This window comes from Miniopterus schreibersii (assembly GCF_964146895.1).
Source record: "Miniopterus schreibersii genome assembly, chromosome: 4".
NCBI classification, from domain to species: domain Eukaryota; kingdom Metazoa; phylum Chordata; class Mammalia; order Chiroptera; family Miniopteridae; genus Miniopterus; species Miniopterus schreibersii.
The window spans coordinates 68,557,426-68,695,288 of NC_138105.1; the positions used below are offsets into that span (position 1 = coordinate 68,557,426).

A 137,863-nucleotide genomic window follows, 5' to 3' on the forward strand; every position below is an offset into this window, starting at 1 on the left:
CAGCTTTACTGAGATATGACTGACATACAACATTGCGTAAATTTAAAGTGTATTGCAAAATTATTACCACCATGGCATTAGCTAACACTTCCACATGTCTCATAATTACCTTTTATTTGGGGGGTGAGACACATAAAATGTACTCTTTCAGCAACTTTCAAGTACACAGTACAGTATTGTTAACTATAGTAACCATGATGTACATTATATCCCCGGAACTTACTCATCTTTAAACTGGAAGTTTGTGCCTTTGACAAGTGTCTCCCCATTTCCCCTGCCACCTGCCTCTGTTTCTATGGGTTCAACTTTTTTTTTCCTTTTTATTCACTTGGGGGGGGGGATTTGTTGTTCCACCCATCCATGCACTCACTGTTGATTCCTACACTTGCCCTGACCGGGGATTGAACCCGAAACCTTGGCACCTCAGGACAACGCCCAACCAGCAGAGCTATGCAGCCAGGGCTCAACTTTTGTAGATTCCACTGCAGTGATTTCTTACCAGCACTGAGATCTTTGGTGCTTGAAGATACACTTTTTAATGTGCATTCCACGCAGACTTCTTATTGTCTTCGGCTGGAGGGTTGGTCCACATTTGCCAACCTGCAATCACTGGCAGCAGAAGTTCTGAATAAGATCATTCAGTCAGTGCCTCCTTGGGCTTGAAGCTGTTTCTGTCCTAACTAAAAGTCGGTCTCAGGAACAGTCTTTCTAAGCAGAAGTACCAATTTTCTGAGGTGTGTTCTGTGTAATCTCTGAGAGTGTGGTGGGGAGAAAGCTTGTAAGAATGAGGGGTTGATTTTTGTCTCTATGGTACAATAAAAAATGTTTGGTCTTTGTCCCCAGTTCCTGGGATAGAACTCCTAACATACTTGGAATTTCCTTAGTGATAAGAGTGTTTTTAATATACCAATGAGATAACCAGTGGCGGTTTCCATAAGGACCAACCTATGATTGGTGGGTTGGAACGTTGCTAAGAGAATAGATCTTAAGTGTTCTCACCACCAAAAAAAAAAAAAAGGGTGGGGGTAATTATGAGACGTGTGGTGATGTTAGCTAATGCTATAATGGTAATCATTTTGCAATATGTAAATATATCAAACCAACACGTTGTACACTTTAAACTTATGCAGTGTTCTATGTCAGTTATATCTCAACTGGTGGGGAGAGGCGTTGGAGGTTGAACCAATCTCCAACGAGCCATGATTAAATCGACCCTGCCTATGTAATGAGGCCTCCATAAAATCCTAGAAGAATGGAATTCAGAGAGCTTCCAGGTTGGCGAACAAGAACGCCTCCCTGTGCTGGGAGGGTGACAGACCCCGAACTCAACGAAACAGAAGCTCCTGTGCTCAGGACCCTCCTGGACCCACCCCTATGTATTTCTTCATCCGGCTGTATCCCTTAATATCCTTTGTAATAACTAATCTAGTAAGTAACCTGTTTTCCTGAATTCGGTGAGCTGCTCCAGCAAAATCGAACCAAGGAAGGGGTCGAGAGAACCTCCAGTTTATAGCTGTGAGAAACACAGGTGACACCTTGGACTTGCCATTGGCATTTGAAGTAGGGGAGTAGGAGGTGGGGAGTGTGTCTTGTGGAACTAAGCCCATAACCTGTCGGAGATGCTGTCTCCGGGTAGGTAGTGTCAGACTGAGTTAAATTGTAGAACACCCAGCTGGTATCCAGAAAAGCTGATAATTGTTTAGTGGGGGGGGAAACCCCCTCCACACACACACATTTGTGGCCAGAAACGTCAGACACGAAGTACTGGCCCTGGCTGGGTTGCTCAGTTGGTTAGTGTCATCCCAATACACCAAGGTTGTGGATTTGACCCCAGGTCAGCGTGCATACAAGAATCAACCAATGAATGCATAAATAAGTGGAACCACAAATTAATGCTTCTTTCCTCTCTCCTCTCTCCTCTCTCCTCTCTCTCTCTCCCTAAAATCAATTTTAAAGAAAAGAAGTGAGGTATTAAGTGTAGTATGAAATGAAAGGAGACACAGTGAGAAGCGAGTTTTTCTTTAGTCTTGCACAGCCTAAAATGTTTACTATATGGCCCATTATGGAAAACTTTGCTCCCTGCCTTATTCTGTTTCTCAGCTGACATCTGAGGATTTTTCCTTCCCTGATTTTTTTATAGCTAAAATTAGACAAACTTCATATAAAAATCCTACAAGTTGAGCTGCAGTGTTTCAAATAATAGGTAACAATCAAATGAGTAATGATCAGTAATTCCAAGGGGAAAATCAAATTTTATTTACAAATCCTTTAAGCCTACTTTTTTTCTGCATCTCAGAACAAACTTAGGTTTTAGGACATTTTACCCGGCCTCTGAAGCCTTTGTTCTGTCCCAAAGGGGAAGTGGGCAACGATTTGACCATCCCCTTCCTCCCCGACATTTGGAGCCGGTTAATTGGTTTTTTTAAATTGTTGAAACTATTACATTATGTCCCCATTTTCACCCCCTTTGCCTGCTTCCGCCTCGCCCCTGCCTCCCTGCCCCCCCCTCTGGCCCTCAGCACGCTGTCGTCTGTGTCCATGGGCTGTGCATACATACATGTGCTTTGGCTAATCCCTCCACCTTCTTTCATCCAGTTCCTCCTCCCTCCTCCCTCTGACAGCTGTCAGTCTGTTCCATGCATCCAGGCCTCTGCTTCTATTTTGTTCATCAGTTTGTTTTGTTCATTAGATTGCACATATAAGTGAGATCATATGGTATTTATCTTTCTCTGACTGGCTTATCTAACTTAGCATAATAATCTCCAGGTCGGTCCATCCTGTTGCAAAAAGTGAGACTTCCTCCTTTTTTACCGCCGCATAACATTCCATTTTATAAATGTCCCACAGCTTTTCTATCTACTCCTCTACTAATGGACACTTGGGCTGTTTCCAGATCTTGGCTATAGCGGTGCATATATTCTGTCAGATTGGTGTTTTGCAATTCTTAGGATACATTCCCAAAAGTGAGATCTCTGGTCAAAAGGCAGTTGCATTGTTAATTTTTTGAGGACACTCCATATTGTTTTCCACAGTGGCTGCATTTCCACCAACAGTACAAAAGGGTTCCCCTTTCTCCACACTCTCACCAGCACTTGGTATTTGTTGATTTGTTGATGGTGCCATTCCGGCAGGTGTGAGGTGACACCTCATTGTGGTTTTAATTTGAATCTGATGATTAGTGATGCTGAGCACTTTTTCATATGTCTGTTGGCCATCTGTATGTCCTCTCGCAGAAGTGTCTGTTCAGGTCCTTTGCCCATTTTTTAATTGGATTGTTTGTCTTCCTGGTGTTGTGTTGTATAAGTTCTTTATATATTTTGAAAATTTAACCCCTTATCAGATGTATCATTGGCAAATATGTTGTTTCATATAGTGGGTTCCCTTTTTATTTTGTTGATGGTTTCTTTTGCTGCGCAGAAGCTTTTTAGTTTAATTCTATTTAGTTTCATTCCATTTGTGCCTTTGTTTCCCCTTTATTTCCCTTGACCTAGGAGATATATCAGCAAAAAACTGCTATAAGAGATGTCTGAGATTTCACTGCCTATGTTTTCTATGTTTTATGGTCTCACAACTTACATTTAAGTCTTTTATCTATTTTTATTTTATTCTTGTGTATGGTGTAAGTTGGTCTAGTTTCATTTTTTTGCATGTACCTGTCCAAATTTCCCAAAACCATTTATTGAAGAGACGGTCTTTTCCCCGTTGTATGTTCTTGCCTCTTTTCTCAAATATTAATTGACCATAAAGGCATGGGTTGATTTCTGGGCTCTGTGTTCTGTTTCATTGATCTATATGCCTGTTTTTATGACAGTACCATGCAGTTTTGATTGCAATGGCCTTGTAGTATCAAATAGTTTGATATCGAGTATTGTGATACCTCCAACTTTGTTTTTCTTACTCAAGATTGCTGAAGCTATTTGGGTTTTTTTGGGTTTCATATAAATTTTTGGAATATTTATTCTAGATCTATGAAATATGCTATTGATATTTTAATAGGGATTGCATTGAATCTACAGATTGTTTTGGGTAGTATTGACATTTTAATGATGGTAATTCTTCCAACCCATGAACATGGTGTATGCTTCCACTTCTTTGTATCTTCAATTTCTTTCTTCAATGTCCTGTAGTTTTTCAAGTACAGCTCTTTCACCTCCATTGTTAAATTTATTCCTAGGTGCCTTTTGTTGTTGTTGTTGCAATAGTAAATGGGAGTTTTCTTCATTTCTCTTTCTGATAGTTCATTATTGGTGTATAGAAATGCCACCGATATTATCTGGATATTAATTTTGTATTCTGCAACTTTACGGAATTCATTTATTAGATCTAGTAGCTTTCTGGTGGAGTGTTTAGAGTTTTCTATCTATAATATCATGTCATCCGTGAATGGTGACAGTTTTACTTCCTCCTTTCCAATTTGGATGCCTCTTATTTCTTCTTCTTGTCTGATCACTGTGGCTAGAACTTCCAGTACTATGTTGAATATGCATGGTTAAAGCAGACATCCCTGTCTTGTTCCTGATCTTAAGAGAAACACTTTTAGTTTTTGCCCATTGAATATGATGTTGGCTGTGGGTTTGTCATATTTGGTGTTTACTATGTTGAGATATGTTCCCTTTATTCCCACTTTGCTGAGAGTTTTTATCATAAAAGGATGCTGAATTTTATCAAATGCTTTTTCTGCATCTATTGATATGATCATGTGGTTTTTATCCTTCATTTTATTTATGTGATGTGTCACATTTATTGATTTGCAGATATTGTACCAACCTTGCACCCCTGTAATAAATCCCACTTGATCATGATGTATGATCTTTTTAATGTATTGCTGGATCCAATTTGCTAATATTTTGTTGAGGATTTTAGCATGTATGTTCATCAGGAATACTGGCCTATAATTTTCTTTCTTTGTAGTGTCTTTACCTGGTTTTGAAACTAGGATAATGCTGGCCTCCTAAAATCAGCTTGGGAATTTTTCCTCCTCTTGAATTTTTTGGACTAGTTTGAGAAGGATAGGTGTTAGTTCATCTTTGAATGTTTGGTAAAATTCACCTGTGAAGCAATCCAGTCCAGGACTTTTATTTGTTGGGAATTTTTTTTATTACTGCTTCAGTTTCACTAGTTGTAATCTGTCTGTTCAGATTCTCTAATTCTTCCTGATTCAATTTTGGAAGATTGTATGTTTCTGGGAGTTTATCTGTTTCTTCCAGATTTTCCAATTTGTTGGCTTATAGTTGTTCATAATATTTTCTTACAATCCTTTGTACTTCTTTGGTGTTAGTTGTTACTTCTCAGATTTTTTTCTGATCATATTTTTTTGGTTCTCTCTCTTTTTTTCTTGATGAGTCTGATTAAAGGCTTGTCAATCCTGTTTATCTTTTCCAAGAATCAGCTCTTGGTTTCATTGATCTTTTGTATTGCTTTTTAGACTCTATTTTGTTTATTTCCACTCTGATCTTTATTATTTCCTTTCTTCTACTCACTTTGGGCTTTCTTTTGTTGTTTTCCAGTTAGATTGTTTATTTGAGTTTTTCTTGTTTCCTGAGATAGGACTTTAATGCTATGAATTTCCCTCTTAGGACTGCTTTTGCTGTATCCCATAGATTTTGGGTTGTTGTTTTCTCATTTTCATTTGATTCAGGTACCTTTTGATTTCTTCCTTTATCTCACTGTTAGCCCATTCATTGTTTAGTAACATGTTATTTAGCCTCCATAATTTTGTGTGTTTTTCAAGGTGTTTTTGTTTTGTTTTGTTTTGTGTTTGTTTTTTTGTAGTTGACTTCTAGTTTCATAGCATTATGGTCAGAGAAAATATTTGATATGATTTCAGTCTTCTTAAATTTATTGAGACTTGTTTTGTGTCCTAATATATGGTCTATCCTAGAAAATGTTCCATGTAGCCCAGCTGGCATGGCTCAGTGGTTGAGCATTGGCCTATGATCCAGGAGATCGCAGTTCAATTCCCTGTCAGGGTACATGCCCGTTTGTTGGCTTGATCCCCAGTGGGGCGAATGCTGGAGGCAGCCGATCAAAGACTCTCTCTCATCATTGATGTTTTTATCTCTCCCTGTCCCTTCCTCTCTCTGAAATCAATAAAAAAAATATATTTTTTAAATGTACAACAAATACCATTAAATGGTCCATTTAATTTTAAAAAAAGAAAATGTTCCATGTGCACTAGAAAAGAATGCCTAATCTGCTGCTTTGCTATAAAATACTCTGAAGATATAAACTGAATTTATTTGGTTTAGTGTGTTATTTAAGGCCACTGTTTCCTTGTTAGTTTTCTGTCTGGAAGATCTACCCACTGATGTCAATAGAGTGTTAAAATCCCCTGCTGTATTACTGTTGATCTCTCCCTTTGTGTCTATCAATATTCGCTTTTACATATTTAGGTTCTCCTATGTTAGGTGGACAAATGTTTACTAGAGTTATAGCCTCTAGCTGGATTGCTCTTTTTATCACTATATAGGGTCCTTCTTTGCCTTTGTTTTAAAGTCTATTTTGTCAGATATAGGTATTGCTACTCCAGCTTTTTTTTTCTATTTGCATGAAATATCTTTCTCCATCCATTTACTTTTAGTCTGTGTCTATCTTGTGTTCTGAAGTGGGCCTCTTGTGGACAGCATATATATGGGTCTTGCATTCTTATCTATTCAGTTACCCTATGTCTTTTGATTGAAGCATTTAAGCCATTTACATTTAGAGTTATTATTGATAGGTATGCATTTATGGCCATTTTATTCTGTGGAAGGCTCTCCTGTGCATTTGAGATGTTTAGCTGCATTTCTGGATTCTACCATTAGATGACAGTAGCACCCCACCAAAACCCAGTTGTGACACTCAAAATTATCTTCTGGCACTGCAAAATGTTCCCCATTGAAAACCACTGCTCAAAAAATTAAATAAAATGTTTTAATAAAGTAGGCATTTATATCTGTGGTGGTTCAAATAAAACAGAGTAACAATATTGAACTTTACTTGTGCCTTTGGAAAACCATGTTCCAGAAATGACTTAGTACTACGAAGAACCTCCTTTCCCCACATGACATGGATACAACTTACTGATGACCAGCTTGTTTACCTATAACAAGGCCAGACACACACCCTCTAAATTCCCATTCTTTTGTCTCATAAATGGGTAGGTGAACTCTTTGTCCCTTTTCCTACAAACCATCTAGACACACAGATAAACATTTCTTGTTCAGCTAACAGACTCCCCTGGTTACAGTAATAATCCCAAGTGTGCAATCCCTCCACCTATAACTTACCTAATTTTCCCTATAAAAGTCTAAAATAAAACCACCCTGAGGAGACATTGATTTTCAGATATGGGCTATTTTCCCTATTGCAATAGCCTGAATAAAATCAATCTCTTTACTTGCTCAGTTTTTTTGTTTGCCTTTGACAAAAAATAGCACAGAAATGAGGTGGAAAAGTGGATGAGCCCAACTGAAAAAAAGCACAAACTTACAGGTATCAGATTAACCACTTTGGGGATGTAATGTATAGCAATGTGATTATAGCTAATAATGCTGCATCTTATATTTTAATGTTGTTGAAAGAATAGATCTCAAGTGTTCTCACCACAAAAATTATAAATGGTAACTATGTGGCTACATAAGAGGCTGGGAGTGATAGCAAATACTATGGTGGTGTTAAAGAAATACACAGGCCTAAAATGGAATCACTTGTGCTAAGGCTCATGATACCAAACCTAGATTTAATACCTGCTCTAATTGCTGCTTCAATCTCTCCCAGATGTTTAGTCAACCAGTCTGGAATTTTCTGGTCAACACCATGAGGTCATCTGTTGCCCCCATAGAAAGAGCAGGGAATCTACATGATGAAAATGGTTGTCATTTCCTTCCCTCCAAAAGTAGATATCCTGGTCTAAAAATAATTCTTTCTTTTCTTTTGTTAATAGCTCCCTTGCCCCACTATTCTTCCTATAAAAACCTTCCATTTTGTACAACCCCTTGGAGCACACTTTAGTTGCTAGATGGAATGCTGCCTGATTTGTGAATCACTTATTAAAGCCAATTAGATCTTCAAGTTTACTGGGTTGAATTTTGTTTTTTAACAGCTACTATACTCAGAAGAAGTCATTGCAGTTGTTCTTTTCTTTTATTAGAGGTGAGATTCACAGCTTTTAATTTCTTCCTTTACCTGTGTATCTCTCTCTTTAGGGATGTCTAAGAAGCGAGGGATTCTACAAATGTTAGAATCACTATTATTGTCACAGCAATGAAGTGGATGTCACACCATTTAATTTCCCAATACTTTCACCTGCACCTCATACAATACTAGCATTGATGATAACTTGAGTAATTGTGATGCCACTTTCTGCCATGTGTTATTCATGCCCCATTTCGCCCTCACAAAGAAGTTATCCCTGAGCTTTTCAAATTATAACCAACCCAGTACTAGACCTTATTTTGAGACTTTATTTTCTGATGCCAGTCCTAGTACCCTTTACTATATCCATCAAGTCCTGATAGGATTCAGATGACACATTGAATTTAGAATAACTTGAGAAGAGTTTAATAAGGCAATATTTACAAAAGTATGGTCAGAGTTTAGGGAAATCACAAAGAGATGTGCAGTAACTTGTGGCTATTAAGAGAAAGTTGCATTACAGTAGCAAAGACTTTGGTCTGAGTGATGCAGCCAGCCCCCAGTGACCTGCAGGGAGGGACACAGGGAATAAATACCCAAATCTCACTCGTTTTCCCTCTTGCTAGTCTTCCCCCATTGACACAACCGAACGGGAAGCCAGAGGGAAACGAAATCTCTCTATGTAGACTACAAGATTAGCCTTCCTGGGCAACAGGGCAGGGTAGAATATGGGCTAGGAGCAAATGGAAAATATCCAACATCAGTGAGAGAGCTTAGCCGTTGGAGAGAGCTTAGGCGGTCCAGCTTTCGCTCTCTAGAAATGTTACAGGAAAGAAATGAGCCTAGGTGGGGCTGCTTTGGCTCCCTGGAAAGTCAGAGAAAAGGGGCCTTGGAGACAGGTTCAGGGAGTTAGCCCAGGACGAGAGGCTGCTGCCCATTGCTCCCCTGGTTGCAAGTCTCATGGGGACCCTTAGAGTTTAGAAGATGCACACTTGAGAGGGAAGAAAGGCGTCGGCATGCTCCCAGAAGGGAGAGTGTGCGAAGAATGACTCCTTTTTAATTTGAATTGATAGCAGTTGCCATTTTCTGAGATGGGAGACTGTAGAGTTTAGTATATGGGGGTAGAATTAATTTTTTTCTTGAACTGTAATATACATTCAGAAGAGGACACATATAAGTTGATGAGTTTTTACAAACTAATCACACTTTTGTTATCAGCTTCTATCCAGATCAAGAAGCACGACTCTCTCAGCACCCAGGAAGCCCTCTCAGTTTCCCTTGCAGTCAACATCTCCCTGTGCCCCTAGATAACAACCAGCCTATCTAACACTACAGATTATTTGGCCTGTTTTGTACTTTTTGTATCAATGAAATCATACACTGTGTCTGGTTTTTTTACTCAACTCATTATGTTTGCAACGTTCACCCAGAATTTACATATAGTGTCAGTTTGTTCCTTCTCAGTGTGGGAACATACTACAATTTATTTATCCATGCTTTTGTTATGGGCACTTGGATAGTTTCCATGTTTTGGCTATTAATAATAGTGCTGCTGTGAAGATATTTGCACCTGTCTTTTGTTGAGGAGTGGAATTACTGGGTTATAGGATATACATATGTGCAGCAATAGTAGATTCTGCCATTTTTCCAATGTGACTAACAAATTACCAGCAACCTGAGAGTTCTGCTTCCCTCACATCCTCACTAACACTTGTCATTCTCAGCCTTTTTTCATTACAGCCTTTCTTTTGGGTAAATAGTGGTCTCTCTATTTAAATGAGCACTTCATTCGAATTTCCCCCCCTTAAAATTGAGAACCTTTTCATGTTTATTGGTCGTTTGGATATCATGTTTTATGATGTGTCCAAATTGGTTTTTTGTCTATTTTTAAATGGAGTTGTTCTTGTTCTTATTAACTTGTAAAAGTTCTTCACATATTCTGAATATAAATTATTTTTTAGATATATGTGTTTTTCTTCAACTTCATGGTTGCTTTTTCACTATCAATGATATCTTTTGATGAGCAGTTCTTCATTTTAATATATTCCAGGTTATCAAATTGTGCTTCCCTTTTACCTCTTGTTAAAGGAGTCTCTCCCTACCCCAAAACCATGAAGCCATGTTTGTGTCTCTAATTTTTATGTTTTACCTTTCACATTTAGTTCTGCCATTATTCTGGAATGATTTTTATACGTGTTATGAGAGTGGGATCGCTTTTATTTTTTTCCACGTGAATGTGCAATGCACCCAGCTTTACTGAAAAGATGGTTTGTTTTGGATTTGGGGTGGCGGGTACGCCCCACTGAAATCATTGCCGTCACACTCAACCTGACAATGTGCGTTGGTCTGTTCTCTTGCATCAGTCAGTTTTCTACTCTCGCAAGAAAAAGAGTTTGACTCTATTTAAAGTTCAAAAAACACGTAAAACTCTTCTATGATGTGGGAGGGGGGAATCTCTCCTTCTATATAACCCTTCTTGGCTAGGGCTCTATAACAAAAGACAGATTAACAAGAGAAAAGCAAAGTGACATTCGAGTTTCATAGGAAATGAAGACACAAAGGAGTGATTAAACCTGACCACTTTTATGCTAGTTTATTGCAGGTAGTCATGACCTAAGATAAAATTTTCCCTGACAAAGGTCAATCTTTACCTTAACTAAACCTGTCTATTGTCTTCTGCATCTACAATAACATACCACTGGAATGTCAGGGTGACTCCCTTTTATCCAGATCCCACAGGGCATAATCAGTGCACCAGGGCAGAGACCATAAATTCTCTCCTTGTTATCGTTATCATGTTAATTGCTGACTGTTAACTATCCTGTACCCACCTATGTAAAAGATGTATGTTTCTATCATTTTATTTTTCATCCAATCCCAGAGGTTTCCCTGCTTTGCTTCCCCCCACCTCCCTAATCTATCACCAATGGATTTCATGTAACCCACTTACATCTCCTCTTTTGGTTGTAATGTATAAAATAAGGTGCAAAACTGCCATTCTCTGGAGCATTATCTCAATCCATTGAGATTTTGCTTCCCAGAAATTGTTGACAGTTTAGCTCAAATAAACTCACAAAAATCCTCTATAGGTTTGAATGCTCTTACATTGACAGATCAATGGGACAAACAAAAGGGTCGAGGGTGTTGCCAAGGTTTACAAGTGGACAGGTAAGGTTCCTATTATTTGAGTTTGAGAAGGTGGAGTCCGCAGTTTGCTTTGGGGCATTTATAGTGCCTGTAAAATGTCCAAGTGGAGAATGTCTCATTCCTCCTGGAATTCAGGTGTGGGGTTGAGGATGGACGTTTGTGTCTTAAGTGTATAAATTGTTCTTAAAGCGGTGAGATTCGTTGTATCAAAAGAATGATTATAAGAAGCCTAAGAACTGAGTCCCAAGGCACTCAAACAATTAGAAGTTGGGGACATGTGCTCAACCATCAGAATCCACCTGGCCACCACCTCCCTGCCCGCCTAAGCTCAGAACTACATTTCCCAGAATCCTTTCCGCCCCTTGCTTCTGGGTTAGAGCAGCCAATGAGTCCCGCGTGATTTAGAAGGCGGAAGTGAAGCGGAAGCCATTATTCTCGGGAGGCGTTTGGCGCTATACACATGGGCTCTGGAGAGCTCCCCTGCGGTTTCCTTCCAGCTGTTGGCGACCCTCCGCCTCCCCGCGGCAGACTGGACCTTCCGTTTGAACTTCTCGACTCTTGGGCGGCAGCTTCCGTGACCTCCGCTCCCCCGGATTTTACCCTGTCGGGTAAGCCCTGCTTTCCCCCTTTAACCCTTTACTCTCGGCTTTCCTGAGGCCACGAGAGGCCCGCAAGGCAGACGGGGACCTGGGACTGGAAAGCCAGGCAGCCAGGCTTGGAGTGTGTTTTAGACCCTGTCATCAGCGGTATGAAACTCTAATGACGCGAGGACTGAAATTTAGGACCATATTTAGCGACATATTTAGGCACTGGTGATCTGGGGTAAAAAAAAAAAAAAAAAAAAGGCAAAAAAACCCTAACACCTTGTAGTGGGGACGTAAAAAGCCCGGCCGAGTGAATTCAGGGCATTATGGGCGCTCAGGAAATGGAGACCGTGAGGATAAATTACCTTCCGTTTGTTTTTGTGGTCAATTTCCTTTGTGGTCAGCTTGTCTAATATGAATTGTGGCAGCATTTGTCTTGAATGCCTTTTATACTCAAACTTTTAGTTGATTCTTATGCAAATAGCCTATAACTAGATTTAAAAATTCAGTTCGACATTATTTAACTTGAGAGTTAGTCCATTAATAGTTATTGTAGTTACTAACATTTTGCATTGATTTTTACTACCTTATTTGGTTCCTTTTATTTATCCGCTCATAGGACATAGGTGCAAAGAAAAACCCACAAACGCATGAAAACACATACAATTAAAAGGACAACAATAAAGTAAATCCACAAATCAGTCCAAGAAAATATTATGAAACCTCAGAAACCTGTGTGCTCCTAAATTGCAACCTCCTCTTCTCCCAAGGTTCTCTTTTTGGATTTTACTGTTTATAAGTTCTTCCCAAAAATGTATTTCCTAATTTGAGTAATTATTTTTTACTAGACTCACAATCTAAAGTACTTTCAGATACATCCTTTTTCCCATATTTGTGCAGCTGCAGATTCTAATTTAGAGATTTCTAAATATCTTATAGGTGACTTTTGTACACATACCCATTCTTTTTGAGGTACCTTATGGCTTAAATTTTATTTTATTTTTTCAAAATATTTTTATTGATTGATTTTTAAAGAGAGGAAGAGAGAGAGAAACATTGAATTACTGTTCTACTTATTTATGCATTCATTGGTGTTTCTTGTAATGTGCTTGACCAGCAATGGAACCCACAACCTTGGTTTATTGGGACTGTACTAACCAACTACCCAGCCAGGGCCTTACTAAATTTTAGAGTCAGTTTACAAAGTTCCACCTACTGGGGTTTTGTTTTCAGGTTGTGTTGAATATTAATTTTGAGAATATTGACATTATTATGCCATTGAATCTTATGATTAATCAAATTATGTACATTTACATCTTCTATAATGCTTTTTAATAAGGTTTTATAAGTACTAACAAAAAGGATTTTGGGGGGTTTTTTGTTAGATTTATTCCTGGGAGTGTGTGCATGCACTTTAAAATTAATTTTTTTCCAAAGCTTTGTATATTGAATTTAAGTTCTGCAAGGTTACTAAAGTATATAATTCTCTTAATTTTCATGTAGTGTTTTGGATGTTTTTGTCTGTATAGAATGAATAAGTAAATATTTATATATTTTTTTTTGCTTAGTACACGATTTACTTTTTTTGCTGGAATAGCTGAGGACAGCTGGGGACTTCTGATAGCACTGAATGGAATTTGGATAGGAGGTAGTCCTGTTTTCTTTTTTACTTTAAGGGGAATGGACTTTAATGCTTACTGGAAGCTTTTTTTAAATTAATTTTTTAAGTTGATTTGAGAGAGGGGAAGAGAGAGAGGGGGATGGATTTGTTGTTCCACTTACATTGTTGATTTTTTAATTTTTTAAGAAAGAGGAAGTGGGAAAGAGAAACATCCATGGCATTTCCATCGACTGCCTCCCGCACATGCCCCGGCTGCAACCTGGGTATGTGCCCTGACTGGGAATCAAACCGGCAACCTTGGCATATCGGGACTTTGCTCTAACCAACCGAGCTACCTGCCCAGGGCCTAGAAGCTTTTTTGAGAGAGTATTTAATGGGTGGAGGAAGCGCTCTTCTTTTCCTAGTTTAGGAGCTCTTCATTTTTTCTCATGAACAGCTGTAGCTTTTTACAAGTGATCCTCCCCCCCAAGCATCTACTTTGATATCTGTTGATGTATTTCAAGCACCTTAAAGATGCCTGGCCTGTGATAGGTGGCTACTACTGTTTGTGCATGGAATGAATGAGTGAATAATATGCTTGTCTTACTTGTCTGATAGTGTGGTGAACTATACCAATGAACTTTTCTAGTATTATATTAAATTTGCATTGGTAAATAACTTACTTGGAAAGGATACTTACTATTGTATCATTTTTGGTGATTTAGATTTATGTTTGAGTGAAATTGGCTTGTAATTTTCCTTTCCTTTGCAGGTTTGTGCCAGCCTTATAAAATGGGGTGGGGCTGTTCCCTCTTTTTGCTAAACTCTGGAGTATTTTGCCTAAGAATAAACTGACTTTTTCCATAAAGAGAGTTATACCAAGAAAAACTACTTAGCTCTGGAGTTTTCTTTGTGGGAAGTTTTAAAGCTATTGGTTCAGTTCCTTTAAGGGTTATAAGGCATTTAAGTTCTCTATTTCATTATGGTAAGTAAAATTTCTTTAGGAATTTATTCATTCTATCTAAGGTTTAAATTGTATAGTCAAAGTTGTTAATAATGTCATCTTACTATGTTTTTAATGCTTGCTACATCTGTAATGTTTTTTCACTCCTATGTATACGTTTCTTCTTTTAAAAAAATAAACCCTGTCAGAATTTTTGTCAATTTTGTTTTTCTCAAAGAACTTTCGACTTGATTGAACTTTATAATATGAATGTTTTCTATTTCATAACTTTCTGTTCTTTATAATTTTCTTCCCTTTTTTAAAAAAAAATATATATCTTTATTGATTTCAGAGAGAGGAAAGGAGAGGGAGAGAGAGAGATAGAAGCATCAATGATGAGAGAGTCATTGAACAGCCACCTCCTGCACGCCCTCGACTGGGGATCAAGCCCGCAACCCGGTCACGTGCCCTGACCGGGAATCGACCCTGATCTCCTGGATCCTAGGTTGCCGCTCAACTGCCGAGCCACGCTCTCCAGGCCCCTTTACTTTTTTGAGGGTCACTCTTTCTAGCTTCTTACATTGGGTATCTGTCACATTCCACAGAAGTGCAGCATGTAGTATTATATTTCAGTTCTAAATATTATGAATATTATGACTTCCTTGACATGTGAATCATTTAGAATTTTCTCTTTTAATTTCCATTCCTATGGCTTTGTTGTTATCTTCTGGTCATTGTTTGCTTAACTTCATTGCACTGGTCAGAGATCGATGCCATTTCTGAGACATATATTGTGCTTGTGTGGTTGGAGTTTCTAGTTAGGAAGTGCTGTCTCATCTTACTCAGTCCGTGTATAGTTACTGAATTATCCACCTAAACTATTTCAGTGAGAGTTCTGGTAGTGGCTTTGTCCATTCTTCTTAGAGTTCTGTCCTTTTTCAATGTTTTCATATTTTTGAGGCTGTGTCATAACATATACGGGTATATACGGCTTTTTCTTGAATTATACTTTTCATTATGTAATACCTCAGTTTTCTCTATGAGCCTTTTTGCCTTAATCCATTCTTTCTGGTGTTAATATTATAAAGCAGCTTAAAAAAATGTATGTGCCTTATATATATGTTTATTTCCATTCTTGTTATATCCCTATGTGTTAGATGTCTCTTATAAACAATATTTTTTTAATCTATTTTGAGAATATCTATTTTAGTTCAAGCGTTTAGTTCATTAACATTTATGTGTTAATATGTTTGGTTGTTGACTTTGTTCTGTCTTTTCAGTTTCTTTTTTCTAGCTTCCTTTTGAGTATTTTTTATTCCACTTTTTTCTCTGAGCATTTTGAATTTATTTTACATATATATTTACTCTGAAGAAGTTGGCCTTAGAAGGGAGGGCACACATCTCCTTGTTTGTAATAAGAGAGAAAGAGAAAATCATAGATCAGTTGGGAGGAAATTTTATATAACTAGAGACCAGAAAGTAAGAAAGATTTCTTTTACCTCTTTAAAGTATAATTTGCAAGAAAATGCATAGATCTTAGGTGATCAGTTTGATGAATTTTTTTGACAGTTGTATGCATTGTGTAACCACTAACTAAAAAAATATATGTAGAAAATTTCACTTGCCCCAAGAAGTTTCCTCTCTGTTCCCTCAGTCTATCCCCATCTCATGCTTCTCCATCGAGGCAACCATTTTTTTACTATAGACTTAAACAACTTTTGCCATTGACTTAAGTTTTGCCTGTTCGTGGACATCGTGTAATTGGAATCAGAATTTCTTGTGTCTACCGTCTGTTGGTCAATATATAGAGATTTGTGTATGTCTCAGTAGTTTCTTTTTATTGCTGACTAGTATTTCGTTGTACACGTCACAATTTGTTTATTCTCTTGTTGATGGATATTTAGATTGCTTACACTTTTTGGCTATTATGAATCAGATTGCTGTATCTCTGATAAATATCTAGGCATGGAATTGCTTAGTCAAATGGTAGGTATACTATTTAAGAAACTGGCAAATTGTTTTCCAAAATGTTTGAACCGTTTCACATTTCCACCATCAGTGTATGAGAGTTGAGGGTATGCCACATCCTTGTCAACATTTAATGCTGGTGGGCTTTTTTATTTTGGCTGCTCTAGTGGGTTGAAATGCTGTATCATTAGTTTTAATTTGCATTTATCAGATAAGTAATGATGTTGAGCACTTTTGCCATGCTTGTTATATTTGTCATTAAATATCGTAAAGTGTCTTAATTCTAGCTTTTTTTTTCGTACCTTTTTTATTGTTTTGTAGGAGTGCTTTAATCTGAATATGAATTTTTTGTCAGGTATATGTGTACTACAAATATTTTCCCCCAATCTGTTGCCTTTTTTTTTTATTGAGGTATAACTAACATAACATTATTTCAGTTTCAGTTATACAACAAAATGATTCGATATTTTTATATATTTATTGAAAAATGATCACAATAAGTGCAGTTAACATCCATCATCATACACAGTTACAAAAATTCTTATGGTGAGAACTTTCAAGGTCCACTCTGTAGCTACTTTCAAGTATGCAATATAGTGTTATTAACTATAGTCACCATGCTATACGTTACATCCCTGTGACTTACTTCATAACTGGAAACTTGTACTTCTTGACCTCATTTACCCATTTCATCAACCACTGCCTCAGGCAGCCACCAGTCTGTTCTCCATATCCCTGACCTTAGTTTTTGTTTTGTTTTGCTTTGCTTTTTTTAAGTTTCCACATATAAATGATAATTTTTTCTGGCTGACATTTCACTTAGTATAATGCCCTCAAGTTCCATTGATGTCCCAAAGGCAAGATTTTTATGGCTAAATAATATTCATATATCACATTTTCTATGTTCGTTCATTCATTGATGGGCGTTTAGGTTGTTTCCATGCCTTGACTATTGTAAATAAAGCTGTAATGAACATGGAGGTGGAGATATCTTTTCAAATTAGTGTATTCATTTTCAGATAAATACCCAGATGTGGAATTGCTGGATTACATGGTGGTTTCATTTTTAATTTTTTGAGGAAACGCCATACTGTTTTCCATAGTGGCTGAACCAATTTACATTTCTACCAACAGTGCACAAATGTTCCCTTTCCCTAATATCCTGGTCAACACTTGTTATCTCTCTTCTTTCTTATATAGCCATTCTAATAGGTGTAAGGTGATAGCTCATGGTTTTGATTAGCATTTCTCTGATGATTAGTGATATTGAGCACCTTTTCATCTGCTTCCTGGCCATTTGTATGTCTTTGGAAAAATGTCTATTCAGGGCCTCTGCCCATTTTTTATTTGGATTGATTTTTTTTTTTTTTTTTGCTATTGAGTTGTATGAGTTCTTTATATGTTTTGGATATTAACCCCTTGTCAGATATATGATTTTCAAATATTTTCTCCCATTCAGTAGGTTGCCTTTTCATTTTTCTGGTTGTTATTACTGTGAAAGGAATATCAGATTACTTGCTGGAACATGCTGAAAGTAAGGGTAATGTTAGACAGTTTTTTATTCAGAAAAACTTGAGATTTTTACCTGGTTATGGGAAGATTGGATTGCCTAGTATGCTTTTCTTTAGTGTAGATATTCCTTTAGGGTTAACATCTTTGAGTTTTGAAGGTGACCAGTTGTGTGCAGACTGGTTTTCCCAGCTCTCTTCAGGGAGGAGGTAGATGGTTAGAATCATCCAGGGCTGGTCTTTTGCTCATTCAGGGTTATAATAGGCAGAGGAATTTGGACAAATAACTTGTAGAAGTAATGGATTGTGATGAATCTCTGCTTGATAGGTAGAGCAGTAAGAAGAGGAATTTGCTGTTCGAGAGCAAGATTATAGAAGCATGAGTGTCCTAGAATCCTGTGTAAAGTGAAGAGTTCATGCAAAAAGAATGTTGTGTAGAAGTTTTATCAGAGAGCAGATTTCTAAATCATTGTCTGTGAGGTAAAGTTGGTAACTAGAGATGACTAGGACAGTGCGTTGGCCCACAGTTGTATATGTTGGTGTAGAGTGTGGGGCCAAATAGCATTGGAGATTGGAACATGGAGTTCTAGATGGATCATCCTCATGAATACTAGAACCATCCTCAACCTTAACAAGCATTAAAGTTGAAGAACAGAAGTCGGGCCCAAATATTCAATGAGTGAAGGAGTTTAACAGAGTTGTACTTGGTGACACTTTACTTGGGAGAATGAATCTGAATCTTTCTTGAGGCAGGTCAGTGTTGTCCACCACATTGCCTGAAGGTTTTGCCAAAGGTAAAGGCTTAGGATCAGGTAGAATTTGCTGTTCAAAAGAAATACTGGAAGGCAAAAATCATAATTATCCTATGAGCAAGAGAGGTAGCCTTGACTTCTAGTAGTCTTTCTCTCTTTTACTACAGATGCCTGCTCAAAGAGTCCCATGAGAGCAAGAGAGTAGCATTCTGATGCCAGTGCTCTGTTGTTCTTCAAATTTATTATCATTCTCACAGGATGGCAGCTGTTGATCTCTCTCCCACATGTGGTAAGTTCTTGGGGTAAAGAATACCCTCAGAAATCAAGCTTAAATGGCCACTGCCACTTCACCAACATCAGGTGTGTGCAAGGACAGAGGGAGGGCTGCCAAAGGAGGATGGATGAACTATAAAGCAGTGGGACCAAAGTCCTGAGAGGCCCCCCAGGTGACTGACTGATTTATGCAGGGTCTCTGTGAGTTTGCATGAGGGAGGGAGTGTGTGTAGTTGGTGTGAAAGGAAGAACACAAGTATGGGTAACCCTGTACTATTCCATTTCTAATTTTGATAACTCTGAGCAAAGTAAAAGCCCTACCTCTTAAAGCTTTAATTTCTTTGCTCATAAGTTGAGAATATATATCACTTTTGTTATGGGTATGTTGGCCCACATCCTTTTTTCCTGTCTTTGAGTAGAGCAGGGCTGCTCTGGATTCTTACCAAACATGTATGTGTGTATATTGATTGGGGATGTGTACTGCACACTTACAGTTTAGTGGTTTGTGAGTGTCAGGCAAACTTTAGTTCTTATGGATCCTGTTTTCTCTAGCTATATCCACCCAGGACCCTGCCCATATCCAGGAGTCAGAAATTCCTCTTGCTTCAAAAGGCCATTCTTGTCACCAGGATGTGGACCTATTTGCTTGTAATGACCTGGAGCCTCATATGCCAACTAATGCTGGCACCCAGGTACACCAAAATCTCTGGGCCCCTGAGGGTGGGAGAGGCACTTCCTAGAACACCCTCAGTATCACATGATAAAATTTTTTTAGACCTTTATTCTGGCTAATGGATGCCTGATCAGGGATCAGGAGAAAGAGCCAAAGAATGTTGGGGGGCTGACCTGGTATCAGGGTTGTTAGGGAAAAAGACTTATGTACCAAATATTTCTCTTGTAATATGGTTCATAGCACTTGGGCCAGGCTAAAAGTGGACAGCTATTTTGGTCCCATGTCAGAGTTGCCTTTGAGGCACTCATAGGGAAGAGAAGACAACTGCTGACTGGCTTCTGGAGTAAATGTTGAGACACCAGAACCCCATGTTGGAACCCCATCCTGTGATTCGAGTCTCTCATACGCAGTCCTCAGTCTCTGCCATCTTTGAGCTCAGACTGGTTTCTCACTGACCACAAATGTGTGCGGTGTTTCAGGACTCAGTGACTTTCCAGGATGTTGCAGTGGACTTTACTGAGAAGGAGTGGCCCTTGCTGGATTCTTCTCAGAGAAAACTATACAAAGATGTGATGTTGGAGAATTATAGCAACCTTGCCTCAGTGGGTAAGACTGGCACCATTTTTTCATTTATGAATCAAATGATTTTGTTTTAAGTACTTGCTATGACCTAGGAGCTGGGTGGGGATTTGGGACACAATTGTGACCTGGTGCCTGCCCTCCTGGTGTCTCCCCATGGATATTGAGACCTATTATATTGACCTTGGAGGTTGTCAAGTGTGTCTGAGCTTGGACATAGGTTTATGAATTGAGTAATCCTTAACTTCTGAGTTAAGAAATCTTTTGAAGGGCAAAACATGTGGGTATTTGTGGTTATGTTTTTTGTAATAGGTTTTCACTGTGCCCCTTAGAAATTTGTCACCATCATTTTGCTGCTCCTAAGTCAGTCTTGTCCATCTTCAGAACTCTGACTTCAGAACACGTGTCCTCTGCACGATCCTTCCTCAACATGTATCTTTCCCCGTGAGTAGGGTGTCAGGTGGGGAAACCCAGCCTCATCTTCCACTTGGAGCAAGAAGAGGAGCTGAGAACAGAGGAGAGGGGACTTCCCCGAGGCACATATCCCGGTAAGCACCAGGCAAAAACAACTGCTTCTGAGTATTCTATCCAGTGATTGGAGTGGAGGGAGATCCATTAGGAAATGTCACCCAGGGAAATTTGAAAATGCTCATTCTCTTTCTCTGCTCCTCCATTCTCTCACAGATCTTTGGTTTCACTGCCCTTTCACCTTTATATTTAAGATGTCCACATGGACTCTTTCTTCTGTTCTTTCAAATTCAACATTTCTGATCATACTCTTTCTGTCATTATTAATGTTGATCTTTGGAGAATTACTTCTTAGTGTGCTGCCCCAAATGTCTACCCTGTCATTGCCAAGTATCACACAGCCAAATTTTTCAGTCATTTTGACTCATGCATTCTTCCTTTTCACCTCACCTTTCCTTTTTTAGGGTTAGTATTTGCAAAAAAATTTATCTATTTTTGTCACTAGCATTTCACCATTTTCTTTTATCAGCAAGTTTATCTTTTTCCAATTTGTTTCAGATTGGGAGATTCCATCTAAAACTAAATGGTCCATTCTCATGGAAGATATTTTTGGGAAGGAAACATCCAGTGGTGTGACAGTGGTAAGATTTCCTTGGGATAACTCTGGATCTTCCATATTAGGAGACGACTGGGCCAGTGTAAGTTAGAAAAAGAGCTCAAGAACTAGGCAGGTGGCATTCCCCAAGAGGAAGCAGTGTTAGAGACACTAATATTACCAGTTACTAACCCCAAACTTTTCCACTTAGAGTTCTGATGAGTAAATATTTCTGTATCTCCGATAATTGAGTGTTGGGGCTCATTTCAGTTAACAAAGTGTATTTTGTAAAAAGCTTTGTAACAGTTACACACATGGAACCTTAGGGCATACATAGCATTCACCTGTTCTATTTGATAGAGTCCAAAGGGAGCAGGAGCAGTACTTTTGCACTGTAAATTATGACATCTTTAGTCATAATGATGTGCTTGAATTTATGTCAGTTTATGTGGGGATAATTCTTAGGAATGTAATGAATATTGGAAATGCCTTAATCAGCACTCATCTTAAATCAATAGGAAAGAACTCACCTTGGAGAGAAATCCACTGAATATGCTCACCTGTTTGAAGTCTTCAGCATGGGGGCTCATCTTACTCAGCAAATCACTGGCAAGAGGCCCTATCACCACCAGGACTATGGGGTAGTTTTCAAAAACAGGCCACATCTAACCCAACATGTGAGCATTTACAGTGGGAGAAAAATGCATGAATGTAATCAGTGCCAAAAAACCTTCACCACGAGTGCTTCCCTTACACGACACAGGAGAATTCACACTGGGGAGAAACCCTATGAATGCAATGTCTGTGGGAAAGCTTTCAATGATCCCTCAGCCCTTAGGAGTCATGGGAGAACTCACCTCACAGAGAAGCCCTATGACTGTAGTCAGTGTGGAAATGCCTTCCGGACCCTCTCCTCCCTGAAGATACACATGAGAGTTCACACTGGGGAGCGACCTTACAAGTGTGATGAATGTGGGAAGGCATATGGCAGGAGCTGCCACCTTATTGCACACAAAAGAACACACACTGGAGAGAGACCCTATGAATGTCAAGACTGTGGGAAAGCTTTCCAGCATCCCTCACATCTCAAAGAGCATGTCAGGAATCACACTGGAGAGAAACCCTATGAATGCACACAGTGTGGAAAAGCCTTTCGATGGAAGTCTAACTTTAATTTGCACAAGAAGAACCACATGGTAGAGAAAACATATGAATGTAAAGAATGTGGGAAGTCCTTTGGTGATCTCTTATCACGGAGAAAACACATGCGAATTCATATTGTAAAGAAACCTGTTGAATGTAGGCAGTGTGGGAAAGCATTCAGAAACCAGTCCATCCTTAAGACACACATGAATTCTCACACTGGAGAGAAACCATACGGATGCGATCTGTGTGGGAAAGCCTTCAGTGCAAGCTCAAACCTAACTGCACACAGGAAAATACACACTCAAGAGAGACGCTATGAATGTGCTGCCTGTGGGAAAGTCTTCAGCGATTATTTATCCCGGAGGAGGCACATGAGCATTCATCTTGTAAAGAAACGTGTCGAATGTAGACAGTGTGGGAAAACCTTCAGAAACCAGTCAACTCTTAAGACACACATGAGAAGTCACACAGGAGAAAAGCCGTACGAGTGTGATCACTGTGGAAAAGCCTTCAGCATAGGCTCAAACCTTAATGTTCACAGGAGAATACACACTGGGGAGAAACCCTATGAATGCTTGGCCTGTGGGAAGGCCTTCAGTGATCATTCATCTCTTCGAAGTCATGTCAAAACTCACCGGGGAGAGAAACTCATAGTGTCATCAGTGTGGAAGAGGCTCCAGTGACACACCTTCTTTAAGAAACATGAAAGCTCAGACTGAAAGGAAACTTTAAAAGCGTCAAGAAGGCAGGAAAGTCTTTATGAATTCATCTTACTGAGCACAAGGAAATACATATAACTTGGGAGAAATATAGTTTGTGTAATAACTGGAAAAACTTGAGTTCTTATCACTTTAGAGATTTGTGAGAGTTAATGCTGGGGGAGAAAATGTGTGTCTGTGGTGTGGAAAAGCCATCAGTGTATATTTAACTCTTAACAAACATGACAACTTAGGAAGAGAAACCCTAGCCTAGTATTTAATGTTGAAATGACTATAGAACCACCTGGCACCTTCTGGGCACATGAGTAAGCACACTAGGGAAAATCTGTAAATCCAACACTAGGCAAACAATTGTTGGTTGTCTTGTATTCCTCATAAGAGAACACAAAAGAGAAACATATAAAGTAAGAAACATGGAAAAGTTAGTAATAGGTCATCAAACTAAGCCAGCTGTCTGTTTTTGTACAGTTCTCAAGCTAAGAATAGTTTACATTTTTAAGGAGGAAGAATATGTGACAGAGACTGTGTGTGGCCCACAAAGTCTAAAATACTTGCTGTCTGGCCCTTTACGGAAAAAAATTACCAACCCCTGTTGCAGAGCAGTGTTTCTTAATGGGGTGGTTTTGCTCCCCAGGAGACATTTGACAATTTCTGAAGACATTTTTGGTTGTTACAACTGGGGAATGTGTTACCGACATGTAGTTGGAAGACATCAAGGATGCTGCTAAATAGCCTACAATGCAGAGGAGCCTCCCAGAATAAAGACTTATATGCCCCAAAATGTTAATATTGCTGAGGTTGAGAAACCTTGGCCTAGAACAACAACTTAATTTTTATGAAACTTGAGTACTCAGGAGAATTTCTATTTAAAACTTCAAAAATATAATCAGTATAATTCTTTCAGGAAACCTATAAGAACCCACACAATCCCTATGTGGAGATGATTTCAGCCACAGCCCCCTCACTTGTGCTTATGAGAATTCACTCACACCCCAAAGGAATTTTCTAGAGAATGTGAAATTGTATTTGATATCTTTCATCGTGAAAACAGACCCTAGCTCATAGATCTTTATTCTTTGCTTTAAGGTTATTCTCTAAATGGCTCAGGCCACATCACAAAAGGTTTGTATGTAGTATTTTTATTATTATTTCATTCTTAATGTTTTAACTTCCTTTTGGATCACTTACTTGACCAATAGACTCTTTAGAATCTTACGTAATGTGTAACATGGATATTTTTAGTGCCTGTTTGTTATGAGTATCTAAATCAAATGCATTGTGACCAGACCATGGTGTCATCTTCAGATGCGCCCTTTGGGATGTTTGAGCCAACAGTGGCATATACTTCTAGTTGCTTCCCTAGTATCTCATCTTCCACATCAAGAAAACTCAATTTTTGTCAGATTAGTAAGGTGTACTATTTTTAAAATCTCTTACAAGTTTCCTTACAACTAGTACAGTCCATGTTCCACAGCCAGTCCATTAACAAATAAGCAGATGTTACTGCGTGGGCTCTGAGAAGACTTGAAAAGGGCCATTTTTCTCCACATGTTTTGTTTTTTTGCTCTTCCCCCTACTTCTCACCTGGCAAGGAGATCCAGTACCTAGTGTTAAAAGATCCATCTTGTGACCGTGAGGATGCAAGGCACAGGCTAAGGAGGATCCTGCAGGAAATTCACAAACAATTCTGGCCTCCCCAGTGGCTTCTTTGAGTTTCTATACTAGCCCTGAATTTGTTATTTCCAGACTTCCTGTTACATGAAAAAATAAAACTGATTATTGGTTTAAGCTGCTTTGGATATTTCATTTTTTTCTATTAGTTTTTTTTATTGGTGGAGGGAGGGTTCTGCCTCATCCTGCTGGATGCTGTCTAACCCATTCACTTAGCCACTAGTGAGTTTTTATAACTGCTGCATGTGGGTATAATCTCCTTATGCTCTTAATTGTTGGATATGGGTTTTTAAATTCTTCAAGCCAAGTTTTAAAATTGCATTTCATATCTTTGATCAACTTAGACATTTAATTTCCCAACTTGTATTGAAGAACTGTATTCATTTTCACAGAAGTGCTGAGTGGAAATCTACTTTATTCAGTTTCTTCTTAAGGAGAAGAAAACTCTTTGTAAATGTCCTACAGAAATATAGTAGCTTTCTGTTCACCCTTTGCAAGTAAAAAGGGTGGGTTGTTCCACTACTGACATATTTTTAAAAGTGCTAAGAAGCAGGGGCCATCAGTTTCTTTTGCATGTGGAGGCAAGGAAATTTAGATACTTGTCTGAGGCAAACCTGTTAGCAAGTAGTAGTGCTTGTATTAAACCCTGGTGTCTGGTTCCCGAGTCCATATTTCTCTTATGTCAGGCCTTGTTCTGTGCCCTGGTCTGGAGTGAATCAGGATATTTGCCTTCATGTTGCTCACATTCTACTTGGGGTTGAGGCACCTGATAAATGAATATATATAATATCTCTGATGATGGTCAGTGCAGTGGAGGAAAAAGTAAGCATGGTGATGATAATGTGGGATTCAGTGGAGCTGAGGAATTAGTAATTTTTTTTTCCTTTTCAATGCTCTGGAATAATTTATACAGCATTAGTACTCTGTGGTTTTAGATTTGCTAGAATTCCCTGTGAAACCATCTGGGACAAGTGCTTTTCTAGTGGGATATTTTCTTAGGAACTTTATTTCTTTTATGGTCATTGCTCTGTTTTAAGCTTTCTAACTTGAATGGTGTCAATGTTGGTAATCTGTATTTTCCTAGGAGATTGTCCAATTCATCTGGTAAAGGTCAGCAAAGTTATCTTATGAGTTTAAAAATGTTTTCTGATTCAGTGGTCATCACCTATTTTTTGTATATTTGCTTTTTCTTTTCCTGAATCAAATGAGCTAGTGGTTTATTTGTGTGCGTGTGTGTTTTAAAAAAATGGAATTTTGACTAGTTAGATCTGTTGTTGTTTTGTTTTCCTCATTCCCCCCCCCCCCCCGAAAATCAAAAAAACAAAAACTTTATTTAATTCCATCCTAACAGCACCAGGTGCAGTGTCTGGGGACAGATAGGATGCAACGCTGTGTGACCACTCACATAATGTGACTCCAAGAAAGCCTGGAGGGGAGCCTATCTCCAGGGAGCTGAGCCAAGGGGAAGAGGGGAGTCCCCAATGGGGTAGGGACAGACATGGAGAAAAGGCGCTACTTCTTGGCAAAGGAGATCTTCATGGGGTACTTCTGGGTGATCTTGAAGTCCTGTAGGGAGTTGTGAGCAGCCCCTGTCTGCACCTCATTGTCAAACTCGACTGCCATGTCGTGCTGCCCTGGGACAAGCCAGACCTCCTTGAAGACGGAACTAGTTGAAAAATATAGACAGCATGAACTCTTTGGTGGTCTCTGGCAGGCTGGTGAGGAACAAGATGTGATTTAGTGGGTTTTCTGAAAGAGGCTCGGTAGGTGGCACCTGGCCCTACATAAGCTGCTGTTGGGGGCATGGCCCCCAGTGGGATCTGGCCACATTTGAAGCCTGGAAATGGGATCATGCCGGGGGATGGCATGTAGGGAGGCTGGCCCTGAATGTGGTGCATGATGTGGGTTGCCTGAGTCCTTGGCAGCATGCCCTGGACTGGCTGTGGGACAGCCCCCACCATGAGGGCGACTGTCCCACCCTGCACCACCGTCTTATTAGCGGCTGGGTTCTACTGGCTCTTGGCTTTTCTCTTCTCCTGCTTATGTTCCTGCTCCACGAAGGTGCCCTTCATCTTAGCAATGATATCTGAGTCAGCCTTGGCATACTGGATACACCTGGGCTTGTAGAAGGGGAAACCTGCATGGAGTACAGGTATTGGTGCTGCTGACCTCCTTGAAGATGACAAAGGCTTGGTCCTCATCACCAGGCTCCATGACATCAGGATATTCAGGATCTGGTCAAACTGTGAGAAGGTGGCATACAAGGACTGCTTCAGCTCATCCTTCTTGATCTGATGTAATTAGTGTGGCTGGGGCAGGTCTGAGGAACTGTTGGAGGGAGGTGCTGTGGTTGGGCAATGGTGCCTAAGGTTTGGCAAGTGGCTCCTGCTACGTTTCTCAGTGCTAAGTACCTTCCTTATTAGTTTCTGCTTTTATCCCCATTTTTTCTTTATGCTTTTGGTTTATTTTTTCCCTTTTTTAAACTGGTAATTAATTTGTTCTTAATCTTTTATTTTATTGACAAGTATTTTGTGTAGTGAATTGTCCTCTAATCACTCCTTTAAAATGCATTCCATAGATTCTAATATATAAATCTTGATAATAATTTCTTTAAAGTTCTGTAATTTCATTTTGTATTTCTCCTTTTACTCAGGTGCTAATAAGAGGTTTTTAAATGTCCAGGTAGAAGAGCTTTTTGGTTTTGTTAATAAGTTCTAAGTGTATTATATGTTGATTTTCTGCAATTTAAATATAGTATACCTCTATGTAGATTTTCTTTGGTATTGATCCTGCTTGGTGATCTCTTAGCTTCTTGGATCTGTGGTAGTTCCCATCTCATAAGTCCAAAATCTCTGCCATACCAAAGTGTGGTTCTGATGCTTGCCCTCTCTCTTTAGATTGTTACATTTTTCTTGCCTTTTGACGTGTCTTGCAGTTTTTTGTTGCAAAGCTTGACATGATGTGTTGGGTAAAAGGAACAGCAGTAGATAAATAGGCCTTTAATGGGTTTTTTCTAGCTAGAAGTTAGCCTGTTTACTGGTTGCTGTAACTATTGTATCAGAGACTAGTTTTCTCTAGTATCCTTATTTTTGTCTCCCTTGTTTTCTTTGGGTTCTTCTACAGACTCCTTAAATGGGGCTAAGACTAGCAATTCTTTTAACTGTATTCCCATTATACAGGAGCCCTAGAAAATTCTTCTTGCCCTTTAGTGTAAGGAACTCAACAAGTTCCTTTATATGTCTTTAGCCCACTGCTACTTTTTTGAATTCAGAATAAAATCTGATTTTTTTTTCCAAACCTACCCATTTACTCCTTGGGAATCTAAATAAATAAATCTGCTTCCTAAAGACAAGTTCCAGACTCAGACCCTTTACAATTGTTTTGACTTAATGTTTTTCATAATTTTTTAAAAACTACCTTCTCCACCCCACACAAAAGATGTCATATTTGAATATTTTTTACATAGATTAACTACAGTCTTTCACACACCACAGTAAGGTAGCCAGTCACATGCAGAAGACAGGTGAGAAGAGTCAGCTTATCAGCTAGAAACTGCGACCCTTTGTCAGAGTGCTGACTGCTCTGCCTTTCATGTCTGCATCAACTAATGAGTCAGTCGGGCTGGTGGTGCGTGATGGAGGGGCACATGGTCACAGGGCTTCTGTCTTACACTCGCCTTCCTGAAGTCCCTGCACCCTTCCTCTCCCCTTGGAATGCTTTTGTGCAGGTGTTTGGGTGAGCTGTGGGGGTACTTTCACATCCTTGAGTGAAGGTTCTGAATGTTGCATAGGCCTTGGTCAGTAGTTTTCCCAGACCATTAGTGAAGAAATAGCAACCATTGCCTGGCTCTTGCCTAGTTTGGAAAAAATAAATGTATGTACCCTAGAGGCCAGGCCTAAGGGGAAGAGAGCACTTCTTTCAGCATTGAGTAAAATGGGGCTATTTCTTTAATTAGGAGCCCTGGAAATCAATGCAGTTACTCCCTTTGTGCCCAGTCCCTCCATCACATTAATTAGCACAGAAAGAAACTGAATTCCCATTGCTACCTAAGTGTCACAGAGCTCTTGAGTCTCATTACACTTCCTGCCAGTTCTTGAAACAGACAATATCTTACACAATCTCTCTGGAGGGGACTTCTAATTATACTCTTACCTAGTCTTGTGTCATTATGGCTTTCAATTCTTGGAGCCTCTCAGCAGTAAGCAGCTCTGTCTTGTGTAATATTTGGGTAACACCAATTCACTCAGGATTTTTTCCTCTCTGGAGAACTAGTGACTATCAGTTAAGTGTCTTACACAGAATTAGGCTTTGGGAAGAAAGATAATAAGACATACTACTGTCCTTAAAGGAGTAAAGGTCAAGGAGGAGGGACAGATGTAAACAATAAATAAGATAGTTAGTGTGGCCCGTTAATCATTCAGGAAGTCTTGAGAAGAGGTTGTTGGACTTGGAGTGGTCAAGGAAACCATATGGAAGAGGCAATGCAAGCCAAGTGCAGAAGGCGTATGTACAATGTTGAATGAGTGTGCCAATCCTGAGTGTAAGGCACAGAAAGAATTCTCTGACATGTAAAAGAACAATCTTAGAAGCAAGAGATAAAGCTGGAGGGGGAAAATGAGACAGATTATGTAACACACAGAAACATATGTTAGCACTACATACCACTCTCAATTTAAATGTTAATGGAAGTTAAAGGAAATCCATTGACATCTGATGAGATTTGCAGTTGAGAAAGGTGACCTGTGCCCCATAGTAGAATGGAATAAAGGGGTCCTGTTTATATTTGCTGCATAGTGAATTACCCAAAGCACAGTGGTTTAATACAACCACAGTTTATTTAGTTAACTGTTCTGTTGGTTGACAGCTTGGGCTGTGCTTAGCTGGGCTTACTCATGTCTGCAGTCAGCTGCCAGTTTGACTTGGGGGTCACTTGCTTCTCACTCAGGTCACATCGTCAAACCATGTAGGTGGGGCCTCCTGTATACCAGCTGCCAGAAGGCTCAGAAGAGTACAGGCTCCACTGTGCAGGTGTCTGTTGAGTCCCTGCTTGTGTCATATTTGCCCTGCACCCCGTTGCCCAGTGCAATCACAGGGTAAGCCCAGAGTGGAAAGGTATTCAGAGTTATCCAGAAGGTGCGTAGGCACAGGAAAGTGAAGAAATCGTAGCTATTTTTGCAGTCACCACAGGGCCAGTGTTTGTATCGCAAGTGTCTAGTGGAGAGGGAATAGCTTTCTATAGATAAAATTGACATATAATACATTCTTGAAATACACAATTTGATTAGCTTTGACCTCTGCGTACACTTGTGAAGCCATCACCACAGTCAAGCTGGTGAGCCCCCAAAGTTTCCTATCCCTTTGTAATCCTGATTGTTCCCCAGACAGCCAGTGAGCAGGCAAGGTTCTTGTCCTCTGGAGTGTTGAGGTATTAAAATCTGTTCATCTGCTTATTCAACAGATGGCTTCTATTGAAGACCTAAAGGCTCTTCCATGCAAGGACTCGCTTGACTAGAGACCAGTATCTTAGTTCCGTTCTGTTCTGGGCCTTAGGAAAGCCAGGGTCTTCCCCTCACTTCATTGTTTCTGCATTTCCTTTCCTGATTCTTCTGAGTCAAGGTAGATCAGTGCTGCTTACCCAGGAGTGGTTTTGCTCCTTAGGGGCATTTGGCAATTTTAAGTGTTAATGACTGAGGTGTGAGGGTGGGGAAGCTATTGGCATCTAGTGTATAAGGCCAGGGATGCTAGTAAATTTTCTACAACGCATAGGACAACCCCACATCATAAAGAATTATGTTAACAATACCCAGGTTGAAACACTGTGGTAGAGGAATACTTTTCTCTACCAGGAAGTAATTGAAAGATAGAGGACAAATCAGATAGTGCTCTAGGCTCATTCGTATGGTCCCGTTCTCCTGGCTGCTTCTAATCTGCCCAGGTCACCAGGGCCAAGTGCTCCATAGGATGGTTGGTAGTAAGAGCTTCTGGCACTGAATGAAGTGATTTTTTCCCCCAGAAGCAGTCAGCTTGTATCTCACCCTCAGACATCTCTGGTGAAGGCAGCTGGGCAGAGCTTTCCAGGTTACAGCATCCTGCCAGTAGATGGCATAAGATGGGAGCACAAATAAATGCTGTGTTTATAAATATGATGCCCACTACTTTTTGAGAATCTATATATTAGATATTTAACACTTAATTTTCTGCAATCACCCCAACAACTATTTACACATAAAGAGTCCAAGGCTGTTTAGAGATAGTCAATAGTATCCTAATAAATGGTAAAGAGGATTCAAACATTGGAATCTGAATCCAGTGATCACCAAGAGGGTTCCATGGGCATCAAGACAACGCAAGACAGATGTTGACAGATTTTTATTTTTAAGTTTTTACTTTTTGCTCTCAGGTTAAGAAATTCACCCCATGAGCTGAACCAGTATAAAGAATGCTTTGTTTTCCCAGTTCCCTGTTGTCAGAAGTCTTTGGGGTCATATCCTGGTCTAATCCTTAGTTTCTAGTCCAGGAACTTTCTCTCCTGGACCTGCTGGACTCTACAGATTTGATCAGCATGTGGTGCTCCTAGGACTGAGGCTTGCACAGGCCCCCCTCTCCTACATGGCTTTCTTGGTGCTCCGAGAGTTCTGGGGATGTATACAACCCCATCTAAACCCATATCCAGATCAACTCTAGCCAGTTCCAACTCTGTTCTGCTGATAGCAGATCCCTCCTCTGCACTTGCACCCCTACCCCCCACACACCTCCGTGGCAGTACAGCTATTTAATGGGGTTTCAAGGACAGAGGAGTCCCTGGCTGGCTGTTTATAATCTCTGCACCCTTTGTGTGGTCAATATAGACCTCGGTGGCCCTCATGGATCTTGTGGTGACTAACAATTATTGAGTGCTTGTGTCAGACACTGTTCTGAGCTCCCTTATGTGTAATGTTTAATCCCTGCCAGAACTCTTTAGGAAACGTATTGCCATCCCTGTTGTTATGGATGAGGGTATGGAGGCACAGAGAAGTAACTTGGGCAAGATCATACCGTTTGTTAGTGAATGATGAAAATATTTGAGCCCGGACTCCTCTTAGCCACTATGCTATGCTGCCCCTCAGTATATGGTAAGTGCTATGAAAACTGGAATGAGTGGAGGGGTGGCCAGGGTAGGCCTCTGAAGAGCAGACAGTTTTGATCTGAAGCCTAACTTGTGAGAAGGGAGCCAGGCATGTGAAGATTTGGTGGAGCATGAACCAGGCAAGGATGACAGAGTGGACTGCTTTGGACTCCCATTGCAGATCTGCTGACCCGTATGGATCAATAACAGAACTTTCTCCCAAAGTAGACACTACAAAGAAGTTTTTATTCAAGTCCTCAGTATAGGTCAATGGCCACCACCAAAGGAAAATACAGCAAGTAAAATTCTATGGGGTCATGGAGGTCAGTATGAGACAGTCCAGAAAATGGTTCCAGACAGACCAGGGAAAACTTGGTCCAGTGGGCATGGTGCTTTGTTTTAGCTAGAACATAACAGGGGTAAAGATGAGTCATTAATGTGTAAACACTTGTCACTCTGCCTTCTCCCCTGCTGCATTCCTTGACTTGCTTTCTCCCCCTTTGATGCGTGCAGGAGTCTGCATTCTTGAAAGTTTATTTGCACAAGAAGTTTAGTTATTGGTTGGTCATGCTTTTTCCTTGGTAGATGGTGGGCCTTTGGGTGTGCTACTTCACGTTTGTCTTTGGTTCGGGTGTCTTCTAGTACACCAGGAATAGCATTTCTTCTCCATGTCTTCAGACTACATATTCAGGAACATTATCAGCACTTTGGGTCTCCATTGTCCTTAACTTGCATAATCTCACCAAGAGTAAGCTTCTCTACTGAAAAGTTTCCTCAGAGCCTTTTTCATGTCCCTGTTCCTCAGACTATAGATGAAAGGGTTCAGCATGGGGGTGACCACTGTGTACATCACCGAGGCTATTGAACCCTTTCTGGAGGGGTGAGCTGTTCCAGAAGTGAGGTAGACCCCAAGGCCAGCACCGTAGAACAAGGAGACAACTGAGAGGTGAGACCCACAGGTAGAAAAGACTTTATACTTACCCCCAGCAGATGAAATGCCCATTATGGAGGAGATAATTCTAGAATAAGAAAAAAGAATCCCAGTCAGGGGAATGACACCCAGCAGGCTAGTTATAAAATGCTGTAGGATGTTGTTGGCAAGGGTGTCAGAGCAGGCAAGCTTGAGGATCTGAGCAAGTTCACAGAAGAAGTGGGGGATTTCTGTTTCTTTGCAAAAGGACACCCTCAATATCATCAGACTTTGCAGCAAAGAATAGGTCAGGCAGATTAACCAAGAAAGCAGCAGCAGGAGACTACAAAGGCGAGGGCTCATGATGACTGTGTAGTGTAAGGGGTGGCAGATTGCCACAAACCGGTCATAGGCCATCACTGTCAGGAGCACATCATCTAGCCCAGCAAAAATCATGAAGAAATACATCTGGGTCATACAACCTTCATACATGATGTCTTTGCTCTGTGTCTGAATGTTCACCAGCATCTTCGGGACGGTGGTGGAGGTGAAACAGATGTCAACAAAGGACAAGTTGGACAGGAAGAAGTACATGGGGGTGTGGAGGCGGGAGTCAGAGCTGATGGCCGCAATGATGAGCAGGTTTCCTGTAACACAGACTAGGTACATGGACAGGAACAGCCCAAAGAGGTGGGGCTGCAGGTCCATGTCTTGGGAAAGTCCCAGAAGGATGAATTTTGAAGTAGCTGTTTGGTTCCCTGCTTCCATAATATTTATGGGAATTGCCTGAAGGAGGCAAGAATAATGTTGAAACAGTAACAAAACAGGAATGTGCCACCCATTTCAAACTCATTAAGTTTTATGTTTTATCTAAGAGAGTTGTTTTCTTACGTTGCTGAAAATCTCTTCAGTAATAACCTTTCCTTCCCTGCTTCCACCACTACTACCTGGAACACCTCCTCTTTAAAATGAATGTCCCACACTATTCAGGGTTCTCCTTTGCAAACTGCCCTAGAAATCCCGTGTGCCACCTATTTGCCCTTCCCCTCTCCAACTACTGGCGCCCAACCACTGATCTTGCTGTCACTATAATTTTGCCTTTTTGAGAATGTCATGTGGTTAGAATCATGCAACGTTTGCAGACTGGCTTCCTTCACTTAGCAATATATAAGATTTCTCTATGTATTTTCATGGCTTGATAGCTCATTTCTTTTTATTGCTAAATAAGATTCCATTGTCTGGATATACTACAGTTTCCATTTCCTATTGAAGATCTTGGTTGCTTCTAATTTTGGCATTTATGAATAAAGCTACATAAAATTTGCAGGTGTATGTGCATACATAAGTTTGCAGTTCACTTGGGTCAACACTAGGAATGCAGCTTCTGGATTATGTTTTCCTCTAAAGAAATAGCAAGTAATAATAATGATAACCCATCAAACTTAATGAGACTATCACATGTTGGTGATTGGCATGACAATGTATGAAAAGACTCCTTTTGGCTCAGAGATCAAGTTAGTAAGTATTAAGAGCCTTCCAAATGGGAATCCTCTATTTTAGTTCTAGGTATGAGACTGTCGGTAGTCTTACTGCTTATGGTACTTTGAATGCACTGTAGAGCATTGCTGTTGGAGTATAATGTTTATAGTTGTGGAAGTTTTTGAACAACCCAAATGGAGTGGTTAAAAAACACTAACCAACATGACAAAGTGAACATGTTATAATGTTAAATAGAAAGAATAGGACTGAAAGCCATTCACATAGAACATTAGCAAGTTAGAGATGAACTGTGACCGGAAAGAAATTCACCAGGATGTTCATGTTGCTTATATCTCTGAGAGGTGAGATTCTGGGTACTTACTTTCTTTTTCACTTCTTTTTCTGTACTTTCTTAATTTTCCACAATGAGCATATATTATTTTGTGATCAGAAAAAAATTAGAGAGAAATATATTCCTATCTTAAAACAGGTTTCAAGATGCCGCCTCTTCTCCCTTTTCCCCTGGGGCAGGTCAGGTACAGAGTAATCACTCAGTAAAAGATAATTTATCATGAGCCATTATGATAGTATTTAAAAGATGAAAGAAAAGAGAAAGCAGGAGGAAGAGAAACAAATATGAGATGAAAACAAGGAAACGAAGCTGTAGAATAAGTCAGAGTCCTCCAGAGAAAGAGAACCAGCGGGGGGGTGGGTGTGTGGGTGTGTGTGTGTATAGAAAGATTTATTGTAAGGAATTGGCTCATGTGGTTATGGAGGCTGACAAGTCCCGATCTCCACTTGGCAAGTTGGAGACCCAGGAGAGCCACTGTGTAGTTTCTGTCTGAGCTCAGAGGCCTGAGAACCAGGAGAGCTGATGGTGTAGTTTCAGTCTGAAAGCTGGCAGGCTTGAACAGAAAGAACTGATGTTTTACTTCTAGTCTGAACGCAGGATAAAAAAACAACACCCAGTGTCCCAGCCCAAAGGTAGTCAGGCAGAAGGAATTCTCTTTAACTCAGCCTTAATGTTCTATGCAGGCCTTCGACTGGTCAGCTGAGGCCTACTCCCATCAGGGAGGGCAATCTGCCTCACTCAGTGTAGGGATTCAAGTGCTAATCTCATCTAGAAACAACCCAGGACACCCAGAATAATGTCTGAACAAATATTTACCATCAGATACATGCTCTGTATATATTTCTATATGATCACAAAGTCATATAGATTATAATTATGTGTTCAGTTCAAAGGGCTGAAAAGGTCTGCACCTGGCTGCAGTGACAATGAGTTTGATTATGAAATGGGAATGATATCCATTGCCTTCAGGCCTCTCTGATGGGAGGCAGACATTATTGACGAGTCAGCAAAGAATTGGAGATAATTACCTTGATTTTGAATATTTGGTGGTGGCGGTAGTAGTGGGGGGGGGAGGGTTTGTGTGTAGCATGCAGAATAAAAGATGTAGAATAAAAGATGTAGGGCATATTTTTCAGATATGGGAGGATTATAATCAGCTTAGGTGAGAAATGCAAATTTTATTGCTTCGGTATTCCTAGGATCTTAGGAAGACAGGCTGCAGGAACTTTATGGGAACACCTGAACCTCAGGTATGTAGTAGGACATGAGAAGTCAGGAATGGTGGAGATGGCTGTTGCTACAATACCTTTTTTTTTTAATCCTCACCTGAGGATATTTTTTCCATTGCTTTTCAGAGACAGTGGAAGGGAAAGAGACGGAGGGAGGGAGGGAGCAATATCGATGTGAGAGAGACACATGGATTGGCCTCCTGCACGTGCCCCAAGCCTCCCACATGTGTCCCAACAAGGGCAAAGGGATCTAGCCCATAACCGAGGTACGTGCCCTTGGCCGGAATCAAACCTGGGACCCTTCAGTCCACGGGCTGATGCTCTAACCTCTGAGATAAACTGGCTAGGGCACTACAATACTTTTTTATAAAATAGGTGAATATATGAAGATTATTATTTAGGAAGACTCTGTCTTTGGTTCAAAATGACAAAATAAACTGCCCCTGGGCACTTTCTTCACTCACCAATGCTGCTTTAATTCAGATCCTGCTAATCTCTCATCTGTGCTACAAATAGATTGGCACCCATTTGGCCCATTCTGCAGGGGATGTGAGAATAAATCCAGTCTCAGCATTGTGTGCATCTTATAATTATTCGGTGGCTCTGTATCCCTCCAGGAGAGAGCCCAAACTCCAGTGCCCTCCATGATCTGACCCCCATCCTGTTGCTCTGTCTTTACCTCCCATTCCACCACCCTCTTCCTGCCTTCTAATCCATCCTTTGTATTAAGGAGGAAATCTCCCAAAACTTTTCAGTGAGGCAGAAGGATAACTATCACTGTGAAGTGTTGTCTAATTGCCTGCCTAATTCTCTCACTTTCTGGGGGAAGGTCCCTTGGCTTGGGACCTAGACTCTATGAAGTTAATGCTCATAGGAATTTAATAAATTGCAAGTGATTTTTGTCCAGCATTCATTCAAATTATTTTTTTTTCAGCTAAAAAGATTACCCCCAAAGTTATTGTTTATTGCCCTGTAGGAATCTCTATCAGGTAGAAAAGATAACCCCAAAGGCTATGGTTTTATTTTCCTATATTTTTACATCTAACTTAGAAAACTAATGCCATCATTCCTTTCCTGCCTATATAAATTTCTGTTCTTCAAATGCTCTGCAAACTAGCTTTGCTCCCCTTGCTCCTCATTAATAAGTCTTCGGCATGTGCTCTATATATATTTGTGTGAGTCACATTTTTATCCATTGGAAAACAATGCTTTGACATCAGATATTCAGCGTCTTACAATTCTGGGGACATTCTGTGTAGTTTCATAGCTTTGGACCTTTGCATTTACCAGGTCCTCCTCCTCCCTTAGTCACATGGACGAGTCCTATTCCTGTTCCCACACTGTCCTGAAATCTTATATTGACACCCCCACGCAGCACCCTCTTTGGACACTCTCTGTACCTTGGTAGACTGGACTACACATGGGGCAAGCCATCACCTCGCATGCATGTGTTTGTTTCTAGACTTTTCATCCGCCCAGGAGAGCAGCGCATCGTAGCTACCTCTCTATGTGCAGCACTTAGCTCTGTGTCAGGAACAGGGGAGATGCTCTATAGATGTAGAAATGTCCCATCAAAGCAAAAATTGGGGGAGGAAACGTTCAAGTGAGTGGAGAGAAGTTATGAGGGGAAGGCCCACAGCTGAGAGGCAGTGAAGAACAGTGGACCTGAAGACAGAAGGAAGGTCTAGAGAACATGAGGTCCAGTGAGGCTTGGAAGCCTGTCCCGAGCAAGGGCCTTTAACTTGATTTTGTTGGGCTTTTCTTCCTCTACATCCCTGCCCACATGCCAGGAAAGCACGCAAGTGAAAGTTTTGTTCCCCTCTTACCTGTGCCACAGCAGCTTCTGAGAATCCTCGAGCATCATGATGGAATTTCTGAAGGTCTGGGCTCTATTATCTTTGCTTCTCCCAATGGACGACAAATAAAGACGCAGGAACAGGGATGAAGTGCTGAGCGCAGCGCCCAGGGGAGTTTCCTCCTGGCCTGGGCCAGGTGAGCCTAAAGTGAAGGGCACAAGAGGATTATTTGGTTCTGAATCCCCTTGCGTCTCATTAAATAAATTGCTATTTTAACGAAATGTTTCTGGAGAGCCCCTCCTGTGAGGGTCAGTGGAGTGATCTCCCCTCACTGGGAGGATTGAAGCCATGTGTTGGATCCTAAGTGCCAGGTTTTGAGTTCTGTGTGCCATGTAGCTGTTTTCATTTCATCTGCAAAATCCCCCTCAAAGTCTGCGTGAACACTTTATTATTATTTTATAGAAGAGGAAAGAAGCAAAGCATTTCTGTGTCATCTGTGCAGGTCATGAGGCAGAAAGGAGTGAAACCAAGTTTAAATCGGTAGTCTGACTCCTGACCTGGCGCACCTGGCTGGTGTTCTCCCCCTGCCAACCTGACTATTTATTCACTTCCCCGGACGCTCCGGGAAGAGACCGCGGACTCACTGTGTCTCCCCTTGGGGGCTTTCCGATAGACCACAGCAAAGAGCAGTGAGTAAACCTGCTGTAGCAACTTCATAGGAACAACGGATGGCTGGATCACAGGCAAGGAGCACAGCGTCGCACACAGTAATTTAGGGCAAAGCCCCTGTCCGGGGTACCCCAGTAGAGCTGTCCCCTTCCTCCATTCATGCATTCAGCCCAGTCAATCTCAGAGAGACATGTCAGGGTCTTGGTTCCATTTCTACTCAGGAAACTAGAAACAGTTTAAAAGTATACCTCAGATATGCCTGTGGGTAAGACCTCTGGACTCTGCTTAAAACTTTCTAAAGGTTGGGAAACTTAATTTTGAATCCTTGTCTGCTCTACTACTATCTCTGTGACATGGGGCAAGTTCTTAATATCTCTGAGCCTGACTTGATTCCGAGTTGACACAACCACGTTGAATGATTGACAGATAGCGGATGCTCCCTGTGGGGTCAATGTGTGGTGGGTGCAGTAATAAAGGAAAGGAAAAGTAAGTTTTAGATATCACCTTTAATAATAATAAGGCCGATCCTTATGCCAGTCAACTTAAATGTTGATGGTATGATGTCCCTTGGCCCCTGCCGGGGAAGCCATGCTGCCTACGCTCTTTATTAACCAAAGGGGTGTGTGCAATATCTGGAAGAGATTTCTTCTGTTGTGTATTCGATGCTTCCTCTGTGATGAGAAAGTACAGGCCCTAGGGATTGAAAAATGAATGAGACACAATAATTTTTCTCCAAATACTAAGTGGGTGACAAAAATAAAATTTTTCAGACAGCAAAGTGGACAAAATTAAGAGGTATACTTAGGAAATAATTCATGAATTTTTGTTTCCTGGTACCAGTCAAAAATTGATTAATTTTGACGTTAGAAGCCTGGCAGTGTAAGAGGTTACCCTGGTCTTTGTCCTTGAAGTTACAGTTTGAACAGCTATAATTCAACAAAGGATTCCCTGCTCAATACAAACATCTGAGAGATCCACGCTGTTATGCAAAGTGCTGGGGTCCCAGAAAAACTCACTGTATTTTTTGTAGATTCCAAAGAAATAACCCAGAGGATTGGCTGTGAAAGACATGGCTTTATTAGGATTAACCTGCTCACCAGTGGCAGCTGACCGGTGACATTTACTGCCACACCAGCTGCCACTGGTGAAGTTGTCCCGCTAAGTCCCACCCAGCCTGCGAGTGGGCCAGTGAGCCGCACCAGCAGCAGCTGGCCAGTGCTCTTATTTTGCCGCCACCTAGACTTTCCCAGCACAAGGTTTTAGAGAGCACAGAAAACAGAGAAAAACGGCCTGCAGGGGTACGTGTGTAAGCTGTGTGAGGTCAAAATACTATCTGTTTACAATCCAGGCTCACATCTAGAAGCAGTTTCTCTTTGGCCTTTCCTAGACTGAGTTGCTGGCCAGGCTCCCAGGGTCTCAGTCTGCTTACAGACGGCCTTCACTGTATTTCCCATAGGGTGGGAGGGGGAGTTGGAGCATGGGAAGGGGCCCATGTTCCCATTTACCATACATGCACATTGAAACATCCAATGGTGGGCACATTGGAGCAAGCGGGAGGTAGGAAGGAGGAAGAGCAGAGCCGGGTGCCACAGATGCTGCCTGAAGCTCACTGCATATCTCAGCAGAGGGGAGAAGTCAGGTTGCAGCCTGCGTTCCCTGAAGCCTTGAAGATCAGAGAGGTAAGGGAGCATCCCTGCCTGAGCAGAGCAGAGACAGAGTGCAGACATACGGCTACAAACAAACTCTGTGGCAGAAAAACAAAGCCACAGAGTTTGGATACCTCCCCTCACCTTCCCAGAGCTGGCAGTGGGCCCCAGAAGAAGCTGTAGCAGTGAAGGCTGGGCTACAGAGCACACTATATGCAACCCTGGGAACTGGAGAGGCAGAAGCATTTTCCCCCAAGGGGAAGGCACATGCTTGGGCTAAATCAAGAGACAAGGATGGAGATACAGAGGTAGAGGAACTGAGGTCTGACAAGGAGAGCAAAGCCACAAATGCATTATCCAGCCTATCTCAGCTCACCCCACTCCCACCCACTGTGGCGGAGCCTAGTGGAGGCACCTAGGACTCCTCCAGCAGTGAAGAACTGCTGACAGTGTCTGGCTACAGAGAACAGCACTGAGATTTCATGGGATCAGAACCCCATCACCCTCCACTTTCCCCCACAGAAGTGGTGCCCTGAGACTTAGCAACCTGGTCACAAAGGAGATACCCACCTCCTCAGGGAATACAGGGCATTTTTCACCTTCCTGCATGAGCAGGAATCCAGAGAGGATAGCAGTGCAAGAGAAACTTTAAAACTTGCACTTCAGCGCCACCTACTGGAAAACTAATTAAGACTTTACCAACCTACTAACTAGAGAAGTGCCACTCTTAAAAAACAAACAAAGCAGATTTTATTCCCATAAACGCTTAGGCAGAGAAAGAATCCATCAAATACCAGGAAAAATCAAGGTAATAAGGCAGCTAGAAATAAAATCTCTAGAAGGTAAAGACATGGAAATATGTGATTAAATAATAGAATTCAAGATTGCAGTTCTGAGAAAACAAGATACAAGAAAACAAAGGAAGTTTAATGAACTCAGAAATAAAATCAATGAACAAAAGGAGAACTTTACCACAGAGACTGAAACTTTAAAAAAAGAAACAAATAGAAATTCTGGAGCTGAAGAACTCGATAAAAGAGGTGAAAATGAACTAGTGAGCCTAGGAAATAGAGCTAACCAGATAGAGGAAATAATTAGTGATCGAAGATAGAAATCTAGAAATGATGCTGGTGGAAGAAGAGTGAGACTTGAGAGTAAAAAAGAAAAGAAAAAAGAACTACGAGAACTGAGAACTATCTGACTCCCATCAGAAAGAACAATATAAGAATAGTAGACATACCAGAAGGAGAAGGGAACAGAGAGCCTATTCAAACAAATAGTTGACAAGAACTTCCCAAGTCTTTCGAAGGAGCTGGGTCCTCAAGTCCAAGAAGCAAACAGAACACCTAATTATCTCAAATCAAAAAGGCCTGCAAGGCACATTATATTAAAACTATCAAAAATTAATGACAAAGAAAAAATTCTCAAAGCCAGAGAAAAGAAGACAGTAACCTATAAAGGCAATCCCATTAGATTACCATTGGATTTCTCAAGCTAGGAGAGAGTGGAGTCAAATATTCAAACTATTGAAAGGTAGGAATTACCAGCCAATAATATATCCAGCAAAGTTAACCTTTACATATGAAGGAGAAATAAAGACTTTTACAGACATATAGAAGCTGAGGGAATTTCCCACAAGACCTGCATTTTAGGAAATAATGAAGTTATTCTACCTGAAACAAAAAGACAAAAGGGACAAAACTATGAGTTAGATGACTGACAGACAGAAGCAGGAAATTGCAATCTTTATTCAGAATAGGGTATTATACATTTAAGTATAACATAGAAGTTAAAGGAGGTAAAAAAAAATTTTTAAGAGAAGAAATTAGTTACAGCAATTCAGAAATGAATTCACAGCATAAATAGGGATACTTTGTAACAACAGAAATATAAAAGGGGAAGGGACAAAGGTCTGAATTTGCAAAGGAGGATGGAGATTAGATGTATTCAAAAGAAAAAGACTATTTATGAAATTTTTTTAACAAAAACATAATGGTAACCACATACAAAAAACACAAATCTGAGATACTTAAAGAAAATATTTACACCCAGCCAGGCGTGGCTCAGTGGTTGGGTGCCGACCTAGGGTCCAGGCGATCAGGGTTCGATTCCCGGCCAGGGCACATGCCCGGGTTGCGGGCTCGATCCCCAGTCGGGGGCGTGCAGAGGGCAGCCGATCAATGACTCTCTCATCACTGATGTTTCTATCTCCCTTTCTCTCTCTCTGAAATCAATAAAGATAAATTTTTTTTAAAAAAATAAAAAATAAAAAAATAAAAGAAAATATTTACACCTGTTAGAATGGCTGTTACCAACAAGACAGGTAATAACTTATTAACTTAAAAATATAGAAAACAAAGGAAAAAAATATGGAACACCACCAAACAAAACCAACAAACAGAAACAAAGTGAAACAACCAATGGAGACACAGAGGTACCAGAAAATCAAAGAGAAAAATGGCTATAAAAGATCCTCATACATCAATAATTACCCTAAATGTAAACGGACTGAATTCACCAATAAAAAGGCACAGAATAGCACATTGGATCAAACAAAAACATATGCTGCCTCCAGGAGACACATCTCAGCTGCAATGACAAATAGGCTCAAAGTAAAAGGATGAAAAGTGATTCTCCAAGCAAATGGCTTTCAGAGAAAAGCAGGTGTAACTAGACTTATATCTGACAAAATAGATTTCAAGATAAAAAAGTGTAACGAGACAAAGGTGGACATTTTATAATGATAAAGGGGACAATACATCAAGAAGACATATCAATATATATTGTACTCAACCAGGGAGCACCAAAATATATAAAGCAACTACAAACAGAACTCAAGTGAGAAACTAACAAAAACATAATTGTCGTAGGGAACCTAAATACCCCACTGACAGTTATAGATAGATCACTCCCCCCAAAAATCATAAGGAAATACCAGCCTTAAATGACACTTTGGACCAAATGAACATAATCAACATTTACAGAGCCTTTCATCCCAGAACACCAGGACATTCTCCAGTGCACATGGAACATTCCCAAGAATGGACCATATGTTGGGACACAAACAAGCCTCAACAAATTCAAGAAGATTGAAATTATACCAAACATATTCTTCCATCAAAATGCTTTGAAATTGGAAATCAGCTGCAAAACCAAAGCAGGAAAAGCCACAAGTATGGGGAGATTAAACAGCATGCTATTAAAGGATGACTGGGTCAAAGAAGAAATAAAAGGAGAGATCAAAAGATACATAGAGACAAATGAAAATGACTGCCACATATCAAAGCTTTTGGGATGCAACTAATTAAAGAATAGTACATTTCACTTAGAATGAAGAATAGATAATTTATAAAATAAATAATTCATTTACTTTCAAATGAATTACAGAACTCCAATTTTTATGGTAAATCATAGAGTATCAATTTAATTTCCTACAATCAACTGGAGCATTTCCTTTTTCATTTAAATATTTCCTCATGTCCAAAATGAAAAATCATCTTATAGTTCTATCCTCTCTTCTCTTCACAACCAAAGTTCTTGATAGTGCTCTACACTCCCGAGGTCAGTTTCCTCACTGCTAATTCACTGCCAAGCCCACTATAAATGGACCCCTCCCCATCATTCTACCAAAATTGCTCCATTGTTTTCCATATCACTAAACCCAAGACTTATGGTTCAGCCTGTATTTTATTGACCTCAGACCATCATGTTACAGGGTTGACTCCCTCCTTTAAAACAGGACTTGCTCCATCTCCACGGTGCGTTCAGCTCCACGTAGCCTACCCAGTCACAAGGGGTCCCCTGAGACACACGCATCTCCATTTGCTTCTGTGTTACTTTGAGACCCTCAGTACTGTGGCCACAGGGAGATGGGCCTTTGCAGCACAGACACATTCCTGAGGTGGAATCTCTTTTTCCCGAAGCCAAATCTACAGCGATAAGAGTGAAGGAAGAGGTGTGGGGCGGGGAGGCGGAATCCACCCGGCTCCAAAGCCGCCTCCCTGGAAACAGAATTAGCACGCGTTCAGGTCTGCCACTTGCTCTGCGCCCCCAGGGGGCTGGATGGCTTCAAGGGTAGAGCATCAGAGGAACAATTTATTTAATGAGGAAAGAGGACACATCATCCCCCTGGGCCTTGAGGAGCCATAAGTACTTCCCTGGCATCCTCACCCGTAGTTCAGTGACGCCCGACGAGGGGAGACCGCACTTGTGCCTCTCACAGACATGACTTTGTGACAAGCTCCATCTCTACCATTCCCTGGGTGAGTGTCTTCAGCATCCAACAGTCAGAGGAGAAAGAGTTGGTACAAATATTTAAGCAGTGCCGGTGGAGTGAGTCACCTGGCCTAGTCAGTACTGTGTATGGAAAGGAATATTTAAAAAGTGGGGAGAGGGCCCTGGCCAGGTAGCTCAGTTGATTAGAGCGTCATCCCGATACACCAGCGCTATGCATTCAATCCCGGGTCAGGGCCCACACAAGAAGCAACCGACTAATGTCCAAATAAGTGGAACAACAAGTCGATGTTATTTTATTTTCATCTCTGAAATTTATTTTCCTGGTTATATATGTCTTTTTTTATTCCGTTGTTTCTGTCACCACCAGCTCCAATGGAAACTCATTCTGGAACCAATGACTTGCTCAGTGTCAGTAGAAACTGGCACTTCCTCGAGTATAAAAAGTTCCCAGCGCCCTGCTAAGAGCTTCCTGTCCTTGTCTAGTGCAGTAGTTCTCAAAGTGTGGTTCCTGAAGCAGCAGCAGTAGCATCAGTACCCCCCCCCCCCCGGGGTGCTTGTTGGAAATGCAGATTCTCAGACCCACCCAAGACCTGCTGACAGAAATTATGGGGATGAGACCCAACAATCTGTTTCAACAAGCCCTCCAGGGGATTCCGATGCCTGCTATAATTGGAGAACCTCCGCTCCAGCAAAGTGTCTGCTTCCACACCCCGGCCCCATCATCATTTGAGTTTTACGAGGTTATATATACTCCTTGATTCAACAAATATGTACTGAATGCCCACTATGTGTCAGATGTTATCTATGTTGTCATTGCAATTGTGAATGGACCTACTTTCCCTCTTATTTTTCCTAGTGATTCTTTGCAGATACAAGAAAGCTAATGACACTGATTAGTCCGAATAGTGTTTAAGTTGACTTTCTTTAGTGTTCCCAAGTAGGTAATCATATCAGCAGCTGATAGTGACCAGTTTTGCTTTTGGTTTTCAACTATTACATCTGATTTACTTTTGTTTGATGGCATTCCTTTTGAATTATTAGAAACAACATTAAATAATGATAACAGCAGGCATAATTTCTCCCTGCTGCTTCTTATGAGTTTGTTTTGTTTTTTAGGGTTTAATGATGGATCTTGGATTAGCACTTGAAATTTTACTGTTCCCTTCCCATCAATGACTGTTCAATTTTATTATATGCATTTATGTTGAAACTATCATTATTTCTGCATTGGTCTATTCATGCAAATACTTTTGTTATCTGACTTTCTAATATTAAATATTTTTGTGCCTTTCAGATGAACATTAATGCATAAGGGAGTATGTTATTTTTATCAAGCCGACAACTTCATCTTACTCCTTCAGATTGCTGCATTTGTAGTCCATGTGAGTTTAGTTTGTGGATTTCTTGTTTGTGTTATGTATTATTTTTGGTTTCAACCTTCATTCAACTTTTCATGCTCTTTGAGAACAAACCACTGTGAATACCAGGATCAGTAAATGTTATAGCGTGTGATCTGAATTTGTGTAGCTTATGATTCACTGGTGAAAGGGACAGATATTAATTAAATAATTTCATAAGTAAATGCAAAAACATAACAATGACTTAGGCAATGAAGAAGAATACAGGGGGCTATAAAAGCACGGACTGGGGGGCTGTGCTTGCTGGGCAGGGAGGGTTCAGGAAGGCTTCTTTGAAGAAATGATGTCCCATATAAGAGATAAAGACAAGAATTATCACAGAAAGGCAAAGGCATGGAGGACCACCCCACCCAGAGGGCAGTGCGTACACAGGTGTGGCTGGGAGATTTTTAGGATTCCTAAGAAGTCAAAAGAGTTGGAACTGGGAGAGTGAAAGGCTAGTGTTGTACTTAATAACATTGGGAGGTTGGAAGGAACCAGCATGTGCTGGCAAACCTGGAAAGGGCATTAAAAGAAAGAAAAATCATAGACCAGCCTCCCTTATGGACACTGAGGCAAAAATCCTCAGATGAAAGCACCTTTCAGAGCATATTTGTGTTTGTTTCTGCCTGGGGCTTAGGATATATGTCAACCAGGACCACTTGGGACTGAATTCCTGTGGCTGAGGTCTAGGTGGGTGTGAATGTGGGCTCTAACTCTGGGTAGTCGCCTCAGCTACACTGATGTTGGATGTCAGACCCTTTCTGACTTTTCATGGATGGATTTTCTTCTTTTTCTACCCTGTACTATTGGGCATTGTGTGAAAGTGTTCTTTAACTCTGAATTTTTTACATTATTTTGGGTTTAAAGAACAGTTGAAAGAATAGTTCCTATGTATATCCTTTACTGGATCCCCCAAATGTTAACATTTTTTACCACCCTCACTTTTTCTGTCTTCCTTTTGTGTGTGTGCACATGTGTGTGTGCATGTATGTTTTCAGAACCATTTGAGAGTACCTTGCACCTCTAAATCATTGATATTCCCTAAAAACAAGGACATTTTCCTCACACAGCCTCAGTACAATGATCAAAATCAAGGAATTATCGTTGATATAATACTGTGATTACATTTACAGACGTCAGTCCTATTTTGACAATTATCCTAATACTGTGATCTAGAGCCAAAGAAAACCCAAGATCATGCGTTACATTTGGCTGACACCTCTTTAGCTGCCTTTAATCCAGAACAGTTCCTAGACTTTCTTTGAATTCGATGACGCTGATATTTTTGAATGTCCCTCAATTTGGGTTTGTCTGATGCTCCTTAGTCTTTAGATTGAAGTTCTGTGCCTTTGGCAAAAGGCCTATGTAGTGACATTGAGTCCTTTCCAGTGCCTCCTACCAGGAGGCACATGATATTGATTTGTCCCACTTTGCAGCTTCATGACCACCTGACAGGGTTGTTATGAAAGGGATGCTTAAGATAGGTGGTCAGGAATTCTGTTTTGTAGGATTCTATTTTGGTTTCATTGTTATAAAATGGTTACTTCAGATGAGTGGGGGGGACAAGAGGCCCCATTGTTTAGGATTCCATTTATATGTGAACGGAGACCCAACTTTTAGACAAAGTGGCAGACTTTATAAATAACTTCCACGAAAGGCATAGTCAACATTTCTGTTATGTGGAAGGTGACAGTCTGTGCTAATTTGTGTTGTTCTTGCCTTTTCCTTCGTAGATATTTCAACTACATGAAAGCAGGAAACAAAACAGGAATTTTCGAGTTTACCCTCCTTGGACTCTCTGAGGACCCAGAACTGCAGCCCCTCCTACTGGGGCTGTTCCTCTCCATGTACCTGGTCACCGTGCTGGGAAACCTGCTCATCATCGTCATCATCGGCTCCGACCCCCGCCTCCACACGCCCATGTACTTCTTCCTGTCCAACCTGTCCGTGGTGGACATCTGCTTCAGCACCACCATAGTCCCCAAGATGCTGGTGAGCATCCAGACAGAGAACAAGGCCATCTCCTACATGAGCTGCCTCACTCAGGTGTATTTTTCCATGTTTTTTCCTATCCTGGACACTCTGCTCCTGACCGTGATGGCCTTTGACCGGTATGTGGCCATCTGTCAGCCCCTGCACTACACGGTCATCATGAACCCTCGCCTCTGCGGCTTGCTAGTTTTTATGACTTGGTTCATTGGTGTCATGACATCCCTCCTCCATATCTCTCTGATGGTGCATCTGAATTTCTGCAGAGATCTCGAAATTCCGCATTTCTTCTGTGAGCTGACACAGGTCCTCAGGTTGGCCTGCTCTGACACCTTCCTGAATAGCATATTGGTATATTTTATGACTGGTGTGCTGGGTGTGGTCCCCCTTTTGGGGATCCTATTCTCCTACTCAAGAATTACCTCTTCCATAAAGAAGATGTCCTCGTCGCAGGGAAAGCAAAAAGCATTTTCCACCTGTGGGAGTCACCTCTCAGTCGTTTCTTTATTTTATGCGACAGGCATTGGGGTTCACTTCACTTCTGCAGTGACTCACTCTTCCCAGAAAGTCTCGGTGGCCTCAGTGATGTACACTGTGGTCACCCCCATGCTGAACCCCTTCATCTACACCCTGAGGAACAAGGATGTGAAGGGGGCCCTGGGAAGGCTTCTCCACAGAGCAGCCTCTTGTCCGTGCTAGATCCATGGGCCCTGGGACTGAAGTTTAGTGAGTACTAGTGGCAAAAACTTTCATTCTAAAGTTCTTACTCTTAAGTCTCTCAAGCTGTCATTCTTTTATCCAGTGTAAGGATCTATGACTTTGCTCTCTCCTAGTTTTTAACACACATTTAAACAACTAATCTCCCAGTGATTCCTTTGATGATCTTTTTGTCCCATCTGCTGTCCAAAAATTATGTCCTTGGTCTTCTTCCTTACCTTCACACTAGTGAGTTCTAAACTTGGATTTGAAGAGAGCTTAAACTACTAGAGAGTTTAAACTACTGATTGTTCACCTTAATTTATTTCTATGTGTTTGATTATGAATTTGTGCTATTTGTGTGTGTGTATCACCAACAGTGTTTTTTTTTTTACTGGATAAAGTATGATTAAAATACATATCAAAATACAGTTGATGTGTCAGTGCTTGTTATATGGTAAGCCTGTGCAAACTGTTCTCTGTTATCTTCCGTAATCTTTGCAATAGGAAAAATTACTGTCCCCATTTTAGAGGTGATGAAACTGAGACTCTAAGAAAGCTAAAAACAAAACAAAACTTTCCCAAAGTTATAGAGGGATGAGGGACCAAGTGGCAAAAGCAGGATAAACCCAGAACTCTAACCCTGAGCCCATAGTCTTATCTAACAGTCTTCACCGTTTTTCACATGGATTTTGATGTTGTGTCCATGTCTTTGGTAGATTTTACTGCTGATTGACAATATTTCTAATTATCCTCTCCTATTGCATACCCATGAGAATTGCATTTCCTTTCCCTCTAAGGTAAAGGTGGCAATATTTTTTCTGTCCAATAAAATATGAGTGCATAAAATATGAGTCCAATAAAACTGATGCATTCCTTCTAGGCTAGTATATTTAAGAGCTGGTAAATTATTCTTTAGATTCACTCTGCCTTTGATATGACTGTTGTGGAATAAGGACATCATAAGATCAAAATAGTCTAGAAAGCTGGCAAACACATGTAGGACTTTACTGGATAGTTACTCAAGTCCATATATAAATGATTTTTTAAATATAAAATCCCATAAATTCTGTTAGTGCCACAATTCATAATCTCCTTTCAATGTGATATATCTGTGATATGACATGATAATCATGACCAGAATGAGATGAGGGGGCATTTCCAGCACAGCCAGTTGCTACTCTATTTACCCAGAATATTGCTAGGTTTTCTTAGAAGGTCTACTCCTATGTACTCCTTGGAGTCCTCAGCATCTCCACATCTTGGTTCCTCTTCTATGTCCAACTTGAATAGTTCAATCAAATAGCCAAAAGTCTCAAGACTTTACATATCAACCAGCGATAGTGATGTATTTGGTGACAAAGAGAGATCAGATTATCACTAGGTTACTTTGTTTAAAGGAAAAATAATATTCAAGAAAGACTTGTCATACAGCTTAGTGTTAGTATATGTAGTATATATGTCTGTGTCTATATCTATATCTATCTATCTATCTATCATCTATCTGTCATCTATCCATCCACCCATTCATACTAGATTCAGCCTAAGGCACCAACATGTCTCTGAGCTCTTCTCTCTCTGTTTCTTAGTGAATGAGGAGGTTTCTGTGGAGAAAATGAAGCAGGGTGTTTCTGAGTATGCCAGTGTGCACAATGAAACATTTTCAGGAACCAAAGATGGTTCAGTGATGAAAGAAGAATCACATAGAAATATATGACTGAGAGAAGTGGAAATCATAAAAGAGTAGAGTCTTATGTGGGCATGTGTGTTTAATATTATTTAATATCATAACTTCCATAATAACTATATTGACTTTGTAACTATATATAGTGAATAATATCATAATATAAATATTTCTTATTTTTAAAATTAACTTTACTTTTTAAAAAAATTGATTTCTACTTTTATTTTTAATTTTAATATTTACTGACTCATTCTTTTATTAGGTTTATTTTCTTAATTTTTCTAAATCTTTAAAACTCAACACTTTAAAGTGCTTGATGATAAAAAAATGTAATATATGTTAGAAAACTTGGAAAATGCAAATAAGAGATACCAAAAGAATAAAGCACAATTTACATCTTGATGCATTTACCTATCTGTGTGCACTATATGTTTACAGACAAAACATTATTTCCTGATTATCCCTTCCAGGCTGCAACTAGTTTAATAAGTATTTTCCCACCAGAGATGAGTTTGACAAATTTGATTATTGTTATATTTTAAAATATTTGTACTTTCAGAAATGAAAAGGGGAGCTTTGATTTTTTTTTTCTATTCACTGTTATTTTTAGTTAAATTGCACAATGTTTAATACTAGTTGAACTATAGAATGTTCAGTTTAAAAAGACATAAGCCAGGGTGCTGGAGATTAAACCCCATTTTGTATCTTACTGGGTATATGACCTTAGGCAAGTCATCTCACTTCCCTGGACCTCAGAACCCTCTGGGGGGTTGGGGGGAGTTAGAATCACCACACCAGGTAAGCCATCCAGAGTAGCAGAGATATTACTCAAGGGTGAGGGGAATTGAGAATGCCTAGTAGAGGAGAGAGACACCGAGTGTCAGTTGTGGCTTTGAGACCATCTACAGTAGCAGGAGCTATAGTTCTTCCCACTGATCCTCCTCTTTTTAGTGCATCTCATTCACCCTCCCCTGTAAAACATGCATTGAAACCATGGAAGAGCTTCTCCCAAAACTTATACAAAAAGTTGATCTAAGTAAAGGAAATAAACAAACAAGTGAGCCCACATCCAACCAAAAGGTTCTGCACAGCAAAGGAAACCATTAACAAAATAAAGCAACCTACCAAATGGGAGAAAATACTTGCAAATTATATATCTGATAAGAGGTTAATACATAAAATTTATAAAGAGCACATATAACTCAACAGCAAAATAATAAAATCCAATTAAAAATGGGAGAAAAGTGAAAAGTGTTTCCTTAAGATCCAGAACAAAACAAGAATGCCCACTTTCCCCACTTTTATTCAATGTAGTATTGGAAGTCTTTACCACAGCAATCACACAACAAAAAGAAATAAAACACATCCAAATTGGAAAGAAAGAAGTAAAATTGTCATTATTTTCAAATGAATATTTAGTACTATATAGGGAGAACCCTAAAGATTTTACACAAAAAAAAGTATTAGAACTGCTAAATTAATTTAGTAAAATAGCAGGATATAAAGTTAATATTCAAAACTCAGTTGCATATTTATACACCAATAATGAACTATCAGAGAAATTAAGAAAACAATCCTATTTACAATTGCATCAAAAAATAATAAAATACCTAGGAATAAATTTAACCAAGGAGGTAAAAAGCCTGTACTTGGGAAATTATAACAAATTAAAGAAAGAAATTGAAGCCCAGCTGGGCGTGGCTCAGCGGTTGAGCGTAGACCTGGGATCCAGGCGACTGGGGTTCGATTCCCGGTCAGGGCACATGCCTGGATTGCGGGCTCGATCAATGACTCTCTCATCATTGATGTTTCTATCTCTCTCTCTCCCTCTCCTTTCCTCTCTCTGAAATCAATAAAGATATCTTAAAAAAAGAAAGAAAGAAAGAAAGAAAGAAAGAGAGAGAGAGAGAGAGAGAGAGAGAGAGAGAGAGAGAGAGAGAGAGAGAGAGAGAGAGAAAGGAAAGAAAGAAAGAAAGAAAGAAAGAAAGAAAGAAAGAAAGAAAGAAAGAAAGAAAGAAAGAAAGAAAGAAAGAAAGAAAGAAAGAAAGAAAGAAAGAAAGAAAGAAAGAAAGAAGTTGAAGACGATAGAAATAAAGGGAAGCATATTTCGTGCTCATGGATAGGAAGAATTAACAACATTAAAATTCCCATACTACCCAAAGCCATCTACAGATTCAATGCAATCCCAATCAAAATATCAATGGCATTTTTCACAGAACTAGAACAAATAATTCTAAAATTTATATGGAACTACAAAAGACCCGAATAAGCCACAGCAATCTTGAGAAAGAACAAAGTTAGAAGTATCACAATACCTGATATGAAACTATACTACAAGGCCATGGTAATCAAAACAACATGGTACTGGCATAATAGCAGGCCCATAGATCAATGAAACACAATAGAAGTCCCAGAAACAAACCCATGCCTGCATGGTGAGTTAATCTCTAACAAAGGATGCAATAATATATAACTGGGTAAATAAAGTCTACACAATAAATAGCATGGGAAAACTGGACAGATACGTGCAAAAAAAAAAAAAAAAAACGAAACTAGACCACCTTCTTACACCATATTCAAGAATAAACTCAAAATGGATTAAAGACTTAAAGGTAAGACCCAAAACCATAATACTCCTAGAAGACAACACACGAAGTAAAGCCTCTGACATTGCTCCTAGTAATATTGTTCCTGATATATCTCCTTGGGCAAGGGAAACAAAAGAAGAAAATAAACAAATGAGACTACAACAAACTAAAAAGTTTTTACACAGCAAAGGAAACAATCAACAAACAAAAAGACAACCTACTGATTGGGATATTTGCCAATGATACATCCAATAGGAGGTTAATATACAAAATTTATAAAGAATTCATACAGCTTAACACCAAAAAACACCAAACAATACAAATTAAATAATTAAATAGACATTTCTCCAAAGAGGACATACAGATAGATAAATGGATGCTCAACATCACTAATCACTAGAGAAGTGCATATTAAAACCACAATGAGATTTCACTTCACTCTTGTCAGAATGGCTATCATCAATAAATCAACAAACAAGTGTTGCCAAGAATATGAAGAAAAGGGAAACTTCATGCACAATTTGTAAGACTGCAAATTGTTGCAGCCGCTATGGGAAACAGTGTGAAAGTTTCTCAAACAATTAAAAATAAAGCTACCTGATGATCCAACAATTCCACTTCTGTGTATTTATCTGAAGAAATCTAAAACACTCATTTGAAAAGATATATGCACCCCTATGCTCATTGCAGCATTATTTACAATAGCCAAGCTATGAAAGCTACCTAAGTGCCCATCAATAGATGATTGGATGAAGAAGTGGTACACATATACAATGGAATATTACGGAGACATAAAAAAGAATGAAATATTACCATTTGCTGGACCTAAAGGGTATTACGCTAAGTGAAATAAGCCAGTCAGAGAAAGAAAAATACCACATGATTTCACTTACACGTGGGATCTAAAAAACAAAATAAAGCAACAAAGGAGAAACAGACTCAGAGATACAGGGAACAAACTGATGGTTGCCAGATGGGACATGTGTGAAGCTGGGTGAAAAGAGTGATGGGATTAAGAAGTACAAATTGGGCTTGGAGTGGCTCAGTTCGTTAAGTATTGTTCTGTGCACTAAAAGGTTCAATTCCCAGCCAGGGCACATACCTAGGTTTCGGGTTTGATCCCTGGTCCAGGCAACCAATTAATGTTTCTCTCTCTCTCTCTCTCTCTCTCTCTCTCCCTTCCTCCTTCTCTCCCTCGCTCCCCTTCTCCCTTCCTCTCTCTAAGCATATCCTAGATGAAGATTTAAAAAAAGTACCAATTGGTAGTTACAAAATAGTTACAGGAATATAAAGAACAGCATAGGGATAATAGTCAATAATATTGTAATAATTATGTATGGTGCCAGGTTGGTACTAAACCGATCAGGGAAAATCACTTCATAAATCATATAAACGTCTCACTGGCTGAAGACATCTGCATTCACCACTGTGTCTGCATTCAGGTTGCTCCTGAGCTGCTCCCACCCACATACTGAGAACAGCAGGCTGCCAGTGCATGCCCATTGCCATGGTCACACAATGACACTGGTGACCAGGATCAGCTACCCCTGCCAGAATGGTGACTCCTCTTCTTGGCATAAAGGACCTGAATTGCCAGGCAGCAGTACAGCTTGAAGTTCACTGGGACTTTTGCCTTGTGTCTGGAAGTGTCTCTCTTTAGGAGTCAAGACCTCTTGGCCTGCACAGGCCAGAGTTGTGGAGATCTGAAGCGCAAGCTTCCCAAATGGCTCAACGGAAGTGTCATTAGAAAGGGCCACTCTACTTCCAACCCTTGATTTATGGACCCATGTATTCTATACATCGAACATCCAGCGCACTATGATTGTCAGGGACTTGGAACGGGTGCTGCATCCTGGGGACTATGGGGTCAGCACCTCCTGTGCACTCAAAGGCCTGCACTAAGTTCGGTCATTCTCTTCCACACTAACCTGTTCCTGTATCTTCCATTTTTCTTAAACCCTCTCACGTTCCACACTCTCTTTACACTATGCTTTATACTCCCTCCTCCCCTTTCTCCACAAACCTGATAGGTGCTTTATATTTCTCACCTCTATTTCCCCAACACTCACTCTGCAACCCTTCTACCTGGATGGTTTCTGTCTCTACCCCTCTATTTACAGGTAATGAGTGGAGCCCTCTTTGATGTCAACAGAGGGTCCATGTCACCAACAATGTCAAGACTATTTTTTAGCCCTCATTTGCTTGGTCCTTTCAACAGAACCGAATGATTTAACAAATCTGCTTTTTGTATAAAAGGATCTTTGCCTCCATGACACTGTGGACACCAAGTGATCCATGAAATCTCCAAAGGTTCCTCAAGGAAAGAACATCACAGAAAGTTGGTTTCTGAGGCAAGGAAACATCCCTTGGGAGACACCTTGTCACTTTCCAGTCAAACCAAAGAAAGAAGTGTTTCTCCTTGGAGGAAATAAATGTATCTGCCCTCTTTGATGCTTGTGCAGACACATCCGATGAAATTTTTCCATTCTGTTATCTTAGCGTCCCATGAGATCTGAGTTGTTTGGAGAGTGAGAAGATAATAAGACAGCCTATTTAATGAGGAGCTCTGAGAATTCAACCCTTGAGACCCTGGAAATTGTCCACGTGTTCCTGTTGTCCCTTTCCTTAATTCTCTGATCCCAGCCAAATAAAAACTCAGTTGGGCTTCCCAGGGACAGACCTTGGAGAACAGAAAGCTTCAGTGACATTCTTCAGAGAGGGTCACTGTATTCCAGTGAGGGCTGGTGGAATGACAAGGAAATGAGGCCAAGTGGGTACCGATTTTGCCTCTGGAATAGCTAGACTGGGACAGGCCTGTCTTACATAGTTTACAGCAATGAAGTCCGGTACTTTGAAGGTACTTTAGTCTCCACTGAAACGTGTCTTTTCCAGCCTTTGCTCTGTTTCCTTCTTTCTCTTTTTGGAAATTAAGGATCTCTACAGTGAGAATTGTTTTCCAGAGAATCTCCACCTCTTTTCTACTCTTTCCTGTAATTGTAGCCTCTTCCTGATTTCTGTGCTCAACAATTTATTAACTACTCACTAGAGATCATCTATGCATGAGATATTGTCTATGTTGTTCCTAATGTGATTGGAGTTTCTTTATTATATTTCCTACTGATTTTGCAGCAAATATGACTCACTGATAGCACTTATATTTCTATATTGATGTTATTATTGTTTCACCTTAGTACCCACAATTTTACCTACAAATAATATAATTATTTCTGATGCTCGGTACTCAGGTGAATTTGCATTCCTTATCTTACCCATCTCTTTAAATGTTCAGCAGAATATCAAGTGATTGAAGTTGGAGTTGACTGACTGCATTGGTCTGTTCATGAATTTAACACATATGTTATAGTGAGTTAATGTAAGATATTCTGTTGTCTGCAGTTTTAAAACAGCTGTTCTTTTTTACAAATTGCCATTGGTTTCCTCATTTAGCAAGAGGAAACCAATTATATGATGAGCTTGAAGATTTCTCTTTTGTGTTATAGTTGACACTTTGGCCTCAAATTTTATTATATATCTAACACGGGTACCTACTGTGTGCCAGGCACCAGATAGGTCCCTGAAACAACAATGGTGAGCAGAAATAATTACAACTTCTAACCCACAAATGAACATAAAATTACAACAACGAGAGGCACTTGAAGGAATAGTACATGGAGCTCAAACTGTGGGCCTTGCCCACTCTGTCCCTCCCGACCCCCATTATCTGTTCTTCATCTCACTGGTCTCTCAAATCCCTTCTGTTACCAAGCTCAGCGACCCAAGTGCAACTGATTATTCTGTTCTCTTAACCCCAAATGCTTGCCCTTTTAAAATTTCTCCTCATTCACAATTACCCATCCTTCCTCTCTCAGCTCAAGAATTCATATTTCAGAGAACCCTTTTCTTTTATTACTATTTTTTAATTTTTTAAAAATTTATCTGTCTTTATTGTTGAGGATATTACAGATGCCCCCCATTCCTCCCCTCCATTGCCCTGCTCCACAAAGAAGTCTTTTCTACCAACCTCCCCAGATTAAATAGGTCCTCAGTGATTTTTTTTCTCTCCTTAATTAATTAACATTCTCTAGACGTTAGTAATAGAGAATCTTTTGTTTTATCGTTGAGAATGTAAACACTTTACTGTCTTTTTAAAATTAAATTTATTGGGATAACCTTGGTTAATAACATTGCATAAGTTCAGGTGCAAGGATTTATATAAACACATCATCTGTGTGTCCATTGTGTGCTCCCCACCCAGAGGCCAGTCTCCATCCATCGCCCTACGCTTGGCCCTTCACCCGCCACCCTCCCCGCCCCCTCCCCTTGTCACCACCATTCTGTCGTCTGGGTCTGTGAGTTTGTGTTGTTTGCTCATTTGTTGATTTCAGTTTTCTATCCGACGTATGAGTGAAATCAGGTGGTTCTTGTTCTTTTCCGTCTTATTTCCCTCAGCATGATGCTCTCAGGGTCCATCCATGTTGTCCAAACGGCAGCATTTCGTCCTTTTAGTGGCTGAGTAATATTCCATAGTGTACATGCACCACATCTTCTCTACCCAATCACCCGTTAAAGGACACTTAGGTTGTTTCCATGTCTTGGTTATTGTGAATAACGCTGCAATAAACATGAGGGTACATACATGTTTCTTTTTACAAATAAGTGCTTTCAAAATTTTTACGTAGATATCCAGAAGAGGAATTACTGGGTGATAAAGTAATCTATTCTTAATTTTTTGATGAACCTTCCTACTGTTTTCCACAGAGGCTGCACCAATTTTCATTCCCACTAGGGTTCCCTTTTCTCCACATTTTCTCAAAAACTTATTTCTTGTCTTATTGCTAATAGCCATTGTAACAGGTATGAGATGGTATCTCATTGTGGATTTTATTTGCGTTTCCCCTATAGCTAGTGAAGTTGAGCATTTTTTCATAGGTCTGTTGACCATCTGTATGTCTTCTTGGGAAAGTGTCTGTTTGGGTTCTCTGCCTATTTTTTAATTGAAATTTTTGTTTTCTTGTTGTTGAGTTGTATGAGTTCTTTACATATTTTTTATATTAGCCCCTTATTGGAAGTATTGTTTGCAAATATCTTCTCCCATTTGGCTTGTTGCCTTTTTATTTTCAAATCTTAAATTTGTCTTTCAGTTTTTTAAATGATTTCATGTATAGACACTTTGAATATTTTAAATAAAATATATTAATTTTTTTCAGTTCATGCCACTGATTTTAATACAACACACTGACACTTGAGAGCAGGTACACATACGCACATGCCCACACACCTGCTTTCTGTTTTATTGTAATGGTAGTGTGCTTCTGTTTCCCCCTATTATTTATGTAGTCAATGTGCATCTTCCTGTTCTTGGAAGAACCCACTTGGCAGGAAGTCTCTGAAAGGGGGAGCCATAAGGATCTTCATTAATTGGAAGTGCTGGGTGGTGATAAAAAAAACAAAAAACAAAAAACAGGCCTGTTGTGTTTATAATGATGGCTGCCCCTGATTAAGATAAATACAAAAATGATGACCATGCAAGACAGATTTATGGTGATGTGAAGAACAGAAGTTAACTTTTATCATATGTCCACTATATGCCACAGAAACTACACTAGAAATATTATATGCATCATCTCATTTAATCACTCATCTGTCCTACAATGTAGGGAATATTCACTACTCCCATGGTGGAGGTGCGGTATCAGCAGCTAAATGAGATTAAATAACTTCATCAAGGTCACAGAGGTGTGACAGGGTGGACCAAATTCTATTCCAGGAAGTCTGACTCAAGATCCTCCTTTCTAAATCACAGCTCTATACTGTACTTTGGAGGAGTTATATGTCAAAAATAATTGTAATGAAAAGAATAGACCAATAATGATAATAGCTATAATTTATTGAGATCTTACTGTGATTAAAGGCATTTTCATACCTCACAAAGACAGTAATAGCAGTAACCACATTTTTAGAAAGAAACACAATAAGGTACATGGAGAATTAACTGTGACATCAATATAAAGCATCAGGTCACAGAATTAAGGCTGTTTAAGTTGAAGTCACATATTTTACTCACTATTATGAAATGAAAGTGGTATTGAGATTATCAAAGAAAATACTTCAAATGTCTTCAGTTCTTTTGGAAGGCTTGTATGAAAGAAATTGGTTTATGTCCATAGCTTACAATAAGAGAATTAGAACCTTTGAATTGAAGATAAAAAGAGAAAGATTTCTGCTAAATCAAAGAAAGTCTGAATAATTACACAATTTAAAATAAAATTGGGTTACCATTTAAATGAGTGTATCACTGGCATTGGAATGACTACTGGGTCATGAAAGAGGTCCATGCAAAGGTGGTATCAAAAAGTGGTGACTGAGATGCCATTCGGCTGTTTACTAAATGTTGCTTTTTCCTCCTTGTTTAGAATACACACCAGCTGCATGGACGCAGAAAACCACACAGCAGTGTCCGAATTCCTCCTCCTGGGTCTCTTGGATGATCCTAAACTGCAGCCCCTCTTCTGTGGAGTGTTTCTGTCCATGTACCTGGTCACTGTGCTGGGAAACCTGCTCATCATGCTGGCCATCAGCTCTGACTCCCGCCTCCACACCCCCATGTACTTCTTCTTGTCCAACCTGTCCTTTGTTGACATCTGCTTCACCTCCACCACTGTCCCAAAGATGCTGGTGAACATCCAGGCACAGAGCAAAGCCATCTCCTACATTGGGTGCCTCACTCAGGTGTATTTTTTTACAGTTTTTGCTGGAATGGACAACTTTCTCCTGACCCTGATGGCCTATGACCGGTATGTGGCCATCTGCCACCCCCTGCACTACACAGTCATCATGAATCCCCGGCTCTGTGGCTCCCTGGTTCTGATGTCTTGGTTCATCATTTTCTGGGTCTCCCTGGTTCATATTCTACTAATGAGGTGGCTAACCTTCAGTATAGACACTGAAATTCCACATTTTTTCTGTGAACTGGCTCAGATTCTCAAGGTGGCCTGCTCTGACACACTCATCAATAACATCTTCTTGTATGTGACTACTTCTCTACTGGGTGTGTTTCCTCTCACTGGGATTCTCTTTTCTTACTGTAAGATTGTCTCCTCTTTAATGAGAATGTCCTCTGCAGTGGGAAAATATAAAGCATTTTCCACCTGTGGGTCTCACCTCTCCGTGGTCTCCTTGTTCTATGGGACAGGCCTGGGGGTCTACCTCAGCTCTGCTCTGACCCATTCTACCCTACAAAACTCAGTTGCCTCAGTTGTGTACACTGTGGTCACCCCCATGCTGAACCCCTTCATCTACAGCCTGAGGAACAAGGATGTGAAGGGGGCATTGGGAAGGCTCCTCAACCGAGCAGCATCTTGTCCATGATGGATCACTGGCCTCAGAACTAAGTGTACACTGTGGGCCCCAAAGGTGAACATTGCTAACTTAAATATCTGGTTCCTTTTCTCCCATAAAAGACAGGCTTCGTTTCTTCTATTTCCACATATCATTTCTCTTTGTTTGTATTTGTATTTGTTTCTTCTCAGCTACTTCCTCTGAAATTCCTTTTTGACTTTTCTTCCCTAGATGCTGTCCACAGTGTTCCATGTTTGGCCAGCGTTCTTGAGCTATTGTTAAGGTTTGTAACTTTAAATTTAAAGCACTTATCGTATCAAGTGCTGATTTAGTTTCCCAAAATGTTGTCCTCATACCTTCCTCATCTTCACCTTAATTTTGTTGTATGCTTATTTTTTTCCAGAAGAGTGGAATAAAAATCATACAGTAATCAGAAGAAAGTGTTTAAAATATCAGGACTCTACTTGTTTCTTCTCATGAGTGACTTAATTTCATCTTAAAAACATTTATTTGAGATATTTTCTCTCATTCACTTCACTTTTCAAAAGAAGAGGCTGAGATTGAGTTGGACTATAGCCAAGCAAGCTGAATTTGCTCTCCTACCTTTCACAAGGACAGTGATGTGATTTTCAGCTTCAATCTAGATTTGAAAGATGGTTCCTTCAGATGACCTACAGGAATTTACTCCATCAGAAACTGAGATGTGTCATGCTTTGTGATCCTTTCCCCATCCATCTTCCTTCCTTTCCTTTTTAATTTCACATACATTTCCCGTTATTGCAATTTTGAGATATACCTGCTAAGATTCAAAACCATGTAATAATGAATACAGTAGAATAAGACTTCTTTTCTCACATTATTTAATTTTTTTCTGGAACTCTGTGGTGGTACATCAAGAATAATGGTGACACATTTGTGGAACATGTTTAGAACTTAATTCACTTTGGGGGAAGCAGTAATCAAAAACCTCCCAACAAACGAAAGTCCTAGTCCAACTGACTTCACAGGTGAATTTTACCAAACATTCAAAGAAGAACTAACACCTATCTTTTTCAAACTATTCCAAAAGATGCAAGAAGAGGGAAGGTTTTCAAGCTCATTTTATGAAATGGACATTATCTTAATTCCAAAACCAGATAAAGACAATACAAAGAAAGAAAATTATAGCCAATATCCCTGGTGAACATAGATGCTAAAATTTTCAACAAAATATAACCAAACCTAATCCAGCAATACATTAAAATGTTCATGTACCATGATCAAGTGGGACTTATTCCAGGGATGCAAGCCTGGTACAATATCTGCAAATCAATAAATGTGATACAAAATGAGGTATAAAAAGCACATGATCATATCAATAGGTACAGAAAATAACATTTGATAAAATACAACACTCATTTATGATAAAAACTCTGAGCAAAGAGGGAATAGAGGGACTATACCTCAACACAATAAAGGCCATAGATGACAAATCCACAGCCAAAATCATGCTCAACAGACAAAAACTAAAAGTGTTTCCCTTAAGATCAGGAACAAGGGAAGGATGTCCACTTTCACCACTCTTATTCAACCTAGTACTGGAAATCCTAGTCCCAGCAATCAGGCAAGTAGAAGAAATAAAAGGTATATTAATTAGGGGGGGGGGGAACCACAAGTAACACTGCCATTATTTGCCGATGACTTGATACTATATATAGAGAACCCTAAAGATTCCACCAAAAAAAAAAAAAGCTACTAGAACTGATAAATACAGTAAATTAGTAAGACACAAAATAAATATCCAGAAATCAGTTGCATTTTTATACACCAATAATGAACTATCAGAAAGGAAAACTAAGAAAACAACCCCATTTATAATCGCATCACAAAAATAAAACAAAATCCCTAGGAATAAATTTAACCAAGGATGGAAAAGACCTGTACTCAGAAAATTATAAGACACTGAAGAAAGACATCGAAGAAGATACCAATGAGTGGAAGCATATACCATGTTCATGGACGAGAAGGATTAACATCACTAAAATGTCCATACTACCAAAAGCAATCTATAAATTCAACACAATTCCTATCAAGATACCAATGGCATATTTCACAGAACTAGAACAAATATTTCAAAAATTTATATGGAACCACAAAGGACCATGAATAGCAACAGTGATCTTCAGAAAGAGGAACAAAGTTAAAGGAATCACACTACCTGATATCAAACTATACTACAAGGCCATAGTAACTAAAATACCATGGAACTGGCATAAAAAGAGACATAAAGATCAATGGAACAGAATAAAGAGTCCAGAAGTAAGCTCATGCCTTTATGGTCAATTAATATTTGGCAAAGAAGGCAAGAACATACAATAGAATAAAGACAGTCAATAAATGGTGCTGGGAAAATTGGACAGATATGGGCAAAAAAATGAAACTAGACCACTTTCTTACACCACGCACAGAATAAACTCAAAATGGATTAAAGAGTTTAATGTCAGACTCAAAATCACAAAAATCTTAGGAAAAAACATAGGCAGTAAAGTCTTTGACATTACTCAGAGCAATATTTTTTCTGATATATCTCCTCGGGCAAGGGAAACAAAAGAAAAAATAAACAAAAGAGACAACATCAAACTAAAAAGTTTTTGCACAGCCAAGGACACCATCAAGAAAATGAAAAGAAAACCCACTAAATGGGAGAACATATTCGCCAATGATACATCTGATAAGAGTTCATATCCAAAATTTATAGACAACTTATACAACTCAATACCAAAAAAAGCAAACAATCCAATTGAAAAATGGGCAGAGGACCTGAATAGACACTTCTCCAAAGAGCACATACAGATGGCCAATAGGCAAGAAAAGATGCTCAAGGTCACTAATCATCAGGCAAATGCAAATCAAAACCACGAGATATCACCTCACACCTGTCAGAATGGCTACCATGAATAAATCATCAAGCAGTAAGTGTTGGGGAAGATGTGGAGAAAGGGGAACCCTCATGCACGGATGGTGGGAATGCAGACTGGTGCAACCACTGTGGAAAGCAGCGTAGTTACCTCAAAAAATTAAAAATGGAGCTGCCTTATGGCCGAGTGGTTCCACTTCTGGGAATGTATTTGAACACTGATTCAAAAGATTCTATGCACCCCTGTGTTCACTGCAGCTTTATTTACAGTAGCCAAGACTTGGTAGCAGCCCACGTGCCCATTATGAAATGAGCGGATGAAAAAGCAGTGGCACATTTACACAATGAAATACTACTCAGCTCTAATAAAAAAGGGGGGGGGGGATCTTACCTCTTGTGACATCATGGATGGACCTGGAGAGTATTTTATTTAGTTATTTTTTTCTTTTTTTGTTGTTTTTATAATTTTCTTTGTACCTGGAGAGTATTATGTTAACTGAAATAGGCCAGTCAGAGAAAGACAAGTGCCACATGATTTCACTTATATGTGGAATGTAATGAACAAAATAAACTAACAGACAAAATAAAAACAAACTCAGAGATACAAAGAACAGACTAGAGGGGAAGGAGGTCAGGGGGTTGCGTAAAAAGGTGAAGCGATTAAGAAAAAAGCCCCTCACAGACAGGGACAACAGTATGGTGATTCCCAGAGGGAAAGAAGGGATGAGGGGAGGTGGAAGAGGGTAAAAGGTCCTGGGATAAATGGTGATGGCAGGACACTTGACTTTGGGTAGTGAACACAATACAATATACAGGTGATGTATTGTGGACGTGCACACCTGAAACCTATATCATTTTATTCACCAGTGTCACCCCAATAAATTCAACTAAAACCAAAAAAAGACAAGTTGACTGCAGCCCTACATTTAGAACACAGATGTATGTGAACCCCCCTCTAGAATTTAAGAAAATTATCAATTGGGTATATCAGAACTGGGGATTACCTAATGTAACAACACACATAAATTCTACGGAAAAAGTGGAACTTTGGCTATCTTTCAAAATAACAAGAAAAACCACATGTCTTAACACATACAATCCCAAACCCCAAAGCAGGACTATACAATAAAAAAGAGGGTATTTCTCCTTAGAGACATAAATATTAAATCAGAAAATAGAAACTATATCATATTCTTAATATAGAAGACGTAATTATCCCTACATAGACTGAATTATCCCTACAATTCAGTGAATGTGCAGACATACAAGTCACACATTGCTTTTTTCAACTGAAAAAAGAATTGCTTGAATCTATAAACTTCCTGCAACTTGGAAGTGAAGCGGGGAGTGCAGCGGCCGTTCTCCCGAGAAAGGGAGGCCCAGCCCTCCGAAAGGACACCCCGTCCTCTTGTGGAACAGCAGCCGGTCCTCAGGGAGCCGGGGGGCAGGCCGCTGGCTCGTCCAGCTCCGCGGGTGCCCGGGCCGCGAGGGGCAGGTGCCGGCCGCGCCCCAGCCCTTGGGGTCCCCTCGCCCGGCCCCTCTGAGCCGCCCCGGCTGGGCGGCCCCGGGAGCCCCGCGCCCAGCTGCCCGCCGCCCCCCGGGTGCAGCCCGAGCCCGCGCCCGCCCGGCGGGACGGGGACGGTGGGTTCCCGCGCCCCGGCCGCCCTGCCGCGGACAGAGCTGCGGGCGAGGGCCGTGGGGCCGGGGGCGGGCGGGGGGCATTTCTCTGTCCCGTCGTTAGGACACACGGAGCGGGGCAAACACCCGGGGCGGCACCAGCATGGGAAGGTCAGATGCTCGGCCGCATACAGGCAGATTCTGATTTCTCGGGGAAGCACCTGCCACTCACCTCACCCCCAGGGCCACACGCTCGGCGGAGGACAGCCCGCGGGGACGCTGAGCAGGCCCCGCCCAGGCCCCTCCCGCCGCCCCCGCCCGCCAGGAGGTGGCGCTGCTGCGCGCGCCTCTGCCGCGGGCTCGGAGGAACCCGTCGCCTTCCAGTTCCCAGAACCGACAAGGCTTAAATATGAAGAAACCTTGCGGAGATTTGCACCGAAAGGAAAAAATGAAAAAGAGGGGAAGAGAAAGGGAAGTGAATCTTGCTGTGCGGCCTGAGGCACTTCAGGGCTCCCACGCATTCCCTGAGCGAACTGCCTGGGACAGGACGGGCTTCTACCTGTCCCTGCCCTGCGCGAGAGTAAGACGCCCTTCGGCTTTCCTGGGACTGCTTTTCCTCAACAAACCCACTATGTCCATGTGATTCGGGGACCGCGACTGAGCGTTTGTCAAGGGCAAACCTCTGCCGGGTGCCACTCGGTTCCCAGAGACGGGGGTCCTCACATTGCTAAGTGGGGGATGCGGCACAGAGGTGGAAAGACTGACACACACTTCACAGCTAGTGGGTGAAAGCTGGGGACTCAGGCAGAGGTCCCCTGATCTCAGCCGGGGCTCTGTCCCTACACCAGGGCCCAGTGATTGTTCCGTGACAAATGGGGCACAACCACCAAGTCCTTCCCATGGGACTGGGCCAGTTCATCTGTGAATTAGCAAAATGCGCCAAGTGGTTTGCACGGACCTTTATTGCAAGAGTGTTGCGGATCGCAGGGTTTTCTATGAATAGTCACGCATTTTCCAGCACATTTTGTAAACATGAGATTGGAAACATCATTCCCTATACAAGATAGGCATTTTCATGTGGCTCTCTCATGCAAAGACTATTGCTAGTAGGACTTCAGGGACCTTCCTAATTTTATACCTTGGCAGTCAGAGCATGTAGTTGATTTTGTCTGATTTTTCTATTGGGAAAACAAGTATAGCTAATTAATAGTCAAATGGCACATATATCAATTTTTATAATTCAATCAATTATTTTTGGATATATCTTTAGAAAATTCTCACTTGTGTGATATAGAGGGGGCTTAAGAATTTTCCTAGCACTGTTATAATAAAAAATAAAAGAATAAAATGAAGTTTATCCCTCAGGTAATACTAAGCATCATTTAAAGTGCTGAACTTGATGTATGTATTTCAGAGAGACTGGATACACAATTCCGTGGTAAATGAGAACTCTGGGAACAGTATGTGTAGCATGAGGGTGTGTAGGTAAGTTTTCAAGAAAACTGGTTATGAATACATAACTCAATGCTAATATTATGAAAATATTGAAAGGAAAATGTATCTGCCAAATTCATGATAGTGTTTGCCTTTGGACAACTCACGTGCAGGGGAAGATCATGCAGGGATAGACAATACCCTCAAGTTTTATCAATAATAAATATTAATTCTATAGCACATATTAAATATTCATAGTTTAATATGGGTAGTGGGTAAATGGTATTGATAATAATTGATAACACTAATACAACATTTATTAATAGCTTGGCAATGGTTCCCTACACTAGCTATATGTGTGGAAATTCTGATTTAACTGGTTCTAGGTTATGACCAGCCCGTCATTAAATTTTAAAAGATGGATAGGTAATTATAATGATCAACTAGCACACTGATAACCAAAGTTTAAGTATTTTATATTTATTACTTTATTTTATTTCTTACAGCAACCCTATAAGGTCAGTTCAATTAATATACCCTTTTTACAGATGAGCAAACCACAAAGGTGTTTGTAATAGCAGTCTATTTTCCCTTTTGATTTTCCCCAAATTACATCATTTTTTTAAATGCAAAAATAGTTTATGATGATGTAGTTTATGTAAAGTTAGGTAGTATTTACAAAATATAAGTGATCAGCTATATACATTTGAATCTAGCATGTCACACAAAGGAATAAATATTTTGACAAAATAATACTTCACTAATTGCATCATGTTTTGACCTGTCAAGACAAATGCCCCGAGTTGCCTTCAGGGGGCTGACTTAGTAGAAATGCAGTCCGTCTGTAAGGATGAATTGACTTGGAAAGCTGTTAAGCTGGCATAAGAAGAACAACTTAAGGTTTGAGGCCTGGTGTTGGTCCAAAATTTCTCAGTGGTGAGTTGGTTTTGATGAGAAATCAACCTTTCACAAAAGTTTGTGATTAAAGACAAATTTAAGAAGTTTAGCAATCTACTCTGAACCAAAACAGTAAAATGCAAGCTCAACCTCGATGTTTCTGAGATTGTGTATCAGTGATAGAAAATAACCTTTCAAAAAAGAACAGTAAGTAAAGAGTATTCATGAAAAGTAGTTACTTAATCATTGGTGCATTGTAAGTTAATACCATCTTCAGGGACGGTGATGCTGTATGATTTTGTGCATTTAACAAAAACATATTTTCACAATGTGAAGTCCATCAAGACCAAATGTTGATATATTTGAGTTATATTTCAAGGGACTTTGACCATTTTATTTTAATTTAGAATACATTTACTGTGGTTTTAGCTCTTCTAGACTACATTCTAAATTAAGGAAATTTCTTATTCTGCATTTGAGTGAGGTAAATACATTTAACTCCTTCTTAGTGTCGTTCAAGTAAAATAATTTTTGTCTTGGAAAAGAATGTTTCTCATTCCATATTTTTCCTTCAAAACTAGAAGGCTGATATTTTACTCTGCTCATGGGTTTGTTGTCTCAAAATATCCTTTCTCCTCTAATATTCTTTGAGCCTGTGTCTGCGAAGTGGGTGCCCATAGAAACAGGTGAACAGCCCAGCCGTCAGCAGGAAAGAGTTCTAAAGAGTCCCCCGCTGAGAAATGTTGCAGAAGGTAATGAGCAGGGAGGGTGCGTGGTCCTCAAGTGTAAATACTTTATTTGTGAATGGCTTGAATCCAAAAAATGGACGCCTCTCTCCTTGTTTCATTTATGTAACACTCTCTTCCTTTTCAAAATGTGGCCTCTCTGCCTAGAACCACAGAACCGAACGGGCGACTCAGAATTCCTCCTCCTGGGCCTCTCGGGCGACCCCGACCTGCAGCCTCTTCTCTTTGGGCTGTTCCTGTCCGCGTACCTGGTGACCGTGCTCGGGAACCTGCTCCTCATCCTGGCTGTCATCGCTGACTCCCGCCTGCACACGCCCATGTACTTCCTCCTGTCCAGCTTGTCCCTGAGTGACATCAGCTTCAGCACCACTACAGTTCCCAAGATGCTGGCGAACCTCCAGACACACAGCAAATCCATCACCTACGCAGGCTGCCTGACTCAGGTCACAGTTTTTCCTCTTTTTGCATGTTTGGACAGTCTTCTCCTGGCCGTGATGGCCTATGACCGGTTGGTGGCCATCTGTCAGCCCCTGCACTACACGGTCATCATGAGCCCCCGCCTCTGTGGCCTGTTGGTCCTGCTGTCATTTTTCATCAGCCTTCTGGACTCCCAGCTGCACTACTTGATGGTGTCCCAACTTACCTTCTGTGCAGATGTGGAAATCCCTCATTTCTTCTGTGACCCTTCTCAGCTCTTCAGCCTTGCCTGTTCTGACACCTCCACCGATAACATATTGATCTGCTTTATTGGTGCCGTCTTTGGTGGTGCTCCACTCTCAGGGATCCTTTTCTCTTACTATAAAATAGTGTCCTCCGTTCTGAGGGCCCCACCGTCAGGTTCAAAATATAAAGCCTTCTCGACCCGTGGCTCTCACTTGTCAGTTGTTTGCCTATTTTATGGAACAGGCCTTGGGGTGTACCTCAGTTCAGCGGTCTCATCTTCCCCGTGGAAGGACGCGGTGGCCTCGGTGATGTACACTGTGGTCACCCCCATGCTGAACCCTTTCATCTACAGCCTGAGGAACAGAGACCTCAAGAGGGCCCTGGGGAGGGTGATCAGAAGAATGGCCTAATCTCATTACCTGGGCCGTCATTTTTGGTTCATAGGACTGGAAAAGGCGGCAAAATCTCACATGGGCACCAAGAATTTCTGACTCTGCAGTCACATGGTATATATGTACCTAAACGGCTCTCTGCTTTCTGTGTACACAATTTTCCCTCTTAGCACAGCTGTGATGGAATTGGGAGATTATTTTGGACTCCTACTTAAGTCACAGCCCCTCCAGGATCATGCACAGTACATCAGTGTACCCTTCCCTCTCTCCTACGCATCGCCCAGGATTCCTGGCCATGAGCAGTCCTGTTTCTATCATTATTAATAGAGAGCAGGCAGACAGCTCTGGTGGGGGGGGGGGACGGGGGTGTAAGGGGGCTGGGCAGATTGAGCAAAAAAGAAAAAAACAGAATTCATAGACATGGACAACAGTGTGGTGATTGTGCGGGAGGATGGGGGGAGGTGGAAGAGGGGACAAAAGGTGATGAGAAAAAAAAAAAAAATTCATAGCTCTCGTTATTTATTCTTTCTATACTTTCCCCATGATTCCTCTCTATTTTTCCATATTTTTGCTCCTTTCTTATCTTGGTCAGATTCTTGAGAAAATAGAGTGACTATTTAATTATTGTCCAAACCAGGGTATTTTGTGTGGGGAGCCGTTGTGGCCCCAGGCATGGAGGAGCTGCCTGGGTGAGCTGCAGATGTACTCCCCTGCTCCCTGGGAGATGTGGGGGAGCTGCTGTGGCCCCAGGCACAGTGCCTGGGTGCGCTGCGGATGTGCTCCCCTGCTCCCTGGGAGATGTGGGGGAGCTGCTGTGGCCCCAGGCACAGTGCCTGGGTGCGCTGCGGATGTGCTCCCCTGCTCCCAGGGAGATGTGGGTGAGCTGCTGTGGCCCCAGGCATGGAGGAGCTGCCTGGGTGAGCTGCAGAAGTGCTCTCCTGCTCCCTGACCCAGACCTTGAGGCACCAAGGCGATACTAATTTAGCTTGCAGCCTTAAATTCTAGAAAGGCTCATTAGGAAGCTGGCCCTGGCCTGAAGGGTTAAGGGACTGTCAAGCTACATACCGAGCCAAGGACTCAATCCTTCCCAACAAGTTCCCATTAGAAGCCAAGACAAAGATAGTTACCAAGGTCTGAGCTCCTGCAGGAGGCAGGATGTTTACGCTGAAGGTGTGTTTGTGCAGCCTGGAGAGAACTACTTTGTATCGGGCAAGGGGAAGGAATGCGGGGCAGGGTGCTATTCAGCAAAAACAACAGCGCCAGTATAAATTGAACTTGGAAAATAAACTCGGGGCTGCAGCCCTCACGAGCTGCAGTCCTTCCAATCCCATCTTTTTTGTGTCTGTCTTTTCTCCATCCTCACCCCTATTCTCAGGACCCTTCGACTCTGCCAGCGGGCTCCAGCAATTTTGATATTAAAATGGGACAGAATTAATACTGAGTTTGAATAAGTAGTTATCAACTGAGACTTTCTTAGCAAAACTGGGATATACAATTCCCAATATTCCTGATAATCTTTTCCCCATTCCATCTAACATCTCCTCCATCAATTACATAGCCAGATATGAAACAACAAATCCTGTATAATTCCACTTATATGAGGCACCTAAAGTGGTCAAATACACAGAGACATAAAGCATAAAGGAGATTAGTGGTTGCCAGGGGCCGGGGGAGGAGGGAATAGGGAGTTAGTGTTTAATTGGGAAGTAAAGAGTTTCAGTTTTGCAAGATGAAGAGTTGTGGCGCCGGATGGTGGTGACGGTTGCTCAGCAATGTGACTACTTAATACCACTGAACTGGGCACTTAAAATAGTTAAGATGGTAAATTTTACATTAGGTTATTTTACCACAATAAAAGAAAAGATGCCCTGTTAGTAATGAGGGACACATTGCTCCAAGTGATGGGTGGACTACTTAGCCCTCAGCATCAGCCCCCATAGGGACCTGCCTCAGCTGCAGAGACCACCTTAACCAAGGTCATGTTTCCTTCTGGAGCAGCCCGCATTCCATGACATTTGGCCCCTTGGCACCAATTCCAACCAACACTGAAAAATCATCCTATATCCAGACCTTCCTGGTGATTTTAGGAGGCCTTTGATGGGCTTCAACTTGGCTTGATTTCTTCCACTGCCCTTCCTTGCAAAAAAGACTTTGACAAACCACAGAGTCTGAAGGAAGAGTCCCTGCAAGACTGTCTTCTCTTCAGACACCAGCCACAAGTTCAGGAGTCCCCAGGGCCGTCCTCACTTCAGACCAGTTGGCCACAAATTCAAGGACTCCCTCACAGTCAATAATTTGCTAGAATGACTCGGACTGAGGGAATTTCCTCAGGTTTAATAATTCACCAGAAAGAGTCGGTCACAGAACTTAAAGCAGCGCTATACTTATGATTACAGTTTTATTACAGCAAAGGAATACAAATTAAGACTAGTAAAAAGAAGATACAATAGGGAAATATCTGAAAGGTCCCATATGTAAAGCTCATGTCCTCTACACGTGATGTTTAGGTTAATTACCTCCTCCTGGCCACAATGTTAAGACAATACTCACAGTATTGCCAACCTGGTAGCACAACTGAGCTTCAGTGGCCATATTTTATTATTATTTTATTATTTTTTAATCTCACCTGAGGATATGTTTATTGATTTTAGATAGAGGGGTGGGGGGAGAGAGGAAGAGGGAGAGAAGCATCGATGTGAGAGAGAAGCATCTATCGGCAGCCTCCTGTATGCACCCCAAACGGGGATTGAACTCCCAACCTGGGTATGTGCCCTGACTGGAAATTGAACCCAAAACCTTTCAGTGTATGGAATGATGCTCCAACCCACTGAGCAACACCAGCCAGGGAAGCCAGAGGTTTTATTAGGCTTCATTACATACGTGTGATAAATTGAATTATTGCCCATTTGGTAGAATTCAGTTTCCAGCCTTTCTCCCCAGAGGTTGAGTGGACATCACTTGGCTTAAAGCTCCACCCCTTGATTTTCACTCTTGGTCCTTTGGGCATAACCAATCCCTATCTTGAGTCTTCTCACTAGCAGAAACTATCAGGTTTGGTCCATGCGTCCCACCACAAATAACCAATCACTCCTGTCTCTAGGGAAATTTCAAGGGCTTAAAGGTTGCCTCTCAGAACTAGGAAAAAGGTCATATCTCTCTTAAAGTGAGCCAAATTCAGGACTACTCATCTTCTCTTCTACAAGTATTGATCCGGGAGCACTGCCTGGTGAACATCCTGCATGCTAATCACTGTCTCAAAGACTGCTTTGCTAGGAAGCCAACTTGGGATATCTTCTTACTAATAAAATTATTTTGGGAAGATTCTAAAGACTATTCCAAGGGAGTTCTTTGGATATTGTTCTACAAATTACAAACCCAGTGTTGTGCTCAGTGATGGGAAAATTCAAGGAGAGGAGAGAAAGTATTGAAATTTGGGGGCAGTAGGGAAGTCCCATAGAAATCTTAATAAATCTAGACAAATATCACATGATCTCGCTTATACGTGGAATCTAAAGAACTTAATAAACTGATGAACAGAATAGATTCAATGACATGGAAGCATAGATCTGACTGACGAATGTCAGAGGGATGGAGGAGGGTGGGTGGGTGAAGGGGGAGAGAGTAACCAAAGAATTTATATGCATATATGCACAAGCCAAGGACACGGACAATGGTGGGGAGAAGGACTGGGGAGGGGGAGGGGACAGGGTGGAATGGGTCATTGGGGAGAAAAAGGGACATCTGTAATATTTTAAACAAAAATAAAATTTAAAAAAAAAAGAAATCTTAATAAATCTAGAAGTTCAGACTCAGATATGTTGGATAGAAAGGGAGTGCAGAGTTTGATATAATAAATTAATGTAATATCTGCATGAGTATTATACTTCAAAAAAGTTTATTTTAAAATATGAAACCATAGGGTGTAAATAAAGTGTGAGTTAAGAATGATAATTTGCTTGGACTCCCATCCTCCTCAAACTTCTAGAGGCCCTATGTTCCAATCATAAGCACCCGCCTGCCCCTGATTTTTGTTACCAGTTTGACCAGGTTCCCCTGATTCCTCTGTTGTTTGGATTTGGAGGCATTGGACAGGGTTCACGACAGCGTCTAACACTAAGGATATTTCTGCCCTCCAGGGAAGAGGAGGTTTCTGAGGACTGAGGAACATTCCAAGGCTTGTCCATTAGAATAAAGAGATGCACAGACAGGTGACATCAAATAGTGGAAGGAGCTTTAACTGCAGCTGGCAGACACACTACTTAACTTTTCTTGTTCCCGCTGTCAAAATTCACTAGCATATAGCTGCTCAGATTTTCAGGGGAGAAATCTGCCCTCTTCAGGTCACTCAGGCCCCCCAGTTTTTGTCATTTTAGGTTTTCTTTTCCTTTTTCCCCCGTACCAAAGCAGTTAAATGACCTGAGCCTTAGTTATAGGCTTTTTCCATTCTTTAAAAACAGTTCGTATAAACATTTTGCTCTTACAAGAGTGCCCTAAATGGCCTCTCAGTGTTCACTTTCTTCTCCTTTACGTGGCAACCAGGTTGATTTTTTAGGTGTAATCAGAACTTGTGACTTCTCTTAGAACCTTCCAATCATTTTCTGTGATTCATAGAATAAAATCTGAACTCTTTGCCAAGGTCTATAAACTCTTCATAATTTAGTCTCTTCTATCCCTTTCCAATTCCCTCAGTGGTCCCTGGATTAGCAATGTAAGCATCACCCTGGAGCTTATCAATGCAAAACTTCAGGCCCTACCCCAGACCTGCTGAAGCAGAACCTCTACAGCTGGGACCCATTACTGGCTATTCTATTACAGGCTAAATTTGCCTAGACACATTGGTTCTCTCGTAGTTCTTCAAACACACCACATTCTTTGTAGCCTCAAGACTATTAAACCTAATTACATATGTCTAGAATGTTCTTCCCCTTTCTTACTCAACTTTTCACTTAAATATCAGCACTTAAATCTTTAGGTGCCTGACCACCCACCTAAATTTTCCTGATGTTCTCTCCATCAAGTTAGTCTCTATTCTTCTATTATTGTTGCCTTCTGAGTGAACTCACGCATCTTGAGTATTATTAAAGACAATCATGCCCGGCCAGTGTGGCTCAGCAGTTGAGCATCAACCTACGATCCAGGAGACTGGGGTTCCATTCCCGGTCAGGGCACATGCCCGGGTTGTGGGCTTGATCCCCAGTCGGGGGCTTGCAAGAGGCACCCGATCAATGACTCTCTCATCATTGATGTTTCTCTCTCTCTCTCCCTCTCCCTTCCTCTCTCTGAAATCAATAAAGGCTTTAAAAAAAAAAGACAATCTTTGTACCAGGCTGTCTCCACTATTCTGTTCCAAGTTAAACTAATGCTGGTCATCAAGAAAGTGAGTTTAGCATCTCTTCCAGTGCAAAGTTTTTGTGTGAAATGTGATGTTATTGGCATAAACAAGCAAGACATTGGGCACTTTCACTGCCAAAAAATACTTTGGTAGGAATTTGTTATAAAGAAATTTCTAGAAAAGCCATTGATTGTGACAAAGAAAAATTGCATAAGATATAGTCAAACAGGTAAGAAAGACTTTAAGACTGTTGCAGAGGGTGAGAAACACGATGGCGGTGTAGGTAACGGCTACATCCGCCGCCTCCCGCAACAACTAAAATACAGAACCACCATCACTCAGAGCCTCCTAAGATCTGGCTGCACAGAAGCCCCACAACCAGGGAACTGAAGGAGCATCGAGACCGGGAGGAGGGGCGGAGACGCAGGTGGATCCAGCTGAATCGGAGAAGCGCCGCAGGCCCACACCCAGTGCCGCGGGGTAAACCTGGGAGGGAATTTCGGTGGTGGGGGTTTCCCGGAGGAGGGAGGGCCCCCAGCCCAGGGCTCCAGGCCAGGAAGAGACATCCCCACAACTCCAGGCTGTGAAACCAGCGGGGACCGTCCCTGAGGGTCACGGAGGCTGCGGGAGCCCCAGCAGCTCCTCTAAAGGGCCCGGCACCGACTCACTCAGACGCTCCCTCTGAGCCCAGCGCCGGGCAGCAGCCTGAAAGGACCCGGGACACTCGGGGAGGAACTAACCTGCCTGAGATCCGGGCGAGAGGCGGAGGGCGGCTTCCTCCCAGGCAGAAGGGCTGGCGGAGGCCATGGCTCCTTGGCGAGTCCTCCCCGCACACAGCCGGCAGGCAGGCGCCATATTTGAATCGCCAGCACCTGACTCTCACCTTTGGCCCCGCCCCGTGATTCCCGGAGGCCCCGCCCCTCCTCACCAGCAGCTCATCCAGGCCATTTCCGGGGGCTTTTCTGTGCAAGTGGCCTCTGGAGCCTCATGCTGAGGACTTTCCTAAAATCTCTCAAACAAGCCGCAGCTGCCCCATACGACTTGATAAGCGGCCCCAGGCCTGGCCCTAGCGGCAGCCTGCACTGGCTCACAGCTTGGCCTCTCCTGGACACCTCCAAGCCCAGCATAAGGAGCAGCCAACTACGGTAGCTCATGCTGGGTGGCCCTGGGCAAGGCACTGGCACAGGCTGACTGTGCACCTCCCAGGAAGCCCCAGAGACAGTGCACCTGATGGGCAGACTCAACCACACTGGATTACAATCCTACCACATCCACGAGTGACACACTCAAGGGGTGCACTTGGTGAACATCAAAGCACCACTGAAGTAAATCCTGCTCCATAGGGGTGTCTCCAGCACAGCAGCTCTCTGGCTGTAGCTGCAGCTGGTCCTCACAGCTGATTGGCCTGGGCGTCAGTTCCTCCCAGTGACGCCAACAGCAACCAAGGCTCAGCACAACAGGACAGTGCACAGGAGCCCACACAGGGGAGCACCTAGAAGGCCCAGCTCAGGTGACTGGGGAGGCTGAGCCACTGGACCCTACAAGACACTTACTACACAAAGCCACTCTACAAATTCCAGGAGACATAGCAGCTCTACCTAATATACAGAAACAAACACCAGGAAGCAGCCAAAATGCGGAGGCAAAGAAACATGTCACAAAGGAAAGAACAGAAGAAATCTCTAGAAAAGGAACTAAATGAAATAGATCCAAGCAAGCTAACAGGTACAGAGTTCAGAATAATGGTTATAAGGATGCTCAACCATATTAGTAAGAGTATGATGAAAATAATTGAGAAAATCGATGACATAATAAAGTACCAATTTGAAATGAAAGCTACATGAGCTGAAATGAAGAATAATTTACAGGGAATCAACAGTAGAGTAGAGGACACTGAGAATCAAATCAGCAATTTGCAACACGAGGAAACAAAAAACACCCAACCAGAAGAGCAAAAAGAAAAAAGAATCCAGAAATATGGAGATAGCATAAGCAGCCTCTGGGGCAACTTCAAGAGACCCAATATTTGTATTATTGGGGTGCCAAAAGGAGAGGAAAGAGAGCAAGAAATTGAAAACCTATTTGAAAAAATAATGACAGAAAACTTCCCCTACCTGGGGAAAGAAATCAACTTACAAGGCCAGGAAGCACAGAGGATCCCAAACAAGAGGAACCCAAAGAGGCTCACAGCAAGACACATCATAATTAAAATGCCAAAGGTTAGACAAAGAGACAATCTTAAAAGCAGCAAGAGAAAAGCAACTAATTACCTACAAGGGAGCACCCATACGACTGTCAGCTGATTTCTCAACAGAAACTTTGCAGGCCAGAAGGGAGTGGCAAGAAATACTCAAAGTGATGAAAAACATGGAACTACAACCAAGATTACTCTACCCAGCAAAGCTATCATTTAGAATTGAAGGTCAGATAAAGAGCTTCTCAGACAAGGAAAAGCTAAAGGAGTTCATCGCCACCGGACCAGCACTACAGGAAATGTTGAAGGGTCGTCTTTAACAAGAAGCTAATGAACAAAAGAATCTGATGAACTAAATAGATCCAGAGACAATGACCCGTGTAACAGATGATCATATTTCAGAGGGAAGAGGGAAGGGGGTGGAGGGTGGGTAGAGATTAAAAAAAGAAGTTATATGCATATATGCATAACCCATGGACACAGACAATGATGGGGTGAAGGCCTGGGGAGGGGGTGGGAGTGAGGTGGAGGGGATCAATTGGGGGAGAAAAAATGGGACACCTGTAATACTTTCAACAATAAAGATAAATTTTTAAAAAATTAAAAAATTAAAAGAAAAAAAAAGACTATTGCAATAGGTGCCAAGACTATTGTAATAAGGGAGAGAAATTGAACCCAACTGAAAGAAAAGACTAGAGAATTCTTTAAATTGTATGATTCCATATATATGAAATATCCAGAATAGGCAAATCTATAGAGACGTAAGGTAAATTAATGGTTGTCAGGGGATGGGGGGAGTGAGGCAATGGGGAATGACTGTTGACAGGTTGTAGTTCCATGTTTTTCATCACTTTTTTATTTGTTAATTACAGTTGACATTAAATATCTTTTTATATTAGTTTCAGGTGTACAGCATAGTGGTTAGACATTTCCATTATTTACAAAGTAATATCCTCCATAATTCATCATACATAGTTATTACAATATTATTGACTATATGTCCTATGCTATATGTTATATCCTTGTGACAATTTAGTAGCTACCAATTTGTATTTCTTAATCTCTTTACCTTTTTCACCCAGTCCCCCAATGCTCCTATCTGGCAACTATAGGTTCCACATATAAGTGAAATCGTATGGTATTTGTCTTTCTCTGACTACTTCTTTCACTTAGCTTAATACCCTCTAGGTATGTTGCTGCAAATGGTAAGTTTCCATTCCTTTTTATGGCCAAGTAATATTCCACTATAAATATGTACCACCTCTTCTTTGTCCAATTGGTCTATTGATGGACAGTTAGGTTGCATCCATATCTTGGCTATTTTAAATAGTGCTGCAATGAACATAGGGGTGCATATATCGTTTTGAATTAGTGTTTCTGATTTATTCCAATAAATACCCAGAAGTGAAATTGCTGGGTCATAAGGTAGTTCTATTTTTAATATTTTTGAGGAATCTCCAGACTGTTCTCCATAGTGGCTGTACCAACTTGCAATCCCACCAACAGTACACAAGAGTTCCCTTTTTCCCACATCCTTGCCAGCACGTGTTTGTTGATTTATTGATAATAGCCATTCCGACAGTTGTGAGGTAAGATTTCATGGTGGTTTCAATTTGCATTTCTCTGATGATTAATGACACTGAGCATCTTTTTATGTCTATTAACCACTTCTATGTCCTCTTTAGAGAAATATCTATTCAGGTTCTCTGCCCATTTCTTAATTGGATTGTTTGTTTTCTTGGCATTAAGTTGTATGAGTTCTTTATTAATGTTGGATATTAACCCCTTATTGGATGCATCATTGGTGAATATCTTCTCCCAATAGGTAGGTAGTCTTTGCATTTTGTTGATGGTTTCCCTTACTCTGCAAAAACTTTTCAGTTTTATGTAGTCTCATTTATGTATTCTTTTGTTTCCCTTGCCCAAGGAGATATATCAGAAAAAACATTATTATGAGCAATGTCAGAGAGTTTACTGCCTATGTTTTGTTCTAGGAGTTTTATGGTTTGGGGTTTTACATTTAAGTCTTTAATCCATTTTTAGTGTATACTTGTATATGGTGTAAGAAGGTGGTCTAGTTTCATTCTGTTGCATGTATCTGTCCAGCTAAGGCAGGAGGATTTTTAAACTAGGGTGAGCCTTAAAGGGAAAAGTATTCACAGATGTTAGCAGGAGGTTGGTTAATGGGCTTAGGCCATCTGTGTTTGCTAATTGCTACTTGTTAAACTTAGGCTCTTATCCTCCTACAGAAGATGGGAGATGGGGATGCTACCTTTCTTGATCACTACATTTCAAAGAGAAAGTTCCCAGGTGTTTAACAACAATGTTCTTGGTTTGGAAAACTGACCAGAGGCTGGAAGAAAATGTATCTACATTTCAAGGGGACATGAAAATATCTGCAATGACAGTTTTCTAAAGTAAATGTGAACAAAAGATATAATATACAACATGATGACTGTAGTTAACACTGCTGTATGACATATAGAGAAGTCGTTAATTGAGGAGATCCTAAAAGTCCTCATTACAAGAAGAATTTTTTTCCTTAATTTTTATTGTATCTATATGACATGATGAAAAGTAACTGAACCCACTGTAGTAATCATTTCACAATACGTATAAATAAAACCATAATGCCATACATCTTAAAATTTAAAAAGATAAATAAATAAATGTACTATGAGAAGAGAGCTCAGGAGCCTCTCATCAGGAGTAAACCTGTTTCAAGTTTAGGTAAGCTGAGGTAAATGTTAAATCAATTGATATCCAAAATGTCCACTGTTGTTTCAACTTTGTAATTCTTGGATTTTTTAATATGCTCTTGTTAGTGAATTTCCATACCAAAGCAGAAGTTTTAAATTATGTTTACAAGTATCTTGCATTCTAAACTCCAATGGCAGCAGTAACTGTGAGAGGCAAGGCAGATAGATTATTGAGCAACAAATCCAGAATGGCAACCAGGGTCTGTGACCCACATGTTGGATCTGTAGTGGTGGCAACATGTCATAGATGAGCAGACATCAAAAGTATTATTTAACTAAGAGAACCAAAAATATCAAGGACAAGTCAAGAATCAAAAACATCAAGGGTAGCTCCGATGTCAGCAATCACAATTGAAATTCATGATCTCTCTGTAGATGAGTGGATAAAAAACTGTGGTATATTTACAATGGAATACTACACAGCTGTAAAAAAAAAAAAAAAAAAAGGAACTCTTACCTTTGTGAAATCATGGATGGACCTGGAGAATATTATGCAAAGTGAAATAGCCAGTCAGAAAAAAACAAATATCACATGATCTCGTTTATATGTGGACTAATGAACAAAATAAACTGACCAACAAAATGGAACCAGAGGCAAGGATACATGGAACAGACTGGCAGCTCTCAGAGGGGAGGAGGGTACAGGGCACTGGATGAAAGAAGGTGACGAGATTAGCCAAAGAACATATATGCATAACCCATAGACACAGACAACAGTGATGGCCAGAGAGAAGGGCAGGTAGGGGCTGAGTGGAGGTGGGTAAAGGGAGGGAAAATGGGGACATCTGTATAGTGTCAACAATAAAAATAAAGTTAAAAAACTAAAATAAAATAAAATAAACCTGACTCCAAGTTTTTCTTTAAAAAAAGGATTCCATCTTCCATTTTCAAAACCCAAGCCTATTTCAGACTCAAATCCTAGAGATTAATGGGGATGTGGTTCCCTCTTTTGGAAACCAATTACATGGTTCTTTGAAATGGTAATATCCCTCAAGGACACCACTTGGTGGCAAGATGATTCCATCTGGCTCCTTCCATTCTAGAGTGGGCAGTGATTCATCTTTACAGAGATGAATATTTACACATTTATGTTTGCCTTTCGTGCCTTCAGTGCCTTGGCAAACAGCACTCCCCTGAGACTTAAAACATCCAATTTCTTTACAGTGAAGAAGACATGCAAATAAACGTACCATGTCAGGAGATCCACAGGTCCTAAGATATTCTGCATCACACGAAGCCTCTAAACATCACATACCTCACGTGGCAATTCTGTGACTCAACTATTGCTCTTCCAAATTGTAATACAGTGCTATCCTGAAACCATACTTAGGACTATGTCCCCTTTTCAGCCAGATTTTGTCACTGTCTAGACTCTCACATTTGAACTTCAGTGAATTTACCTGCAAAATTAGACCAGACTGAACAACTTACTAGCACCTGATCAAATCTACTATTCTGGGTCCTGTGGTTTTTCTATCTTTACTGATACATTTTTATAGTTTATTTTGGAAATGCACTAAGCAAACATATGGGAAAAAATTTCAACCTCACTAACAACCAAATAAATAACTTATCCATCTGTATTTTCTGTTGGACATATAACATGATATGATAAACCCTGAGATACAGAATTTAAGCTCTATGAGGGCAAAGTTTTTCTCTTTTTTTCCTTCTTTACTGCTGTATTCCAGACACCTACAACAGCATGGCACACCAAAAGTGCTCAATGAATATTGTTGAATGAGTGACCTTGGTAAGAATTACCAATGGTTCTCAATAAAATGCACCACATCATAATTCTTAGTCAACTGTTCCAAGCTGGTTCCTAAAGTGCCTGGTCTTGACCCGCAGGGCTGGAAATCCAAGCTGAGGTGCAGGATTGGGTAAGTAAAAGGAAGGCATGAGGGGAGCAGAACTGAGACTAACAGGGGAGTCACCATAAGAAGTTAAGACAAGGTGCTTAAAAGGCAATTGTAACCAAAGTCACTTACAAAGAACAAATGAGAAGCAAAATCCAATGTGATTAAGAGGTGGGATTTCTTTAGCCAACTGCTGCTACCACTATCAGCTTAAAACCCCAGGACAAGTGTTCCAAGAACTTTTTGTAGGGCCCTCTTGATGTCCCTGTTCCGCAGGCTATAGATGAAGGGGTTCAGCATTGGGGTGATCACAGTGTACATCACGGAGGCAATCATGCCCCTCCAGGAAGGTGCATCAGAACTGAGATACACACCAAGGCCTGTCCCGTAGAATAAAGAAACCACGGACAGGTGGGACCCACAGGTAGAAAATGCTTTATATTTCCCAACTGCTGATGGGATTCTCAGGATTGAGGAGACAATTCGAATATAGGAGAAAAGAATCCCTGAGAAGGGGACAATGCCAAGAAGGCCAGTCACCATATATAGCAGGATGTGACTGATGAGTGTGTCCGAGCAGGCAATAGCGAGGGCCTGAGTGAGTTCACAGTAAAAGTGTGAAATCACCCAGTTAGTGCAGAAAGACAGCCTCAACATCAACAGACTCTGGATCAGGGAGTATGTTAAGCTGATGGACCAGGACACAAGAACCAAGAGGCCACAGAGGCAGGGGTTCATGATGACTGGGTAGTGTAAGGGGTGACAGATGGCCACAAACCGGTCATAGGCCATCACGGTGAGGAGAAAAGTGTCCATAACTCCAAAAACCAGGAAAAAGTACACCTGGGCGATGCAGCCTGCATAGGTGATGGCTTTGCTCTGTGTCTGGATGTTCACAAGCGCTTTCGGGACGGTGGTGGAGGTGAAGCAGATGTCAACAAAGGACAGGTTGGACAGGAAGAAGTACATGGGGGTGTGGAGGCGGGAGTCAGAGCTGATGGCCACAATGATGAGCAGGTTCCCAAGTACGGTGACCAGGTATATGGAGAGGAACAGCCCAAATAGGATGGGCAGATGCTCTGAGTCTTGGGAAAATCCCAGAAGTAAAAACTCTGAAACACTTGTTTGATTTCCTGGTTCCATGTTGCTGACACATTGGCTAGATGATGGAGGAAGGAAAACAATGGGAGAGAGACTCTAGATTATTTCTACTTTTTAAATTTCTTAAAGTAAATGACTGGACGTAAAAGCCTTAACTACAAAATTTAGGAATTCTATATTCTGTTATTTGTTACAGGCAACGTTTTGCAATGTCGATCAACCCTTGGGACACTCATCCATCTTCTTCCTCTCTGGCTTAGTATTACCTCTAAACAGCTAAGAGCAACTTGGAACTTAGAGAAGAAATGGTTGTACTTGCGCTAACACCAATGTGGAACATGAGGTCCGGTGGAGTTCCGTGACTTGATCTGGGTTGTCTGCCTTGCCTGGGATTCAGAACAGAGTCAGATAACCATGTCTCAGAGGTGAGAAAATGTGAGAGAGTATCTCACATATCTGGACAGAGTATTGAGGATGAGTAGAATGTAGGTCTGCTTCTCAAGGAAAAGAAAAAAGAAAGAAAAAGAAAATATTTTCACCAAATAATAAACCACATTCACAAATGCTTAAGGCTTAATGTACCAGGGACCAGTCGCACCTTGTAGGAACAGGGCCCGATGCTTCCTGGACATTCGTTGCTTGGCAAAATACCCTTTATCTGTGAAGTGAAGCGATTGGTTAAAATGTCCAAGGAAAGAGTGGATTTTGTGGCTTAAACCATTTTAGTACCTGAAGATGCTACTGCAAAAGGTCACAAACAGAATTTCGAGTCATGTCACCTACACTGTTCATTAAATACTGGGGGAAGAGAGAAATTGCACCAGGATTTTTATATATGAGCCTGAAAGGATGAGAGTCATATTTAGCATGCACATGACGGTGATGCTTAGAATGGGACTGGGAATGTGGGGGCACTCATCCAGAGCCCACCTACCCTCTCATTCTCTTCACTCCAGATCCTAAGGGTCCTGTAACTAAACACAGAGGAATGAGCTCTATAACCAGGGAAAAACAGCATAAAACCGTACAAGGATCTTCAGTGTTCCATTTTGCCTTGTTGTAAGTATTTTCCTACATCTTTGTGCCACCTTCTGAAAACATACAAACTCCTTGGTGTATTGGGGCTTCACACTGACCCTCCAGCCTTCTTTCTCACCACTTCTCAACTTTTATCCTAAATTCCAACCATTCTGAAAAGCTTTTCTTTGCCCAGATGGGCGATACTCCCTTATGTCTCTGCAACTTTTCAAGACCTTCTCCCTCTGCTTGCTTCTCTTGATTCCTACCTGTTGCCATATACACGGCACAGGCTCTCACCTGCTTAGGTAATTCCCAACTGCCTCCTTCTCCATACTAGCTGAGTTCTTAGGGCAAAGGGGACTCTCCATATTGGTTTGGTGGCAGAATTAATAAATGGATGAGCCTACAAACCAATATTTTCCCATTGCTGCAGCTCATCATATAGTCCCTGCATGTCCATTATTCCATAAACCTTAGCACTTCTTACCCTCAAAAAGGTTTCTATAAGGAGAGAGGATGATAAGATGTTGATGGAGAAAAAGATAGAAAGGGAGGCAGAAAGGGAACATAAAGTTTCTGCTTATTCATTAGCCAGGTCCTCTTCTCAATCCTGGACAACACTCATTGCCAATGTTGGCCCTACCGGGTCCCGATAATTTCGCCTATTTCTCCTGTTCTTGCATCTCGCCTGGGCTCTTTGCCCATAGCAGCATCAGCGACTGCTTTTCCACAGCCTTTGCCTGAAGTACCTACATATACATTCCCGACTTTCTGTCATAGTTATCCAGAGGCACAAACAGAAGATAACTGAGAGACTAAACAGGGAAATGACAAGTGTACAAAAAACATGTCACAAAGGGTTAATTGTCACACAGCTATTTTTCTGGGATTATAAATGAGGATGTTCACCATCTTCCAGTTCCCTTCCAGGAAGTCCCCCCACATTCATAGTCTCAGTCCTTTTACTTGTGTATGAAACTGCTAAATACTCTCCATCCCTGTAAGAGGAGATACTGCCTCCTGTGTGCTCTCTCCTCAAACACTTGAAGATCCACTTCCAGGAGACAGCAACAGGAGAGTGAATAAAGACACACATTCTTTTACCTCTGGTTACAGGACCTCCAGGACCCGGAAAGGAGAAAGTCAGGAGACAGACAGACACTGGCAAATGCCCCCTCTCTCCATCCTCCCAGGGCTGCTGTAAGCATCACCCATGTCTCATCCTCATGGTTTTGGGCTGATATGCAAACACCCTGGTGCAATTTCTCTCTCTCTTCTTACAAGTACAGCAGGTCCTCAAATAACATTGTTTCATTCAATGTTGTTTTGTTATAACTGTTGGGATGCCATAGGAACTTAACTCTTGTTTGTAGCAATTAGATTAATCTATGGCCATATTGGTCTTGTTATATGCTGCTTCTCTGCAGTTCCAGGAACCTGTTGAGGAAATTAAGGGAGGACTCAGTGTATTTCATGAGCACAGTGGAGGATAGTATCAAAATTCCTTCCATGGCCTCTGCTGATTTGAGGAGATGTTCCCAAGTAAAGAAGGGTGGCAAAGACAAATTAAGGAAGATTCTTCTAGGCTAAGTGAAGATAGAGGCTCTGGAGCTCTTTTGGGCCAGGTAACAAGAAGAAACAATAAGAGATCAAGAAGAGATTACATCTCTATCAGCACCCGGGGCACCCATCTGTACACCAAAGACTGGCAACTGTACCACTACATAGTGTGTTTCTGGGAAGTGCTATGGTGTCAGAGTGCACTGGGGGTTAGCCCCTTTCTCCCCCTTCCCATCATTTCCATCTACCATCTAATCAAATGACTTAACTAAAGTAAAAGCTCATCACTCAATGACAACTTCAAACAAGGAGTCAAGCCGTGCACCCTCCCATGCAAGTAACCTCTAGAGCTCATTCTCCATAGACAGCATTGGGTTTCCCCTGCCCTGTGCTTCACTATAGTCAATACCTTATTCTCTCAGGCACCTCTTTCCCCTTTTTCCTACAACACTTATTGGGCTCTGGAAGCTTGGCAATGTGGACCCACCACAGGGGCCAACTCCCCTGAATCTCGTTCTTTCATGGAAGGTGGTGATGAAGAATGAAGGTCTGTCCACTGAAAGAGCAGGGATACAGAGCCAGGCATGTGGTATAGGGACTGGCTGATTTCTCCTGGAGAAGGCATGAGTGTCTTGAGTCTGGCTCATGAGAGCCTTGGTGACTATAAGCTGATATGCCACAGGTTTTGTGGCCCTGGGGGCAGAACCCCCTCTGAAGCTTGTTAGACAAATTGATCAATGGATCTTTGATTCCCTCATCAGGTTGACTCCTCAGGGGCAGGGGTCACAAAGGAAGAGCTGTCTTGCCAGTTCCTTATCCCTGGGAGACAAATAGTGGGACCAGCTGTGATTTGTTTTCATTTGGATCTTTTTTCTCTGGAAAGAATCACTCTAGCCTTCCTTGGATCTCCTCTTGGGAAGAAGTGTCATCATTTTCGGACTTGTAGTTTCCTCATTGGATAAATGGTTGAATGGCAAAGGATCCCAAGATTCACAAGGATAATGGTTCTCAGCCTTAAGCCTGCACCAAGATGACCATGAGGATTTGTTAGAACAGATGACAGAGCCCCATTCCCCAATTTCTGTCTTGGTAGACCTGAGTTTGGATCTGACAATTAGGAATTTTCACAAGTTCCGAATTTTGCTGGTCTCTATGACAATCCATTGAGACCCATTTCCCCGGGACAATGTTTCATAATTTTAGCTTTATCCAAACTATCAACTGAGGCTCTTGTTAATATATAACTTCCCAGACTGATACTTATCCTAGACTCATCTAGTCAACATCTCCAGGGGGAGAGACTGACAATCTACTTTTAAAAGAAAATTGTGATAGTTTTATTTTCTTTTATTTTTATAATGGAAATAAATGCCATTTTAACCATTTTTAAATATACGGTTTTGTGGCATTAAGTATACTAACCATGTCATGCAACCATCACCACTATCCATTTCCAGACCTTTTTCATCATCCCAAACAGAAGCTCTATACCCATTAAACAACAACTCCCCATTCCCCTCGCCCCCAGCCCAGAGAAACCTCTATTCTATATTCTGTCTCTATGAATTTGCCTATTTTAGGTACCTCATATAAGTGAACTCATAGAATACTTATCCTTTTGTGTCTGGCTTATCTCACTTAGCATCATATTTTCAAGTTTGAACCAAGCTGCACATGTATCAGAATTTCATTCCTTTAATAAGGTTGAATAATATCCCATTGACAGTGAGGAATGATCTGTTTCTTGTCTCTCCCCAAGAGTTTGATCTCTTAGAAATGGGCAGAGAGAAGAGGGAATTGGATGCCTTGAGTTGTAGAGATTGTCTCTTTCTCTGATGCAATGCCCTAGGAAGGTCAGGACCTTCAGTTGGGGGGTGGATAATGGATGCCTGTTTGGGGCTAGAATGAAGCCAACCCTTGTGGCCTTGGGTGTAGCCTTGGGGACAACTGCAGGGACACTGGTAGAGAAGGGGTGCAGATTTGGGTGAGCCACAGGGGGAACATAATGTCCAGGGCCATGGAATGCCAAATGCTCCATGGATAGAAGATAAAGTCAGTAAACCTGGTGACTGCCTTGTAGAACAGATGAAAGACTTAACACCCTCTTCTTTTCTTTCTGTGGCCTTCTACATCTTACCAATTAAAGAGCTGCTTGGGCACACTGTGATTCTCCATGCAGCTCTCTCTGTAAAATCATATAGACTCCAACTGTGGCAGTTTTAAAACATGGCTCCCAAATTCTTTGATATTCCTCTCATGAGAGTGGAGTCCATGTTCCCTGTCTTGAATCTTAACCTGTGATCTAAGTCTTAACTACCTCTGTAAGCTTTGGATCACTTACCCAGCCTCTCAAAACCTCCTTTTCTTCATTGTAAAATGGGGCCAATAATAATTATAATTTTGCAGGGTTTTTTAAAAAAATTGAGGTTAGGATAAGGTCCTATCCAAGCTATTTATTCTCACATGCCACCACTTTGGACAGCACAGGTATAGATCTCTTTCCTTACCTCTGCTGACTCTGTGCAGCTCAATTTTGATTCTGTTCAAGCTGCCTCTCAGTGAAGTGCTGTCTGGGAATAAAGCCCTGCTGAGCTAGTTTTGAGAAGTCACAGGGGCCACACTGCACTAGCCCTTTTCATCCTTCCTCGTACTTCCTGGATATTGGGGTGCACAAAAGTCCTCCCAGTTTCAGATGCCATTCCAGTGGATGCCAGTTAGACATTTTGCATGTCTTCTGTTCCTCGTGTCAATCAAATGCTGCCTCGTTCCTGCTGCTGCTGCTTTCTGCAGGTTTTTGTTTTGGGTGGTTTGCCCTTGTTCACTTATATTTTGGGTTTGTGAAGATCGTTGCACCTAGTTTTGGGGCAAATGTTTCCAGGGGATTTTAGTTTGGATATCTAATTACTCAGTCTGTTTTTAAGGAGAGATTCGCAGATTGGCGGCCACCACAGCTCTCTATGGGAAGACAGTTCTGCATATCTTATGAGCAGAGGCACTGACGACTTTTTTTCCAGACATCTTTTCTCGGTGTTTGTACAGTGAACAGTCTGGGAAGATATGAATAGTGTTTCTCTACAGAGCAGAGAGCAAATTTGTCTGTTGCCCAAGATATGAAAGATAATGTCTGCTTCCAGGGCCAAAAGTTGAACAGGTAAGTTGGTGGCCTTTAAAAGTTGTGGTTTCCTAAGCCTGAGGTTCCTCAGCTGTGAGAAATACACTTCATGCCCAGTGTCTACATGAGCCTGTTTTGTTTCACTCCCATGGGCTTGGAGAGAATGGGAAACTGATGCAGACATGAAGCTCATGCAGCATGGGAGTAACAGAGTCCTTTGTCTCTGACCCAGGAGTCTTGTGCCTTCTGCTGGCATCCATGACACGCGTCAGGCTAACATGTTAGCTTGAAACCAGGGTTAGGTCTTAACCCCATCACAGTTCTTGGGACCTTCTTCCCCAAATCCCTTATCTGACCTATTTAAATAGATCCCAGTAACTTTACCTCTAAATTAGGCATAATACTATTCTCTACCCCGTTCCCTAACAACATAGGGTTGTGATGCAAATCAAATAGTGCATGTGATGTTCTTAGTATGAGTCCTGTAATATGAACTGTTATTATTATCATCACAGTAATCCTGCCTTACGGGGCTCTAGTTTGTGAATAACCCAGTTATATCAGGGCGGTCATCACACGGACCTTTGATCACCACCAAGGACAGCATGTATATTACTTCCTTTGATCTCCATGCAGCACGTTTATATAATTAAAATACCAATGGCAGACTTTCAGAAACCTCCTACCAGGATTATGTGAATTCAACTGAAGTTGTGGGAAGCACAAGTGGACTAAAAAGATAAAAACATAAAAATAAAGAATACAGTAGTTAGAAGAATCAAATTCGAGTGTTGAATGGGAAAGCGTAGTCTAACAGTAAGATGAACTAGCACGTGGAAAATCTTACTCTGTGTTAGGTATTTCTGCAGACCCCACAATGCTGCTTCTGGCCATGTCATGAAAAGAAGTCTCCCTGGTTTCTCTTACACCAACAGAGTCCTTCCATATTTGCCAGGAGAACCCACAGCCATTTCAGGACTAATTCAACATGTGTCTCTAGAGGCTTCTGATTTGCCCCACCAATAAAGACTAATCTCTCTCCAAATATATTTTCTCTATAATCTTTGTATTTTAACTCTTGAAGTCTTTTAAAATGTTACTTTGGCTTATATAGTGAGAGAAAGTGGGATGTAGGGAATCATGATTTGTAACAACCCAATCTAATCTTTGCAGTCTTCCTAGCTCAGAATTCTCTGTCTGAGGAGCTCAGAGATGGATTTAACTGATATGAAGAAAACTTGAATACTTGCCCAGTTAAGTTGGATATGGAATAAAGTATGACAATTATGTGTGTGTGCCTAAATGGAAGAGGGAAACTCTAGGGAGCCCATATGACAAAATGGCAGGAGTATAGAGAAGTGGAGAAGAGATGTGAGTATGGGCACATTTTAGAATTCTAAGGCAGGAGGAAAAATGTAGTGTTAAACTGAGCCAATCAGATACTCGATTCATTGTTAGTGAAGCTCGTAGGCTATTTAGTTTAGTGGTTAAAGGCAGAGTAAATTAAACAAGTTATTGGACAACTTTTCAGAAAGCCCAGACTTCTGCCTCAGAAAATATGTACATCATCTCTTAAGAAATGATTGCTATGTACAAAGGTACCTGAGTATGTAGCCTAAAACAGTAGGAGGTCAAGGACAGATAGACCATGCTAGAAGAGAAGGAAGCATGGTTACAAAGTAGAATCCTAATGAGGCAGTTACTAGTGAAAGGAAGACTTCCCCTTTGCTAAGGGCATGGCCCTTTGTATCCCTGAGTAATGAAAATGAAGATAGAGTTCAGTTTACTCATAATGACTTGGGAGACTTAACAATCTACAGGCAGAAACAGAATCACACAGCCACTGGAAATATCACACCACTACCTTAAACCTCAATTGTATGCCCTTGACCCAGACACATCATTGCAATCACCTTTTTGTCTTGAGCTCACTTTGCATTCTTCCAAAGCATACCTCACACCATAACTTTACTCCCCATATTATGATTTATCTGTGAGGGTTCAATCAAGGAGAGAAACCACACTAGTCATTTTTAATGAAGATAATTTTATATAGGTATGATTAAATAGTTTTTGAAAGGTGAAAGACAGAAATGAAAATATATGGTGATACAGTGTCATACCTGCAGAATGTAGTGACAACCACATAGGCTAAGGGGAGAGAAGAAATGTTGGTACATGGGCCCTTTACTGACCATTACTGGAAGAACCTAAAGAGAAGCCAGGTGGAAAATCAGAGGCCACACCACAGCATCACAACTGAAAGTATAGAAGCATAAGTTTGAATCAGAAAAACTATAGTTTAATATATAGTACAGAGAGACACCTGTAGAGTGTGGAGGGAGAAGATATGCAAAAAAAAAAAAAATTACCAGGAATATAAGGGGGGAAATCACATTGGCTATTACTAAGCCAAACTCTTTCAGATCTTCTGCTTTGTGAGCTCTGATCACTTTACTATTGTCAGGGTCTGATCACGAACAGTAAAGAGCCCAAGACACTCAAGTCGTTTCTGAAGAAAGGTCTGACAAAATTCAGTAATTCTCCACCACGGCTACACATTAAACCCACTTGGGGTGCTGTTAAAAACATTATGCTCTCTGCACTCTCCAATCCAATGAGATCTTAATGTATGGTGATGGGACTCAGGAATGAAGATTGTTAGAGCTTATTAGATGCTTTCAATAGGAAGCCTAGATTGAGGATCATTCTCTCACACACCTGCACTAATAGATTTTCTTGAAGCCAAAGTTTTATGAAAAATAGACAAGGACAGTGAAAAAGGTTGAGAACCATATACACACACATATATATACACATTAAAATACAGCTTTGAATTTCTACAGGGTGCCTGGGTCATAAATGACAAATACAGACGATTCCATAGTTGTAATAAGATTCATGTGTGTACTGATTTTGACATACATAGGATTCCAGAATACCCCCTTAATCCCTTTGGTACAAAGATGTACCAAAATAAGCAATTTTCAGATATGATAGATTAAGAGGAATGAAAGCCATGAGCTACCAAAATTGTGTGACCAAAAATGCATGTTTGCCAACTCCAGATGTTTTATTTTGCAGTCATTTCTAATTCACAGACAATAGTAATAATAAATAAATGAATAAGTGAATAAATAAATAAATAACAAAAAAAAAACCCTATAATGGTCCAAGTATTGAGACTAGGCTCTTCTGTTGAGTAGCCTCTGCAAGGCCCTCTTGATGTCCCTGTTCCGCAGGCTATAGATGAAGGGGTTCAGCATTGGGGTGATCACAGTGTACATCACGGAGGCAATCATGCCCCTCCAGGAAGGTGCATCAAAACTGAGATACACACCAAGGCCTGTCCCGTAGAATAAAGAAACCACAGACAGGTGGGACCCACAGGTAGAAAATGCTTTATATTTCCCATCTGCTGATGGGATTCTCAGGATTGAGGAGACAATTCGAATATAGGAGAAAAGAATCCCTGAGAAGGGGACAATGCCAAGAAGGCCAGTCACTGTATACAGCAGGATGTGATTGATGAGTGTGTCCGAGCAGGCAATAGCGAGGGCCTGAGTGAGTTCACAGTAAAAGTGTGAAATCACCCAGTTAGTGCAAAAAGACAGCCGCAATATCAACAGACTCTGGATCAGGGAGTATGTTAAGCTGATGGACCAGGACACGAGAACCAGGAGGCCACAGAGGCGGGGGTTCATGATGACTGGGTAGTGCAAGGGGTGACAGATGGCCACAAACCGGTCATAGGCCATCACGGTGAGGAGAAAAGTGTCCATACCTCCGAAAACCAGGAAAAAGTACACCTGGGCGATGCAGCCTGCATAGGTGATGGCTTTGCTCTGTGTCTGAATGTTCACCAGCATCTTCGGGACGGTGGTGGAGGTGAAGCAGATGTCAACAAAGGACAGGTTGGACAGGAAGAAGTACATGGGGGTGTGGAGGCGGGAGTCAGAGCTGATGGCCACAATGATGAGCAGGTTCCCAAGTACGGTGACCAGGTATATGGAGAGGAACAGCCCAAATAGGATGGGCAGATGCTCTGAGTCTTGGGAAAATCCCAGAAGTAAAAACTCTGAAACACTTGTTTGATTTCCTGGTTCCATGTTGCTGACACGTTGGCTAGATGATGGAGGAAGGAAAACAATGGGAGAGAGACTCTAGATTATTTCTACTTTTTAAATTTCTTAAAGTAAATGACTGGACGTAAAAGCCTTAACTACAAAATTTAGGAATTCTATATTCTGTTATTTGTTACAGGCAACGTTTTGCAATGTCGATCAACCCTTGGGACACTCATCCATCTTCTTCCTCTCTGGCTTAGTATTACCTCTAAACAGCTAAGAGCAACTTGGAACTTAGAGAAGAAATGGTTGTACTTGCGCTAACACCAATGTGGAACATGAGGTCCGGTGGAGTTCCGTGACTTGATCTGGGTTGTCTGCCTTGTCTGGGATTCAGAACAGAGTCAGATAACCGTGTCTCAGAGGTGAGAAAATGTGAGAGAGTATCTCACATATCTGGACAGAGTATTGAGGATGAGTAGAATGTAGGTCTGCTTCTCAAGGAAAAGAAAAAAGAAAGAAAAAGAAAATATTTTCACCAAATAATAAACCACATTCACAAATGCTTAAGGCTTAATGTACCAGGGACCAGTCGCACCTTGTAGGAACAGGGCCCGATGCTTCCTGGACATTCGTTGCTTGGCAAAATACCCTTTATCTGTGAAGTGAAGCGATTGGTTAAAATGTCCAAGGAAAGAGTGGATTTTGTGGCTTAAACCATTTTAGTACCTGAAGATGCTACTGCAAAAGGTCACAAACAGAATTTCGAGTCATGTCATCTACACTGTTCATTAAATACTGGGGGAAGAGAGAAATTGCACCAGGATTTTTATATATGAGCCTGAAAGGATGAGAGTCATATTTAGCATGCACATGACGGTGATGCTTAGAATGGGACTGGGAATGTGGGGGCACTCATCCAGAGCCCACCTACCCTCTCATTCTCTTCACTCCAGATCCTAAGGGTCCTGTAACTAAACACAGAGGAATGAGCTCTATAACCAGGGAAAAACAGCATAAAACCGTACAAGGATCTTCAGTGTTCCATTTTGCCTTGTTGTAAGTATTTTCCTACATCTTTGTGCCACCTTCTGAAAACATACAAACTCCTTGGTGTATTGGGGCTTCACACTGACCCTCCAGCCTTCTTTCTCACCACTTCTCAACTTTTATCCTAAATTCCAACCATTCTGAAAAGCTTTTCTTTGCCCAGATGGTCGATATTCCCTTATGTCTCTGCAACTTTTCAAGACCTTCTCCCTCTGCTTGCTTCTCTTGATTCCTACCTGGCACAGGCTCTCACCTGCTTAGGTAATTCCCAACTGCCTCCTTCTCCATACTAGCTGAGTTCTTAGGGCAAAGGGGACTCTCCATATTGGTTTGGTGGCAGAATTAATAAATGGATGAGCCTACAAATCAATATTTTCCCATTGCTGCAGCTCATCATATAGTCCCTGCATGTCCATTATTCCATAAACTTTAGCACTTCTTACCCTCAGAAAGGTTTCTATAAGGAGAGAGGATGATAAGATGTTGATGGAGAAAAAGATAGAAAGGGAGGCAGAAAGGGAACATAAAGTTTCTGCTTATTCATTAGCCAGGTCCTCTTCTCAATCCTGGACAACACTCATTGCCAATGTTGGCCCTACCGGGTCCCGATAATTTCGCCTATTTCTCCTGTTCTTGCATCTCGCCTGGGCTCTTTGCCCATAGCAGCATCAGCGACTGCTTTTCCACAGCCTTTGCCTGAAGTACCTACATATACATTCCCGACTTTCTGTCATAGTTATCCAGAGGCACAAACAGAAGATAACTGAGAGACTAAACAGGGAAATGACAAGTGTACAAAAAACATGTCACAAAGGGTTAATTGTCACACAGCTATTTTTCTGGGATTATAAATGAGGATGTTCACCATCTTCCAGTTCCCTTCCAGGAAGTCCCCCCACATTCATAGTCTCAGTCCTTTTACTTGTGTATGAAACTGCTAAATACTCTCCATCCCTGTAAGAGGAGATACTGCCTCCTGTGTGCTCTCTCCTCAAACACTTGAAGATCCACTTCCAGGAGACAGCAACAGGAGAGTGAATAAAGACACACATTCTTTTACCTCTGGTTACAGGACCTCCAGGACCCGGAAAGGAGAAAGTCAGGAGACAGACAGACACTGGCAAATGCCCCCTCTCTCCATCCTCCCAGGGCTGCTGTAAGCATCACCCATGTCTCATCCTCATGGTTTTGGGCTGATATGCAAACACCCTGGTGCAATTTCTCTCTCTCTTCTTACAAGTACAGCAGGTCCTCAAATAACATTGTTTCATTCAATGTTGTTTTGTTATAACTGTTGGGATGCCATAGGAACTTAACTCTTGTTTGTAGCAATTAGATTAATCTATGGCCATATTGGTCTTGTTATATGCTGCTTCTCTGCAGTTCCAGGAACCTGTTGAGGAAATTAAGGGAGGACTCAGTGTATTTCATGAGCACAGTGGAGGATAGTATCAAAATTCCTTCCATGGCCTCTGCTGATTTGAGGAGATGTTCCCAAGTAAAGAAGGGTGGCAAAGACAAATTAAGGAAGATTCTTCTAGGCTAAGTGAAGATAGAGGCTCTGGAGCTCTTTTGGGCCAGGTAACAAGAAGAAACAATAAGAGATCAAGAAGAGATTACATCTCTATCAGCACCCGGGGCACCCATCTGTACACCAAAGACTGGCAACTGTACCACTACATAGTGTGTTTCTGGGAAGTGCTATGGTGTCAGAGTGCACTGGGGGTTAGCCCCTTTCTCCCCCTTCCCATCATTTCCATCTACCATCTAATCAAATGACTTAACTAAAGTAAAAGCTCATCACTCAATGACAACTTCAAACAAGGAGTCAAGCCGTGCACCCTCCCATGCAAGTAACCTCTAGAGCTCATTCTCCATAGACAGCATTGGGTTTCCCCTGCCCTGTGCTTCACTATAGTCAATACCTTATTCTCTCAGGCACCTCTTTCCCCTTTTTCCTACAACACTTATTGGGCTCTGGAAGCTTGGCAATGTGGACCCACCACAGGGGCCAACTCCCCTGAATCTCGTTCTTTCATGGAAGGTGGTGATGAAGAATGAAGGTCTGTCCACTGAAAGAGCAGGGATACAGAGCCAGGCATGTGGTATAGGGACTGGCTGATTTCTCCTGGAGAAGGCATGAGTGTCTTGAGTCTGGCTCATGAGAGCCTTGGTGACTATAAGCTGATATGCCACAGGTTTTGTGGCCCTGGGGGCAGAACCCCCTCTGAAGCTTGTTAGACAAATTGATCAATGGATCTTTGATTCCCTCATCAGGTTGACTCCTCAGGGGCAGGGGTCACAAAGGAAGAGCTGTCTTGCCAGTTCCTTATCCCTGGGAGACAAATAGTGGGACCAGCGGTGATTTGTTTTCATTTGGATCTTTTTTCTCTGGAAAGAATCACTCTAGCCTTCCTTGGATCTCCTCTTGGGAAGAAGTGTCATCATTTTCGGACTTGTAGTTTCCTCATTGGATAAATGGTTGAATGGCAAAGGATCCCAAGATTCACAAGGATAATGGTTCTCAGCCTTAAGCCTGCACCAAGATGACCATGAGGATTTGTTAGAACAGATGACAGAGCCCCATTCCCCAATTTCTGTCTTGGTAGACCTGAGTTTGGATCTGACAATTAGGAATTTTCACAAGTTCCAAATTATGCTGGTCCCTATGACAATCCATTGAGACCCATTTCCCTGGGGCAATGTTTCATAATTTTAGCTTTATCCAAACTATCAACTGAGGCTCTTGTTAACATATAACTTCCCAGACTGATACTTATCCTAGACTCATCTAGTCAGCATCTCCAGGGGGAGAGACTGACAATCTACTTTTAAAAGAAAATTGTGATAGTTTTATTTTCTTTTATTTTTATAATGGAAATAAATGCCATTTTAACCATTTTTAAATATACGGTTTTGTGGCATTAAGTATACTAACCATGTCATGCAACCATCACCACTATCCATTTCCAGACCTTTTTCATCATCCCAAACAGAAGCTCTATACCCATTAAACAACAACTCCCCATTCTCCTCGCCCCCAACCCAGGGAAACCTCTATTCTATATTCTGTCTCTATGAATTTGCCTATTTTAGGTACCTCATACAAGTGAACTCATAGAATACTTATCCTTTTGTGTCTGGCTTATCTCACTTAGCATCATATTTTCAAGTTTCAACCAAGCTGCACATGTATCAGAATTTCATTCCTTTAATAAGGTTGAATAATATCCCATTGACACTGAGGAATGATCTGTTTCTTGTCTCTCCCCAAGAGTTTGATCTCTTAGAAATGGGCAGAGAGAAGAGGGAATTGGATGCCTTGAGTTGTAGAGATTGTCTCTTTCTCTGATGCAATGCCCTAGGAAGGTCAGGACCTTCAGTTGGGGGGTGGATAATGGATGCCTGTTTGGGGCTAGAATGAAGCCAACCCTTGTGGCCTTGGGTGTAGCCTTGGGGACAACTGCAGGGACACTGGTAGAGAAGGGGTGCAGATTTGGGTGAGCCACAGGGGGAACATAATGTCCAGGGCCATGGAATGCCAAATGCTCCATGGATAGAAGATAAAGTCAGTAAACCTGGTGACTGCCTTGTAGAACAGATGAAAGACTTAACACCCTCTTCTTTTCTTTCTGTGGCCTTCTACATCTTACCAATTAAAGAGCTGCTTGGGCACACTGTGATTCTCCATGCAGCTCTCTCTGTAAAATCATATAGACTCCAACTGTGGCAGTTTTAAAACATGGCTCCCAAATTCTTTGATATTCCTCTCATGAGAGTGGAGTCCATGTTCCCTTTCTTGAATCTTAACCTGTGATCTAAGTCTTAACTACCTCTGTAAGCTTTGGATCACTTACCCAGCCTCTCAAAACCTCCTTTTCTTCATTGTAAAATGGGGCCAATAATAATTATAATTTTGCAGGGTTTTTTAAAAAAATTGAGGTTAGGATAAGGTCCTATCCAAGCTATTTATTCTCACATGCCACCACTTTGGACTGCACAGGTATAGATCTCTTTCCTTACCTCTGCTGACTCTGTGCAGCTCAATTTTGATTCTGTTCAAGCTGCCTCTCAGTGAAGTGCTGTCTGGGAATAAAGCCCTGCTGAGCTAGTTTTGAGAAGTCACAGGGGCCACACTGCACTAGCCCTTTTCATCCTTCCTCGTACTTCCTGGATATTGGGGTGCACAAAAGTCCTCCCAGTTTCAGATGCCATTCCAGTGGATGCCAGTTAGACATTTTGCATGTCTTCTGTTCCTCGTGTCAATCAAATGCTGCCTCGTTCCTGCTGCTGCTGCTTTCTGCAGGTTTTTGTTTTGGGTGGTTTGCCCTTGTTCACTTATATTTTGGGTTTGTGAAGATCGTTGCACCTACTTTTGGGGCAAATGTTTCCAGGGGATTTTAGTTTTGATATCTAATTACTCAGTCTGTTTTTAAGGACAGATTCGCAGATTGGCGGCCACCACAGCTGTCTATTGGAAGACAGTTCTGCACATCTTATGAGCAGAGGCACTGACGACTTTTTTTCCAGACATCTTTTCTCGGTGTTTGTATAGTGAACAGTCTGGGAAGATATGAATAGTGTTTCTCTACAGAGCAGAGAGCAAATTTGTCTGTTGCCCAAGATATGAAAGATAATGTCTGCTTCCAGGGCCAAAAGTTGAACAGGTAAGTTGGTGGCCTTTAAAAGTTGTGGTTTCCTAAGCCTGAGGTTCCTCAGCTGTGAGAAATACACTTCATGCCCAGTGTCTACATGAGCCTGTTTTGTTTCACTCCCATGGGCTTGGAGAGAATGGGAAACTGATGCAGACATGAAGCTCATGCAGCATGGGAGTAACAGAGTCCTTTGTCTCTGACCCAGGAGTCTTGTGCCTTCTGCTGGCATCCATGACACGCGTCAGGCTAACATGTTAGCTTGAAACCAGGGTTAGGTCTTAACCCCATCACAGTTCTTGGGACCTTCTTCCCCAAATCCCTTATCTGACCTATTTAAATAGATCCCAGTAACTTTACCTCTAAATTAGGCATAATACTATTCTCTGCCCCATTCCCTAACAACATAGGGTTGTGATGCAAATCAAATAGTGCATGTGATGTTCTTAGTATGAGTCCTGTAATATGAACTGTTATTATTATCATCACAGTAATCCTGCCTTACGGGGCTCTAGTTTGTGAATAACCCAGTTATATCAGGGCGGTCATCACACGGACCTTTGATCACCACCAAGGACAGCATGTATATTATTCCTTTGATCTCCATGCAGCACGTTTATATAATTAAAATACCAATGGCAGACTTTCAGAAACCTCCTACCAGGATTATGTGAATTCAACTGAAGTTGTGGGAAGCACAAGTGGACTAAAAAGATAAAAACATAAAAATAAAGAATACAGTAGTTAGAAGAATCAAATTCGAGTGTTGAATGGGAAAGCGTAGTCTAACAGTAAGAAGAACTGGCACGTGGAAAATCTTACTCTGTGTTAGGTATTTCTGCAGACCCCACAATGCTGCTTCTGGCCATGTCATGAAAAGAAGTCTCCCTGGTTTCTCTTACACCAACAGAGTCCTTCCATATTTGCCAGGAGAACCCACAGCCATTTCAGGACTAATTCAACATGTGTCTCTAGAGGCTTCTGATTTGCCCCACCAATAAAGACTAATCTCTCTCCAAATATATTTTCTCTATAATCTTTGTATTTTAACTCTTGAAGTCTTTTAAAATGTTACTTTGGCTTATATAGTGAGAGAAAGTGGGATGTAGGGAATCATGATTTGTAACAACCCAATCTAATCTTTGCAGTCTTCCTAGCTCAGAATTCTCTGTCTGAGGAGCTCAGAGATGGATTTAACTGATATGAAGAAAACTTGAATACTTGCCCAGTTAAGTTGGATATGGAATAAAGTATGACAATAATGTGTGTGTGCCTAAATGGAAGAGGGAAACTCTAGGGAGCCCATATGACAAAATGGCAGGAGTATAGAGACGTGGAGAAGAGATGTGAGTATGGGCACATTTTAGAATTCTAAGGCAGGAGGAAAAATGTAGTGTTAAACTGAGCCAATCAGATACTCGATTCATTGTTAGTGAAGCTCGTAGGCTATTTAGTTTAGTGGTTAAAGGCAGAGTAAATTAAACAAGTTATTGGACAACTTTTCAGAAAGCCCAGACTTCTGCCTCAGAAAATGTGTATATCATCTCTTAAGAAATGATTGCTATGTACAAAGGTACCTGAGTATGTAGCCTAAAACAGTAGGAGGTCAAGGACAGATAGACCATGATAGAAGAGAAGGAAGCATGGTTACAAAGTAGAATCCTAATGAGGCAGTTACTAGTGAAAGGGAGACTTCCCCTTTGCTAAGGGCATGGCCCTTTGTATCCCTGAGTAATGAAAATGAAGATAGAGTTCAGTTTACTCATAATGACTTGGGAGACTTAACAATCTACAGGCAGAAACAGAATCACACAGCCACTGGAAATATCACACCACTACCTTAAACCTCAATTGTATGCCCTTGACCCAGACACATCATTGCAATCACCTTTTTGTCTTGAGCTCACTTTGCATTCTTCCAAAGCATACCTCACACCATAACTTTACTCCCCATATTATGATTTATCTGTGAGGGTTCAATCAAGGAGAGAAACCACACTAGTCATTTTTAATGAAGATAATTTTATATAGGTATGATTAAATAGTTTTTGAAAGGTGAAAGACAGAAATGAAAATATATGGTGATACAGTGTCATACCTGCAGAATGTAGTGACAACCACATAGGCTAAGGGGAGAGAAGAAATGTTGGTACATGGGCCCTTTACTGACCATTACTGGAAGAACCTAAAGAGAAGCCAGGTGGAAAATCAGAGGCCACACCACAGCATCACAACTGAAAGTATAGAAGCATAAGTTTGAATCAGAAAAACTATAGTTTAATATATAGTACAGAGAGACACCTGTAGAGTGTGGAGGGAGAAGATATGCGAAAAAAAAAATTACCAGTAATATAAGGGGGGAAATCACATTGGCTATTACTAAGCCAAACTCTTTCAGATCTTCTGCTTTGTGAGCTCTGATCACTTTACTATTGTCAGGATCTGATCACGAACAGTAAAGAGCCCAAGACACTCAAGTCGTTTCTGAAGAAAGGTCTGACAAAATTCAGTAATTCTCCACCACGGCTACACATTAAACCCACTTGGGGTGCTGTTAAAAACATTATGCTCTCTGCACTCTCCAATCCAATGGGATCTTAATGTTTGGTGATGGGACTCAGGAATGAAGATTGTTAGAGCTTATTAGATGCTTCCAATAGGAAGCCTAGATTGAGGATCAGTGATACACATTCTCTCACACACCTGCACTAATAGATTTGATTGAATCCAAAGTTTTACGAAAAATAGACATGGACAGTGAAAATGGTTGAGAACCATATACACACACATACATATACACATTAAAACAGAGTTGTGAATTTCTACAGGGTGCCTGGGTCATAAATGACAAATACAGACGATTCCATAGTTGTAATAAGATTCAGGTGTGTGGTGATTTTGACATACATAGGATTCCAGAATACCCCCTTAATCCCATCAAAGATGTACCAAAATAAGCAATTTTCAGATATGATAGATTAAGAGGAATGAAAGCCATGAGCTACCAAAATTGTGTGACCAAAAATGTATGTTTGCCAACTCCAGATGTTTGATTTTGCAGTCATTTCTAATCCACAGACAATAATAATAAATAAGTAAATAAATAAATAAATAAATAAATAACCAAAAAACCCTATAATGGTCCAAGTATTGAGACTAGGCTCTTCTGTTGAGTAGCCTCGGCAAGGCCCTCTTGATGTCCCTGTTCCGCAGACTGTAGATGAAAGGGTTCAGCATAGGGGTGACCACAGCATACACCACTGAGGCCCCTGCACCCTTCCTGGGAAAATGAGAGACAGCAGAGCTGAGGTACACCCCCAGGCCTGTTCCATAAAATAAACAAACAACTGACAGGTGAGAACCACAGGTGGAAAAGGCTTTATACTTTCCACTCGACGATGAGATTCTCAGAATGGAGGAAACAATTTTATAGTAAGAGAAGAAGATACCTGAGACTGGAATACCACCGAAGATGGACCCAATAAAATAGAATAATATTTGATTCGTAGAGGTATCATTACAAGCAAGCTTGAGGAGTTGAGGAGGGTCACAGAAGAAATGAGGAATTTCCATGTTTGTGCAAAAGGAAAGCTGTGATATCATCAAGCAGTGCAGTTGGGAGTCCAAAAGGCTGATCAAAAATGACACCAGAACCAGCCGGCTACAGAGGCGGGAGTTCATGATGACCGGGTAGTGCAGGGGGCAACAAATAGCCACAAACCGATCATAGGCCATCACAGTGAGGAGTGCACTGTCCAAACATCCAAAAAAATTAAAGAAGGACAACTGAGTCAGGCAGCTAGCATAGGAGATGACTCCGCTATGAGTCTGAACGTCCAAAATCACCTTTGGGACAGTGGTAGAAGTAAAGCCAATGTCAGCCATGGACAGGCTGGAGAGGAAGAAGTACATGGGGGTGTGCAGCTGGGAGTCAGAGCTGACGGCCAGGATGATGAGCGTGTTCCCCAGGACAGTGACCAGGTACAGGGACAGGAACAGGCTAAAAGTGAGAGGCTGCAGTTCCGGATCATCTGAGAAGCCCAGAAGGAGGAATTCCAATGCCCCTGTTAGATTCTGCAGTTCCACATAGCAGAGACACCTTTGGAAATTACATCAGAGTTGGTATAAAGGAAACAAGCACATCAGCGTGTCTATATTTTGACTTTAAGCAATTCAAAACTAAAGTATTCACTCTCAAGGACCATACCCCTTTAGTGATATTTCTCAGTTATGACATTCTTCTTAGAACTCCTTTCATATTGCATTTTGCTCCATTACCCTGTTACTACATGCATCCCCTTTGAAAGAAAGGGCTGAAGAAATTAGAGAAATAATGTTATTTAGAGATTTATAAATCCATAAAGACGATAACATATCACTACCATCCTGTGAGGGAAGGAAAAAGAATGAGAACTATCCTCTCTTTTAGAACAACAACAAAAAGTTCTTTATTAGTGTCCTTCGTTCAAGAATACTAAAAAGCAGTCAAATGTACTTTATTTTATCCAAATGCAGTGCAATTAATTCCCTTCGTTTGTACTATTTATAAACACACTATAAGAGCTCTGTAGTAAAGTGTCTGAGTCCATTTTTGTGTGCGATGCTTGGCTACTAATTGCTTTTAAACCACTCCTCTCTCTCTTCCCCTTCTGCTCACATCTGGGCTAGCTGATAAGAAAGCCTGGCTTCTCCATTTATAAAAGAAATGGCATGGCATGTACTGTACAGCATGGTGGCTATACTTAATAATACTCAAACTAAAAAGAAAACCATCAACAAAACAAAAAGACGGCCCACTGAATGGGAGAACATATTCTCTGATGACACATCTGATGACACATTCCTCCTTCTGGGCTTCTCAGATGATCTGATAATGATTAATATAGAAAATTTATAAAGAATTCATACAACTTAACACAAAAAGAATAAACAATCCAATTAAAAATGGGTTAAAGGACCTGAAAAGACACTTCTCCACAGAGGACATATAGATGGCCAAGAGACATATGGAAAAATGCTCAGCATTGTCCTGCACCCTGGTCCTGTGAATAGAGTCTCACTGCTCAGATCCAAACCTGGCTCCTCCCTTTTTACCCAGAACCTTGGTCCAAATTAAATAAGAATACTGTGCTCCTTTCCCCAGCTCTAAAATAGCAATAATGTGTACACCTGGATTTGGATGTATTGTGCACGTAAAAATTAAAGCTACATAGCACATAGCTTTGACTCTGACACAAAGAAACCCTCAATAAAGTTTGGTGATACTATGGTCACTCACCTCACCACCATCGCGATCCTAACCACAACATTCAGGATTATTTGGGAGTGAGGACGAGATGAAGAGAATTGTTTCCTGCTCTGGTAAGGGCAGGGACTTTGGAGGCTAGGAATGGTAGTGGAGGACAGAATTCTCAGTGAGAGTTTTGAAACCCCCAACAGGAAAAATAACATAAGCTTCATAGGCCTCTCATCTGAAGCCTGGCCTGTCGATGCCTCCCATCTGCCTACCTCAGCTGTCCCACTGCCTTGATAATAAGGAAACAAGTTTCCCACAGTTCCTCCTCCACCCACCGTCGCCCTTGGCACTCACTGGTTTGTGCTGTATCCCTGCTGAGTCATGACCTGGGAGTTTGGGTCCACTGCCTGGTAATGATGAGGGCTGAGGCTCTGTCCTCAGGACTAGCGTGAAGACAGGCTCAGGCATGGGTCACCTGATGTAGGTCTCAATGCAGGGAGGAAGAGCCACAGGTATGGCTCTTAACTGGGACTGGCAGCCTGATGGACTGAAAGCACTGGCTAATTATTTACTCCAGCATGACCTTGAGAGCTCAATGCACAGAGCTCATAATTAGCAAAATTGGTCCACATTTTCCTAATCTCTGAGGACTTCCCAATATTAACAGAAGAGAAAAAGAAAACAATAAATGTACTTAGAAGGGTCTGGGACTCTCCTCTTCTCAGGAGAAAGCTCATTTATATACTTGGCTTCTGACTTCCAATTTCAAGAATCTTATCATAAAATGCAGACCCTTTTTTGCCAATGTAGGACTTTTTGACTTTTACATCTACAAATTTATTGTATTAATCATGTAAATTTGGGAGAATTAGGCCTTCTCTAGCAAGAATCTGAAACTATTTCCATTTTTTAAGTTAAGATTTCTATCTCTACAAGGAGCTTTCTAGTTCTCCTTTTTAGGTTTGTTTGTGGGGGTTTTTTTGGACATAAATATTGTCTATTGAGGGTTTACTGTGTGCAAGATGCTGTTTGCAGCACTGTACGTTTTCTATCTCTTTTTTCACTTATTATTTTTTCTGTTTTTATTGAATTTATTGGGGGGGGGGCCTTGGTTAATAAAATTATACAGGTTTCAGGTATACAATTCTATAATACATCATCTGTATATTATATTGTGTGTTCACTACCCAAAGTAGAGTTAGGATTGTTTTGGTTTTTTTGCTTATTTAAATGGCAGTCCAACCTCTGGTTTTTCTCTTTCATTTATGTTTGTTGGTATACTAGAAAACTACTGACTTCCATAAACTTTTTTATAACTTGCTACTTATCTTAAATAAAACAGGGTACCGGACAAGAGTGCAATCAAAGTGTTAGCTAGGGCTGCAGTCCCCTCAAAATTTGACTAGGAAGAGACGTGTTTCCAAACCCACTCACTTTTGGAAGGATGGATTTCCTTGTGGGCTCTTGGCCACAGGCCTTCCTCAGTTCCCTGCCACATGGGCCTCTCACAGGGAAATTCACACATGGCTGTTGACTCCAATTAGGACAAGTGACAGAGAGACAAGGGCCAGGAATATAAAATCTTCGTGTTTCCTAATATCGGAAGTGACATCTCATCAGTTTTGCCATGTTATATTGTATGGAAGCCAGTAAGTAGGCCCAAGACACACTCAAGAGGATGGGTTTCCACAACAGCATGAATACAGAAGTGGAGGTAATCGGGACCATACAAGAATCTGCCCCCCCCCCCCATCTTGCAGGCTTCACCCTCTATACTGGAGAGATGTCTCTGCTACCCAACATAGTCCACAACCCATCACACCACAATGCTCTCAGCATATTTCCCTGCAGATAAACTGGCATATGAGTAGAAAATGCCTCTGATTTAGTGTTTCTGCAGACCCCACCATGTTCCTTCAGGACATGTAGCTCAAAAAAGCCATCATGGTTTCTCTTCCATCACCAGGATTCCTCCACTGACTTCATACCAATCTGCACCAATTCGATGCCCAGATTCAACAAATGACCCCAGTGTCTGCTGATATCTGTCATTGAAAAGAGCTCACCTTTTCTGGGATGTATTTTTTTATTTGTTTGTTAATCTTCACCCAAGAATATTTTTTCCATTGATTTTTAGAGATAGTGAAAAGGAAGAGGGGAGGGAGAGAGAGGCAGGAGGGAGATCTGAGTGAGACGCATCATTTGGTTGCCTCCTGAATGTGCACCAACTGGGGCTGGGGATCAAACCTGCAACCAAGGTACATGACATTGGGGAACCGAACCCGTGACCCTTCAGCGCGTGGGCCAACACTCTAACCACTGAACCACAGCAACCAGGGCCAGGATGTATTATCTTTACTTATTTTGTGTTCACAGATCCTAAAATTTACATAAATGTGCTTGGGGCCTGATTCAGTTTTTTTCTTGTTGATAAAATGAGTGTGGGAATGATGGTACTTTGCATCTCCCCCAACCTGCTCATGGAGTCCTCCTGGCTCAGAGCGCTCTGGATGAGCAAGTCAGACAGTGGTCTGTCATTAACTGATAGGGAGAAAGTGTGGCAAAACCAGGGTGGTGAAGTAGGAGACACCAGCCTTTGTTCCCCCACAAAGATCAACAATTAGATCCATGAACAAAAACAGCTCTGGGAGAGCTCAGGAGTCCACTTAGGAAACTTCAGCAACACAGTGGAAAAAAACACCTGAGAATAACCCCACAGAAGGAAACGAAGAGCAGCCTCGCTGTGTCCGCATCGTGCCATCACCCAGGCCAGCGCTGCTCAGCAACGACAGGGAGCTGCCAGCTAGAGGAGTGGGTAACCTTGTGGGAGAAGGGAGAGCACAGTGAGCAACCAGCTTCCCCAGCCTTGTAGTGCCCCAGAGGAAGGACCTGTTTCATTTCCACCCCACCCAGAGAATGGCAAAGCGTCCACAGAAAGACACAGCTGAAAGCAAGGAAGAAAGCAGGGACTACCAAGGTCAGCCACAACACGATGTAGGACTGGAGTAAAAACGGACACAGAGACCAATGGTACAGAATCAAGAGCCCAGAAATAAACGACTGCATACACGATCAACTAATATTTGACAAGGGAGGTCCCATTGGTTCGCAATCTAAGGAACTTCCCAGTGAAATTTGAACTGTCACATGCACAGAAGGCAAGGAGAGACCAAAGAAAGAAGCAGCTCGCTCCAGGTTCATAGGTGGCAGTTTTCATAAGCCAGAGAGTTTACATGCAATGCTTGTCTCAGAAACCACAAGACAAATAGAACTACACACCTCCCCACCAAATCTTAAAAGTTTATATATAATAAAGGCCTTATCTGTGTTCAGTCATGTATAACATCCAGATGGTCTCAACCACACATAACTAGCTCAAGGGTATATCCTTGGGCCAGCTTCTAGCTCAGGGTAGGCAAGTGAAATGAACATTCCAAGGACAAGGGTGAGGGTGAGGAGTCTCTGATTCCCCACGTCCAGCTCTTGGGCCCACTGGCAGTCACATCTTCTTGATGAACTCCTCCAACAAACCCAGTCATCAGTATTTATAAAATTCTCCAGGGCATTCCAAAAAAACTCACAATTGAAAACCAGTAAACTGCATCCTCAGAAATTACCTGAATAAATAGATTTGACAGATGCAAAGTTTGCACGGAAAATACTCGAAACTATGGGAAAGATGTAAAGTTTAAGGATATACTAAGAGAATTGTGCATTTCACATGGATACAGAGTCAATGAGGAGAACCTCCCATGCATTTATTGTGATGTACAAAGGATCTCAGGATACTCTGCCAATTCAACGTGAGACAAATCAAAACAAGCAAAGTTCATAGGTGAAGCACAGAGGAATGAAAACCATGAGACTAAAAAGAATGTGACCAAGGAAACAGTATTCACAGGTCTCCAAGTTTGGTTTCACTAGTTTTTCCAGCCACACTCCAGAAAGGATTCCACAGATATTAAGATGAGACCCCTCTGCTGTAGAGCCTCCATAGGGCACACTTAATGTCCCTGTTCCTCAGACTGTAAATGAACGGGTTCAGCATGGGAGTGACTACGGTATACATGACTGAGGCCACCACATCCTTCCTGGGGGAAGGGAACAAAGCTGACCCAAAGTAAACTCCAATGGCTGTTCCATAAAATAAGCAGACAACTGACAGGTGAGAAGCACAGGTGGAGAAGGCTTTATACTTCCCACCTGTTGATGGGACTCTCAGAATGGAGGAAACAATTTTATAGTAAGAGAGAAGGATCCCAGAGAGTGGAACACCACCAAAGATGACACCAACAAAATACATGACTATGTTATTGGTGAAGCTGTCACAACAGGCAAGATAAAAGAGTTGAGAAGGATTACAGAAGAAATTAGAAATGTTTACATCCTTGAAGCAGGTAAGTTGTACCACAATCCAATAGTGCAGCTGGGAGTCCGAAAGGCTGATGAAAAATGACACCAAGACGAAGAAGCAGCAGAGGCAGGGGCTCATGATGACTGAGTAGCGCAGAGGGTGACAGATGGCCACAAACCGGTCATAGGCCATCGCAGTCAGGAGGAGAATATCCAAACATCCAAAAAGCATATAAAATGACATCTGTGTCAGGCAGCCAAAATAGGAGATGGCTCTGCTTTGAGTCTGGATGTCCACAATCATCTTTGGGACGGTGGTGGAGGTGAAACACATGTCAGCCAAAGAAAGGTTGGCGAGGAAGAAGTACATGGGGGTGTGGAGGTGGGAGTCAGAGCTGACAGTCAGGATGATGAGCAGGTTCCCCAGCACGGTGACCAGGTACAGGGACAGGAAGAGCCCGAAGAGGAAAGGCTGCAGGTCCGGATCATCTGAGAGTCCCGCGAAGAAGAATTCTGAGACACGTGTTAGATTTTGTAGTTCTATGTATCTGGGACACCTTTTGAGAAAGAAAAGAGGGTAGGGAAAAAGAAATTAAGTAAATGGGCACACCACACTCTGTCAGTATTTTCTATTCAGGCCATGCACTTGTGAGGTCATACACCCCAGTACCTTTAGCAATATTTCTCAGTATGACAAGTCCTATCTAATTAGAACTGTTTCTTTGTTGGTTTCTGTGTTATTCACCTCTTTCCATACACACTTTACCTACCAGAAACTCAACTGAAGAGTATCAGAGGAGCAAGGACATTAGAGATAATAAATGAAAACTCACAGGAAAACACAGCCTACTTCTTTCTTTTTTTAATTTTATTTTTTCTATCCCCTTTTCTCCCCCTTTGCCCTCTCCACTTCCACCCATCCTCCTCCACTCCGGCAATCACCACACTGTTGTCCATGCCCATAGTTCTCTCTATTTTGTTTCTCTTTTTTACTCAATCCCTTCCCACCCTCCCTCACCCCCAGCCTACATCTTTAAAAAATATATATAGAATAAGAAATACCCTTCAACCAAGATGGCAGCAGATTAAGTGGAAACTACACTAACCTCCTCACAGGACCAAACTGGAATTACAACTAAATTATTTTTAGAAAATCCTCGTGAATAATCAACTGAAGACTAACTGGAGAGAAGCTTTATAACGACATAGATACAGAAGAAGCCCTATCAAGACTGGTAGGAAGTGTGGACACATGACAGGGCTGGCCTAGCTCTCAAGGATGGCAGCTGAAATTCCAAAGAAATAATTCAGCTGTGGGCTGGTTCCTCCTCAGAAGTGTGGGATCTAAACCCCAAATGGGCTCCCAAGCCTAGAACACCAGAACTGGGAAAGGCACCCACATAACATCCACCTGTGAAAAGCAGTGGGGTTTCTATCTGCCAGGGAGAGATGGCATAGAAACAAGGGCACACTATAGAAGGGCGAAGGCACACAATTTTATTCTCAGCCACTCAACCTGAGCTCTGGTGGAGGGAGGGTAGAGCAGACTAGAGCGTCATGAGAAGAGTCTGGGGTTGATGGCTCTGGGAAGAGAGCTGAAGGGTCAGCCACCAGGATCCCTGTACTGAGTCATTCCCCCATATTTCAGAAGCCAGCTTTCTTGAGCAGAGCACTCCCCTCCATCAGCCTGGGGAGAAGCAATAGCCCCATCCACTGGAATGCCTCTCACCCACCCTATGGAGTATATGCCTTGCGGAGGAATACTTAACAGGCAGCCTGCAGGCAGAGGTAGATCTCTGGGTGCTTTGAGACTTTTGCTGACCTACCCCCAGGCCTGGTACTAGTAAATGCTGGCCTTGGTGAACAGCTTGGTGCTTTCTGCACATACCTGGGACCAGTAGAAGAAGCCACAAGCTATGAATCACTGATAGTTCCAAACAGGCTGCCCAGGGCCAGTTACGGGCAGCTTCTGACAGAGGCCTGCACTGGAATCCCTCTAAAGAGGCCCAGAACCAATATACTCAGTGGCCAGCTACAGACAACAGCACAGCAGGATCCAATAAGCTTCATAAACAACATATTCACAGGGTCATATCGGCCGACACCAAACCCTGCCAAGGCAAATTCTGCTTCATGTGATCAGCACCTGCACGGCACCTCCACACTGTATTGGTGGTTGAGCCTCACAGTCAGTCAGCCTGAGGGTCAATCCCAGACAAAAATGGCCAAAAGCAATCAAGACTCAATTACAATTGGAGGGCCCACATAATGCACACAAGGGGCATTCCTAGAGCACCCAGCTCAGATGCTCAGGGAGACTGTGCAGCTGGGTCCAACAGAACACCTACTACATAAGGCCACCCTATCAAGACTGGGAGTAATAGCATATGTACCTAATACATAGAAACAAACAAAAAGAGGCAGCCAAAATGGGGAGATAAAGAAAAGACCCCAAATGAATGAACAAGAGAATTCTCCCAAAGAACAGCTAAATGAAATGGAGGCAAGCAATTTATCAGGTATAGAGTTCAAAGTAATCATTATAACTATGCTCAACAGCATGGGGAGAAAAAAAAAAAAAAAAGACTTAGAAACAGAAAAAAGGACCAGTCAAAAATCAAGAAAGCTATATCTGAAATAAAGAATACACTGGAAGGAATAAACATTAAGTTGAATGAAGCAGAGGATCGAATAAGTGATTTGAAAGACAAATGAGAGAAAAACACCCAATCAGAGCAGCAAAAAGAAAAAAGAATTTTAAATAATGAGGCTAGTTTAAGAGACCGTTGAGACAACATGAAGTGTAACAACACCCACATAAAAGGGGTACTAGAAGGAGAAGAGAGAAAGCAAGGAATTGAGATCCTATTTAAAGTAATAATGTTTGAAAACTTTCCTAACCTGGTGAAGGAAACTGAAACACAAATCCAGGAAGCCCAGAGATTCCCAAACAAGATGAACCCAAAGAGACTCACACCAAGACACATCACAATTAAAATGGCAATTGTTAAAGACAAAAAGAGAATCAAAGCTGCAAGAGAAAGGCAGTTAGTTACCTACAAGGGAGCTCCCATAAGACCTTCAGCTGATTTCTCAACCGAAACATTTCAGTCCAGAAGAAATTGGCATGAAATATTCAAAGTGATGACAAGCAAGCACCTACAACCAAGGCTATTTTACCCAACAAGTCTATCATTTAAAATTGAAGGAGAAATAAAGAGCTTCTCAGACAAGAAAAAGCTAAAGGAGTTTGTTACCACCAAACCAGTATTACGAGAAATGTGAAAGGTCTTGCTAGAAGAAGAAAAAGGAAGATGAGAAGGAGGAGGAGGAAGAGGGGAAAGAAAAACAGAGGAACATAGTTTAAAAAATAAAATGGCAATAAATATGTACCAATCAATAATCACTTTAAATGTGAATGGCTTAAATGCTCCAATCAAAAGACATAGGGTAGCTGAATGGATAGAAAAAAAAAAAGACCCATGTGCATGCTGTCTTCAAGAGACCCACCTCAGAATGAAAGATACAGACAGGCTAACACTAAAGGGATGAAAAATATATTTCATGCAAATGGAAAGGAAAAAAACTGGGGTAGCAAGACTTAAATCTGATAAAATAGACTTTAAAACCAAGGCTATAGTAAGAGACAAAGGGCATTAAATATTGATAAAGGGAGCAATTTAACAAGATTATATAAGCCTTGAAAACATTTATGCACCCAACATAGGAGCACCTAAATATGTAAACCAAATATTGATGTACATAAAGGAAGAGACTGACAGTAATACAGTCATAGTAGGGCATTTTAACACTCCCTTAACATCAATGCATACATCTTCCAGACAGAAAGTCAACAAGGAGATGGCAGCCTTAAATGACACACTAGACCAGATGAATTTAATTGATATCTTCATAGCATTTCACCGCAAAGCAGCAGAATATACATTCTTTTCAAATGCACATGGAATGTTTTCTAGGACAGACCACATGTAAGGACACAAAGCTAGTCTCAACAAATTTAAGAACTGAAACCATCTTCTCTAACCATAATGCTATGAAACTACAAATAAATCACAAGAAGAACACTGAAAAACACACAAAGGCGTGGAGGCTAAATAACATGATACTAAACAATGAATGGGTAAACAATGAGATTAAGGAAGAAATCAAGACACCTTGAAACAAGTGGAAAATGAGAACACAACAACCCAAAATCTCTGGGACACAGGGAAAGCAACCCTAAGAGAGTAATTCATAGCAGTTACAAGCCTATCTCCAGAAACAAGAAACTCAAATAAACAATCTAATGTTACACTTAGAGGAACTTAGAAAAGAACAACAAACAAAGCCCAAAGTGAGTAGAAGGAAGGAAACAATAAAGATCAGTGCAGAAATAAACAAAATAGACACAAACAAGCACTATTTTATCTTGTCTATAGTCCTATGGGACGTTCCCGAAAGGGGTGAAAACACCGGCATGAATGGTCAAACGTGTGGAATTCACATTGCCCACTTTGTTTCTATAAATAATGGAAGAGACTATTCAATATTTAACTGAGATTTTCTGTTTTTGATGCCTCCTCTCTGCCAAGTTATAGCCTTGGGGTGGGAGATCAGAAATGCATGAGACTCCATCATTTCCTTCCATATACTACGCATGTACTTGTAAAAACAAAAATGAAACGTCGTGTCAGGGATGTAGGGAAACCATAACTTCAGGTCACCAAATACTTAAGTCAAATGACATGAGAATTAGCCTTATCATTATTACTAATAAAATATCTTAAATTTATTTTGCAATTGCTTTATGCATCTGTCACATATTTATTACATAGAGGGGCATCCATTATTTCTTTCATCTTCATTCAGTGACACTGTGTCAGCTAGGAATCGACTCAGATGACAATCCAAAGTTTCAAAGACACTAAGAACTTTCCCTATAACACAATAATAATACGTGGAGCAGACAGGATTCAAAATTAAATTCTCAGTCTCTGAAGTCTCATGCACTAAACTTCAGTGTGCCCAGATTTTCTGAAAGTTTTAAGCAGGAGTGCAGAGAACTTAACCACAGGTACATCCAGGGTTCATTTTAAAACTGTTTTTAGTATCCTCCGTAGGAATGGACCCCAAGACTCTGACTTTGTCTCTTTTTGAAATTGAGTAGGTTGATTATAAGAATAGAGAAAGAAATGGACAGTTGAAGTGAAATCCAGGAGCAAGGACAAGAGAGAGATCTTCCCTAAATGATCTTGTGCCAATTATTTCTATGACCTTTGCCTCCGATCTCAGCCATCCTTTCTATGGTTGATGCAGCAAATGCTACCTACTGTTCTCCACTGTGGTCTACCAGAGAACTCCATAGGGAAGAGCAGAGTGAGCAGGGGTTCCTGTCAGGATTGACAGAAAATGAAATGACTGTTTGGGTCAGCAGAGGAGAAAGCTGGCCAGATACCCTGTGTCTGGAGTCAGACTGCCCAGATTCAAACCTGGCTTCAGCTCTTTCTATCTCATGACCTGGTACAAGTTACATAGCATGCTATGCTCCTTTCCATTTATGTAAAAGAGTAATAAATAATCTGTGCACTTATCATTCAGGAGAGAGAATGCAGATGAAACCAAGCAAAGTGCATAAAACACATGTCCCAGAGCCTGGCGCTTGGGAAGCCCTCAGTAAAAGTACATGATGCTCTGGTTAATGTCACCCTTCTCATCATCACCTTCATGATCGTTTTGGGGTGCTTAGGGGAAAGTTTAGAGAGACTCATTTTCTGCTATGCTGGGAAAGATGCCAACCAGAGCCAGAACCAATGAGTGTGGAAGCAGAACTCTGATTGAGAGTCTCACACCCCCACCAGAACCAAGAACACAAACTTCATAGAGCTCTGATCTGAAATGTTGTATATTGGTGCCCTCTCACCGATCTGTCCCAACTGCCATGTTTATCTTGTTGAGGAGGAAATCATGCTCTCAATGGTTCCTCTGCAATCACCATCTCCCACAGTACTTACTGGGCTGGGCTGCATCTCTGCTGGAGCATGACCAAGGAGTATGGATGGATCTGCTGCCCTTCTCCTGACTTGTGTGTGATAAGGCCTTGGGGTTTCTCCTCAGGACTAGCAGGAAGACAGACTCAGGCTGGGACCTTCTGATGCATATGCCCACAAAGGAAGGAGACAAAGATATGTAGCCACTGTAGCAAGACTAGCAAACATAAGGGCTAGAAGCACCAGCCAATTATGTACTATAGTGTGACCTTAGGGGCTCAATGCTCAAATCGCCTAATTAGGCAACTGGTCCATGTTGTCTTAATCTCTGTGTATTTGCTATTGTTAATGAAAGGCAAAAAAGAAAAAAGTGAATGCCCTTGGAGGGTCTTGGTCCTTTCTCTCCTGAGGAGGAAGGTCACCTACTCCTTGCATCTTACTTCCAAGTTTCAGGATCTTACCATAAGATTCAGACTTATTTTTCAATTTAACCACTTAATGTATGATTTTAATACCTGTAAATCCATTGTATTACTCATGAAATCTATGCAGAATTAGGCCTTCTATACAAGAATGTGATATTATTTCCATTTTATCAGTTAACATTTTTTCTGAGGATAACTTCTTATTTTCATTTCCTTAGATATTGCTTGGGTTGGCATTTTGTATTTTCAAGATTTACAGGTCTGGGGGTTTTTTGCGTAGGTTTGTTTGTTTTGGGGGGGTTGTTATTATTTTTGTTTTGCTATTTTTAATGAATCTTTATTTCTAAGATTTTTCTCTAATTGAATTATATTAGTATATTAAAGTACTATTGATTTTTATATATTTATTTGATAACTGGTGCTTAACTACTTCAGGGAGCCTCTCATAAGGTTTTAATCAAGGTGTTGCCCAGGGCTGCAGTCATCGCAAGGCTTGACTGGCAGAGGCCCAATTCCAAGTTCACTCACAAGGCTGTTGGTAGGATGCCCATGTTTGCAGGCTATTGGCCAGAAATTTTTCTCAGATCCTTGACAAGTGGGCTCCTTGATGGGGCAGCTCCCAACATGGCAGTTGGGTTATATCAGCCTGGAGAGCAAAAGTGGGACAGCAGGAAGAGAGCCAGGTTTGTTTCATTCTATTTTCATTGTTGGAAGCAAGTCACTATGTCCAGCACAAATTCAATGGGAGGAAATACACAAGGGCATGGAAACCAGGAGCTGGGGGTCTCAGGTGCTGCCCACCACATAGGCCTCATCTAGAAAGGCTTTGTGCTCAGGCTCTTAAAGACTCAGATCACATTTGTCTGCCTTCCAGCATAGTCCCAAATTTATCACGCAACAAAAATTCATTGGAGACAACCTTGCAAATGGGTAGAACTTCCTCTCCATTGGAAACTTCTGCAGATCTGACTATACTACTTCTGGTCACACAGTCTCAAATAGACCCCTTGGTTTCTGTTATACCAGGATAGCTCCTCCATCAACATCCGTCCAATTTGCACCCATTCCACAGTCAAATTTAACAAATATCCCCAGCAGTTCGGATTTCTGCTAACTAGAAAGCAATCTACTCACTCCAGAATCTATTTTGTTTATATTTCCTTGTGTTCTTAGCTCTTGAAAACTACAATAAAACGTAGTTTGGGTTTCTCTATGTGTTGTTGGGTTTTTTTTCTACTGGATAAAGTGGGATGTCTGTGGATAGTGGTGTGCTGTAACCTTCTAAATCCTATCCTGCAAGCTTCCTGATTTAGAGATCTCTCTGCTGAGGAACATGGAGGTTGGTTTCTCATTAAGTGATATGAAGAAAACTGTAGATACTATTTTGTTGAACTCAAAAGGAACCCAAAGAATGAGTTATCATGACAGATGACAGGGAAGAATGGTAATAAAGTGAAATTTTAACCAGACCATTACTAGTAACAGAAGAGAACTCCCCTTTGCTGACAACATCGTCCTTTGTAATTCTAGAGTAATGTAAAAGAAGATAAGTTTAATGTGATGACTTGGTAACTTCATGATCCTCAGACATCATTAGAGGACACAGCAACTATAAATATATCATAACTGATTTTCTAGTTTTATATTCGTGGCCAATACATATCATTTAAAAACACCTTTTTCCTGATCATATTTTACATTCTTCCAGTTGCAAATACCTAATGAAATACTTTATACCTCATATCACAACATCTGTCAGAGTTCAATTAAAAAAAGAGAAACCAACCAGGCATTCTGATGAAGATTATTTAATATAGGAAATTGTTTAAATAGTACCTTATTTTTTCTTGTAATATTAGATGAGATTGTTTTCTTAGTTTCTCTTTCTGATAGTTCATTACTGGTGCATAGAAATGCCACGATTACTGGATATTATTTTTTAACCTGCTACTTTGCCAAACTCATTTATTAGATCTTAGAAGCTTTTTGGTGGAGTCTTTAGGGTTTTCTATGTACAATATCTGAGCCTTTTTCAGTGACGGAGTTTTATGTGTGGCCAGCAGGCAGATGCAGGTCTCAGGGTGTCCTGTGCCTTTTGCTGAGCATCCCCAGGCTTGGTACTGGTGGTGGCCAGCCTTGGTTTGCAGTATGGCTTCTCCCACAGGCCTCCAGACATAGTACAGAGAGCTACCAAACATGGACTGTTTTGTAGCTCCTACTAGGTGCCCCAGGCTCATCAAAGAAAGTAGCTGAACTTAGCCTGCACTGGAGGCCCTCCCAAGAGCCCAGAACCAACACTCCTGGTAGCTAACTTCAAACCACTATAGAGAACCACCCAATAAGCTCCACCAAAAGCACACCCAGAGGGTGATCCTGAAAGGCACCAGGGCCTTCTGGGGCCAAACCCTGTCTATGGGGACAGCCCCAACACAACAGACTGTATGCTATGATTATGGCCAATACTCAGCCAATCAGCCTGAAAGTTAAATACACCCACTGAGACACAAACAGTAATCAAGGTTCAACTTCAACAGGAGGGTACACACAGCCCACACAAGGAGCACTCTTGAGCACCCAGCTCAGGTGACCAGGGAGATTGTGACACTGGGCCTTCTAGGACACCCACTACATAAGACCAACCTGCCAAGATTGGAAGACACAGAGATCAACCTAACACAGAAGAAAAAAAACAAAACACAGAGATGCAAACTAAATGAGAAGACAAAAAAAACATGTCCAAAGTGAAAGAACTGGAGGAAACTCCAGAAAAAAAAAGCTAAACAAAATGGAAGCAAGGAATCTACCAGATACAGAGTTCAAAACGCTGGTTATAAAGATGCTCAGTGGACTTAGGGGAGGAATATATGAACTCACTGAGAGCTTCAACACAGAGATAGTAAGTATAAAAAAAGAACATAGAAACCATAAAAAATAGCCAGTCAGATATGAAGACTACAGTATCTGAAATAAAGAATACACTAGTAGGATCTAGTAGGATTCAACAGCAGATTAGGTGAATCAGAGGATTGAATCAGCCATTTGGAAGAGAAGGTAGCAGAAAACATCCAACTGATCAGCAAAAAGAAAAAAAAAATTTTTTTTTAACTAGAATAGTTTAAGGGACCTCTGGGACAACATCAAGCATATCAACATTCACATCAGAGGAGTACCAGAAGAAGAAGAGAGAAAGCAGGGGATTGAGAATTTATTGAAGAAATAATGACTGAAATCTTCCCTAAGCTGGCAAAGAAAATAGACACACGGCCCGGCCGGGCATGGCTCGGAGGTTGAGCATCGACCTAGGATCCAGGCGATCAGGGTTCGATTCCCAGTCAGGGCACATGCCTGGGTTGTGGGCTCGATCAATGACTCTCTCATCATTGATGTTTCTGTCTCTCTCTCTTCCTCTCTCTGAAATCAATAAAGATATAAAAATATATATATTTTTTTAAAGGAAAAGAACATAGACATACAGTCCAGGACAGAGAGTCCCAAAAAGATGAACCCAAACAGGCTCACACCAAGATACATTTTTTAAAATGCCAAAGGTTGGTTAGAGCTTCATCCCAATACTTTAAGATTGCGGGTTTGACCCGGGTCAGGGCACATAGAAGAATCAACCAATGAATGCATAAGTAAGTGGAGCAACAAACTGATCTCTCTCTTTCTCTTTCTCACTAAAATTAATCAATTAAAAATTAAGTGCTACTATATTTTTTAAAAATATGTTTGCTAATACATCCCCTAAGGGAAGAGAAACAAAGGAGAAAATAAATAAATGGGACTACATCAAACTGAAAAGCTTCTGCACAGCAAATCAACAACAAAATGAAAAGGGGACCCACTGCATGGGAATACATATTTGCCAATGATACATATGATAAGGGGTTAATATCCAAAATATATAAAGAACTTATACAATGTAACTCAACACCAGGAAGACAAACAATCCAATTAAAATTGGGCTAAGGATCTAAGTAGACACTTCTCCAAAGAGGACATACAAATGACTGACATATGAAAAAATACTCAACATCACTAATCATCAGAGAGATGCAAATTAAAACTGCAATGAAGTACCATCTCACACCTGCCAGACGGCTACCATCAGTAAATCAACAAACAATAAGTGCTGAAGTGGATGTGGAGAAAAAGAAACACTAGTGCACTCTTGGTGCGAATGCAGAGTGGTGCAGCCACTATGGAAAAGAGTATGGAGTTTCCTCAAAAAATTAAAAATGGAATGCCTTTTGACCCAGTGATCCCACTTCTGGGAATATATCGTAAGAATCTCAAAACACTAATTTGAAAAGGTATATGCACCCCTGTGTTCATGGCAGCATTATTTATGGTAGCTAAGATATGAAAGCAATCTAAACCCATCAATAGATGATTTTATAAAGAAGTGGTGGTGGGGGGGTATATATATATAACACATATGTGTGTGTGTATATATATATATATATTGCTTATCCATAGAAAAAGAGTGAAACCTTACCATTTGCAACAACATGCACGGACCTAGAGGGTGTTAGACCAAGTGAAATAAATACCATATGATTCACTTATATGTGGAATCTAAAGAACAAAGTAAAACAACAAACAAGGCAGAAACAGGCTCATAGATATGGAGAACAAACGGATGGTTGCAACAATTAAGAAGTAAAAATTGATAGCCACAAAATAATTACAGGGATGTATAGAACATCATATGGATAATAGTCAATAATATTATAATAATTATGTATGGTGCCAGGTTGGTAGTAAACCAATCAGGGGGATCACTTCATAAATTATATAAATGTTTAATTATTATTCTGTACACCTCAAACTAATATACAATAATATTGAATGTTAACTGTAATGAAAAAAGAATTTTTAAAAATCTTGTAGGCTAAAAAAATAATTGTTGATTCAAATGTCCCTGGGGATGGACTATAGAGAATGCTGTGCTCATTGTCCAGATCCTCCTTCAGGATTAGGGCCTTATTTTCCAGGTGCAGGGCAGGTAGCCGTCTGACAGCATTCAGTCCTCTTTCTGAATAGCCCTGAGCTACAGGAAGCTGCCTCACCCAGGAGACACCACTCAGATCTCTCATGATGGGCAGCATAACTGGCCAAAGACATTTGCATTCACCACTGTGTTTGCACTGAGGTTGCTCCTCAGCTGTTCCCAGCCACTTACTGAGGGCAGCAGGCTGCCAGTGCATGCCCATTGCCATGGTCACACAATGACACTGGTGACCAGGATCAGCTACCCCTGACAGAATGGTGACTCCTCTTCTTGGCATAAAGGACCTGAATTGCCAGGCAGCAGTACAGCTTGAAGTTCACTGGGACTTTTGCCTTGTGTCTGGAAGTGTCTCTCTTTAGGAGTCAAGACCTCTTGGCCTGCACAGGCCAGAGTTGTGGAGATCTGAAGCACAAGCTTCCCAAGTGGCTCAATGGAAGTGTCATTAGAAGGGGCCACTCTACTTCCAACCCTTGATTTATGGACCCACATATTCTATACATCCAACATCCAGAGCACTATGATTGTCAGGATTTAGAGCGGGTGCTGCATCCTGGGGACTATGGGGTCAGCACCTCCTGTGCACTCAAAGGCCTGCACCAAGTTGGGTCATTCTCTTTCACACTAACCTGTTCCTGTATCTTCCATTTTCCTTAAACCCTCTCACGTTCCACACTCTTTACACTATGCTTTATACTCCCTCCTCCCCTTTCCCCACAAACTGATAGGTGCTTTATATTTCTCACCTCTATTTCCCCAACACTCACTCTGCAACCCTTCTACCTGGATGGTTTCTGTCTCTACCCCTCTATTTACAGGTAATGAGTGGAGCCCTCTTTGATGTCAACAGAGGGTCCATGTCACCAACAATGTCAAGAATATTTTTTAGCCCTCATTTGCTTGGTCCTTTCAACAGAACCAAATGATTTAACAAATCTGCTTTTTGTATAAAAGGACCTTTGCCTCCATGACACTGTGGACACCAAGTGATCCATGAAATCTCCAAAGGTTCCTCAAGGAAAGTATATCACAGAACGTTGGTTTCTGAGGCAATGAAACATCCCTTGAGAGACACCTTGTCACTTTCAAGTCAAACCAAAGAAAGAAGTGTTTCTCCTTGGAGGAAATAAATGTATCTGCCCCCTTTGATGCTCGTGCAGACACATCCGATGAAATTTTTCCATTCTGTTATCTTAGCGCCCCATGAGATCTGAGTTGTTTGGAGAGTGAGAAGATAATAGGACAGTCTATTTAATGAGGAACTCTGAGAATTCAACCCTTGAGACCCTGGAAACTGTCCACGTGCTCCTGTTGTCCCTTTCCTTAATTCTCTGATCCCAGCCAAATAAAAACTCAGTTGGGCTTCCCAGGGACAGACCTTGGAGAACAGAAAGCTTCAGTGACATTCTTCAGAGAGGGTCACTGTATTCCAGTGAGGGCTGGTGGAATGACAAGGAAATGAGGCCAAGTGGGTACCGGTTTTGCCTCTGGAATAGCTAGACTGGGACAGGCCTGTCTTACATAGTTTACAGCAATGAAGTCCGGTACTTTGAAGGTACTTTAGTCTCCACTGAAACGTGTCTTTTCCACCCTTTGCTCTGTTTCCTACTCTCTCTTTTTGGAATCTAGGGATCTCTACAGTGAGAATTGTTTTCCAGAGAATCTCCACGTCTTTTCTACTCTTTCCCGTAATTGTAGGCTCTTCCTGCCTTCTGTGCTCAACAATTTATTAACCACTCACTAGAGATCGTCTATGCATGAGATATTGTCTATGTTATTCCCAATGTGATTGCAGTTTCTTTATTATATTTCCTACCAATTTTGCAGCAGATATGACTCACTGATAGCACTTATATTTCTATATTGATGTTATTATTGTTTCACCTGAGTGTGCACAATATTATCTACAAATAATGTAATTATTTCTTAAGTTCAGTAATCAGACGAATTTTTATTCCTCATTTTACCAATCTCTTTAGATGTTCAAGTAACTGAAATTGGAGTTGACTGCCTTGGTCTGTTCATGAATTTAACACAAATATTCCAGTGAGTTAATGTAGAATGTTCAGTTGCCTGCAGCTTTAAAACAGCTGTTCTTTATTAAAAAATTGCCATTGGTTTCCTCATTTAGCAAGTGGAAATCAATTATATGATGAGCGTGAAGACTTCTCTTTTGTGTTATAGTTGTCACTTTGTTCTCAAACTTTATTATACATCTAACATTAGTAGACCTTTAGCATCAGATAGGTCCCTGGAATGTCGGTGGTGAGCAAAAACAGTTAAAACTTCTAACCCACAAATGAATGTAAAATTGCAACAACGAGGGGCACCTGAAGGAATAGTACAGGGAGCTCGAACTGTGGGCCTCGCCCACTCTGTCCCTCCCGATCCCAGTTGTCTGTTCTCCATCTCACTGGTCTCTCAAATCCCTTCTGTTACCAAGCTCAGCGACCCAACTGCAACTGGTTATTCTGTTCTCTTAGCCCCAAATGCTTGCCCGTTTTAATTTCTCCCAATTCACAATTACCCATCCTTCCTCTCTCAGCTCAAATATTCATGTTTCAGAAAAGTGGTTTTCAACCCACCTCCCCAGACTAAATGGGTCCTCGGTGATTTTTTCTCTCCTTAATTAATCAGCATTCTCTAGACATTAGTAATAGTGAAACATTTTTTCCATTGAGAATATAAGCATTTACTTACTGTCTTTTAAAATTAAATTTATTGGGATAACCTTGGTTAATAACATTGCATAAGTTCAGGTGCAAGGATTTATATAAACACATCATCTGTGTGTCCATTGTGTGCTCCCCACCCAGAGGCCAGTCTGCATCCATGGCCCTTCGCTTGGCCCTTCACCCGCCACCCTCCCCGCCCCCGCCCCTTGTCACCACCATTCTGTCGTCTGGGTCTGTGAGTTTGTGTTGTTTGCTCATTTGTTGGTTTCAGTTTTCTATCCCACGTATGAGTGAAATCAGGTGGTTCTCGTTCTTTTCCGTCTTATTTCCCTCAGCATGACGCTCTCAGGGTCCATCCATGTTGTCCAAACGGCAGCATTTCGTCTTTTTAGTGGCTGAGTAATATTCCATAGTGTACATGCACCACATCTTCTCTACCCAATCACCTGTTAAAGGACACTTAGGTTGTTTCCATGTCTTGGTTATTGTGAATAATGCTGCAATAAACATGAGGGTACATACATGTATCTTTACAAATAAGTGCTTCCAAATTTTTACGTAGATATCCAGAAAAGGAATTACTGGGTGATAAAGTAATCTATTCTGATTTTTTTATGAACCTTCCTACTGTTTTCCACAGAGGCTGCACCAATTTTCATTCCCACTAGGGTTCCCTTTTCTCCACATTCTCTCAAAAACTTATTTCTTGTCTTATTACTAATAGCCATTGTAACAGGTATGAGATGGTATCTCATTGTGGATTTTATTTGCATTTCCCGTATAGCTAGTGAGGTTGAGCATTTTTTCATAGGTCTGTTGACCATCTGTATGTCTTCTTGGAAAAGTGTCTGTTTGGGTTCTCTGCCTATTTTTTAATTGAAATTTTTGTTTTCTTGTTGTTGAGTTCTATGAGTTCTTTATATATTTTTTATATTAGCTCCTTATTGGAAGTATTGTTTGCAAATATCTTCTCCCATTTGGCTTGTTGCCTTTTTATTTTCAAATCTTAAATTTGTCTTTCAGTTTTTTAAATGATTTTATGTATAGACACTTTGAATATTTTAAATAAAATATATTAATTTTTTTCAGTTCATGCCACTGATTTTAATACAACACACTGACACTTGAGAGCAGGTACACATACGCACATGCCCACACACCTGCTTTCTGTTTTATTGTAATGGTAGTGTGCTTCTGTTTCCCCCTATTATTTATGTAGTCAACATGCATCTTCCTGTTCTTGGAAGAATCCACTTGGCAGGAAGTCTCTGAAAGGGGGAGCCATAAGGATCTTCATTAATTGGAAGTGCTGGGTGGTTATAAAAAAAATAACAGGCCTGTTGTGTTTATAATGATGGCTGCCTCTGATTAAGATAAATACAAAAATGATGACCATGCAAGACAGATTTATGGTGATGTGAAGAACAGAAGTTAACTTTTATCATATGTCCACTATATGCCACAGGTACTACACTAGAAATATTATATGCATCATCTCATTTAATCACTCATCTGTCCTACAATGTAGGGAATATTCACTACTCCCATGGTGGAGGTGAAGTATCAGCAGCTAAATGAGATTAAATAACTTCATCAAGGTCACAGAGGTGTGACAGGGTGGACCAAATTCTATTCCAGGAAGTCTGACTCAAGATCCTCCTTTCTAAATCACAGCTTTATACTGTACTTTGGAGGAGTTATATGTCAAAAATAATTGTAATGAAAAGAATAGATTAATAATGATAATAGCTATAATTTATTGAGATCTTACTGTGATTAAAGGCACTTTCATACCTCACAAAGATGGTAATAGCACTAACCACATTTTCAGAAAGAAACACAATAAGGTCCATGGAGAGTTCACTATGACATCGATATAAAGCATCAGATAACAGAACTAAGGTTGTCGGAGTTGAAAACACATGTTTTACTCACTATTATGAAATGGAGGAAGTATGGCAATTATCAAGGAAAAGACCTTAATGTCTTTAGTTCTTTCCCAAGGCTCATATGAAATAAGAAGTTGGTTTATGTCCATAATTTGGATAAGAGAACCAGAACCAGTGAGTAGAACATGAAGAGAGAAAGATTTCTGCTAAATTAAAGAAAGTCTGAATAATTACACAATTTGAAATGAAATTGGGTTACTACTTAAATGAGTGAATCACTGCCATTGGAATGACTACTGGGTCATGAAAGAGGTCCATGCAAAAGTGGAATCAAAAGGTGGTGAGTGAAAAGAATTTATATGCATATATGCACAACCCAAGGACACAGACAATGGTGGGGAGAGGGACTGGGGAGGGGGAGGGGATGGGGTGGAACGGGTCAGTGGGGAGAAAAAGGGACATCTGTAATATTTGAAACAACAACAAAAAAATATATAATTTTTAAAATTTTTTAAATAATAAATAAAAACTAAAAAGGTGGTGACTGAGAAGCCATTCGGCTGTTTACTAAATGTTGCTTTTTCCTCTTGTTCAGAATACACACCGGCTGCATGGACGCAGAAAATCACACAGAAGTGTCCGAGTTCCTCCTCCTGGGTCTCTCAGATAATCCTAAACTGCAGCCCCTCCTCTGTGGAGTGTTCCTCTCCATGTACCTGGTCACCGCGCTGGGAAACCTGCTCATCATTGTGGCCATCAGCTCTGACTCCCGCCTCCACACCCCCATGTACTTCTTCCTGTCCAACCTGTCCTTTGTTGACATCTGCTTCACCTCCACTATAGTCCCCAAGATGCTGGTGAACATCCAGGCACAGAGCAAAGCCATCACCTACATGGGATGCCTCATTCAGGTGTTTTTTTTTATGATATTTATTGGAATGGACAACTTCCTCCTGACCCTGATGGCCTATGACCGGTATGTGGCCATCTGCCACCCCCTGCACTACACGGTCATCATGAACCCCCGGCTCTGTGGCTCCCTGGTTCTGATGTCTTGGTTCGTCATTTTCTGGGTCGCCCTGGTTCATATTCTACTGATGAGGCGGCTGACCTTCTGTATAAACAGTGAAATTCCACATTTCTTTTGTGACCTGGCTGAGATTTTCAAGGTGGCCTGCTCTGACACACTCATCAATGACATCTTCATGTATGTGACTACTTCTCTACTGGGTGTGTTTCCTCTCACTGGGATTCTCTTTTCTTACTGTAAGATTGTCTCCTCTTTAATGAAAATGTCCTCTGCAGTGGGGAGGTATAAAGCATTTTCCACCTGTGGGTCTCACCTCTCCGTGGTCTCCTTGTTCTATGGGACAAGCCTGGGGGTCTACCTCGGTTCTGCTCTGACCCCTTCTACCCTACAAAACTCAGTTGCCTCAGTTATGTACACTGTGGTCACCCCCATGCTGAACCCCTTCATCTACAGCCTGAGGAACAAGGATGTGAAGGGGGCACTGGGAAGGCTCCTCAACCGAGCAGCATCTTGTCCATGATGGATCAATGGCCTCAGAACTAAGTGGACACTGTGGGCCCCAAAGGTGAACATTGCTAACTTAAATATCTGGTTCCTTTTCTCCCATAAAAGACAGGCTTCGTTTCTTCTATTTCCAAAGCATGTCTGATTTCGCTTTTGTTTGTATTTGTATTAGTTCCTTCTCAGGAACTCCCTCTGGAATTCCTTTTTTTTTACTTTTCTTCCCCATGTGCTGTCCACAGTGTTCCATGTTTGGCCAGCATTCCTGCAGCTATTCTTAAGGTTTGTAATTTTAAATTTAAAGCACTTATCACATCAAGTGCTGATTTAGTTTCCCAAAATGTTATCTTCATACCTTCCTGACCTTCACCTTAATTTGGTTATATGCTTTTTTATTCCAGAAGAAATAGAATGAAGCTCATACAGTAATCAAAAGAAAGTGCTTACAATATCAGCACTCTACTTGTTTCTTCACTTGAGTGACTTAATTTCATCTTAAAGACATTTCTTTGAGATATTTTCTGTCATTCACTCCACTTTCCAAAAGAAGAGGCTGAGATTGAGCTGGACTACAGCCAGGCAACCTGACTTTGCTCTCCTACCTTCCTTAAGAACAGTAGTGTGATTTTCAAGTTCAGAGTAGGAATCTAGATTTGAAAGATGGTTCCTTCAAATGACTTACGGGAATTTACTCCTTAGGAAACTGAGATGTGTCATTCTTTCTGATCCTTCCTTCCTTTCCTTTTTTTTATTTGACTTATATTTCCCATTATTGCAATTTCGAGATACACACTCTAAGATCCAAAAACATGTAATAATGAATACAATAAAATAAGAGTTGTTTTCTCACATGACTTAATTTTTTCTGGAACTTTGTGGTGGTGCATCGGGAATAACAATGACATATTTGTGGAACATGTTTAGAACTTAATTCACTTCGGGGGAAGAATGTTGACAGAACCGAGTTTGCAGTGAAGCATGGAGTGGTACATGCTGTCAACACTCCTCCCACGTTCCCTGGGATCCTCTCACCATGGCCATTGCATGACTGCCCGCATCCAGCACCAGCTGGGGCCTACTTGTGGTAGGTCCAATATGTGGTAGCAGAAGTGACCGGGAATTATGTCCTGTCAGAGACAGCTCTTGACGGAGAGGTGTGGGGTACACCTTATCTCTCATTCCTCAGCTGGGATTTGGATTTTGTACCAATTTCCAGAATTTCCCCACAGGGTGATAACGGCTCATTCACTGTTGTGGCTGACTTATTGCAAACTTTCTTGGATGTCTGCTCGTCCCCTCCTCACTCTGCTCCCTCCTATCCATGTTCCTTGCTCCTTCCAATAAAGCTCTTCCCTGAGCATCTCTATCTACAGGAACCACATATAACACAGGTGATAAAGACTGAAGAAGTATTAAGACAAGAACTGAAAGGAAGTGGAAACTTTTGAGAATAAAGGAATTAATTATTTGGAGACAGAGTAAGGACTGCAAAATTACTCAAAAACAATAATTTGCTAAATAGGGAAGTGTTACTTCACTTTTACTCACTTTGGTTCCATTAAGTTTAATCCAGTGTGCATTTCTTACCTAACTGCATACAAACTGAGGAGGGGATCTTAGAGGTAAAATTATTGCAGTGCAGAGTGTTAAGTATAATAACACTGGTGTGGAGTAGATCCTGTTGAAAACTACGGGAGGGAGAAACAAGATGGCGGCGAAGGTAACAGCTGCACCCGCCGCCTCCCGCAACCACATCAGAATTACAACTAAGATACAGAACCACCATCACTCAGAGCCTCCTGAGATCTGGCTGCACAGAAGCCCCACAACCAGGGAGCTGAAGCAGCACTGAGACCAATAGGAGGGGCGGAGACGTGGGTGGATCAGGGCTGAATCCGAGAAGGGCCACAGGTCCACACCCCATGGGGCAGGGTACACCTGGGAGGGAATCTCGGTGGTGGGGGTTTCCCGGGGGAGGGAGGGGTCCCAGCCCCACAGCAGGGCCCCAGCCCAGGGCTCCAGGGCCAGAAAGAGACGTCCCCACAACTCCGGGCTGTGAAACCAGCGGGGACTGTGGCTGAGGGTCACGGAGGCTGCGGGAGCCCCAGCAGCTCCTCTAAAGGGCCCGGCGCGGACTCACTCGGACTCTCCCTCTGGGCCCAGCTCCGGGAGCAGCCTGAAAGGACCTGGGACACTCGGGGAGGAACTAACCTGCCTGAAATCCGGGCGAGAGGTGGAGGGGCGGATTCCTCTAAAGCAGAAGGGCTGGCAGAGGCCAGGGCTCCTGTGGTGAGTCCTCCCTGCACACAGCCGCCAGGCAGGCACCATATTTGAATCACCAGCACCTGACTCACAACTTTGGCCCCGCCCCATGATTCCCGGGGGCCCCACCCCTCCCCACCTGCAGCTCAACCAGGCCATTTCCAGGGGCTTTTCTGTGCAAGTGGCCCCTGGAGCCTCATGCTGAGGACTTTCCCAAAATCTCTCAAACAAGCAGCAGCGGGCCCCATACGGCTTGATAAGTGGCCCCAGGCCTGGCACTAGCGGCAGCTGCATTGGCTCATAGCTTGGCCTCTCCTGGACACCTCCAAGCCCAGCACAAGTAGCAGCCAACTACGGTTTGCTGTGTAGCTCATGCTGGGTGGCCCTGGGCAAGGCACTGGCACAGGCTGACTTTGCACCTCCGGGGATGCCCCAGAAATAGTGCACCGGGTGGTCAGACTTGATCACACTGGATTACAACCCTACCACATCCACGAGTGACACACTCAAGGGGCGCACTTGGTGAACATCAAAGCTCCCCTGAAGTAAATCCTGCTCCATAGGGGTGTCTCCAGCACAGCAGCTCTCTGGTCGTAGTTGCAGCTGGTCCTTACAGCTGATTAGCCTGGGAGGCAATTCTTCCCAGTGATGCCAATAGCAACCAAGGCTCAACTACAACAGGACAGTGCACACAGCCCACACAGGGGAGTACCTAGAAGGCCCAGCTCAGGTGACTGGGGAGGCTGAGCCACTGGACCCTGCAGGACACCTACTACACAAAGCCACTCTACAAATTCCAGGAGACATAGCAGCTATACCTAATACATAGAAACAAACACCTGGAAGCAGCCAAAATGCGGAGGCAAAGAAACATGGCACAAAGGAAAGAACAGAAGAAATCTCTAGAAGAGGAACTAAATGAAATCGATCCAAGAAAGCTAACAGAGTTCAGAATTTGGTTTATAAGGATGTTTAAGCATACTATTAGGGAAATAACTGAGAAAATCAATAACATAAGAAAGTACCAATTTGAAATGAAGGCTACACGAACTGAAATGAAGAATAATTTACAGGGAAATAACAGTAGAGAATGCTGAGAATCAAATCAGCAATTTGCAACATGAGGATACAAAAAACACCCAACCAGAAGAGCAAAAAGAAAAATGAATCCAGAAATATGAAGATAGCACAAGGAGCTTCTGGAACAACTTCAAGAGGCCCAACATTTGTATTATTCGGGTGTCAGAAGGGGAAAAAAAGGGAGCGAGAAATTGAAAACCTATTTGAAAAAATAATGACAGAAAACTTCCCCTACCTGGGGAAAGAAATAGACTTACAACGCCAGGAAGCACAGAGGATCCCAAACAAGAGGAACCCACAGAGACCCACAGCAAGACACATCATAATTAAAATGCCAGAGGTTAAAGACAAAGAGAGAATCTTAAAAGCAGGAAGAGAAAAGCAATTAGTTACCTACAAGGGAGCACCCATACGACTGTCAGCTGATTTCTCAACAGAAATCTTGCAGGCCAGAAGGGAGTGGCAAGAAATATTCAAAGTGATGAAAAACATGGAACTACAACCAAGATTGCTCTACCCAGCAAAGCTATCATTTAGAACTGAAGGTCAGATAAAGAGCTTCTCAGACAAGGAAAAGCTAAAGGAGTTCATCGCCACCAAACCAGCACTACAGGAAATGTTGAAGGGTCATCTCTAAGAAGAAGCTGATGAACAAAAGAATGTGATAAACTAAATATGTGACGATCCAGAGACATTGACGCATGCAACAGATGATCATATTTCAGAGGAAAGAGGGAAAGGGGGTGGAGGGTGGGAGGAGATTAACCAAAGAAGTTATATGCATACATGCATAACCCAATAATGGGGTGAAGGCCTGGGGAGAGAGTGGCAGCGAAGTGGAGGGGGTCAATTGGGGGGGAAAATGGGACACCTGTAATACTCTCAACAAAAAAGATAAATAAAAATAAAAAAGAAATTTAAAAAATTAAAAAACAGAACTAAGGGGAAAATCCCCAACTCACCTTGAGTAATTGCAGAAAAATCTTTAAACATTTTTAACATTTTTATTGAGGTATAATCTACATACTTGAAATTCACACAATGATCATGTAAATTCACTGATTTTAGTAAAATTAGAGTTATGCAATGATTACCACAATCCTGTTTTAAAATATTTGTCACCTCAAAAAATATCCTTGTGCACATTTCCAGTTACTTCCCACTCCCACCTCAACCTTAGGAAAACACCTATCATTTTCTGTCTTTATAAAGTTACCTTTTCTAGATATTGATTTGTTTTAAATAAATGGAATCATACAATGTGTGGGCTTTTGTTTCTGGCTTCTTTCTCTTAGCACATGTTTAGAGGGTCATCCATGTTGAAGTATCAACATTTTGTCTTTTTAATTGCAACAAAGTATTATATGGCATTTATATACCACAATTTGCTTATGCACTTACCAGTTAATGACACTTGAATATTTCTCGTTTGGGGTTATTGTCAATAATGCTGCTATGAACATCTGTGCATTTGTCTTTGTATTGCAAACTCTGTTTTTATTTCTCTTCAGTACCTGGAGGACACACTGAGTCATATAGTAAACTGAGTTTTAACTTTAACCAAACTGCCACACTATTTTCCAAAGTGGCTGTACCAATTTACAGTCCCACCAGGAATGCAACTGAAGATTCCAGTTTTTCCACATCTTTGCCAACACTTCGTATTAAAGAAGACATTGTAATAGGAAAATATACTTGAGTGTTGAATAACAGATCATGAGTAGAAGTTTCATGGAGAATAGGTTTGGGTCATCTCCAAGAGACATTCAAGGATGAGGCATATCAGAAAAGTACACGGAACTTTTAGGTCAGTTATTAAAACTAAGGTTGGATACATAGATGGGGGATAGACCATAAATCGTATAATTTGACCCACCAAGGATTTTATAAGCAAATTAGCACCAGGGCCATGTCATCATCATAGTTATCATGTGAGCACTTTAGAATTTCCCTGACTAGGAGAAATTTGAGGTACAGGAAACAGGAGACAATCGAAATAGTCCTGGGGAGAGATGATGGGGACCTGATCTAAGCCAGTGGCAAGGAGATGAGGACATTTTTAAAGAGAGGTGTATTAGTTTTTTTTGCTACTATAACAAATTGCCATAAGTCTAGTGGCTTAAAATGACACAAATTTATTATCTTACAACTCTGGAGATCAGAAGTCTAACATGTATCAGCAGGGTTACTTTCCTTCTGGAAGCTCTAGAAGAGAGTCTTTCTTTGCCTTTTCCAAATTCTAGAAGTCTCCTGAGTTCATTAGCTTGTGATGCCTTCCTCCATCTTTAAACTCAACAATATAACATCATCAAATCTCTCTCTAGCCCTCCTGACTTCCTCTTATAAGAACTCTTGTAATTACATTGAGCCCACCCAGATAATTCAGAATTATCTTCCCATCTGAAGAACCTTAACTTAATCACACCTGCAAAGTGCCTATTGCCATCCAAGGAAACATATTCACAGGTTCTAGAGATTAGTACATGAAAATCTTTGGGAGGTTATTCAACCTATGACAAGACATGTGTGTGATATAGAATTTGCCAACAATTGATCCATAAGTCTTGAGCTGAGAAGGTGGGAAGTCTCTTGCTAACTTTCATTGAGCATCACCACCTCATGACACTGACTCACATAGAGATGAGGCCGCACTGGATAGGTGTGCTTTGGTGGCAAGTGACAGAAAAGAGAATCTCCTGATTCATCTGATCCTAGTGGAGCAGAGGCTCAGCTGTACACTGACACAATTGCACATAGGGGCTCAGACATCCTGAGGATTTCATTTCAAAAGATCAGCTTTATATTCTCAGACTGGTTACCTCTACATAAAAAGAGACATGGGAAACAGCTGCTCTCACTACTCACATCCTGTAAGCTTCACTACTTAATAGAAACTAGATTTATTTAAGCTACTATATGAAGAAGAAGAAAAACTTAGAAAAAGTTCTGATTGGCACAGGCATGTCTTCTTTCCACATTGGCCGATCAGGAGACTCTGCTGAGGAGACAATGTTACTTGCAGTCCCTACAGAACCACATTTGTTTCTTCAACTTATCAAACCTAGTTTTCCTTACTATTTACTATGTGTCAGTCATTATTTTAGGTTCAACCTCAGCAGGAATAAGAGGATCAGGGGTACGGGAAGGAGCTGGTTGTCATACTAAGACCAGTGGTCTTCTTAAACCTCATTTTGAAAGTAATATTGTGAAGGTGGTGAATGATTTAGGTGAGTGCACATCTGAGGAAAGAGTGCCCCAGGCGGAGGGTAAGGTTAATACAAAGATCCTGAAGTGGGATGTTGTCTGGGGCAATGTGGCTGGAGCAAACCAGTGGGAGAGAGCCTAGCAGCTAAGAGGAGGACAGGTCTCAGGGGTCCTTGTGTGAGGCTTTCTCTGCCACTGAAGGACTTTTCCTTCCATTTACTCTGGTGCCTGAGGAGTCACTGAAGGGCTTTGACTTAGGAATGACATCATTTGACTTAGGAATTTTAACAATCATTATGGCTGCTGGGCTGAGCGTGGATTGTACGCTGTGAGGCAGCCTGCCTGGAGCTGATTTAGGCTATCCAGGTGTGATAGAGATAGCTAGGACCAGAGTAGGGAGAGCAGTGTAAGGGTTGAGAAGTGGTCAGTTGTGCTATATTTTGAAGGAAGAGCTACTAGAATTTGTTATCAGTCAGGATCTGGATGTGAGAGAGAGAAACCAAGAATGTCTCCAGGGTTTGGGGCCTGGACAACTGGGAGACTGGAATTGCCTCCGCTGAGACAGGGAGGCCATGAGTGGAGCAAATCTGGAAGGAAAGGGAACGTTAGAAGTTCAGGTTTTGAAATGTCCAGATTGAAATATTCTGAATGGACAAATATTATAGTATTTTACTTATATAAGGTACCAAGAGTAGTAAAATCCATAGGCAGAAAGTAGGATGGAGTTTGCCAGGGTTCTGAAAGAGTGGAGGAATGGGGACAGCGTCCAATGTGTAGCTCTACAGAGTTTCAATCTGGGAAGATGGAAAAGTTCTTCAGACAGGTGTTGCTGATGGTTGCCTAACACTGTCAATGTACTTAATGCCAAGTGTACAAAAGTGTACACTTAAAAACGGTTAAAATGATAGTGTAACAAAATAAAAAGCTTGGTTTTGGAGACTCTATGTTAATTTTAGCCTGCATTTTCCCCTTGATCTTCAGGCTAATAGCTCCTGCTATAGATATGCTAATTTATTAGGGGAATTCTGCTTGAGCCAGGAGTTTTTGGAAGAACAGCCCCCTGTCAGAAGGTGTCTTCCCCAAGGAGGTGGGTAAATATGTGCAAAATAATGAGTGTTTATCAAGCATTTGCAAGAGAGGAGCCTCAAGACCCAGACTCAGAGCAGCAGGGGTCAATAGAGAGATTGAGAGATTTCTTGCTCTTCCTCAGATCCCTGCAGGTGCCCAGATGTCTGCTGTCATCATTCACCTCTTGTCCCTCCCATTTTCCCTTCCCTGATTTAAAAGAAGCCTGAACTTGGGGCTGAGGGAGGAGGAATTAGAGGTACCTTCTTCTCATTGGGCACCTTCTTGATCAATAAACCTTTCCTTACTCCAAACTCTGACACTTTGAATATTGGCCCTTTGAAGTGTTGGGTACATGAACTTTTTAACGATACATTTTCTGAAATATAAATTTAACCACAATAAGAAATATTAAATAGAACAAAATAATAGAGAAAGGTTAAGATTTCTTTCAGATATTGTATTTAATAGTCACATCTTGATGAACTCCTCCAACAGGCCAGTCATCAGTATTTATAAAACTCCCCAAGGCATTCCAATAAAATTCTCCACTGAAAACCAATAAACTGCATCCTAAGAAATTACCCGAATAAATAGATTTGACAGATGCAAAATTTGTATGGAAAATACCTTAAAACCATGGAAAAATATGTAAAGTTTAAGTATATACCAAGAGAATTGTGCATTTCACATGGATAGAGTCAATGAGGAGAACCTCCCATGCATTTACTGTGATGTACAAAGGATCCCAGGATACTCTGCCAATTCAATTTAGGACAAATCAAACGAAGCAAAGTTCATAGGTGAAGCACAGAGGAACAAAAACCATGAGACTAAAAAAGAATGTGACCAAGGAAACAGTATTCACAGGTCTCCAAGTTTGGTTTCATTAGTTTTTCCAGCTACACTCCAGAAAGGATTCCACAGATATTAAGATGAGACCCCTCTGCTGCAGAGCCTCCATAGGGCACACTTAATGTCCCTGTTCCTCAGACTGTAAATGAATGGGTTCAGCATGGGGACGACTACGGTATACATGACTGAGGCCACCACATCCTTCCTGGGGGAAGGGAACAACACTGACCCAAAGTGAACTCCAATGGCTGTTCCATAAAATAAGCAGACAACTGACAGGTGAGAAGCACAGGTGGAGAAGGCTTTATACTTCCCACCTGTTGATGGGACTCTCAGAATGGAGGAAACAATTTTATAGTAAGAGAGAAGGATCCCAGAGAGTGGAACACCACCAAAGATGACACCAACAAAATACATGACTATGTTATTGGTGAAGGTGTCACAACAGGCAAGATGAGAGAGTTGAGAAGGATTACAGAAAAAATTAGAAATGTTTACATCCTTGAAGCAGGTAAGTTGTACCGCAATCCAATAGTGCAGCTGGGAGTCCAAAAGGCTGATGAAAAATGACACCAAGACGAAGAAGCAGCAGAGGCGGGGGCTCATGATGACTGAGTAGCGCAGAGGGTGACAGATGGCCACAAACCGGTCATAGGCCATCGCAGTCAGGAGGAGAATATCCAAACATCCAAAAACTATATAAAATGACATCTGTGTCAGGCAGCCAAAATAGGAGATGGCTCTGCTTTGAGTCTGGATGTCCACAATCATCTTTGGGACGGTGGTGGAGGTGAAACACATGTCAGCCAAAGAAAGGTTGGCGAGGAAGAAGTACATGGGGGTGTGGAGGTGGGAGTCAGAGCTGACAGTCAGGATGATGAGCAGGTTCCCCAGCACGGTGACCAGGTACAGGGATAGGAAGAGCCCGAAGAGGAAAGGCTGCAGTTCCAGGTCATCTGAGAGGCCCGCGAGGAAGAATTCTGAGACACATGTTAGATTTTGTAGTTCTATGTATCTGGGACACCTTTTGAGACAGAAAAGAGGGTAGGGAAAAAGGAATTAAGTAAATGGGCACACCGCACTCTGTCAGTATTTTCTATTCAGGCCATGCACTTGTGAGGTGATACATCCCAGTACCTTTAGCAATATTTCTCAGTATGACAAGTCCTATCTAATTAGAACTGTTTCTTTATTGGTTTCTGTGTTATTCACCTCTTTCCATACACACTTTACCTACCAGAAACTCAACTGAAGAGTATCAGATGAGCAAGGACATTAGAGATAATAAATGCAAACTCACAGGAAAACACAGCCTACTTCTTTCTTTTTTTAATTTTATTTCTTCTATCCCCTTTTCTCCCCCTTTTTCCTCTTCCACTTCCACCCATCCTCCTCCACTCCGGCAATCACCACACTGTTGTCCATGCCCATAGTTCTCTCTATTTTGTTTCTCTTTTTTGCTCAATCCCTTCCCACCCCCCTCACCCCCAGCCTACATCTTTTAAAAACATATATAGAATTAGAAATACCCTTCAACCAAGATGGTAGCAGATTAAGTGGAAACTACACTAACCTCCTCACAGGACCCAACTGGAATTACAACTAAATTATTTTTAGAAAATCATCCTGAATAACCAACTGAAGACTAACTGGAGAGAAGACTTATAACCACATACATACAGAAGAAGCCCCATCAAGACTGGTAGGAAGTTGGACGCATGAGAGGGCTGGCCTAGCTCCCAAGGATGGCAGCTGAAATTCCAAAGAAATAATTCAGCTGTGGGCTGGTTCCTCCTCAGAAGTGTGGGATCTAAACCCCAAATGGGCTCCCAAACCTAGAGCACCAGAACTGGGAAAGGCACCCACATAACATCCACCTGTGAAAAGCAGCGGGGTTTCTGTCTGCCAGGGAGAGATGGCATAGAAACAAGGGCACACGCTTAAAGGGTGAAGGCACACAATTTTATTCTCAGCCACTCATCCTGAGCTCTGGTGGAGGGAGGGTAGAGCAGACTAGAGCGTCATGAGAAGAGTCTGGGGTTGATGGTTCTGGGAAGAGAGCTGAAGGGTCAACCACCAGGATCCCTGTACTGAGTCATTCCCCCATATTTCAGAAGCCAGCTTTCTTGAGCAGAGCACTCCCCTCCATCAGTCTGGGGAGAAACAATAGCCCCACCCACTGGAATGCCTCTCACCCACCCTACAGAGCATATGCCCTGCTGAGGAATACAGTGACTAAGCTTAACAGGCAGCCTGCAGGCATAGGTAGATCTCTGGGTGCTTTGAGACTTTTGCTGACCTACCCCCAGGCCTGGTACTGGTAAACGCTGGCCTTGGTGAACAGCTTGGCGCTTTCTACACATACCTGGGACCAGTAGAGGAAGCCACAAGCTATGAATCACTGATAGTTCCAAACAGGCTGCCCAGGGCCAGTTACGGGCGGCTTCTGACAGAGGCCTGCACTGGAGTCCCTCCAAAGAGGCCCAGAACCAATACACTCAGTGGTCAGCTTCAGACAACAGCACAGCAGGATCCAATAAGCTTCATAAACAACATATTCACAGGGTCATATCGGCAGACACCAAACCCTGCCAAGGCAAATTCTGCTTCATGTGATCAGCACCTGCACGGCACCTCCACACTGTGTTGGTGGTTGAGCCTCACAGTCAGCCAGCCTGAGGGTACATCCCAGACAAAAATGGCCAAAAGCAATCAAGACTCAATTACAATTGGAGGGCCCACATAATGCACACAAGGGGCAATCCTAGAGCACCCAGCTTAGATGCTCAAGGAGACTGTGCAACTGGATCAATAGGACACCTACTACATAAGGCCACCCTATCAAGACTGGGAGTAATAGCATATGTACCTAATACATAGAAACAAACAAAAAGAGGCAGCCAAAATGGGGAGATAAAGAAAAGACCCCAAATGAATGAACAAGAGAATTCTTCCAAAGAAGAGCTCAATGAAATGGAGGCAAGCAATTTATCAGGTATAGAGTTCAAAGTAATCATTATAACTATGCTCAACAGCATGGGGTGAAAAAACAGACTGAGAAACAGTAAAAAGGACCAGTCAAAAATCAAGAAAGCTATATCTGAAATAAAGAATACACTGGAAGGAATAAACATTAAGTTGGATGAAGCAGAGGATCGAATAAGTGATTTGGAAGACAAAGTAGAGAAAAACACCCAATCAGAGCAGCAAAAAGAAAAAAGAATTTTAAATAATGAGGCTAGTTTAAAGGACCTTTGAGACAACATGAAGTGTAACAACACCCGCATAAAAGGGGTACTAGAAGGAGAAGAGAGAAAGCAAGGAGTTGAGATCCTATTTAAAGTAATAATGTTTGAAAACTTTCCTAATCTGGTGAAGGAAACTGAAACACAAATCCAGGAAGCCCAGAGATTCCCAAACAAGATGAACCCAAAGAGACTCACACCAAGACACATCACAATTAAAATGGCAATTGTTAAACACAAAGAGAGAATCTTAAAACCTGCAAGAGAAAGGCAGTTAGTTACCTACAAGGGAGCTCCCATAAGACCTTCATCTGATTTCTCAACTGAAACATTTCAGGCCAGAAGAGATTGGCATGAAATATTCAAAGTGATGACAAGCAAGCACCTACAACCAAGGCTATTTTACCCAACAAGTCTATCATTTAAAATTGAAGGAGAAATAAAGAGCTTCTCAGACAAGAAAAAGCTAAAGGAGTTTGTTACCACCAAACCAGTATTACGAGAAATGTGAAAGGTCTTGCTAGAAGAAGAAAAAGGAGGAGGAGGAGGAGAAAGAGGGGAAAGAAAAACAGAGGAACATAGTTTAAAAAATAAAATGGCAATAAATATGTACTAATCAATAATCACTTTAAATGTGAATGGCTTAAATGCTTCAATCAAAAGATATAGGGTAGCTGAATGGATGGAAACAGAAGACCCATATACATGCTGTCTTCAAGAGACCCACCTCAGAATGAAAGATACAGACAGGCTAACACTAAAGGGATGGAAAAGATATTTCATGCAAATGGAAAGGAAAAAAACTGAGTAGCAATTCTGAAATCTGATAAAATAGACTTTAAAACCAAGGCTATAGTAAGAGACAAAGGGCATTAAATATTGATAAAGGGAGCAACTTAACAAGATTATATAAACCTTGCAAACATTTATGCACCCAACATAGGAGCACCTAAATATGTAAACCAAATATTGATGTACATAAAGGAAGAGACTGACAGTAATATAGTCATAGTAGGGCATTTTAACACTCCATTAACATCAATGCATACATCTTCCAGACAGAAAGTCAACAAGGAGATGGCAGCCTTAAATGGCACACTAGATCAGATGAATTTAATTGATATCTTCATAGCATTTCACCGCAAAGCAGCAGAATATACATTCTTTTCAAATGCACATGGAATGTTTTCTAGGACAGACCACATGTAAGGACACAAAGCTAGTCTCAACAAATTTAAGAAGACTGAAACCATCTTCTCTAACCATAATGCTATGAAACTAGAAATCAATCACAAGAAGAACACTGAAAAACACACAAAGACATGGAGGCTAAATAACATGTTACTAAACAATGAATGGGTTAACAATGAGATTAAGGAAGAAATTAAGACACTTTGAAACAAGTGGAAAATGAGAACACAACAACCCAAAATCTGTGGGACACAGGGAAAGCAACCCTAAGAGGGTAATTCATAGCAATTACAAGCCTATCTCCAGAAACAAGAAACTCAAATAAACAATCTAACGTTACACTTAGAGGAACTTAGAAAAGAACAACAAACAAAGCCCAAAGTGAGTAGGAGGAAGGAAACAATAAAGATCAGTGCAGAGTCTAAAAAAACAACAACAATATAAAAGATCAATGAAACCAAGAGCTGGTTCTTTGAAAAGACAAACAATGTTGTGTTTTTATTATTATTATGTTTTTAATCCTCACCTGAGGATAGTTTTTCCATTGCTTTTCAGAGAGAGTGGAACAAAGAGAGAAAGAGAATAAAAGAAAGAGAGGGAAACATCAATGTGAGAGAGACACACCAATTGGTTGCCTCCCGCAGG

General features: G+C 41.3%; 9 protein-coding genes and 1 pseudogene across 18 annotated transcripts; 4 read left to right on the forward strand and 6 right to left on the reverse strand.

The window, feature by feature from the left end:
• The first annotated feature begins 11,665 nt into the window (after nucleotides 1-11,665).
• Nucleotides 11,666-48,671, forward strand: ZNF317 (zinc finger protein 317). 8 transcript variants are annotated; one of them, XM_081136129.1, is made up of 8 exons: nucleotides 11,666-11,870; nucleotides 18,785-18,906; nucleotides 19,443-19,582; nucleotides 20,043-20,169; nucleotides 20,595-20,690; nucleotides 21,169-21,251; nucleotides 21,724-21,882; nucleotides 24,157-24,858. In XM_081136129.1, exons 2-8 carry the CDS (start codon nucleotides 18,876-18,878, stop codon nucleotides 24,166-24,168), a joined length of 648 nt encoding a protein of 215 aa, XP_080992255.1. In that variant the 5' UTR covers nucleotides 11,666-11,870; nucleotides 18,785-18,875; the 3' UTR covers nucleotides 24,169-24,858. The 8 variants fall into 8 exon arrangements, with proteins under 8 accessions (XP_080992255.1, XP_080992252.1, XP_080992249.1 ...); XM_081136126.1 differs by having other exon boundaries at nucleotides 20,527-20,690; nucleotides 21,724-24,858; XM_081136123.1 differs by having other exon boundaries at nucleotides 21,724-24,858.
• Nucleotides 26,254-27,699, reverse strand: LOC308556300 (U1 small nuclear ribonucleoprotein A pseudogene; annotated as a pseudogene). The gene is made up of 2 exons: nucleotides 27,658-27,699; nucleotides 26,254-27,032 (listed from the first exon to the last, which is right to left on the reverse strand). The product of its transcript is annotated as a U1 small nuclear ribonucleoprotein A pseudogene (transcript).
• LOC308556301 (olfactory receptor 7D4-like) lies at nucleotides 32,586-102,498 on the reverse strand (the record flags this gene model as incomplete). The annotated part of the gene is made up of 3 exons (XM_081135456.1): nucleotides 32,586-33,375; nucleotides 101,120-101,308; nucleotides 102,488-102,498. 3 exons carry the CDS (start codon nucleotides 102,496-102,498, stop codon nucleotides 32,586-32,588), a joined length of 990 nt encoding a protein of 329 aa, XP_080991582.1.
• On the forward strand, nucleotides 47,361-59,888 carry LOC308556692 (olfactory receptor 7D4-like; the record flags this gene model as incomplete). Of its 2 annotated transcripts, none has more annotated exons than XM_081136141.1 (2): nucleotides 47,361-47,381; nucleotides 59,022-59,888. In XM_081136141.1, the coding sequence occupies exon 2, from the start codon at nucleotides 59,049-59,051 to the stop codon at nucleotides 59,886-59,888; it is 840 nt and encodes a 279-aa protein (XP_080992267.1). In that variant the 5' UTR covers nucleotides 47,361-47,381; nucleotides 59,022-59,048. The 2 variants fall into 2 exon arrangements, with proteins under 2 accessions (XP_080992267.1, XP_080992266.1); XM_081136140.1 differs by lacking the exon at nucleotides 47,361-47,381 and adding an exon at nucleotides 47,472-47,555 and having other exon boundaries at nucleotides 58,934-59,888.
• LOC308555607 (olfactory receptor 7E24-like) lies at nucleotides 67,577-68,521 on the forward strand (the record flags this gene model as incomplete). The annotated part of the gene is made up of 1 exon (XM_081134008.1): nucleotides 67,577-68,521. One exon carries the CDS (start codon nucleotides 67,577-67,579, stop codon nucleotides 68,519-68,521), a length of 945 nt encoding a protein of 314 aa, XP_080990134.1.
• Nucleotides 80,858-81,808, reverse strand: LOC308555608 (olfactory receptor 7C1-like; the record flags this gene model as incomplete). Its single annotated transcript, XM_081134009.1, has 1 exon — nucleotides 80,858-81,808. Exon 1 carries the CDS (start codon nucleotides 81,788-81,790, stop codon nucleotides 80,858-80,860), a length of 933 nt encoding a protein of 310 aa, XP_080990135.1. The 5' UTR covers nucleotides 81,791-81,808.
• LOC308556698 (olfactory receptor 7C1-like) lies at nucleotides 90,626-91,549 on the reverse strand (the record flags this gene model as incomplete). Its single annotated transcript, XM_081136148.1, has 1 exon — nucleotides 90,626-91,549. One exon carries the CDS (start codon nucleotides 91,547-91,549, stop codon nucleotides 90,626-90,628), a length of 924 nt encoding a protein of 307 aa, XP_080992274.1.
• A 3,908-nt stretch (nucleotides 102,499-106,406) lies between the features above and the next one.
• LOC308556302 (olfactory receptor 7E24-like) lies at nucleotides 106,407-107,369 on the reverse strand (the record flags this gene model as incomplete). The annotated part of the gene is made up of 1 exon (XM_081135457.1): nucleotides 106,407-107,369. A coding segment is annotated over one exon (963 nt), but the record flags the coding sequence as incomplete, so codon positions are not given.
• A 16,027-nt stretch (nucleotides 107,370-123,396) lies between these two features.
• Nucleotides 123,397-124,335, forward strand: LOC308556696 (olfactory receptor 7D4-like; the record flags this gene model as incomplete). The annotated part of the gene is made up of 1 exon (XM_081136145.1): nucleotides 123,397-124,335. One exon carries the CDS (start codon nucleotides 123,397-123,399, stop codon nucleotides 124,333-124,335), a length of 939 nt encoding a protein of 312 aa, XP_080992271.1.
• An 8,522-nt stretch (nucleotides 124,336-132,857) lies between these two features.
• Nucleotides 132,858-133,820, reverse strand: LOC308556303 (olfactory receptor 7E24-like; the record flags this gene model as incomplete). The annotated part of the gene is made up of 1 exon (XM_081135458.1): nucleotides 132,858-133,820. A coding segment is annotated over one exon (963 nt), but the record flags the coding sequence as incomplete, so codon positions are not given.
• Between the last annotated feature and the right edge of the window lie 4,043 nt (nucleotides 133,821-137,863).

What these genes read in the sequence shown, in the direction of transcription:
- ZNF317 (XM_081136123.1), top strand. Translation starts at nt 18,876, where the DNA reads ATGGCAGCTGTTGATCTCTCTCCCACATGTG. An exon ending in TGATCTCTCTCCCACATGTG is followed by an intron (nt 18,907 to 19,442) that starts GTAAGTTCTTGG and finishes TGTTTTCTCTAG; the next exon opens with CTATATCCACCCAGGACCCT. An exon ending in CAACTAATGCTGGCACCCAG is followed by an intron (nt 19,583 to 20,042) that starts GTACACCAAAAT and finishes GCGGTGTTTCAG; the next exon opens with GACTCAGTGACTTTCCAGGA.